Raw genomic sequence first — 142,909 nt, 5'->3', positions numbered from 1 at the left:
GCAGAGCATATACAAGATGATGAATGGTTTGACATTAAAAGAACCACAGCGCATAGATATTTATCCTTTCTCCACAGCATTTCATTTTACGTTCAGAGATCTTTTTGATCACTAATTTACAAAGCAATTGAGCAGCGTGTCATCCTAATTTATTCTGAGAGAAAAAAGACACCTCCTGCCATTATTATTGAAGAAAGAACAGGATGCTGAACCAGTCCGCCGTGGCCTTTTGTTCTTTGCTTTCAACTGCCGTCTGCAAATAAAACCGGGGTGAAAGAGAAATGCTACACTGTCCATCATCTGCGTAGGCTGAGAGGGCAGACTCTGAAACTAACACCCTCTTTGCCAGGGGGAAAGCCACTCAGCCTGCATGCTTGACCCTGTATGCACGTGTGCACACCCAGTCTCCCCTGGGCGGTATCATATTTGCAGTTCGCACCACATCCCCTCTGAATGATAGATAAAACCACTTAAACACTTTGTTTTGTCACATCTTAACTCTGATGCCTCTTTCTCTCGCTGTCGTGCCTCTGGCTGGGTCTGGGGTCCTGGAAGACCGACTCCGTAGATATTTAATGACTCAGCTTGTGTCTTTTCCATGCGACAGACGGGATGCTCACAGCCATCTTACTTAGCCATTTATTTCACCCCGAATGCCAATAATTCTGGAAACAAATTGGATGAAAAAACACTTTGCAAGCTCTAAATCATCAAGATACCCCTCTGTAATTGCCCCCAGTGGAGCAGCTTCCCCTTGACATTTTGGTATGGATTCCTGTAAGCCTGGCTTTGTGGGGAGGCAGATGCAGCGCCTGCTGACAGTGAGAGTGAGCTCCAAGCTGGGGGCCATCCAGCAGAAGCACTAGGGTCAGGGCACTCAGTTGCTACACAACACAGGCCTCAGGTGTTGATGCTCGAAATGAGGGATGTGTCACAGGAAAAGCTATTTATGTTTTCCTGCTCCCTATGTAGTCAGGAATGCCTGAGGTTAGAGCAAACAGCTGCTCCAAAAGTATTTGATCATTCCAAGTAGGAAACATCACATCACCGGGTCTTTTCAGAGAGGATTCATCCAACCTAATTTTACAGATTTCTTTGTTTTCAGTTTGATGTTTTAGACTGGTACCGAAACAAGTGAGTCAATTATCAGAACATCCAATAAGGGGTGTCACAATTTAAACTCATTCATTGAAAATCAATCGAAATGAGCTTTCAGTTTAAATATTTCAGCACCATTTAAAAATAAATTATTTAAATTTGACCATACAGCCTTGAAGTGGTACATTAAAAAAAGATGGCGGCTTTATCCCACTTGATACTATGCAGCATATCTTTTTGAAGAAGAATTTCAAAGTGTGTACAGTTGTCACTAACCAACAATCTGTTTATTTTTATTATCTAACCATGGCAGAGCCGTCAGTGCTGAGGGAAAAAAATTGAAAACTGAATCGAAATCGTGACCTTTTAATCGAAAAGTCTAATCGAACTGTGGATTTGGAGAATCCAGACGCCCCTAATCATAAGCAGCAATTTCAATGTATTCTTTTATCAAGCAAAAGCTCCAGCTCCTCGAATGTCATGCAAATTTAATATCGTTTGGTTTTAGACTGTTGATTGGACAGAACAGAATTTTTCTAACAACCATTAAGAGAAAGAAAAAAAAAAACAATCATTACTTGCCCTACTTTTTGTCTAATGTAACATTATCATTATTTGGTTTTCTTGCACTGTTGATGAAATAGGCCTAGTCTACAGTCATGTAATCTACTGACCGACCCTGTGGCCCGGTCTCTAGGGGGTCCTTGTTCTCCCGCCTCCTGTATCTCCCTCTGTCATCATTCCTCCCCCTCTGTGGAAAGGGAAACTCTATAATGAAATCGATCAGAAACCAGCCCTTCAATCTTGGTTTAATGGACACAAGAATGGGAGGAAAGCCGCCAAAAACATACAGTTTCTGTTTTCAACCAATTATTTCATATTTCAAGTATCAAAAGCCTGACTGTTTATGTGTGAGTGAGAAAGAGAGAGGCAGATGGAATAAAGCTCCTTTAGTTTCATGAGGATTAACTGGCCTCCTGTGAACATGTTTGGTCAGAAAGTGACCACACAGACACAACACAGCAGCAGCATTTAATCACAATTAACTCATTTCATTATCTACTCAGATGTAATATAATTCACACTTAAAAATGTGCATTACGCTAATTATGAAATGCACTTATCTGAAGTTGCAGATGTTAGTCTAATGTAGCCTCAATGCATAAATCAGAAACCTTTCATTGTGATGCACAGCCACCAGCACCACAAGTCCACTGAGAACGTTGGATACAGCAGCAATCATTGCAAAAGAAAAAAAATGGTAAAAATGTTATTACATAATAAAACTGCACAGACTGGGTCTGGACGTATCTCATGCCTCTTTCAAGCAAGCAACATATAAACAGGCTATATTACATTGTATGAGACACATTTCCTACATAATTACATTGTTTGATTAAATTTGATCATAAGGGGAGAGTGGTGTTTGCAGTGCTTCTTTGGCATTAGTGTGTGGAAACGTGTAGTGTAATTGTTCTCTCAATGAGTTATTTTTTCAGTGTGTTTCCATTTTGTTGTTAGACAATATGCTAGTGACTATGAAGGCCAATTTACATGTTTCAAAACGGAACTGAGCTGAATTTAAACGGCCTGAAGACTCTCTATGCTACAGATACCAATACAGACCATAACTATTGTATGTTGTGTGCATCACAATTTTACATATTAAGTGTTTAAAGCAACATTTATGAAATCATACATATACCATTATCTAACAGCTATCCAAATAGGCTTAGTTAGATATTACTGTAGAATATGAATAGAATATAAATGATCTCTAATACGTTTTTCAGTAGGATATCTGTACAGAAATTAAATAATATATATCTGCTAGATTTATTTAAGTTATTTCCTGCTGAATACGATTTTAAATGCCCAATGTACAGAAGGAATAAGGTCTATTGAACTTAATAATTTGATCTATAATAATACTCCTTTTCTCACTGATGTTGCATACAGTTGATCCAACTCTCTTCTCTCTTTGTCTGCAGGTCTTATTCTTCTCTTCTATTTAGTTTTCTACATCTTCTTGGCCGGCTTGTTTGCACTCACCATGTACGTCATGCTGCAGACCTTGGATGACCACAAACCAACCTGGCAAGACAGGTTAACCACACCAGGTGCAGTAACTAATGGCACAAACCACGTGAGCACAGGTAATAGTCGGTGGCACTGTGTCGTGAACCCTCTGCCGTCTCTCTGTCACTCACAGGCATGGTGATTAGACCCAAAGCAGATGAGACCTACGAGATTGTCTACAACATCCAGAACACTGAGAGCTGGGACATGTACGCTCAGGCCCTGGACAAGTTCCTGGCACGTAAGTCTGGCTCTCGACCTCTCGTACAGTGACTCAGAAAGCTTACTGGAGTGGATTATCCGACGATCTCAAATGAATTCTTTTTACCTAATAAGAGATAATTCCTTTACAGTCAGCGGGTGGGAGATTGCTTTGCCCCGGGGTTTTAGTTGAGTCATAAACCCTTACAAATAACAGAAATAAACCCCACCCCCACCCCCGCCCCCGCTCTCTCCCCCTGCAGCATACAACAACTCTGTGCAGGCCGAGAAAAATTTCAAGTGCACCCCAGACCAGTACTTTGAGCAGGAGGACAGCGGCGATGTTAAGAACAACCCGAAGCGCTCCTGTCAGTTCAACCGCACCATTCTGGAGGACTGCTCTGGAATCAATGACCGTTACTATGGATACCAGGAGGGCAAGCCATGCATCATCATCAAGCTGAATCGGGTATGAGAGAGAAAGAAGGAAGGGAAAGGGATGGTGTTGCTAAGAGATGTGGAGTAAGATAATGAAACTGGTTGGGAACAAGGAAAATATCACTCCAGTATAAATATGAATGTCAAGATTGTAGATGTTAGTTATTGCATTTATCTTTTAATTCTGGCATATTTCAAACATGATTCTCCTTTCCTCTTTGTTGAAATAATAATAAATGAACACTGGCATATTTCAAACATGATTCTCCTTTCCTCTGTGTTGAAATAAAAGTGAAAGTGGAACGGTGCTAGAAGCATGTTGTCATTCTGTCTCATCAGGTGATTGGGATGCTGCCAGCAAAAGATGGACAGGCTCCGTTTGTCACCTGTGGTGCAAAGGTAATCCCTCTTTTGTCTTTCACAATGATAGGCTCAGCATAACAATTTGAATTTCAGCCCATTCATTGCTATCGTGCCTCGCTCTCATCTGCAATATGTCACCTATCCCTCGTCTCCATTACCTTTAATGTCTGCGCTCGTATGGGTTTCATCTATCATCTGTATTGCATGCCACTTGTCACTTACACCATCTGTGATGTGTTCCTCCTTTTTTTTCCTTCTTTTTTTCCATTGTGTTCTATCAATTTGTTCACTCTCAGAAATACAAAGTTGGCAAAGATCAATGGGTAAGAACGCGACAGGTCCTGTGTTTTGGTTTAGGATTACGTTAAAGGTCTCATATTCTACTCATTTTCAGGTTCATACTTGTATTTTGCATTTACGAGAACATGTTTACATCCTTTAATGTTAAAAAAAAAACATGTTATTTTTGTCATACCATCTCTTTGAATATGCATGTATTCACTAAGTGGCAACCTCCGGTGACGAAAGAATCAAATTAATGCAGTTCCTCAAATGGCCACTTGAAGGTGGCTCCAAAAGAGAGTCAGTCCAACTTTACAGTAGCAATACCATGTTGGCCTGTTACAAAACTATGGTTTAGGTCTCTTTAGCTGATTTTATAACTCACCCATTTAAATTATTGAGCTTCATTTTGGCCCTTCAGAGGGAAGTGATGTCACACAGACTACGTCCATATTTTATACAGTCTGTATTCACCCCCCCCCCCTCTCCCCCCCTCCTGAAAAAGCCCAGTCTGCTTTGATTGGTCAGCATTTCTTGGTCTCATCCTTGCACCGTCATTGCAATTCTTGAATAACTGTAACAGCCATGTAGCGGCACTCTCTACCTATATATAGTATAGACCCAAACATAATGTTTGTTTTCACTAACTTCTCGGTAAAAAAAACCCTGCGTGCTGTGATATATTCTCATCACATTCATCTAAAATGCAGTTTCTGAATACAGGGTGTGTTCTTTTTTCTGCGGATTGAGAATTTTTATCCTTACAAAGTATTTATATAGCACCTTTCACAATATGGGACCTTTAAAACATGCATAGTAGTAGTGTAGATTATAGATATATCTATATCAAGAGTATGTGTTTTGCATTAAATAGACAGTCGAAGTAGATAGTGAGCTTGTTGAGAAATTGGATTTAGAGAAAAGAAGATTAATGACGCTCACCTCCTCCTCTCCTATATACGGTGTATATATATATATATATATATATATATATATATATATATATATATATATATGAATATATATATAAGGTGATGTGATGAAGTGACTGTAACTCATGAAGTTGTCCCACCCCCTCAGAGAGAAGACTCTGACAAAATTGGGGAGATGCTGTACTTTCCTCCAAATGGCACTTTCAACCTTATGTACTACCCTTACTATGGCAAGAAAGCTCAGGTAAGATTGTGTCTGAAATCAGAATTTCATTTGGTAAATATTGCTGTTAATAACAGTATCTCCGGACAGTTTCATAAAGATGTACCAGACAAAATACATTCCTTTCGCCTTTTTAACGATGTCCTTGGATCTGATTTTGCAGGTGAACTACTCTCAGCCTTTGGTTGCCGTCAAGTTCCTTAACATTACTGCCAATCAAGATGTCAACATTGAGTGCAAGATCAACGCCAACAACATTCCAGTTGGAAGTGAAAGAGACAAGTATGCCGGAAGAGTGTCTTTCAAGCTGAGGATCAACACTATCAACTAGGTTGACCCTTTTCCTCTCCTGAAAACTACTTTCTTCATTCTCTGCAACATTGCACATACACAGAAACAAATCTCAGTATTCACACCCTTTGTAGGATTTGTTTACACAACCCAATTTTCGGAGAAAATTGTTGGTCCACTTGTGTGATGAGATGGGGCAAGAATAAAAGGGTGGTAATCCTGTTATTATTTCTGTCTGTGAGCTTTGGGACAAATTCTTTTCTGTAAATTAGTTTGAGGTGACGTCTATTTATACTGCATGACAAACTAGGGGATGTAAACATGTGTTTTCAAAGTTTGCAAGGATCAGCAACATTAACACTATTGCTACACCCCTCCTGCTGCCTCCTTATAGAGTATCCCTCTATATACGAATATACACAAATTACAATACAAAACGTGTATATCTACAGTATTTATACGGTATCATAAACTTATATCAGTACATCTATTTCGTTGCACTTAAAAGAATAATCCAACAGACTTGCATATATCTTGATGGATGGATGCAGAGAAGAAGCCATTTTGCATGTGTGTATTGTCTTTAGTGTGCTATGAAGGCAGGAGGCCTGTGTCCCACCTCTGCTAAGTGTGAAATAAGGTTATGTTAAACCGCTGACCACCAGGAGGGGCCACACTATCATCTACTAAACCTTTGACACACACAGCAAGTGTGTGTTTCACTAACATACTGTAAGATAGGCATCCAAAAAAATGGGAGTTATAGAAGAGGTCAAAACCTTTAAGCGTGTGTGTGTGTATGTCTGTGTGTGTGTGTGTGTGTGTGTGTGGTCCATTCACATGTCCCATTTCAAACTGTAGGTCGGGAAGTTGCATGCAATGTGCAATATTCATTAAGTGGCATACATTATGAATGCCTGAGTCCATTATTCAGATGAGACGACTTCCATTAAATGATAATTATTTTGGATCATTTGATATTCACACTGGTTGGTTGACATGTGAGCAACTTGATGAAACACCATCGATGTCAAATTAATGACAAAAGAGGCGTCAGCCACGTCGGTTTGATAAAAAATAAAAAGTCCCGAACACACAGAACTTCGGCTTCCAGGCTCCCGACCAAACACCTGAATATCAAATGATCCTCCTGCTGCACGATACACTCCCTGTAACTGCCTCTATTACTTTATTCCTAAAGCTAAACCCAGATCCATTTTCTTGTGTCTCAAATTTTCATTAATTTAAACATGAATATGTGGAGTTTGTTTGTGTGCATTGCATCTATTTCATACGTATCAGAAATAGATGCCATTGTCATATTTTGTATTGATTTACACTTGAAGTGTGCTTTTGAATTAACTAATGTACAGTTTTGGAGGATGTAGAAAGTTTGTGTTTGTTCCCTTTCTTTCCTCATCATCCTCTAAAATATTCATCCAGGGTATCGAAATGTATAGTTTACATATTCTTTGAATGGTGACTAGAGTCTTGAATATGTGAGTTGGTAGTTTTGTTATCTAGTCCTGTAGGAAATGAACAAAACTGGAGATTTGCTTCCTTGACCACATAGAAAAGGATATTTCTTATTTTCATTAGATTTGTTGTTTTCTTGTAGTATTCTCCACCGTTGTATGAATCAGTCTGAAGGCAAAGCCATCATGATAACTAGACAACCTGTTGATAAAGCATAGATTAGGCCTCCTGAGTTTGGTGCTGTTTACTTAATGTGCGGTATGCACACAAAATTGTAAGAAACACCTGTGAATGTTGGCTGGAGAAGTCTGTGGAGTCACACTTTTTAACTCAGGCACACTACACAAATTGCAAAATTGTACCAGTGCGACTGTGATCCTGCCACGTCTTTGTGACGAATGTGGAACACAAGCACCTGCTCGCTCACATTAAGGTCTGGCTCGACTCCACCGCTTCTATTTCTCTCGGAGCAATGTATTCTTGAAAATATCTCACAGCGGTCTAAGAAGGACCTCAGTATCTGATCGGGATTCGACAAAACAATTAGATGTAGTGTGATATATATCTGAATTTATCCACAATGAAAGATGTGCTCCAACAGTCATCTGAGGCTCTTTTTTGTTTGTTTTTGTGACCTCCCCCTCAGCAATTCCCATGTATTTCTCCTCTGGCATTCCTGCAACACTTACTTAATTTCTCTGTAATCTCTTAATCTGGTCAACTAATCCAGAGCAGGCACGCTCAACTTCTTTACCCTACTTTGTCACTCCTCCTTCATGTGTCAAAATGGTAAAGCGAGGCTGATTTTTTTTCAATGCATACAATATCATTTTACCCCAATCATTCTTAAATTGATCCAATCGTTTTTTAAGTCACAACACAGCAAATAAAATGTTTTGCCTCATCACCTAATTGGACATTCTTGTTTTACTCATGTGCATGTGAAGATTAGTTCTTCAACCAAAGATCTTCATGACAGTTTAAATTTGATTTATTTGTGCTGCACTGACACATCAGCAGAGATACTGTAGGATCCAGCTGGAGGGCTAAACACCCTGTGTTATTAAAAGGCCTACTCTTATATAATAATAACAATAATACGCACAAAAGGGACATGTTTCACTACGACGTAACAGTGCCTCCTGGTGGACAGACAATGTTGTTCCCCAGTGTCACAGAATGTTATTTCCTGTTATCTCCATTGTTTATTCTGTAATAATTTGGAGATGTCCTCAAAAAGCAATATATTTATTTCTTGTGTGGCTGTATGATGTATTTATTAGAAAGGCTATAACAAAACCATCAAGATCAAGGAAGAAATAGAAAAGAACGTACGGATATTGCAATCAGGCGATTCTGCCAACGTGCGTTATCATGATGGACTCATTTTAAAAAAGTGTTGTTTTATTTATTTATTTATAAAAGAGTATTTTTATTGCTATTTTGTTGTAAAGAGGAGAGAATGTATAAGCTTGGATTGTATCACATCAAGGGAGCTACCTAGTAGGTTTTCAGCATTTAATTCAACAAATGGCAAAATGTTAACAGCTTGGTTGTAAAAGTCTTAGTTTTTTTAACGTTGAAACATTTTCTGTCATGGTTTGAGTTCCCTCTGCTTTCTTAGATTGAGCTTTTAAAGCTTGCAGTGAACGTTCTCTGAACACTGGGGTCTGTTGTATCAGAATTTGGACATTGAAAGAAAATTGATAGTGAATTCAGCAGAAAGAGCTTTCAGAGAACTTCAGATTGCAAAACCATCAGAAACTTTTCAGAACCAAAACTATGACATGGTCAACTATTCATGTTTCCAATAAGAAATCATTTCAACAAACCTCCTTTCCCCCACCTAACCCCCTCGTCTTTAATCATACCATCGCCTGAGACTGTGGTGTAAGGATAGTTCAAGAAAGAAATCCATGAAATTCGTTGAGATACTCTCGCCCCAAAATAATGGTAACTCTATTCTGGATCTTTATTTTTTGCTCTTACTGTATGTATACTTTTGCTCATGTTTACTGCAAACCAAGATAGAGAAATCAATAAATGTCATTTAAGGGAACTCAGACTCGCACTTCATTTTTGTCACCTGTGATGTCACCACAGGATGAGAGAAGGGATTTATCGTTCATGTGCCGACATTAAGTTGACAGTGGAATGGCTGTAGTGCCCATGTGGATCCTTTCATCATTGCTTATTATGAATCAAAATGTAGCCAAATAGCTGTTGTAGGGGACAGCAAAGGAAGCCGGCTAGTGTCAAAAGTGTTAGGTGAATATAATCTAATGTAATCTCATTCACCATAATCCCCCCCAGCCTACAGCACCAGTGGTCACGTGGATAAACCTGTGAAACATGCTGGTACATGCATAGTAACAAGTGAAAAGTCAACACAGCAAATATGTTCTCATGTGTGAACTATTTCTGTGTGATACCAAAAGTCAACATTGACTTAACCTATGTAATACACGTAACTTGCATACACAACAAACATACTTATTTGAACCCAGGCCATCATCTTTTTCCAAACCTAATCAGATGGTTTTGTTTTGTTAATCACGTTTAAAACAGCGACCGTTTCGCAAAATGTGCCGTCGCCGCCACTTTGAAAATACTGTTTCATTGTACGGGAACATCATTTTCTAGAATACAGGGTTAAAACTAGTGAGAATCTCTGCATTCTTACTCCTCTCTACTCTTTTACAAGAGTAGCAAGAGGAAGTGGAAAGTAGAACCAGCAACATGTCATCTTCCTACGCACATCACAGGTCAAAGGTCACATCGAAGTCTTGGTTGTATGCTACACTAGATACTTGTTTGACAAAGATCAGGAATATGTGAGTTCTGTTTTAAGTTGGACTTTTTATTTTCGTTTGGGAGTTGCTTTACTATAGTCTGCCGCCAACTGCTTGACAAGATTACACCTGAAGTGTTCTTCCGCTCACTGACCTTCAACCAGCTCTTGTCTCCTGTTCACTCCTTGGCTTCAGGCTCTATCCTTATCTCTCCCTTCTTCACTGACTCCTCAGAAAGAGAGAGAGCAAGAGAGCACAGTCCAGGAAAAGAGAGACAGCGAGGATTATGTGGCATTAGAGGTATTTGTGATCTTAAAATAGTCCGATCAGGAGTAACAAAGGTGACAGATACATGTTATTCTCTGATACACACACATATTATCATCTTGAATAATTTGAAACCATTTGATTTCCCTCTGATAAGAGCTTCTTTCTTAATATTCAAACCACAACAAAAACAGTTTTCACAAAATGTGTCCAGGTGAGAGTGTCGCACAGAGCAGATTATACCCGCCATGATGAGAGGAAAGTGAAGATTAGTCTCTAGAGCACTGGAACCTCTGTTGGATGGTGGACAACATTACACAGTGGCATTTAAATGTCAAAGTTATCACATTACTGGCCCAGCCTACGTGAGAAAAAAAGGCAACTGGAGTCTCTCTTTCTCTTTATTTTTTATTCTGAACATGATACAAAAAATTACAACATAAAACAGGTACATTTATTCTCCACACTCACACCACAGTTGCTGTGAAGCTCCACATCCTCCTTCGCTTAGCGCAGGTTCATTTATTTGTGTGCTACCTCTTTAATCAGGATAGATTGGTCCCAGATTGAAGGGCTACAAGGCATCAGACCTAGCCAGTTTTGAGGTAATCACGAAGCATTAACTACAATTAAAACAGCAGTCATTTTCAATATAATTTCTGTTCAGAAGGTCATTCCTCAACAGTTTCTTATACAAGCATCCCACCTTTCAGCCCATGCACTGTCCACATGCACAGACCATACGGCCTGTGGCTTTGTTCATGCCATTAACGTGAACAGATAGTGTCACCATCTGCACCCATTATAAGTCTTGGTAGCCTACATTAAAACTCAACACGGAAGGAGATTTCGCTCACCGCTGCAGTTTTCTGGACTTTGTTTCACATTATTAATTTAGTTTATCATCCTGTGTGTCCATGACAAAGTGAGTCATTATTACAGTATTTCAAATGTAAGAAAAAATCACATATGGTTGAGGGTAGGCACAGAAACGTAAATTGCACAATCTGATGCAATCCATCATACAATCACCTTGCATTTGACACAGTCTCAAGAACATTATAAGCTTAATGCTGTATGTATTGCAAGGGTGCAGCTGTGGTGGCTTTATGTGTGTTGTGTTCATGTTATTGTGCCCATCTGCTTAAATAGTTCACAGTCTGTTTAGCCAGCCTAAATGCATCATCAGCCACCTTGTAAATGCCTCTAAGGTGAGAGGTCTAGACACAAACTCATAACATTTGATAAGGAATGTCTACAGATTGAAAGCAAACTAACTTTCAGCATCCATTGATTGTTGACGCAACACTTTGGTTGGAGGAAAATATGGCACGTGTGAATTTCAGCTGAAAATGATTTCCATTTCCATTCATCTTTCCTTAGCACCTTTCATCACATGCACTGCAAACCTGAAATTATCTAGACATGACCTGGGGCTTGATAAGAGATAGCTAATTTCAGTTGGACCGGACATGAAATGGATTTTACTCTGCCAGCTCATTAACGTCTAACAGGAGAGATGGCAAGATTTGGAAACTTCTGTCGATAAGCGCTGGTGTCAAAATCAATCTCAGGAATATGAGAAGTTGCTGCTGTTTTGTCAGGACCCTTTGGCGTCACACATGGAGCTCCGCAGTGGGTAGTCCTGCGCATCAAACACATGATGCTCCACTACGGCCACTACAACCCGTTGTTAACGTTGTGAATTCACACAAAAGCAGTGCTTATGTTTAGGCAACAGAACTACTTGCTTAGGGTTAGGAAAAGATCATGGGTAGGGTTGGTGGTGGTGCTTCCCTACACCCTACCCCCTACTTCTGCCACCTTTACTTGGACCACACCCATCTTTGAGCTTGGCCATTTATTTTGATCTCAAGTACATATCTATTAAAACCTGTTGTTTTGTGACTGTATCTTGCTTGTTATCTGGCCTGGGGTTCGGAGTTGTGGGGGCCAAGGCCCCTAGACCGGACCACGCCCATTTTTGAACCTTCATTTTTAACTCAACTGCACACCTGGAAAGTTTCGCGACTGTATCTTGCAAAGAAGGACAGACATATAAACACTTAACTTGACAGTATAAGAAATACTCAAAACTGCCTCTGTGCTAGTTCCTGCTACAGTAGGTTTCACAGACTCACAAGGTGAAAATTATACCAGAGCTGCTGTCGTGGTTACTAATAATTGCATTCCGGTGTTTGTTTGACCCATTCACTACCCCCACCACCCCAACTGATCTCCTTAGGTGGAGTTTTGCGCTATTAATCCCGGAGCACTGACTCTGAGCATCTAATATCACTGTGAACTGGTTTACAGTTCTGATGCGTTTGTGCCAAACACAAGACATTGTGACACCTGGAAGGTCTGACCAAGACATGACAAAACAGCAATATTTGACTCTCTGGGCCGGCTCTACCCAGGCGCTACCCCTCGCCGAAATCAAGTATTTCCAGCAGGTGAGAACATGTCTGACACGGACAGTCTCCTGTTGTGGGCTTCATGTGTGAAAAGGCAACCTCAGACAATGTCCACACCTCATTCGTCAGACATTGTCTGGAGTTCATATGAGAAAGCAGCTCTAGAGAAGTTTACACCTTGTATGTAGCTAGATGTTTGAATGATGCTTGGGATACCATGAAGACTATGCAAATATGGTCAAATCTGATAGTCCCCTTTTTATGGCAAGTCCAGCATGCCATTTTCATCCAGGGCTTTCTGCGTCCTGTCATAAACCTCTCCAATGGCCTGAACCACTCTGTTCAGCACTGTGCTCATCTCTTCCTGGCTCTGCACACACACCAGCCTGAAGAAGAAAGGCCGCTCCGGCAGGGCGATGAAGGCCAGCTCGGCAGCCCTGCGTACGAACCAGGTGTGATGGTTCGCGAGGGTGTTCTGGTAAGCTTCACGGCACAACTCTGAGGGGCTCCTCAGCCGGCCGGCCACCGGTGTCTCAGCCAGTTTCTCCAGGAAGAGCTTCAGCCAAAGCAGAGCACGATGCAAACGCAGAAGAGTCCGGCATCCAGAGTCAGTCTGGTGGTTGAAGTCCACCAGTCCTCGGTCTAGCTCTACCCAGATCATGGAGCGCACAGAGTGGTAAGCACCAGTGTGCTGTGAGGCCTCCTGATTATTCTTTGTCTCTGCCTCTTTGCTCACACTGTTTACTGAGTGTATATCTGGGCCGAGCTCTGCTTCTGGGTCCCCTTCTGTTAACAAGGCCAGTTGGCGGATTATAGAGGTCTTGCTTTTTATCTCGCTAGATATCAGTCCCACCATTGGGCCCAGGGCTTCCATAAACCTGGAGGAGCAACACAGAACAGGATGAATCCTATTACAGAGTCCAGATTTCGCCATAAACCTTTTTTCTAGTGGCTGTAAATTTAATCTATCTCTCCTTCTTCATCTGATGATCTTACTTTAAAAGTTCATCCCAGCTGGACAGATACGGCTGCATCAGCACGTCGGAGGTGTGGGCCGGTGCAGACAGCAGGTGGGTGAGCAGCAGTGACACCTGGAAGGTCTGACCAAGACACTCCTCCATGACCTGTGGGCCCTCGGCCCCACCAGCCCCACTGCTGTTGTACAGCTGGTGAAGCTGAGAGTGGGGGATGGGAGGTGTGTGAGTGTGGGGGCGATTGACAGGGGACAAAGAAAAAAAGATAGAACATGGAAGTGATTCACTGCATTCAAATTAGCCATCTGCTTCACAAAATCAACCAATTTGCATGTGCTCTTACCGTGTTTACCTGATTATAACCTTTTAAACAAGAATCCCAGTGGTAATCCAAACCTCCATCTGCAGTGGGATATTGTAAAGAGAAACAAGAGAAAATCCTATTTAGTGTTTGTTTGCTGAGACTTTCCCACTGGAATAGAGACTTTTATTTTTCTGATGATTCTGCAACTCTGTTTTAGACACATTGCGAGCTGTAAAACACATCAAACATAAAATTAGTGTATGCTTGCATTTTCATATTCATTTTACAGAATTATGGGTCAATGGAACTCTCACTTTACATAGATTAAACCTGTCCATCAGCTGTTGTTATTTTATGTTATTTTATTTTATTTTATTTTATTTTATTTTATTTTATTTTATTTTATTTTATTTTATTTTATTTTATTTCACGTATGGCCACTTGGGAGCAGCAAAAACTAGTTTTACCCTTTTTTAACCCAGGTCTGTGTGATGACAATGTGGGCCTTGTGTTCTGGTGAACAGTGTTTGGCTTGGCTCATTGGCAGAAGTGCCAGAGGAACTAAGCATCAGAGATGAGGAAATCCACATAATTATGCAAAATGCCTGTGAATTACCTTTAATATGGCACAACATAATCTCAAAATCCGTTGTTGTTCAGTGTCCACACGGGTCTGTTAAAAGTCCAAAAGGTTAAGAAAATGTCTACTAATAAGTTCGTTTAGCACCTGGCTGATAAGGGCACATGGTTTGCCATAATTCTGTTTTAATGTGGTGCTTAATGCTTAATCATAATGTGATGTCCTTTTATAGTTTTGCATCGTTTTATACCCGTGTTTAAAGCAATTCTTACCTTTCTGGCATTTTTACACTTTTCTTTTATAATCCTAAAATGGTCCTAATAAGCGTATGGCACAGTAAAATGTAAAAGAAATCCACCAGGTGTTGAAAGTCATAAATATTCAATTCTCATATATTTCTGATAAAAGTCTGACCAATCCTTTTATTCGGACCGAATAAAAGGATTGCTGGTCACCTTCCTGCCTGTCATCCATCCCTTCCGGTTACCTACCGCTGTCACTGCTTGCGAGTCGCGCGCCTCTCTGGCAGAGCAGTAGGGCGGTCTGTGAGAGAACTGACCATGACTGACCAAGGCGAGCCGCCACTTCCACCCATACCCCCAGCTGCTCCCACAGAGGAAACTATCAACAAAAAGAAGACTATTTTCCAAAAAGCTGCACTAAAGAAAAAACTATCAGTTATCAGTTACTACAGTTCTGTAATACTATGTTATTTGTGCAAGGAAGGTAGCGTTAGCATTAGCATTAGCATTAGCATCAGCGCTAACATCACCGGTAGTGTAAACAAACCAGGCTGTGACACGCCTGGTTTGTTTGACATTACGGTTGTTACGGTTTGATGACATTAGCTTCAGCGTTAGCATCAGTGTTAGCATCAGCCTCAGTGTTTATCGTGAAGTTGTCATTAACCCCTTTCTATTATTAAAACCCCAGGGTTGTGTTTGACTTTGTTTGTTGTACTGTAACCAGAGCTAGTTCAGCACATTGCTAGACGACTTCTCCCGCTAATAGATAATGCTGGCTAGCTGACATCTGTGTAAATAAGACCGATCTCTCTATGCTTGACCCGCTTCACTTGCGCTGCTCACTTTCTCACTGCTCACGTTGGGGGAGGAGGGAGCGTCAGGTCAGAGGTCAGGCAGGGGGAAGGGGGTGGGACTTTGGAGGGAGGCAGAGTTGTTCATGTTGTTCAAGTGCTATGCGACATGCCAGAAAGGTAAGAATTGCTTTAAGCTAGCAATAACGCTGTTTTGGTGCGATGCAGGGCATGTCTGTCGGTCTGAAAGGGCCAGTTATTTCAATAAATTGCTTGCTTGTATAGATAAACGCAGCATTATTTTTGTGTGCCTAATAACAATTTTTGAGGTCAAAGCTGCAAAATGACAGTTAAGATATGGAATTTTAAGTTAAATATGTTTTTTTATTGCACTCTATTCTGAAGTTGTCATTAAGTTAAAACAGGTTAAAAAAGGACACTTCATGATGGTAATACTTTAGTTTTGTTTCATTCCATAGCTCTTACGGTGTGTTCAGAGTGTGTTCACGATGTCAAAGGTTATAATCGAGCCATGGTATCTATTCTGCTCAAAAATAAACACTTGTGAACCATTAGTTAAAGAGTCCGACCATCAATCAGCTGGGGATGCTGCAATGCCTCCTTCGGCAGATTGCGGGAGAAAGAGATGACCCGAAGGCCACTGTTCATCTGAACACAATATCCACATTGTCATGGATTGAAATGGATAAAATATCTCTTTAAGGAAATATAGCAAACACCTTAGCAAAACAGTTGCTTATTTACACACCCAGCGGTAACAGATGGACATCAGCATTCATTTAGAGTCATGTTGCTGGTAACCTGATTCCTAAGGATCACCCTTTTTTTTTTGCTCTGTTTTTGGTCTCCACACCAACTCCTGAAGGAAATGTATGGCACGGTTAAATGCTCCAGCTAGCCAGTCACTTACTTTGTCTGTTTGCAATACAGTGGGGTTTTAGAGCTTTTTCACTGAAAGCTGCTGCCTACCACAGAAAAAGGTTATTAGAGCAGTGAGAGTGAACCAAAACAGTAAGGTTGTGACTGGATAGCTAAACAGTGAGCTAGAATACTCATTATAAAGCTCTGTGAAGCCAAAGGGAGCGTCAGATTCAGGTGATAATTATCTGTAGGGTCATCACTACTACAGTACCAGTGACCCCTTTTCTATTGTCACATTGCTATGTGATACATTATCATTATAAAGATATTGATTATAGCCTTTTTGTAATGGCTCATTAACAAGCATCACTGGCATGTGACAGATGCTGTTAACATGATAAACTGATTAGGGAAAGGTTGACTCAATTTTCCCCCCCAGATAGACAGACAGAAAGACAAGGCAGTGCATTCTTTTGACAGCAGGGCGTGATGTTCAGTTTTAATCCTTTGTGAGCTCATTCCAGCCTGTGACAATCAAATCTTGCAATTTGAATTGGCCGTATCAAACTAACTTCCTCAGGACATTGAGTCACAAGATCCATACAAACCCCGTTATTATACTATAGCAATTAGCAATACTGTTGGTGTGTTCCAGCTAAACTGGGAAGTTGGAATTTCCGAGTTCTGAGTTAGAGATTTCAACTGAAACGCCCACAGAAGTCAGATTTCCTACTCGGAAAGTCGGGAGAACCTCACCAACCCCGATCTCACAATCCACAATAGCTGCTTCCAGCAGCAACATGAATGAACACTGTAGTAATACACTGTTCATTAGCAATTCTGTTTCATTTGTGTCTCATTAAATCAGCTGTACACACAGTCGATCTGTGGACATGTTGCTGCTGTATTTGTACGTGAAAAATACCACATAACACGTTATTATGAAATGGCATTGCTAACGATGGTTAACTTGGCAGGAGTCCACCCAGCCCATTAAATTGAATGGTTTTCCAACTGGAACACGGTCAACTCGGTCTTGACGTCATTCCCAGTTACAACCTCTGACTTCCGAGGTAAATAAAAGCATATACAGCAATAGATAATGAAAGAAAACTACCAGCTCTTTTACATTGACATACAGTCTATCTTCAAAATCTAAACAGGACTTTTAATTTGTGACAAAACTGTAATTTACCAGCTTTACTTATTCAATTCAACTGTGATATATTCCTAAATGAAGACAAATAATTGCCTTTTTTTCTTTGGGACCCCCTGTCATTTCCTCAGAGGCCCCAGGTGTCCAGACCACACACACATTACAACCAAAAGCCTCAAAAGCTGCCACTAGAGTGGTCCTACATGACTCATTAACATAAATGCCCAAAGGATCAGCCTCCAAACTTACCCCGAATGACTTTCCTGAACACCTGAGTTTCCTGTGTCACTGAACTAATGAACTAACACTGTCAGTTCAAACACAGAGCCTGTCCCACACAAAATTTATTTGTAACTTGACAGTGACATACAGATGTGGCCAAGAATGTGAATAGGGATGTTTGCCACTACAAACTGATAGCCATATCAAAGTGTACGCTTTTAAACAGAGTTACTATGAGGGTGCAGAGCTGGTTGTTCATGCTTCCAACTAAACTTTCCTTTCAGCTCATTTTGCTCTCTGTAATCTCACTCACGTCTCTCAAATATTTAAACGTAATCCAAGCTTGAGAAAAAGCTCACATGGTCCCAGTGACAGAACAATTAATATTTGCTCAGAATACTTTTGTTTGTTTTTCATATATTCTGTAGCCAAGCCAAAATATAATTAAATGTTTTTGCATACTTACAATAGGATACAAAGAGTTTGTGCATGTTTTGCATTAAAAAAGCTTTAGATGTCATTATGTCCCAAGAATATTTGTCTACAAAATAGCAGTCCATATTAAAGCAATGGCTTATCTGATGTGAATGAAAATAGCTCAAATTAAAAACAAATAGTGAGAGTAACTGTGTCATCTCACACTGCAACAACATGTCAATCACACATAGACACATTTCTGTGATGTTGTAAAATGATTTTGAGCCTAACCAGTGGCGTGACCACCATGCTTGATTCGGCAGCCAGCACATGTGACACATTCCTGATCTGGAGCGTATGCATGTCAAACAAGGGAGGGATTGTATAGATAATAGAACAACGTGGAAACCACACACATACTCACACACACACACACACACTCACTCACACACACGCACACGCACACGCACACACACACACACACACACAGAAATACTCACGGAGCCACAGGGAGCCGAGGAACAGCAGCAGGACTATGATAGCAGCAGCAGCCTTGCTCTTAACACCCATACTGAAGTCCAGTTTTGGGTCTGCCAGTCCCTCTCTGTTCCTTCTCTTTGTCCCTGTATTTTAATTCCCCCGTGTCTCACATGAGTCCTTGTCCCCTTGCACTGGCTGTCACCACACTTATTCCCTGCTGGACCCTGCCTCTGACCCCCCCTCCTGTCCTCTCAAATCTTTCATACTCCTCCCCAAAGCTTTAAATAAAAAAGTTCTCTCAACCATTATACCTCACAGAGCCCCTATCAATGTTTCACTCTATTTTACAGCAGCTGTTTTCCCACGTCACCCTGCTACAACCCAGCCTGCTGTTGCTCTCTCTCTCTTTCATTCACGTCTTTCCTCTGTCCTGCCTTTGTTTCTGACTGATTTTGAAGCTGGCTGTCTCCTGTCGTGTTGCTCAATCTGAGGGTCCAGAGATCAGCCGAGTGTGCAGCCACTGGCTGATAATGCAGAGCCAACACAACTTGTCCGTCAGTAGCCTCCTTCCTCCAGATTCATCTCCTATATAAGTGCAATATTCCTGGTCAGTCGAGTAAACACTTGCTCCCCAGCCTCTCCTCCCACCACCCCCCTCCCTCCTCCCTCTCTCTTTCTCTCTCTCTCTCTCTCCCTCTATAACTCATTCACACACAGCATTAGGAGCGGCACCACAACCACCACACATTACAGCAGTGCTCACACACGTTTCTGAAAACACATTGGTTTAAATGAAAGAATCTCAGGACACTCTCAATGCAAAAAATGTATTTTTTACCGACTATTAATATTCTTTATCTTTATTGCAACAGAGAGTCAACCTCGATTTATTTAAAAGGAGATTGTGTTGTCCCACAATCTGGTGTCTTGTGATATCAAATCAATGTTTGTCAATGAATAACAAAGTCTTACCAAGCTTATCCTTGCTGAGACTGCAAAAGGAACAATCTTTCTACATATAAGACATACGCACCTCTTCAAAACATAATAGGGTAGAGAGGACAAATTAATCTATTTAGGAAAAAAACATGAAGAATGCTAACTGCTAATTATTTAGAGATTTAATTTGTTCATTGAAGTCTAAAGTCTGAGAAATGTCAGTAAACCGGGAGGAAAGATGTTGCACATAAAGGGTGTTCCCATGATTATCACCTCTGATAGTGCTAATCATGGGAAAACCCACTGATTGGTCGCTATCACTGGGTTAGCTATGGCTGCTGTGGGGGGAGGTGAACAGACATTGAACTCCACACAAGACGAACCACATGTGTGTGTGCATGAAGAGGGACAATGCTATTTTGCAGCAGAGGAGCGGGAAAAAGAAGTGAAAGCAGGGGCATTAATTATTTGGCTGGGAGGGGCAAGTCATGGGGTTTTTATCCTGTGCAACCAATGAATGACCCCTTTCTGAAATAGGCAGCAATTCACTAGAAGAGACTGTGAATCCCTGTGAAAACATGTGACCCTTTCAGAAGACTTTTAACTGTTTGACTCCACATGGCTGGTAATCTCAGATGAAATACTCTCATGAGATAATGTTCCTTTTAAAATAGATATAGTTTTTAAGAAATGGATATTTGTCTGTGTTGTCTGGTAAAAAACAACAAAAGTTTAAATTATTTATATAGAGCACATGTGAATCAATGTAATGGCAATAGTGCAGACGCTCAAAAGCAGATGGTTGTTCTCATCAGACTCATCTGTTCAGACTGCATCTTGGCCCATGAATCAATACAAAATAAATAAAAACAACCTTCCTATAGCTCTTCTTTCTAAAATGTAGCACTTGAAGCATTTTTGCCTATTTGATGACTTTTATATACTCACATGATATTTGCAATTGTGGGGTAGTATATTTGTTGAATGCACTTATTGTAAGTGTGTCAGCTGAATGTAATTTAAACGTAATAAAATTATTGTCCCTTACACCGCATGGTTTGTTTGCTGAGGTCCATCTATGAATTTTAATCCCTTAACTGAGGTTTACATAGTGAGAGTGAATGCTACTTTTTAAAGGGATAGTTTTTTTTAAAGTGGGGTTGTTTGAGGTACTTATCTTTATCCCCAACAGGGATTACTCGCCCAGCAGAGTGCACAGAGACCAACTAGAGTATAAACCTACTGCCTGGCCTGCATCTTTCTCACCAACGGCTGCTCTCTCATCAACAAGCTGGAAAACATGAGACTGCGGATTACTGAGCAACGCACGGACAGCTGCGATGATGGTGTAGATGGTGATAATTGAGACCTGGTTCAACAAAAACATCTCTTACTTAGCCATTGAGCTAGCAGGCCTCACTGTCAATTGGCTGCCTCCAGTAAGCTAGTAATCTCCGACGGGATGTAGCTAGACCCTTTTTCCATTTTTTCCACATTTCCAAATTCCACGGCAAAATGGCCTATGTAGACCATAACCCTACCCCCTAACCGTGACTCTGACCCTAACAAAATGCTGAATTAAATCAGCAAAGGCAAAGGCTTATGCAACCGGGAAACATAAGACCCTTTTCGGGAAAAAGGACCCGGGGAACATAGGGATGACCTACTACTCTGTGAGTTGAGGCAGCTGTACTATTTTGTCCTGCAATGTTGGCAGGTGGGACACTACAGTGACTCTACCACCTCTCGAGGCACAAGCGGTATTACAAGACAGGATGGGCTGGGGCTAGTTAGTTAGAATCATAGACTGTAAAAAATAATGGACGTGGCCTGACAAGTTAAGCCGATGGGGACGTGCCTTAAACCTGCATTCTTTCTAATGTCCAGCAGGCAGCGACTCCACTGGCTGCAAAAAGAAGTCAGATTGTGCAGAAGTCAACCAGAACTAATTACCTCAGTATACATGTTACTTATGGGTTTATAGGTCTCAATTATTTGTTTCAAGTCTTCTTCAATAAAGTTCATTGCATCAATTATAGTCCCATTTAGAGTGAAATAGGCAATACTTTAATGCCGGGTATCCTTTAGGGCAGATCTACAAAGCGACCTGTCAACCAGAAAAGAGGCTTAGCGATGTGTAGCCTATCCATGACACTGTGTACATTAAAATAGCTGCAAACTTGATTGTGGGTGTTATCATTTTAGGACTTTGACCCTATCACAGGAGGTTTTTTACTATATCAAAGTTGACTCTAACAAGTTGGTCAATTAAAACTGTCTTGATCAGCATTCGGTGGTTACACCTTGCTAACTAGCCGCTGCCAGCTGCAGCTAGGTAGTGCTAACATTAGCTGGTAACTAAAAAAAAAAAAACTGTCGATTTTCAACAGGCTCCGTGTCACTGCTGTACAGCAAATTAACGGTGCCAGCACAATTGAAAAGCGATAAAATGTTCACTCTTAAGTGTTTTCGAAACGACAACAAGTTAGTGCTCCTCCCCAGCTCCACCCTTTTGTCCAACAGTAATTTTACCTCGCAGAGCATGCACGTTTCTAGTCTACCGCTGCATTGATGAGTTTATTTGTTTGTGTTCTTGTGTAACTTTGGTGTTTTAAAATGTTCATTGGAATTAACCAAAGCGACACATTGACACAACAGTGGCACATGGTTTAGCTTCTGTGCTGAGTTTACCGTTATTGTAACTCTATCCATGGATGCACAGCAGGCACTGTCAATTTAAGATATGTTGTCATTACATATTCAAATACAGCTCTTGGTCCATCCGCATTAACTTAACAGTGATTTGACCCCCTCATTGGATGTGTCTATATTTATAGCTCTTGTTATACAAACAGACATGACTGTTTGACAGTTTGCAGCTAAAACAATTAACAAGATAATCAAGTGGAGTTGGGTAAAAAAACATTTTCTTCATCTGTATAGAAGAACCTACACTAGACTTAAAATAACCAAAACAGATATGTCCCCCTTTTTTCTAGTTTGCCATACAAATTAGTTTGCCAAAGCAGTATACTGCAGCTCTGCTTTGTGAACGGACTGTCTTTGAGGCTGGACAGATCCAGCCCGTCTTCTGTCTCTGAGCTCCGAACTTAACTGAACTGGGTGTGAGACAAATGATCTGCCTTCTGGAGGCTCCAGTTACCTTAAAGAAGCTCATCTCTGTTTCCCAACCGTATATTTAGAAGTACATCACTTACTGAGCAACTCATATGGCACATTCCAAAAATCAGTCTGTTGCCCTTGTCGCTGCTACTTATATTACTCACAGTGCCTATTATAAGAGCAAATTTAGTCCCTGGATTTGAAATGAGAAAAAACGGTGGTCTGGTTTGTACTTTACGCCTTTGAAGCATGATCCTCTATGTTAAAAACCAAGTTATTCAACTTATCTCAGTGCAGATCCAAGTCTCTGTCACCAAGGAGTTTTATGAGTTTTATGAGCATTGTGTGCCTCCAGTCCTCTAATCCCACAGCACAGACTTACAGGGGGACACAGTCCTGGCCTGGTGAAGTGGCAAGGCTGTGCCGTACGTATTTATACCCTGGATATACAGTATGTAGAGAGAGCAGGCCTGCACACCTTGCTGCACCCACAGGTGGGAGTATCTCCATGTTTTATTTTTAGTTTTCTGTTCCTTTTCTTTATTCTGTCTGTCTAGCACACACACACACACACACACACACACACACACACACACACACAAACACACACACACACACACACACACACACACACACACACACACACACACACACACACACACTTACAGAGCCACATATTCTATTAAGACTAAAGCATAAATGCAGGACTTTTCTATTCTATTCTATTCTACAAATATGCAATGTCAGCATCACTGAGAAAATGTGCCATTGGTGAGTGTCCCATCAAAAAAATCCTATAACATATGACAAATACCAAAGTAAATTTTTTATTATCTATGACAATTTATAGGATCATTACAGGGATATTGGAGATATATCATATAGGAGATACACATCATAAGGCCTCACTACTGCTTACCTTCTGTCAAAGAAATGCTTCAATATACAGTATGTAACTGGCATCACCACAGATAGTTGTTGTCTAATGATCATGATGATGATTATTGTTGGTGACCGCAGTGTGACATGAAGTCCTGGTTTAGTGCTTCCCAGCTGCTGTGTAATCTGAGCCATGGATAGCAACAGCCGGGGTGGGCGACAGTCAGGGCGTTTGGTGGGGGGATTTAGGGCTCTTCCGCTCTGTCTTTACTCTCGCTCTCTCTCCCTTAAACTTAATATTTCAATATAGTGCTGTGCCGTGCAGTGGAGTGGTCTTAGAAGATGATGGCATCGCGCAGGTTTTGGATATTTTTTGGAGTTGTAACTATTATCTGGACTTTAACAGTTCAAGGTAAGTGGTGCAGTGGGAAACTTTTGGCATATTCTCATCGACTGGCTGGATGTCAGAATAATCCTCAGCCTGTCATATGCATGCGGAAGATGAGTATTCAGTCAGACAACCTAAAACTCTTACTGCATTGATTGTCATTGGCAAGAGAAAAGATATTACTTACAGTGTATCTAGAACACATATCATATACTGCAGTAAAGTCTTTTTTATGGACATATTTATAGGCTTGTATGACTTATATAAAACTTGGCATACAAGGAAAACCATATACAAAGCATGTTGGGGTTTTGTCATTGTAAATGCACTCTAATGCAAAACGTTGACACTGTGGCCTATAGCTCACCGGGTAGAGCGCCCAGCGCTCCCCATATAGGCTCACTGTTGCTATCTATGGCCCCCTCTGTCACTCTTCAGCTGATCTAATTTAAAAGGAAATAAAAGCCTAAAAAAAGAAGTTAGAATCAAGCAGAAGGTCATCTGCTCTGTGTCATGAGAGCAGCAGTACTGTTCTGTTTGGCACAGATGTGGTTCTGCAACAGAAGGGTAATAGCACAGTAGCTGCAGTGGGAGCGGAAGTGGAGGCCTGGATGTTACAGAAGTTTAAAAAACATATAATTCTGCATATCCATTTAGGAAAAGGCATGAGTAGTTGCTCTTAACAGCTGTGGGAAAAATCCCCCTGGAGTCCATCTCCTTGGCAGAGGTCACCGGAGTAGTTTAAACGTTCCTCAGTGACAAGGTGCCAGCATGGACAAGATTTATCTGGACTTGATATTATTATACTGTATCAACACTTCTCACCCCCACTGGGAAAGAATAAAGTAGGATACTGGAAATAAGACTGAGGAAATCCAGGAGGAATGATGCAGACTCATGGACACCCTTACAGATGAACACAGTGTTGTAGCATCTTATTAATTACTAATTACTTATCAAATTGACATTATCACTGTTGCATGCAAAACTTGAGATGAAAGTGATTTAAGGCTGCTGTTAGCACTGCTTGATATTGATCTTGATATTAATTCAAATTCAATCAAGGTGTGATCTTTTTTTCTGGTATTTGGAACAAACTCTTATCCTCCTTCAGTTCTCACTGAGTTGTGATGATCAATAAATCGCTCAAACATTATTTAAACCGCACCTTTCCAAGATATCAAATGCACTTCGAAGTGCTTTACAAGTGATTGACACAACTTTTAAGGATGAAATAGTAGGATTTTTATGAAATAAAATAGAATAAATCATAATGATCGACTGTAAAATCTTGATAAAACAAATAAGAGTAAAATAAGTTCCAATAATGATAAAAAAAAAAAGAGTTTTAATAAAAAAACACAAAACACTAAAACACTAAAATCCAGTCTAAAGAGATTTTAAAAAAATCTTCAGCTTCTCTCAGTTCCTCTGGAAGGCTGTTCCAGCAACGTGAAATGGCTAAAGTCAGCATCGCCAAATGTTTTTGTCCTGCTTTGTTGAACATCTAAAAAGACGGAGGATCTGAGGGGTCTTCTTGGTTCATAAACCAAACACATTTCTGAAAGCTATCTGGTTCATCACACGGATGTGTGCTCTCGATTTGGTCTTTGTCATCACTTGTGCAGCAGAATTTTTAATTAATAGTAGCTGATTTATTGAAAGGACAGTGTCAAATAGTCTCCTCCCATAAGGGATGCTTACTGGAAGATGGACTAGGCACTTTCTTTCTCTTGCTAGATTAAATCCCTTTGCTTCTCATGTTCAAAATGGTTGTGTGAAAAGGAGTGTGCATTGGACAATGGCACACGGTCAACTAGGGTGAGCTTGGATTGCGTTTACCCCAAATAAACAGTGATGTTGTAATGTTTACCTGTGTGGCCATGTTGTTCTGACCTGTTATGCTGCTGGTCTTCTGGTCACCTCAGCCATGTCACGCAAAAAAGTCTTACGTGCTAGCTAGTGATTTCATCTGCCAAAGTTTTGAGATATCCAATCCATTTGAGCATTCTGATGATCTCCACTTCCTCTCAGTGGTGACCTGCAGGCTCTGCGTCTACAGTAGTTTTCCATCATCACTCTCCTGCGTCTCTCAGAACAGCTGAAGGAAGAGACCATGTCAAAACATAGAGGTCACCGTCTGTACAATACTTTGTATCCACATGATAATATAACTGATCAAATACTGTGCAACTCAAGTTCAGTATACTTACCACAGTTAATATTAGAGCCTTTCAGTCTTTTTTTTATTTATTTAGACTTTCTATCTCCATTTCTAAGACTATTTTAAGATATTTATACTTTCCTATTCCTATAACCTTCCTATGATGGATATGTTGTTAGATATGTTTCCCTCTGTGATGAAATTGGAGATGAATCTGTATACAATTCAAAGGAATGCCATGCAATGTTGTTGGGTTGATGGATAACACATGAATGAAACTTTTCCCATCCATGTGTCAAGTGTAATATTCAACAATATTTAATAATTATTCGCTGGCAAACCCTTGGGAGGTGAGACATTCCGCCACTGTCATCACACCGCCTACTACACCGACTGTCCCAGGGGTGAGTTACGGTTACAGCTCAAAACTATGTGACATATTTGCTCCCGATTGGACCAGGGAGACCCGTGATTGAATCGATCACACCTTTACTGCTTTGTATGTGTTACTGTCACCATTTTTGTCCTAATGATGGTATTGGTGATTATTGTAGATCACCTGAGTGTGACTTTAAGTCCTAGTTCGGAGTTCCCCAGCTGCTGTGTAATCTGAGCTATGGATAGTGACAGCTGAGAGGGAAGTGGCAATGTGTCGGAAATAACCTCTGCCTTAATCTCTCTTAGTCTCTCTTCAAGTTTATACTGAAATATAGTGAAGCTGAAGAGTACAGAGTGGTGCTATTGCCAAGTGCGGCTCTGAGCATGGTTATTAGTCTCTAGACTCTGGCTCATCTCCCTGTCTTGAGGTTGTTGTTTGTCTCAACGTATTTGCACCAACACACCAAAACATTCAGGTCATTATGCCTCAGCGCTGGTGACAGTCTTGGCCAAAGGTATAATGTTGTCTGGTTGTCCGCTAAAAATGCTTTACTGTCCATTATCCAACACCCTTAATCAGGAACAGAAGGGCAGACATTTGGTAAGAACTGGTGACACTAATCTTGAAACTGTGGTGACTGTATTATTATTATTATTATCATTATGATTATTATTATTATTATTATTATTATACGGATATGGATATGTGTGTGAATCATTCACATTTTGCCAACAAACACACGTAATACTGTTCATTAAATTCCTTAAATTCCTTCCCCCAAAGTCTTCACTATAGTGAATATAGTATGTGAGTCTGGACAGACATGGATGTAAACTGTTACTTAACTGGTTGGCGGAGACATACAACCGCAAGGTGGAATTCTAGTTTTTACCATAAAATGTAAAGAAATGCGTTTGAAAATTCCACATTTGATCAAAAAAGTATGTACATGTAGATGATATCAATATGGAATATACAGTATGTGAGGACGGCAAACATAATAATGTCTCATTCGAAAGTGTTTTATGTAATAATGGTAATAAAGTTATATTATATATATATAGTTGATAATAAAGTTATGCAGTTGGTTATGGTGTACCATGAGTATTTATTAGAAAAGTGCAGATGTTTCTCATGACATATTAATCAGACATAATTCCAATACATATGCACACAAATTCACTTCTTTTTTCATCTGTTTTTCCATGCAGTCCAGTGTAATGAGGAGTCCAAGCTGATCGGCGACTTGTTGAGAGGCTACAACAAGAATATTCGCCCTGTGGTTCATCCTGAAGACAAGTTGGACATTCAGATCAAGCTGACGCTCACTAACCTTATCTCCCTGGTGAGAGCTCGCTCTTCCTGTTGCAACAAAGCCTGGCTGCAAGACCTCTTAAACAACAAACATACATTGTAATGCTTCTTAACTTATACCACAGAATGAAAAGGAGGAGACTCTTACGACCAATGTGTGGATTGAGATAGTAAGTTTTCCCTCTCTACATACTTGTGTTCTTGCTTTGTTTGATCAATTCCTGGCAAGACTTGTAGCGAGTATGTTTCATTAAAATATTCAGCCCTCAGTTGTGTCTAGTTTATCACTGGTGACCTTTCTCTCAAATGTCATCTACAGCAATGGCTTGATTATCGCCTGTCCTGGAACACATCTGACTATTATGGCATTGATATCATTCGTGTCCCATGCAACACTGTTTGGCTTCCTGACATTGTCCTTGAAAACAAGTAAGACGGTAACAAAGAGGAGTTTCCAGCCTGCAGTGCCATCATACATAGACAAGTCTGTGTGTCAACTGTTTCTTTTCTTTATCCTCAATCTCTGCAGCATTGATGGCAAGTTTGATGTGGCTTACTACGCCAATGTGTTGATCAGCAACAATGGTTGGATGTACTGGCTGCCTCCTGCTATCTATCGCAGCACATGTGCAATTGAGATCACCTACTTCCCATTTGATTATCAAAACTGCACACTAGCATTCAGGTGTGGTACAATTATAACTATATATAATTGCTGATTTATTAGTATGTTTTAGAAATCTATGCATATGCTCATAGAACTGTAGTTGAATCAAGGTAACAACGATTTTCTGCCACGACCCCTAGATCCCAGACGTACAGTGCTAATGAAGTGGACCTCATCTTGGCTGTTGGTGAAACAGGCGAGACTATCGAGTGGGTGGACATCGACCCCGAGGCTTTCACAGGTACAGTACATCCACATTACACACCCCGATATTCAAAACACACAATTTATCTCCAGCTTATTATGTTTTTGTTCATCAGAGAATGGCGAGTGGGCTATTGTCCATCGTCCAGCCAGGAAGATGATCAACAAGAACTATTCCCCAGATGACCTAGAGTATCAGGAGATCACATTCAATCTGGTCATCCAAAGGAAGCCCCTCTTCTACATCATCAACGTCATCCTGCCCTGCTCCCTCATCTCCTCACTGGTGGTGTTGGCCTACTTCCTACCTGCACAAGGTCAGTAAAGTCACTGTCTAATTCCCTACAGCTAGTATTACATATATTAATATGGTTTCAAATGGGGCAGAAATGTCAGAAAAGTCTGACAATACTTTGCACCTTGGACATTAAATAAATAGTAGTTGTAGAATAGTAGTTACGGAGGCCATGACTTTTTTTTTCTGGTGATCTATTTTTTTAATTCTGATCTAAAATCTCTCTTCTATCTCCTGTGTTTATGATTTACTGACTAAGGTAGGGAATAGTGTTTTGTCAGGATATTTTTATTAGTTTTTTTTTTCCATCAGTGAAAACAGGTGGGGAAAAAAAGTGTTTTCACAGATTGAAAAAGAATCATGCCAAATAAAAAAGATCCTACCAAAACATTGTTTTTCACACAAACACAGGAGAGAAAATGATTTAGATTTAAAAATGGATCACCAGAAAAATGATATCTCACTTGCCTCTCAAGGCTTCCATAAGTTACTCTCATACTGTCCATGATAAAAAGGACCTGAATTTAGAAGCGTTTAATTGGATTTGTTATATGAGTACTTAAATGGAGTAAGTATAGTAAGTAAGTGAGTATATTCTGTCAGAAAAGGTCTTAAGAAAACACTGGCTTGCCTTTGAAGATGTGTTATAACTACTGTATATAAAAATACTTTTTAAAATGCCTGAGCATAGAGAATATACTAAGAGTACTGGGACTACGGAAGCCCTCCAGGGTCATACATACATTTATTTTATCTCTTCCGTTTTGCCCTGATAACGAGATAATTCATTTGATATCTGGGGAAAACTAAACGATAATCTAGTCCATTCAATCGTTGCAGGAAACATCATTCACCGTAGACATGTCAGACGAGCAGGAAAATATCTATTTCCATCACATATCTCTTCAGTCAAGGTCCTACACAGGCTCAAAAAGCTTTATGGCTTGCTATTACAGATAATAAGCAGTGCGTCATCTAAGAAGACAGTTAGCAAGGCCTCAGCTTTATCAGAGGCCTGATGTCTTCATTACCTTTATAGTTTTTTTTAAAATAAACTTTATTGTCAACAATGTACCCCTGCCGGGGTCGCGGGGGGCTGGTGCCGATCCCAGCTGACATCGGGCGACAGGCCGGGTACACCCTGGACAGGACGCTAGTCTATCGCAGGGCACATACAGACAAACAGAGACAGACACTACGGGCAATTTAGAGCCGTCAATTAACTTAACATGTGCATCTTTGGACTGCGGGAGGAAGCCAGAGAACCCGGAGAAAACCCATGCAGCAGGGCCCTAGCCGGGATTTGAACCAGGAACCCTTTCTACAATGTGCACATAAATGAAACAGATTACAGTTTCATAACAGTAAATACACAACTGAAATCATCAGTCAGTGTTGCCTTCCGTGTTCTTCAAGATATGAGAAGTCTTTATGAGGCATGACATATCACGTGTGATGGAAACCTCAGGCCCATCACGTTTTTTTTATTATCTCTCAAATGAATTATCTCGTTATCACGGGGAAAAGGAGGAAATAAAATATATGTATGTATGACTCTTTAGGGCTTCCGTAAAGTCCCACAGCTGGTATGATTGTTTTATTTGGTGTGGTCCTCGCTCATAAGTCTCTGTTGTATCCTTCATAGCCGGGGGACAAAAGTTGACTGTGTCCATCTCTGTCTTGCTGGCTCAGACTGTCTTCCTTTTCCTTATTGCTCAGAAGATCCCTGAGACATCTCTCTCTGTCCCTCTCATTGGCAAGTGAGTCAGTGTGTGTGCTTTGCTGACCTCTGCTGGGGTGGATTTTTTTCCCCTTTATCCATTTGAGTCTCCAGTCTAACATAGATCTTCTCTGTGTCTTCCTCAGGTACCTGATCTTTGTTATGTCAGTTACTACTCTTATTGCCACTAATCAAATCGTGGTGCTGAACTTCTCCCTGCGTAGCCCCAGCACTCATACCATGTCCCAAACCGTCAAACATGTGAGTACATCCTATGCAGTTGAGTCAAAAGTGTCTTATTTTGTGTGAACTACTCTTATCTTCCCTGCCTCTTGCAGGTGTTCCTAGAAATGGTACCTCGCTTCCTGGGCATGCCTCCACTGGTGGATGACAGTGAGGTGACGACAGAAGTAAACGGAGTGAGAGAGCGGCGGCGCAGCTCCTTTGGCCTCATGCAGAGAGCAGAGGAATATGTACTGAAACAACCTCGCAGTGAAATGATGTTTGACAAACAAAGGGAGAGGCATGGTCTCACACGGTCGATTGGTAAGACGTATTTTTTAAAAACTTTGACCCAGTTGTAAAATTTGGCCAGCAAATAAGTCACACTTGGATTTCTGGACACATCACTGTGTTTTGTATAAATATCAGTAATGGAGGAAGTACTTTAATATTTCATTCGAGTAAAAAGAGTGTAGAAATACTGTTACAAGTAAAAATTCTTTATTCAAAATAAAAGTATCAAAGTAAAAGTACTCAATATTCAGAATGACCCATTTCAGAATATTTTATCAGGTTTTAATCATTTATGCTAATTTCAACTTCTTCATATACTTTATCTGATGTGAAGCTTGTGAAATTTGACTTTGCCACCGACAGTTTTATCTTAACCTATTACATAATGTATGTGTTGATTATATTTTTTATTAATAATCTGAATCTGTAAATAATTTGATTAAATAAATGTAGTGAAGTAAAAAGTACAACATTTACCACTGAAATTAAGTGTCAAATTAAATGAAAACACGTAAACATACCTTAAAATTGTACTTAAGTAAGTACTTAAGTAAATGTACTGTACTTTTACATTTCACCACTGATAATATATCATAATATAAATTTTGTTTTCTGTATAGGTCATATTACATGTATTTGTATCCCTTATATAAGCCACTTATTTGTATATTACACACATATGCTGTATATGTGTCATTTACCACCTTTACTTCTGCCTCATCCCCATCAAAGATGTCTACCTGAGGCAATGTTGTGGCGTGTTGTCTGACTGCCAGTGTCTCCTTCCCCCTAGTGGATAATATGGATGTCAGCAGTACAGCCAACCTGTATAAGAGTTTGGCCCAATCTGCACCTGAGATCAAGCAATGTGTTGATGCCTGCAACTTCATTGCTGAGAGTACGAGACAACAGAATAGCATTGGATCTGTGAGTGATATTTTAAACTATATCTTCATAGCCAACATGTAAGAAATTTCAAATATTTTTTGGATTTGTCTGTCAGTTAGGCCTACATGATTCATATACCTTTTTTTTTTTGGCTGTTTGGTTCTTTAATCAATGTTCACTTTATTTTCAAACACAGGAAATTGAAAGCTGGGTACTGATTGGGAAGATGATCGACAAGGTGTGTTTCTGGGCTGCCATTCTCCTCTTTATCGTGGGCACAGTGGGGATCTTCTTAACAGGGCACTTTAACCGGGCACCCGACTTACCATTTCCGGGTCAGAGCAAAAAATATCTCCCAGAATGAAACTAATTGAAATGAAACTTTTTTTCCATTGGACACTGTGCCTTATGCCGTCTATAATGAGTCCCAGGCTGAGATTCCGGGTTGAGTTAGTCTGTCTGTGTTCACGTCTGCAGCTCAGACATACCTTTGTGACCAGGCAGCTGAGGATTTTCTTAGTTGTAAGTTCTTCATCTTAGTGTAAGTTCTTTGGATGTATACATCACATGAGTGGATCAGGTCTAGTTAAAAAAGAGATGATGTGTTCAATCATCACTATTATCACCTTCAAGTACACTCTTGTACAATTTGTTTTGTGGCATAAACTACTCAACAGTGTGAGTATAAGCAAGTTTAGACTTCAGGTCATAGGTGTAAAGAAGTTATTTCTGTTGCAGCAAAGAACCTTTTATATCAAATCTACGACAGCAGTATGTGCTGTATCACATGCAGTAATAAGCACTGGCTTCTAAATAGCAAAATAAAGAATGTTCTTTAACCGATAAACTGAATTTATTTACATGTGATGTGTTAAAGTTGTCCATCTTTTATGGGCTTATAAAAATTGTCCATGTATCACACTGCAAAACACATCTGATAAAGTCTGGACCGATTTCCCTGCATGTGCTATGTCTTATGTGGAGAACCTGCATGTAACTGGAGCCAGCCAACTCTGAATCAAAGCCTTAGTCTTCTAACTATGACTTGTTTATTAGTCTTGTTAGAGGTAGTTGGCTCAGGGGGAACATTTGTCTTGATTAATTGTGTCATGTTTTTTAAATAAATATTTTATTTTGTGCATCGAGACTTGCTTAATCAGTTGATTACAAAGTGTGAAAATATGCTCTGCTGAAACTTTAATATAAAACTCCTCAATGGTAACCTTATAACAGGAAGTGCACATAAACAATTAGCAAAAGAAAATCGTATAACTTGTAAAGTCATGATATAGTGCACCTGTCCTATTCATTGAGTTTAATCATTTAAACTTCTAACTTTTCAAGTTCATTATGTCCATCCTCTTTACAGCTGCGAGAATATGAAAAACTCTTATTCTCTAAGTGCTTTGTACAGTATGTACAAAAAAAAGGCATAGACCAATTTAATAAGGCTGGATTTGCAGGTTATTTTGTTCATCATGTTCCGTACAACTGGATGCTTAACACAGAAAAGGTTAAATAAGATTGTTAAGCAAGGTCAATAATTTCAGATGTTTTATTCTCAAAATCCTAGCCTCAGTGATGCACTGCGGTAGCCTAAATTATTGTTTAAATCCCTAATTAGACTTTCGGTGTAAGTGTGTTTGAACACCTCAGCGTGGTGTGAAAATGTATTGCACCAAAGTAGAGAGGGCTTGTAGCAGTGCCACACCATACCAAGGTTCATTGGCTGAAATTATTTAAGAGCCTCAAACTACCATCAAGTTGTTCTGTGTTTTTATTTTATCTAATCTTTTTTACTAAAGACTGTATGAAACAGGTTTTTACTGATATCCTGTAAGTTTTTATACCTGATGATTATTTTAACAGGCCACCTCAGTCAAAATGTTCCATTAAAAATACTAACTGTATAAACTGTTACATTGCGTTATTTTCTGGAGAACAGCCAACCGCAGTGATAAGGGTGTGGCCGGTTGTGTCAGTGACTGGATAGCTGCATGCAAATCACTATCCAGTTTGCATACCATTACATCATCAGTTCAGCTCCTCCTGTCTGTGGTGATGAATGATGTAGTTTCAACACACTTAGCCATTCATCTATGGATAAATATATCAGAATGGGTAAACGTTTCTAATAAAACATGAATGTGTATATTACAATTCAATTAAATCTTATTAACAGTGTCAAATAATAACAAGTTATCTCAAGACACTTTACATATAAAGTAGGTAGACCACACTCTTATTTATGATTTACAGAGACCCAATATTTCCCCCATGAGCAGCAGCAAGTCGCACTTTCCTTACTTCCCAGAAAAAGCGTATTTTTTTCTGACAACAAAAACATAAGCTGTTGAGTTGTTGTTTTTTACAGACTCAATTTAACCGTTACGTTTCTTACATGTCCCAGAATTATACACAATACCCAACAATGTATTTCTAAATGTAGTTCTACATTTCAAAAAGATTTGAAAGATTTCAGGACCCCTGCGTTGACAAAACTCCTTTTTGAGATGTTTTTTAGGGGGAAAATATGATATCAGATGTTTTTTTTTCTATTACAGTATTGTCTTCATCTATACAGTTTTGAGAGAGTTCATAATGTTTCAAAACATTTCAATGCAATTTTCAAGTTGGTGATCACTTTATTGTCCCTGCAATTTTAATTTGTCAACTCAATCAGAGCCCTGTCAACTCCAATGATGCCTTGTCAACTCGGTCAGATCTCTATTTTTATAGTATTTCCTTGAAAAGTTAGCTGTTTTATTCCTTGAGGGATATTTGTTCAGAGATTAACATTTCCAATGTGCGTGTGTATTTTTAATACTTTAAAATGTCACTGTTAGATCTTAAAGTTAAAGACAAATGTAATGTCATGATACGATTTCAATTACAATCACTAAATGTTGACTTTTTTGGCTTTACAAATACCTACGTGCATTACATAGGGGACTGTGTAAACTTATGAGTGAAATATTTCAGATGAGATCATTTCAAATCATTTTCAAAAAAGCATTTTTATGTTTCTGATGATGTTGACAAAAATCAAGCAAGGATCCAGCAAACATACAATATACGGAAAAAATCTACACCTGGGAGGTTGAACCAAAACAGGTTTGGATAGACGAAACATAATTTGACAAAAATGTACTATCCACATACTTTTGATGAAAATCAAAACCTGTTTTGTCCCTTATCCCAAGAATCACTGAGAAATAATAATAACGTAAATGAAAATGGACAATAAAACTGAAATAAAGAATAACAAAAACAAAAAGGTATGGGGTCTGCTTTTTATACAGTCTATGAGTCTGCTGCTAAACAAAGGGAGTGAATCTGACATGCCTAAAACATATAATAGTTTTTTCCAATTTATTATTTTGAAGTTTTAAATAGTGATCAAATATGACTTAAAATCTGAATCTTTAAAAAGACGAAAGGTAAAGCGTGGGGTAAACAGGGCAAAGTCTTGGGAAATATTATACACAAACCCCTTGATAAAATGACAAGGAAGAAAGCAACAGTTTAAAAAAATATTACACTCAAATAAAGCTCATCTAACGTCTACGAAGCCCCTTTGTGAAGGAAAAAAACGATGAAACGATCCCTGTTTATACAATTATCTGTGCTATTTTAGTGCAGGGTTACAAAGAAACACTTAAATATCTGTGATTTCCCTTTGTTTTGTTTGTTTTTTAGTTGTTTTTTGTTTGTTGCTTAAACTTTTATGTAAATCTTACGTCTATGTATCCATATGCAAGCATGTAATAAGAATGGATTCACTTGTTTAAGGTTTAACTGTACTACATGTAATGCACTGAATTTTTAATAAAAAAATAAAATAAAATAAAGTTGAACGTAGTTGGCGCGACATGTACTTCCGGTAAATCCACTTGTTTGTTAAATCCCATAGTTAAATTCCCCAAAGTTGTGTCGTTTTTTTGTTGTTGATTCAATTCAAGCACTATCTGTAAAGTTTTAGGCTACATATCAAATGTGAGTTTGTGTTTAAACAAAAACAAAAAAAATCGCTAGCAAATTTTTAATTTTGAAAATAATAACCGGAAATCTCGTGATATGTTCCGAGATTCACGCTTCTCGTTGCAGATAAGTAGTGTCACTGGTTTCTCTGACTGCGGGTCCATCTGAGTATCTACCTGCATTCCTGCGTGTGCCCCCCCACGGCGTCCAGTCGGGACTTGTTTTTCCCCCAGTCTCTTTGCATACATCTTACGCTCCGTGTGAACTGGCAGTCCACTTGCGTCACAGCTTCAAAAAAGTCACAAATAAAATAAAAAAACCCTTTCAAAACAGAAGCAAACATGAGCTTCCTTCTGTGACAAAGCAGCCACATATCAAGACATTTCCCATGTCTTTTTGCCTCTGTCTTTACACTACACTTAACTCTGTCCCAGCGGACATGGGAGGGACTACAGTGTGCACACCCGGTCATCACCTACGGGGAATACAAATGAACTCTCCAGCTGGATACAATGAAACGGAGGGCTGCTTTTATCCCGGAGTAGCTGTGTGTTTCTGAGTGGCGGCGGTGTCTGATCTGAAAGTAAGTAGCCTTCATGTACAGGCCTAAAGTAGGCTGTAAAGTAGACGTGTGTTGTTTGCACTCATCTGCCTGATCTGTCGCAGCATTGCCTGATGTAGCCTAAAAACGTCCAGCTGCGGGTTTCACTCCATCGAGGCACATATGTAATTACATATATTTAGCTACTGTCGGTGTGCTGTTTTCGGGGTTACTTCCTTTCGCCAGGTGACATTTGTGGCGTACTTTTGAACTGTGTCTGCGCGGAATGCGACGCTGAAGGAAATCGGGATTTCATGGGTGGAGACGACAAAACTTCGCTTTCAGCATTTTCAGCCAGCACCCTTTACATCCGGAGACTTACTGTGACTGCATACAGTGGATACACTGTTGCCTCTGTTCAGTTAAGAAAGGGTCTCAAACTGATTCAGGTGTAAAAGGAAAGAGATCACGTCCTGGTGGAGCAGTAGCACATTGTAGGCTACAGTCGTATTTTAACTTCCATCAACTCTTAAAAAAAGAGGCAAAAGTGTGCCTTTATCTTCAAAATTAAATCTTAAAAAACCTCGCGACTCCGTTGTCAGTTTGTGTGATGTGTTTAAACGCGTTTAAGGGTAGAATCAGTCACGAATAGTCTATTTAAGGAGACAATTGTGCAGATTTGAGGAAATCCGATGGGCACCAGCACAGGGAACTAGTTGAGTCAGCAGCACTGTTGTTTTAGACGTGTAGGAATCTATGACACATATTCTGATCTTATCACTGGGAGTCTGCCTCCATAGATTATGTTCAGTTGGTCAGGCTGGTGTCTTTAAAGGCCACATGCACATGTTTCTAAAAGATCCGGTTCATTGTGTAAACGTGCCTTTCCCCTACAGCAGGGGACATAAACGTGTGTAGACTGGACTAAGTTATTCAAAAAATATATCAACAATCAATCATACACTGCATGAACCTTGCTTCCCCCATAAGAAGGCACAGATAGAGGAATGAGCTTTGCTTGAGGTGTAATTTCTTTAACGTAACATTTCATAATTTAATAGCATAGTCTAACTTAAAGCATAATACTGACTGAATCAAATCATATTCTGATATGTGCCAGTTCTAGTCATGACAACATCAAAGCAAATCCAAAATGAACTGTAAAATGTGATCAGTTTTGTGCTGGTTAGACCTGGAAGAGTTCAAGAGTTCATCTGTAGATGCAGAGCTGGGGCTGCACAATCACCATAATCACTCTTGTTTTTTGTCCAATGTTATGATCAAGATTATTTACTATGATTAGGGACCAAATATTTTTTATTTGGCTGTCACATATAAATAAACATAGCACCGCTTTAACTTGTACGTGGTGCTACATTAACAAAAACCTTGCATCAGAATAAGAGGTAAAATAGGGTCCTTCTTCACCTGAATACAGTGCATCTCCTAGAAGCAGAATAAAACTGTACCCTCTCTGTTGTATATTACTCTTCTACTCTGGACTGCAGCTAGCTTCCCAAAAAGTGAAGCCAAAACATCTTGACCGCCCATCTTGATCGCTGGTGGACGGCTGCTACTTTATGGAACGGTTGATTTGATAACGACAAGCAGAGCATGCATTTTACATGTCGACATTGCAACCGATCATGTTCATTTAATTGTGGGAAGCTAAAATTGTGATCACACGTAATATTTGATTAAATGTGCAGCCGCCCTACCCTGAGTAAACCTCTACATCATCAGAGAGAGTCGGATATAGAGGTCAGTCGTAAAAACAGGAGTATTTCATGTGATTATAGCAACTTTTCAATTATTCTGGTGCAATAAGGTTTCGTTCATAGAAGAAAGACAGATCCTACACATAGGGGCTTTAAATCTGAGTCTGTCACTGCTGCTGGCAACATGAGTTGGTTACTGATCCAGTGTTGTTGATCAAAAGGTGTGTAGAACAACACACACAAAGATTTATGTTCCTACAACCATTTGTTTGTGTGTAAGATGTGGCGTGGCTTTCAGTAAAAACACTCTCTTCTCGCCAATTTGGTTCATGTTGTAGAGAGCCCTGTGTGGGTGTAGTGTTGTATTTCGCAGGTAGGAAGCCTGAGTAAATAGTGTAGACACAGTTTCACTCCCAACAAACAAAAAACAAGAATATCTTGTGAAGTCAACACTGGACGTTTCTGCCTTAAAGGGTAAAAGTAATCATTTTTAATTAGTTTACTGAACATTATGTATGCTCAGTGGAAACAACAACAAAAAAGCGTGCAGAAAGGATCTAGAAATGGCCCTAACATGGGTTTCATAACAATGAAAACACAACGTTTTCATGGAAATCACGGCTTAACAGTTAAGCTGTTATTAACATTCTTCAACAGATATTTAAACTCAAAGAAATTTAAACTCAATAAGAAACCTATGAGTGTACAGGAAATACCATCTTATAACAACAGTTGCAATAGTTTTTTTTGTCTTCTACTACTACTACTACTATTATACTCTCTCTCTCTCTCTCTCTCTCTCTCTCTTTCTCTCTTTCTCTCTCTCTCTCTCTCTCTCTCTTTCTCTCTCTCTCCTTCCTTCACACACTCACCCCCCCCTCCCTCGTTGCCTCGTTGCCTAGGAAACACTCAGCCATTCAAAGATATCTACCCACACACTATACAAAAGGGTTCACACACACGCCCTTTTCTGCCAGTAGCTGTGTCCTAGACTTCTCGTGTGTCGCAGTGTCGATGACCTGACCAACAGGTGAATGCCACAACATGCCTGCGATGTATGAATTTTTACTGTTACACGTTTATGGCATTGTAACAGTGGTTCTTCTAATACTACAATAGCCTGTTGTTAAATGTTCTGATACTGAGTTGAACGCCTCTCCTCGTGTGATCACGATTGTAGCTCTCCTCAAAGATTAGGTTCACTTCAATGACCTGCTCGTCCTGTCAGTTTATTTCACCCACTCTCCAGCTCCTTTAGATATTTAACTCCATCCCCAGATAACATAGCTGTGTTGTTTTTAATTACTCGGGCTGGTGGTACCAGTTCAGTGCTGCTTTTGCTACTGTTACTCAGTCATCTAATGCAAGCAACTACCGCTGAGTGTGCTTCATCTACTGACTTTATTTTTAGTTCATGCACTTCTACTACTACAGTATTAGTAAGCAGTAGTAGTTAGAATTAACAGTATAATTACTGATACCAAAAATATGACGATTTTTGCTCAATCAAATGATTACTGCAAGTATATGGTTCACAAATTGCTTCAAATTTCATGTGCAAAACATGGCACATACGTGTGTGTATATATATATATATATATATATATATATATATATATATATTTTTTTTTTACTTTTATATATCACTTTTGCCTTTTCTGGAATACTCCATCACCTTACTGTTTATTATTTGAGGGGATAAAATGCTGTAAACTTCAAGCTGGTGACTTTGAAATCTCAATCTGCAGTGACCTGTACGAAGAGATTGGTCTCAGTTTCACATCTGTTTGATTGTTACGCCACTTTCTCATGCATTCCACTGTAGTGCACATAATGTATGCTTAGCGGTGAGAAGGTGCACAGGCTCTGCACTGTAAATGTAAAAAAAACCCTTTCTGTTTGTCTTTACACCAGGGCAGCTGGCACTAGCTCCTACGGTGTGATGGCCACCCCGGATGTGATCGAGCCAATGGCTCAGAGCTCAAAGGCCCAAAGCTTGTCCAGAAGACGCTTTTCACACAACATACAGGGTCTGAGTCCAGATGAGATAGATGGTCTAATGTCCAGCAGTGGTAAGAAAAACTATCCCTTTTTATAAAAAACAAACAAACATTTAACTATCAAAACTCTAATGGCTGCACCACAAGACTCTTTTTAAAATGTTCTAATCTTCTAAATCACAGACGGCCGTCCTTTCCTGGTGGTGCATCATCTCCCTGAAGTAAAAGAGGAGGGCATACCTTACTTGATGCCTGGTATCCCTATTACATGCAGAGTGGATAACACAGAGAAATACACCACTCGCTCAAAGGTACACCTGTTAAGTTTTTAATTATATATGGAAAATCATTTACATTTGGTTCTTTTGGTGGATGTTAGTATTTATAGGAAGCTTTAGATGAGCCTAACATGAAAGCAGACACATTTAACTTTAATTACTGTTAATAACCATGTCAAAACATTTTCTAAGTCTTATTGACCAACTCATGACCATCCCATCAATCACTTTTGAATATCTGATTTCAAATATTTAAACTCGACTGTACTTTACCATACTGACATTATGTTGTCAATCAAATCTGTGAAAGCATACAAACTGCAGATCAAACTTTCTTGCTTATATTAAGAGCTGTCTGTCAGTCGGTGTCCCTTTTCTGAAGCTGCTGTCTGTGTGTGTGTGAACTTTGTGTGGTTTGGTTTGAGCCAGCAGACTAAAAGCTGTTATATTAGCCTGCTGTTGGTCAGATAGAGAGGTAGGCGAGAAATGTGACGGCAAGCTGCCATGTGTTGAGTGTAGATTCAGTGTTATAGGTAGGGCAGTTGAGCATAGTGTTGAGAGTGTTTGAGGGAGTGGGTGTTTCTGTAAGATCTGGCTTTACAGCTGGGGTCTCATTGCATATCAGTTCTTCTCACTTTGAACTCATCATCTCAACACCCCTCCAGGTCCATGTAGGCACCCTATACACAGTGCAGCTAACACATGGCCACTTCCACTGGACAGTGAAGAGGAAGTACAAGCACTTCCAAGAGCTGCATCGAGACCTTTACAAGCATAAGATGATGCTTCACTTGCTGCCTCTGGGAAGGTCGGTGCACCAATCTGTTTGTTTTAATCATGCAAATCACGCATCTCACTCTGAGAGACTTGCAGTGGAAATCCATGTGATGTTTTGCTTTTAATCGTCAGATTTTCTGAATCCCTGACTTTTTTTGAATATTCAAATTTCTCTCAAAGATTTGCAAAGGACAGGCAGCAGCTGAGAGCCATGTCAGAGGAAATGCCCAGCCTACACGGGACTGAGCGGACCAGGAGGACCTCCAGCAAAATGGTATCAACCATACCAATCAGATCAGACTGTACATATAAATGATGTGGCAAGATTTTAAATGTATTTTATTTAAAGAAGACGATTGATAGCTGCTCTACTACTGCTGTTGGCCTTCTTTGCTGAGTCCTATTTTAAATATGATAATAGAGATATTATATATATATATATATATATATATATATATATATATATATTAAAACTGCCGCCTTTTGAGGGAAAATATAATCTATAAAAATTATATCATCAATATATTGTAACAAATCAGCGCTACACAACAAAAAAAAACACTTTTACATATGACTTCTATTTACCTGCTTTCCTGTTGCAGAAATACCTTGAGGAGTACCTGAATGGTCTGCTGGAGAACTCATTTTGTAGGAATGACCACAGCATGGTAATAGCTTTAAAACAAAGGCATACGCACATACAAAGTGGATGTCATGCACCATGATGCCATTTTCTCATCCACTCTTTTTCCAGCTGGAATTCCTTTCTGTCGGAGCTCTCTCCTTCGTCACTGACCTCGGACCTAAAGGCTTGTAAGCAAACTTCCTGAGAGTACGTGTGAGTAATGTGGAGAAGAGGGAAAATGACTGAGAGATTAATTGTGCGACATGTGTCGACCTTTCTCAGGGAGGGACCCATCTTTAAGAGGTCGGGGGGTCACCGGATCCAAGGGCTGAACTGCATCGGCCATCATCAGTTCTGTTTCCGCTGGTCACGGCGGTGGCTCGTGGTGAAAGACTCCTTCCTGATGTATATGAACCGAGACAACGGCAACATCAACTTTGTGTTGCTGTATGACCCGGAGTTCAAAGTGAAAGTGGGTCGAGCTTACACAGACACCAGATATGGAGTCTGCATTGAGAACTTCACTCGGTGAGCCAGCTGTGTGTTTGCCGACACACTGAGACCTCCAGCATACTGCATATATTTATGTCTGGGGTTATGTTGTGTTTGTGATACATGCATGGCCCGTTTGTATTTTGTTCAGGAGTCTGATCATAAAATGCAGCAGCTATAGACAGACTCATTGGTGGAGCCATGAAATCAACCGGCTTGCTGACACCTGCGACTTTCTCAAGGTGCAACGCTTCGATGGGTTTGCTCCGCCACGGGAGGAAACGCTCACTAAATGGTCAGATATGTATTCTGAATTCAGATTTCTAATATCCGTCTTCACATTTCATCCTGATTTGCAAAATTTTCATGGTTTGTGTAAATTATTTGAAGGTATGTGAACGGCGGGGGCTACTTTGCAGACCTGGCTGATGCTCTGGAACAAGCCAAGGAGGAAATCTTCATCACAGATTGGTGGTAAGTGTAATTTCTTGATTTAGTGATGTAGAGGCTTCGTTATACCAAGTTGCACCGTCTTAAATAATTTAGCTACACATAAGGATATTTCTAATGTGACTCATGTAAATGTCTTTTTTGTCAGGCTCAGCCCTGAAGTGTTCCTCAGGAGACCAGCAACTGATAACTACTGGCGCTTGGATGAGATCCTCAAACGCAAAGCAGTAGGGATTCACTCTGTCTCTTTCTTCTCTTCTATGCAATTTAAATGATTCTCAAATCCGACATTACCTGTGCTGATCATTTTTTTCAAATGGCGTCACCTCTCTTTAAACTTTTTCCTATAGGAGCAAGGAGTCAAAGTGTGTGTCCTGCTGTACAAAGAAGTGGAGCTCGCACTTGGCATCAACAGTGAGCACAGCAAGAAGACTCTGATGAATATGCACCCAAACATCAAGGTCTGTCACATCGCCACATTATTTAATATTTGCAATTAACAGAGGCCTCATCTCATGTTTAACCAGACTGTATAAAATATGAACTTGGTCTCTGTTAGATCACACACAGTTTTCTGAATAGCCAAAATGAAGCTCACAGTTGGTGGCTCTAGTACGCTGCCTGCTCCCGGCTAATCCAAAAAACGGGCAAAAAGGTGGAGTGTCTATGGAGTTGAGATGGACCAAATGTTAACAGCACCCACCTATCACTCAAAGTGGCCATGCCCTTAATTATGCATAGCTTTAAGCCTTAAGATAGTTTAAAGGGGAGAGTTTATTTCAACTGTAAAGTTGAGCTTTTTAACATGGGGGTCTATGGGAATTGACTCAGTTTTGGAGCAATCTTCAAGTGGCCAATCGAGGAACTGAAGTTATTGGCACTACCCACACACTTACGTGTAGGCTTCATGTTTTATCCCTTGAGGTTCCCGCCAACATCAAATATAACCCTTTATGTTCACTAGGTTATGCGACATCCTGACCATGTGTCGGCCGTAGTGTTCCTGTGGGCTCACCACGAAAAGATGGTGGCCATTGACCAAACAGTCGCCTTTGTGGGGGGTATTGACCTGGCGTTTGGGAGGTGGGATGACAGCCAGTACCGGCTTACTGACCTGGGTTTGACAGCCCACAATGTAACCGAGGAGGAGCCCAAAGGAGATACAGTAGTAAGAACCTGTCTTTTTAAGCTTCTTCATTGCCACCTTTTAAGCATGAATATTTTTTAAATAGTTCATGAACCAGTGTTATACTCCCTCCAGACACTAATAGATGTCTCTGTTAACCAGGATAATGGTGTGGCTGATGGTCCAAAACCATCTGAACCAGATAAGCAAGCAGAGCAGAACCCTGATGATCTGACTTGCAACTGTAAACTTTGGCTTGGCAAAGACTACAGCAACTTTATCAGGAGAGACTGGGTCCAACTGGACAGACCCTTTGAAGGTATATCATCTCCTTCAGTATCACACACATGCAGTCACTGAAAGGCTCTGACAACAGGGCCCTGAAAGGATTGCTTTTTATATTTTTACAGATAACATCGACCGTACTCAAGTTCCCCGCATGCCGTGGCGTGATCTGTCTGCAGCTGTTCATGGCAGGGCTGCCAGGGATGTAGCCCGCCACTTCATCCAGCGCTGGAACTTCACCAAGGTCAGACTCAGAGGAAAATTCTGTCTCTTTAAAGATTACTTGGTTTTTATTTTCATAGTTATGGCCTAAATAACGGCATATTAGCATAATAATATAAACATCTTCAGAGACTGGAGCATGAGTCCTTTGTTTGACTCACCTTTTAAAATTAGTCTCCACATGAAACAAGCTTCAGATGGCTTTTACACATATTTTATCGTAACTATCTAAAGCAGTTGTTTGGGAGTGTAAACAAAGTTTCAAGACAATTCTTATTTATTTCAAGAGATATTTTGATGATTTAAATCCGTCTCCGTGTCATAGCAGTGTGGGCAGTGTGGGCAGATAAAAGGTGTTTCCATTGAGGCAGAAATCCCTGCGGTGATCAATGCGCTGCAGCCATGGAGGAAAGCCAAACACCGTTTTTTTTGGCTCACACTGCCCACACTGCCATGACACACAGCTGCTTGAAAAATTGGCAAACATACTCCTTAAAGTCATCACATAATGCTAAAAAAAATCAATCTGAGACTGTTGTCGTGGCCTTGTTGGAACTTGTAAGCTGTTGTCTACTGTAAGCTGCCTCTACTATGTTATAATGCTTTGCTTACATATTGGGTTATGAGTCACAACTACAACAATGGGACTCAGATAGAAAGTAATAAAATAAACCTGACCATGGGAAGTTAAAACGTCTGGCTCTATTCATTTGTTTTGTCTTCTCTAGATCTTCAAAAACAAGTACAAGGACGAGTTCTTCCCTTACCTTCTCCCCAAATCTAACTGCACGGCTGATTCACTCTCATTCACTGTGCCTGGATCCACGAAGGCCAGAGTGCAGGTATTTATGCACCTAAGATCGAGTCACTATCTGTGAAAAACCTCTGCAAAAGTTGTGTAGTAGGAATACTAAAAATATGTGAAACTCTTAATGAATGATAATGTGCATGCTATGTAATCCTATAGAATAAAATAGAATAAAAATGTATAACCCTTCTATGAATAAGGTCTTGAGGACTTGCAACCTGTGATCTACATTTTAAACCCGAAAGAAGAGACGCTTTCAAAACATACCTGGCAGGTGATTGAATGAAACATCTGTCCATCAAACTCTCGCCAATGTCAATCAGGAGAAAAGAGAAAAGCCTTCAGTGCTGTTCTATTCTTTCAATAAAGAAATACTCTCCAGTTCTGATAGAACTGATGCTATTGCAGCATCTAAGCTTACCTCTTTAGGAGCCGTCATTGTTTAGAATGTGTGGCTACCTCGCTATCCCCAGCTCCCCTGTCAACTGCCAGTAGCTCCTTACAGGCTAGTGATTGGCCAGCTCACCTTTGCTCAAAACAAAAACACATTCATTGAAGCCTGACATGGTGGATATTTTAGTGTGACGGGAACGTAATGATCTGAGCTGCTGTGCAAGGTGATCCAAACCCTGACCTCGCACTCAAATAGCCCATGCACACTCCATGTAGATTTGCTCTGCTTCTGCTAAAACGGTTTGCTTTCATGCAGATATATCGTTGCACAGATTTCCTGCGCTCCAGCTTCAGCCCTTTTTCTTACATGCAGGCTGCTTCTGTGCCCTCGTGAAATGTCTACTCTCAGATAATCTTTGTAATAAGCCGGTCAGATGTCCCCAACCAACCTGGTTCAGTGTTGACAGATGGTCTTCCAATGCTCTTAAATAAATACGGGGGGGAAAAGTCCTGAAGGTAAATGTAGCGATTTTCAGCCATTGCACACACAGTCTCTTATACAAAGACTGTTCCCACGTGATGTTAGTGTTTCAGATAAATCAGACTTTTCTTCTATTCACCGTGGGTGGCAGTTCGTATGGACAGTTGTAAAACAAGCTAAATAAACACCTGAGATATGCTTCCACCTAGAGCCGCCCAGAAACCATAGTGCCCTGCCCAGAAAATCAACCCTGTGTTCTTTCCGCACACAAAAACAGATATATACATATTTTAAGACACCATGCTGCTTGTCATTGCCAGTTATTTTTGAGAAATGAATGAAATGTAATTACTTTAAACAAACAAGAACATTTTAGGTCCCTACTGGCGTCTACCCTGCATTTTACATTGTGCGGCACCAAGTCAAATCTAGCAGGAAAATCAAATGGATTTCTCTACTACACACAACAAAGAGACACTCTTGTTCTGGCTTAGGAAGTGCAGATAAAGTATTCAGAGTGTTTTGGGATGGCAGATGGGGGAACAAGAGTACAGGCTGTGTAAGAAACTCTCTTCCAACATGTTTATCCTGTTCAGTAAAGCCAGAGAAAACAAATGCACTGCCAAAGGCTAGGAGGGCGGAAAAGTGGAAGCATCTCATTTGCAACAGGCTTCTCGGGTAATGTGGTCCGGATTGTGAGAAACACTTAGCACCTGGCATGACATAGGCAATCGGTCTTGCTCTATGCTATTGTTTTGTGTGTTTGAAATGAGTATTGTGTAACAATAGCTTTTTGCTGTTTGTATTTTCTTCTTCAATTGCGGGTTGTGGCCTGTAACCTGAACTCTTGCTATAACCTATAAGGTTTTGTTGAACTCATATTCAGGTTTCTATTATTATTGTTATGTTATTATGATATGTGAGGCAAAGAAGACACAGCTAGTGAACTGGTTGCACAGACTTCTGAGTTTTTGAGTGTCAAACCATTTAAAAACTAATAACAGAGCGCCTGTCTCACTGACCGACGTCTCTTTTTTCCAGGTGTTGCGCTCTGCAGACCGTTGGTCTACTGGAACCTGTGAGAACTCAATTGTCAACGCCTACATCCACACCATCGAGAACAGCGAGCACTACATCTACATTGAGGTAACCGGTCACAGACACAAATGTGGCTGATAATATCTACCTGTGCTTTTTGATGACTTGTTTTACATCTGAACATTTAAACAAACAGATCCTGTAAAAATCATAGCAAAAATCTGTCACTCTAACTGCACAAAATTTTAGTAGTAACACCTAAGAATGTATAAATACATTTATTTGTATGTATATACAAATCGCCGTCCCTTTATTTCTGATGTTTCAGTATGTGATTCTTGCTTACAAACCATTTATTTAACATGTCGCTGAGAGATTCTGTAGCCAATGTGTGTCTAATTATGAGGTCTCATGAGTCTGAATATAACTAGGCTCGGCCCTGTTCTCGCCAGCTACCTACCTGTTTTAGCCCTCACCTCATACTGAGCCACCATCTGCCGTCTTTCTGCCCTCAGAACCAATTCTTCATCAGCTGTGCCGATGGGAAGACTGTCCATAATGGGATCGGTGATGCAATTGTGGATCGAATCTTGCGTGCGCACAGGTCTGGTCTACACACACACACACACACACACACACACACACACACACACACACACACACACACACACACACACACACACACACACACACACACACACACACACACACACACACATACATACATTCTTGAACCTTGAAGTTGTATAGCTGTTTTTCATGAAGCTCAAAGTGGATATAAAACCAAAGGAATACATTTCAGCCTTTTGAAAGATGAGATCATAGAAATATAAGTGAAAGGAATATATTAATGTTTTAATAGCACACTTGTAGACAATGTGCGTGTTGTCATTGTGTCTTAATGCAGAGAGCAGAAGAAGTACAGAGTGTTTGTGGTGGTTCCTTTGCTTCCTGGATTTGAGGGAGACCTTAGTGCAGGAGGTGCAACTGCCATCCAAGCTATTCTGCACTTCACTTACAGGTGAGTGCCTTTTCCTCCTGTTATCGTTCTGTTCTTTACTCAATCCACCGACCAGAAGGAGCATTATAACATACAACTTCTGAACTTCCCGAACTTCCATCTGGCTCAGAGACATTTTTCCTGTCATGTAGAGATGTAGTTGATAAAGATTTATGATTTATGATTATTAAAATCATGTGGATAAGATAAGATCATTCTTTGTTAGTCTCACATTTTCAGTGTTACAACAGCAAGGAAAATGCAAATAACAAAAGCATCAATAAAAAATGCCAGATATAATGAATAGGTCAACACAAAAAAAGCTAACAGTGAAAAGTTAACGGTTAAAAAAGTTAGTAAACTATAAAAAAGTAAACAGTAAAAACCTAAATATGACCAGTTAATTGACTGGAAGGTATAATACACAGTATTCACAGTATGACTGGTGAAAAGCTGCACTAATTATAAAGATCTTATTTTGATTTTCGTAGCCTTAAAATTATACTCCCTAATATTTTCACGAAATCTTCTATGATAATTATGTCTGTAATTTTTTTCCGTTTTTACGTCCTTGAGGCCTTTTTATAGACTGTATGTATTTTTCTCATTTATTCTTATATTATTCTCCTATATTGTGTTAATGACGTCATTTTGATGGATAATTGACTAGGACCATGTGTCGAGGGGAGCACTCCATCCTGTCAAGACTTAGTGAAGGTGAGTTTTCAGTCAGGTTTCTACTCTCGTTTACACACAAAAATGTCACATTCAATCACATAATACCATGATTCCTCTCTAATGTGTTTCCTTCTTTCTCTTCATGTTGCTCCTTTTAAACTGAAGCTTCTGGTACTAGGTATCTGTCCGGCAGTCTGCATTTTCACCCTTTCCTTTGTTCACATCCATTTTAAGAGTGTATGTGAGTTTCTTGATACATTTTCAGTGTTTTTTTTATTACCCCCCAACCAGTTAAGGACTTGTGGACGGAGTACATCACATTCTGCGGCCTGAGAACACATTCCCGGCTCTGCCAGTCACTTGTCACAGAGTTCATCTATGTTCACAGCAAGGCCCTCATTGCTGACGACCGCTGCTATATCATTGGTGAGTCACAACCAGCACAAACTGTGCCAGTACAGTGTTTTTTAATCAATGCATCCAGCTGTAGTTTAATAGCACCTTTTTAAAGCTGACAAATATAACTCTGGCAAAGTGAACGTAAGCTAAATTATTTAAATAAATTATTATTGGAATAAAATGTAATATTTTAGCTCTTTTTAAATAGGGTGTATTAAAGGACTGTGGCCAGAGAATAGCAAGATCAAGTAATGAAGAACAATGTATAAAAGATCTTATTTTGATATTCTGTAATACATTTAAATGTTTTAGTAGCCTTTTGAAATCAGACCTAGTTTTGATGCTATTTATGGTTGTATTTTTGTTTTGGTTGTACATTTTGTCCATTGTGAGTGGTGGCGTTGAATTCAAGAAGTTGCCTTTTCATGTGCGTGGGATTCTCAGGGAAAAGTTGGATGCATGTAATCCAGGGTTACTCTAATTTATCTCACTGATATCAGCCTTACTGTTTACTCCGGTCGCTCTCCTCATGCCGTATTGGAGCTGTATTACGTTACTGAATGCAAACCTAACATTTCCTACTGTCGCTCAATCACATTAAGAGTGTTCAAGCGACAAAATGTGGAGTGGCTTTTAATGTGAGGCATTTACAGGAATGCAATGTAATTAATACGTGGCCAAATTATCTATGGCCAGAGCGGAAATCTTTGGGATCAGTTTAACTTAAAAGCACTATTTAATGTTAAACCAGCTTGAAAGGGTGAAACTTAAATAGAAAGTTTTAAATTAGTGTTCTGTATTTCCATGGTTGAATTTCTTCCAGGGACACTATGACATGTCAGCTTTGAATTCAACATTGTCAGATTTCATATCATACAGTGTAGACGTAGAGTATAAACCTTAGAGTACAAAGCTTCATGCATTGTATACTGGTTTGGCGAGTGATGCTTCTGAAAGAACAGATTGTTAATGCTCGTACTGTCCACATGTGTTCCAGGATCAGCCAACATCAATGACCGCAGCATGCTGGGCAACAGAGACAGTGAGATGGCAGTGTTTGTCGAAGATGAAGAGCGGGTCCCATCCGTCATGGGAGGGGAGGAGTACCAGGCAGGACCCCTCACACTTGCACTACGTAAAGAGTGTTTCAGGTCAGGATGAAATATGACATTCTGTTAATGTACCATCTTGTTTCCCGTGAAGCCAGCAGATATCTGGGCTAAAACTTCCTCTTCCGAGGGGCTGTAAATGTTTATGGTCCGGTACTCAGAATTTTCTAAATTACAATAAAATCCTTCCAGATGACCTTTTTTTTCTTCAAAAATAGTAATAATAATATGAAAAACTTATACTATGTACTATTATAATAAAATATATACTGGAGATCAAAATTAGAGAACAATATTAATTCTTGTTTTATTCTAAAATATTTCTATTTTTTATGGTTCAGAATTTGGTAGATATTTTGGTAGGTATCTGCTGTGTCTATACCACATGCATAACCAAGGCACTCACCAAAAGTGAGCATAATTAGAGAACAGTAACCATTGTGTCAGAAGAGAAGATTTCAACAAGGTTTTCTTAGGGCAATAAGATTAAAAAATAATAGAAAGTGTAGAGGCTCTTGCTTTGAATGACTTCAGCACATCTGCGCCCACAGGACATCACTAGTTTCTCACACTGCTCTGGTTTGATCTTGGTCCATTCTTCTTGCAGTCTCTACCACAGTTCAGTAACTGTAGTGGGTTTCTTAGCCATTACTTTGTCACCAAGGATTTTCCAGAGATTCTCTATAGGGTTTAGAGCTGGACTCGGACACTTCCTCCTCCGAATTTAACTGACTTCTTTAGACACTTTGGATTCAGTCTTTCTCCAGTCCAACGCCGAACATAATATTTCCCATCAGACCCAAATAAATTTGACTTTAGCAATGTCATGTCATGGTTTGGGGGATGTTTTCGGCAGCAGGAGTTGGGCCACAGCTACATGGCAGGGTGAATGCAAATGTTTATGTTAACCTCCTTCAGCAACATGCAATACCTCCACTGCTACTGTCCCAATCAGCATCAGTTTTCATACAAGACAAAGTCCCCGGTCACACTGCAAAAACAGGTTAAGCAGTTCCTTGAAACTAATAATATTGAAACAATGAAATGGCCAGTTCAGAGTCCAGATTTAAACCCCATAGAGGATCTCTGGAAAATCCTTGGTGACAAGGAATGTCTAAGAAACCCACTACGGTTACTGAACTGTGGAGGAGATTGTAAGAAACTAGTGATGTCCTGTGGGCAGTAATTCAAAGCTGTGGCCTCTACACTTCCCATTCATTTTTTAATCTTATTGCCCTGAGAAAACATTTTTGAAATCTTCTCTTTTGACACAATGGTTACTGTTCTCTAATTATGCACAGTTTTTTCACAAAAAATATTGTTGAAATGCCTTGGTTATTTAAAAACACATGCTAGCACAGCAGTGGGATAGCCACAGCAGATATTCTATTAAATTGTGAACAATAAAAAATGTATTAATAATTTGTTCTCCAATTTTGATCTCCAGTGTAGTTTCATTCTTACTTAAAAACTTTAAACGTATTGTGACATCAACACAACATTTGTGTTGTTTGAATGCACTGTGCTTGCTGAACATTTGACCATTATCTATGTCCCTCACCAGTGTTCTCGTTGGAGCGTCTTCAGACCCCAGTATCAATGTTGATGATCCAATCAGCGATGAGTTCTTTTTCTTGACCTGGAATGAACCTGCTAAACTGAATGCCGCCATTTATGACAAGGTATAAATGACATAAATACATTTGTGTCATAAAGATTGATCTTTTCATTCCACAGTAGCAATGTGTAATATCACTTTTCTTACCTCTCCTTTGTTCTGATTGGCTGGTCTATAAAAGGTCTTCAAGTGCTTGCCCAACAACAACGTCCACAACATGCGAGAGCTGAAGGAGTACTGCAGCCAGGAGCGCCTCTGTGATACAGACCCTGAGCAGGCCGTAGAGGAACTGAAGGCCGTCCGAGGGCTGCTGGTCCACTTCCCCCTGAGGTTCCTGTGTGAGGAGAACCTGCTGCCTCCGCTGGGCACTAAAGAAGGCATGGCTCCTGTAGGGCTGTGGACATAACCACAGCTCAGCCCAGATCAGACCACTACATAACTGCTAAAGGGCTACTGCACCACATGCTCCTCCTTGTAGTTTCTAATGTCAAGCACAGTACACTAAGGTAGTTACAAGGCAAGCACATCAATGGTGTGGAAAATACATCAACAGCATTTCTTTGTGCATCATTGATGTTTTTTATACTGTGTTCTCATACTGACGATAAGCTTGTCTGAACATAACACTGAAATGTAGATTGTATCATGATTTAGAACAGTAGATTAACATGCACTGGCCAGTTTGTTCATGATGATGGCGTCTGCTTCATAACTTGCGCTACAGTGCGATCTGCACTGCAGGGCTGACAGTGGCGTTCAACACACAAATTATTGTATGAGTCAGGAGAGGATTGCGAGTTTCTATTTGAAATCAAGCATCTCACATGAACTGGGAACATAGTGTACATTTATTGGTACAAGGTTTTGGATAGGTGGGTGGCGCCGTCTTTCTCTCTCTCTCTCTCTCTCTCTCTCTCTCTCTCTCTCTCTCTCTCTCTCTCTCTCTCTCTCTCTCTCTCTCTCTCTCTCTCTCGCATGCTTGCTCTCCCTCTGAGGCTTCACCTCTCACTGCAGTGCCAGCAAATCTGTCAGAACATTTGTGGTTGTTATGGTGACGGATATAAAGAGATGACTGGATTGTAGCTGAAGTAAAGACCGGCTAGGGAGAACAGGGAGAGTTCTGATAAGAGGGATGACTTATTAAAAAAAAGGAGAGTGTACAAGAAATAAGAGGGGAATGTGTTGATAGAGGACTCATCCTTCTTGTGGAAGTGAAACTATTTTAATATTTTGGGATGAATGATCAGGTGGGAAAACTGTGATAGGGAGAGAAAAGGAGGACAAGATAATTAAAGGGTGTTAGGCGGATTTACTGCTAATTGTTGCTGGGGTTTTTTTTTAAGTCACCATGACAACCAGTGTGAATTAATATTTCACATGTCAGCAGAACAGAACAAAACATTCCACTTCCGCTATTTCCATGTGGGCTCTCAATTTCTTACATATCTACACTTTATTAATTTACATGAAGCAGGTTTGTATAAAGGCCCATTTCATGGAGCCACAACACTGAGTAGTGACATATTGTGGCTTCCATTCATTGTGTAATGGAGCAACGTCTAGTCATATTTTTATTCTTACTGTGGCTACGTAACATTAGGGTGTCTCTGTCGTGTGTTCAAAGTGATAAGCTTTATGAACAACAGAGAGTGCGCTGTAGACTTTTTTTGCCCATGTTTTGCCTCTCAGGCTTCACACAGTTTGCTTTACTTCATTGGTGGTTGTATGTTTGCTTATGTATTGGGGCTGAATGGAGCCTGAGAGGGAGGCCACAGGCACTTTTGGGTTATAAAAATCAATTAATCTTAAAATATTTTAGAATTGAACATTAATCAAATGAGACTTTAAAGGTCCCATATTGTAACAAGTGAGATTTCCACGTCTTTTTTGATTGTAAAGCAGGTCAGTGTACTATAGAAATACTGTGAAAGTATCAAAATGCTCAATACACAGAGAAAAACACACAGCCCGTATTCAGAAACTGTACGGTTGTGATGTCACAACTATACTATTTATAGGTAGAAAGTGTTGCTATAGTGACGTTACAGTCTTTCACGGCTGTAATGACCATGCAGTGATGCAGAGAGCGCAGATGCAGAAGACCCAGAAACTCTGACCAATCAGAACAAACTGGAATTTTTCCGAAGGGGGGCTTAAAGAGACAGGTGCTAAAACTGAACATTTATGGGATCTCTAAACCAAAACAAATTTTAAGTTTTGTTTCGTATTAGTTCACATCAGCGATTCTCTCGAAACCTTCTGATTCCTTTTACAGAGCCATGAGGAACTTTGTGACTATTGAGCAAGTCTTGCACTGGACACATTTGTAACATTCCTCTTTTGAAATATTCCATTGACTGAGTTGGAAATATCATGTAATCATTAGGCAGAACATACAGTAGAAGCTTCCTTCCTCTTGTAAAAAAACAGGACTCTGATTTACTTTAATGCAATAACGAAATGTGACGCAAGTTTCCTTAGCTGTAAGATACAGTATGGGTGACAGAAAAGGAGTTTGACCAAGGTGAGAAGAAAATTAGGAAGTTCTGTGACCGGAGAAAACAATATTTCTCACGTGGCACACAGTCTTGCCAAGTTTTATCAGTGCCTCTGTAAAGCACATATATCAAGGTTTTTAGAGTGTTTAGATAACAACCAGAAGAGAGGCAGACAATAGGCAGTATGTGGAGCTGTTGAATGGGGCTTTATTTTTATATTTTTAGACTTTCAGTGGTATTGTCATTGAACATTTTTTGTTCCATGTATTTTAAAGAGACCTATACGTTAATGGTGACTTGAAGTGATGGATTGATGTGAGTGACATTACCAAAATTCAGTTCATAATACTAAAAAGTGGAAATTTGCTGAACCTACTTAGACAGGGGCAATGAAATTGCACAGACTTCCTCAGAAGCTTTTCAAGACATGCCCCTGAGTCAACAACACTACCAAGGTGGTTTAAGTGCAAACGCGTCTGTAAATCTGACTGATAGCAAACACCACCTTTCCTCTACATGAAGCACCGTTCACACCATTTCTAAACCATGTGTTTAGAAATGGTGCTTTGCTAACTTCAGAAGTAGTTACACTTTCCTTCAGAAGATATAAAAAAAGCCACTAGGAGCCTTTGCACACTGGAAACTGGGTATTTCCGAGCCTCTCTTATACAGCACAAAATGGTTGTCTTGAGGGTTTTCTTTGTTTAAAAGATTCAGAAGTGTGTGTGGTATATTGACCTTATACTGTTTCTATCATATTTTTTTTTATTGAACTAATAGCCAGCATTGCCAATACATTTTTATGAATATACTACTAATTGAAATGTGTGTTTTTAACTCATCCCTATTATCCTTAACAGTCACCATGTGAAACCTTTGTGTATGCGAACCTGTAGATTATAGGTTACTAACAGTGGGGGGTAGAGACAATAAATATTCTTACTCAATCACTAAGGTATGTTGCTTTTCTTGCGTTTCTTCAATAAAGTTGTTTTTTATGGCATTTCAAAGTGAATATCTACTTTCACTTTGATTTCAAAATGGCAAACTTCCCATGTACTGTTTTTATTTTATATGAGAACATATGGCATATTTATACTTATAATATAAAGAAGTGTAAACAATATGAAACAGATACATTTTATGTAATGACATATTTACTTTCAATGTTACATAGAGAACCATAATGTTATTGATGATATTCCTAAAATCTAGACAATATACTGTTAGCTATATATGTTTGTCACATTCCACAGCCAGAAATACTGATATCATCCAGAGATTTAAATATATTAGAATACTTGTGATAATGTTTCTTTATAGGTTTATATTCTGTGTAAACCACTGGTTACACTTCTGTAAATGACAGTAACACCCTTTGCTCTCTGTAGCCTATATCCTTGGATCGAATGTATTTTAATAGAGCAATTTGGAGACCCAGTGGATATAGAAACTGGACTTTATATATACACTGGAGATCAAAATTAGACAACAAGTTAATACTTGATTTATTCTGAAGTTAATAATGATAAATAATAACTATCCGCTGTCACTATACCACTGATGTACTAGCATGTTTTTTAAAGCACTAAGGCACTTCAACAAAAACCTTTATTTTTTTGAATAAATAAATCATTAATAATTTGTTCTCCAAAGAAATTTTGATGTAGTGCAGTGTATATATGTGATGTAAATAAAGCCTGCATGCAGTACCCAGGCTACTGCCATATAACAGCCTCAGTTTTATGATTATTTTTCTTTTAACTCTTGGTGGACAGCTTTGGAAGTGAATCATGCATTATTGACAAGCATTATGACCAGTTGGAGATAAGGATGTCTTAATGGAAAAATAATTATAGCAGTCATAAAGCTGTTGGAATGGCAGACGCATCCGAGCCCAAACAAGGAACAAGGCAAAGGTCACTTTAATGACAAGACAAGCAAGGAATGTTATGTTGCGGTGTGTTTTGTTAGATATCCAGTATCATTTTATCTGAATTCAACTTATTCATGAGGGTCTGTTCAGTGAGGAAGTGGGTCAGTGCAGGTCAGGTATGTCAGAACACAGTGCAGACAGAGACGCAGAGGCAGTTGCGTAGGTTGAGGTCCACTGTATTTTTCCAGGTAATTTGTCCCTGATGAAGCACCGTAGAGGAGAAAACACTTGAGGAGTGTTATGTGCAGCCAATCGTCAGTCCAACCCCGCAAGACTACAACACGAGTGGGAGGGAGGACTTGAGAAGCAAAAACATGGCGAAATAACAAGTTAGCTGCTTTTTAAAAACTGCAAAACACCGCATCTGTTAGTGTTGGACAACAACTTACAAGTTCATACAGTTTGGACGCCGGAAGAACGAGAGCAACGTTCAACTTTGAAAGAGTCGAGGGCCCCAGTTTACAAGTATTACGGTTGGCTGGTGAGAAAATAGTGCCTGCCTGTCTGCCTGCGCTTTCCCCCGGAAGGTTGGCAGTGCTAGGCGCGACTGTCAACACAGAAAATGGATGAAGAAGGAAAGTTTATTCGGGAAAAGACTTATTTAGCAGACTAGCTTAGCAACGGTAGCTAGGTAGTTAACGTTCGACTGAGCGCACGCACCTGATGCGGTGTTCGGATTCACGTGCGCGCTGGTTCGAATTCTGAGTCATATTTAAGTCGTGATAACAAGTTTGACAACTGCTGTCGATAAGGACGTTATTTTCATTTTCCGCGCTTGTCTCAGTATTTTTGTGAGGACGTCCATTGAAGGCTTATATCGACAGCCTGACCGTCGGTTCTGGTGCGGTGCGTACGGACCCGGTGGACGCCATCACATCACATCAGACGTTGCGTTCTCCTTTAAAAATCAACCGTTGCGTTTGCTAAATCCGCGAATGTTAGTTTCTACTTCGACAAGGAGTGTTTCAGCGGTAAACCGGACTCATTTGGTAGTTTTTTTCCCTGCACCATTTGATCCCATATGTAACATTAGCTGAATGTTGTTACAGCAGCAGTCAACATGAACGCAGCAGCAAGGTGTTCAACAACAGTGGAGGTGCATCGCGTTGAAAACCTGCCATTTGTTAGAAGAACGGTGCCGATGGTCGGCTAACAGGCGATGTCAACAGTTTTGTTGAAATCTCTTGGTTTAAGTTAAGTGCTTTTGATCAGATACTGTGACCGGCATTTCTGTAAAAAAAACAACAACTGCGGAAAACATTATAGCTGTCGGCCAGAGTTGACGTGAGCTAAGCCAGCTGGGTGCGTCTGTGGCAGCTCTGATCTGCTAATCTGAGTGCTACCGTGTTCCGTCACATTTTCAGCATATTGGACAGTCTGTTTGCTATATTTAATCCATAGGTAAGCCATTTCAAGATCGGCCTAGCAGCCACTTACTACTTCTTGTCAAATAAGTGGCTAACTTGGTAGCTAAGTTTCGCCAGCTATGTCTGAAAACGCCCCCACACGAAGCCTGGATGACATAGACCTCGCAGCTCTGAGGGTGAGTATTGTTATTATAAGGTCAGTGTGCTGCACGTTATTCATGTTACATTATGGCCGACGGACTCATTGGTTGTTATGTCATATGAGCTGAAGTGTCAGTTTGTCTCTGACACAAGCACGACTATTCAACACCTACGCAACAAAGTTAAGCTGGAATAAACATCCCTTGGCCCCGAATTGCTATAGGCAGCTGTGCGGATTCCCATCAAATATGTTTAATGATTTCTCCACCCCACAATTTGCAGCCTTGACAACTGTTCGTGATTAGTGTGTTAATGAAAAACTATTATATACTAACAATTATAAACTCAATCTCTTTTGTGTAACGTTTTGTTTTGGAGGTGTTAATATGGAGGCCAAATGTCAGTGATCCCAAGTTAAATGGTAAATCCTCAAACCATGCCCATAGGAATGTTGGAAACATGATAATACTATATATTTAGAAAAAAACAACATGCTGGTCAGGGATAGAATAATAAAGTCCTGGACTCCCTGGCATGTTCAGTGGTCCACCTTGAATGCCTCAGTCTTAAGAATCCCCATGGCTTTACTGACCATCCTCTATCCTAAGGAACGTCAAAAACTGCACAGTGGTCACCACTATTCCCATTTGATGAAAACAAAATCGTCTTTCCAAGGTTACAGTTGCACTATAAAGATCAAAGTTCTGATACTCACGTTTGATGCATTTGATACAACCATAGTTTTCACTTAAGTGTAATTTTTAGATGACCAAATGTTACTCAGACTGTGCTTCTGGCAACATTAAAACTCAATTGACAAACTGACAATTTAAGGTACTGACGTCAGTGTCTGACTGTAATTTTCCTCTTGGTGACATATCGGGATCACCAAAACTGATATTCTTGAGGAATTCACAGGTTAACAAAAGTGGGGTTTTAATTAAATTAAAATGAAAATATATGATATCAGACAAGCTATTCCATCCAATAGGAAGAGACAGTTTAGAGCGTTCCCTGTGCCCTCTGGAAATATCAAGGAGCTCTGCAGCACAGCTTTCACAGATTTATGTGGCTGAACAGGATATCAGACTTACAGGGCTATCAGAGGTTTATCCAAATCCTGACTTTAAAAGAGGACTCCCCTGAGAAACACATTTTTCAAAATCGTAGCACAATGTTAGAACTGACCCAGCTCTTTATAACAAATCTGCAAGAGACGACACCATGAGAAGATTGCCCATGTTATCTGAGTTTATTTTGAATGAAGGTACAACCGTTTTATTGAATTTATCAGTCTATATTTTATCTCTTAAGTGTTTCGGCCCAAAGTGACAGGACTATAATAAGAAGTTACTCCTACTCTAACAAACAATGTCTACTGAATTGGAAACAACTGGAAAGTAACTTTTGTGCTTACTTTCAATTTAAAACAGAAATTTGAATAGTGTGATGAGGATAGTGGATGCTGATTAACAAGGAATGCTAGCCCTCTGGAAATGAAACTCATGAGAAATAAAAGTCTTGTGATTTTTATTTTATTGCAGTGAAACAGTCCATGCTTGCTCTGCTTGGCATAAATATCCTCAAATGAATGTTGTAATAGGACAATAGAAAAGCTCCAAAGCTTTGTTATAAACAGTTAAAAAAATAAAATTAACATTGGATAGTTAAAAAAAAAAAGTCTACCTTTTTCTTCCATGTCTTTTTCACATTGTGATTATGAATTCACAATGTCATCATGTAAATTGACCCGACAAACAATGGGTCTAGTTAAAAACAACAGTGTGAATCCATATGTTTGTGGATATTTTCTAACTTTGGATGAATGTAATGTAGATTACTGAAACTGGGCCCATAATGATAGCATAATCTAAAAATTGGCAGTCTTGATTAATTTAAAAAAAATGTAAACATTCAACCTTTACTGTGACGTGCACATGATGCCAGGGTTGCTGAGAAACTGACATGCTGTTGGGATTAGTTTGTGAATAAAAAAAAAAGATGACGCCTATCTTTATTTAAGTATTTAGGAAGACATTGGAAAAAGCACTTAAGGTCAACCCAGAAAATAGTTCTGAGTGTTTGAGTTGTGATTTTGACTATTGTTGCAGCTGTGTAACCAGAGATAGGGCAGGTTTTTTAAAAACAGACTTCCTCTGTCAGCCCAGTTGACACTCCTGGAGGAAACGTGATCAACTTCCCTGTGGAGCATTACCAGTGTCTTTCAGAGTTTATATACCCTGTTGAACTGAGGTTGGGAAAACTCACTGCATTGTTCCCTGAGCTTTATAATGCACATAAATAATATGATATGGCGTCCCCAAGAATTACCAGACATGCCATTTTTTGGATTTATGCAGGCTGAATGTGGATTTCTCCTCCAGTTACTCAGTTATTTCACTGCATTCTTGTCTTTATTGCAATCATTGCTGACAATTAGTTTAACTGCGTGTGCCGGTGATGCTACTCCTCGAACATAACTGTACCCTTCCCCTTCTATCACTTCGTTCCTCTCATCCCACTCTCTGCTCTGGATGTGGGTGAAGCTACCGCCTCTGCCTCGCCGCCCACTCTTATCATTACATTATTCTCTTCCATACCATCATTCTCCTGCCTCGTACTTTACGTCACAGGCCCTCTTTTGTGTCATAACGTGCTTCAAACTATGGCCAGTATGTTTATGTCATCATATAAGCTATGTGCATTTAGATCAAATGTATGGTTGATTCCCAAATTTTCCTGTCAAATCTTGCACATGTGTAGCTGTTTTCCCCCATGAATCTTTCCTGTCTCATAGGAATTTATTCCCTCCTTGTTGAAGGCAGAAAACCCATCATTGGAAACAGATGAAAGCAGGATAGGTCATGCTGTACATTCTAAACCCAAAGCAGCAGTCTAACCACCCCCACATCTTCTTAAAGCCATATTGAAATTACATGAAAGTGGAACTGCTTGTCATTTCCCCTTGTCTCTCGGGGGAGGGGGTTGTATAATTAAGTCAAAGCAACCTGCTCTTCAGTGCATCGCAACTTAAAATGAACAAATAAAGGAAAACGCCAGAAGTCAAGTCATGTCCATCTTAAATCCATCTTTGTATCTAATCAATATTTAGTGTGTGTGCTTGTCTGTTTCCTCCATGTTGAGTCTTGTGGGTGGGCAATAAGCGTGTGAGTGGGTGGTTAGGAAGATTGAGTAGAGATGTTTTGTATGGAAATATGGAATTGTAATATTGGATTTAAATTGGCTTTTATGTACACAGTACAAACTATTGGGGTTGTTTTATGAATTTTTTTTGTCCTACAGAGGCCCTTGTGCTTTTGTTTGCGTGTTTGTGAAAGTGTTGTTCTTGGAGTCTAATGTAGAGCTGCAGTTATTAATGGAGGTGTGCAGAGCTTCTGTTGCACAGGAAAATAATTCTAAATGCAACATATTTTTGATATGTTAGTAGTACTATATCTATTCAATCAAAGATTCTTGAGTGTTCTGGAAAGGCATGACATTAAAAGAACAGTACTGCACAGTACAATACTTATATAATTATAAAGACATGTTTTTTTTTGTACTTAGACTTGTTTGAATTTAGCCTTTGTGCCAACATAACTGATGCCAGATTGCAGCAGTTACTAGAACAGGTGCAGTTAAATAGGATTTTAGTATTTAAGGATGACTTTTAACTGAGGAAACATGAGTGAAACAACATGAAATACGGCCTCTTCTTAGGGTCGGCATTGAAGTGTAGATGTGGAGGATTCAAAGAAGAACAAAGCAAGCATCACCCACTTAAAACAAAAATAAACATGGTGTGCTTTGAGTGTAGTCCTTAATTAATTTTGCTGCCAAGTAGGGATATTGGGATTAACAGTTTTTGCCTAGCCCCGGTTACATCACGTCACAGTTTCATAACCGTCAGACGTGTAGAAGTTACAATATCTAATGTCCAGATTCCTGAATTGTTTTCCTGTGAAAATTAATAACGTACATCACGGTGTTTGTATGTGCGTTAAAATCTCCTCTTGTTAGTTACTTAACAAGCCAGCTATTCACCTAATGCGTGAAAAGAGGAGTGGTTAAAAATGGGAACTGAACTTCCCGCCTTATATCCAAGAAGAGCCTTCAATTGGCATGGGAGTATTTTGGATATCTACAATACGACCAGGGAGCTGTTGCAAAAGGTGGATATTCTATTTGCAAATAGTGCCATCAAAAAGTGACTGTAAAGGGCTCAACATTTTGAAGTGCTCCCAACATCTTTGAGATCATCGTTCACCCCTTTATGACCAAATCGAGGTCAAAAAATTTAGCTAACCAATGTACTGAACTGGACCAAAACAGTTGTAGTTTTCAAAGGTTGGTTCACAACAAGTTACTGTTTGCTTTCAGGATCAATATAAAGTGTGCTAGGCTTACATGTTTTATTTGCAGGACCAAAACAGCTTTGTTTAAAAAAATATAATAAAACGAGGACTGGTGTTACATTTAAAAATGCTTGTGTGCCTTTTCCTTTCATAGTATCAAATAATAAATTCCCTTATTAATAATCAGGATACGTGATATTTCCTCTAACAATAATCATGTTGTCAAAATCTCATAATGTGACATCCCTACTCCCAAATTTGAAAAAATAACCCGAAAACAAATACTAATAATTGCACTGTTTTTATTTGGAGCTTTTTGTATATTGAAAATATTTAGCTAATGAGACACAACAAGGCAGAAAACATGAATGCTCTGGTGTAGATGCTCTGTTCGCATGTCCCATGACTTATGAATCTGTCCGTGTCTTCTGTAGGACCCAGCAGGAATCTTTGAGCTGGTCGAGGTTGTTGGCAATGGGACCTATGGGCAGGTGTACAAGGTGAGACACGATGCCTATTATATCAGAATAATGTAAGACTTTTGGAGATGCATTCAACACATCAACTTTGCGCTTGTGCAGTCATTTCTAGTGCCCGCTTTAATGTTGTGCGCGTTAATTTCTCAGATTATAGCAGATATATCTTACTGCTATGTCAGTACATTTTTCAGCTGTCATTCGGAAAAGTTAAAAGTGTCTGTGATAGAAAGATAAGACTCTAGAGAAGAAAATTTAAAATAAGTTCAGTGAAATGGTGTGATGAAGCAATTAGCCACACTTCAGTCATTTTTACTCACCACTGTTATGATGTTCCAACTTATCAGGGCCGTCACGTGAAGACAGGCCAGCTGGCTGCCATCAAGGTGATGGATGTTACGGAGGAGGAAGAAGAAGAGATCAAAGCGGAAATCAACATGCTGAAAAAATACAGCCACCACCGCAACATAGCCACATACTACGGTGCCTTTGTCAAGAAGAGTCCACCGGGGCATGATGACCAACTCTGGGTCTGTCTACCCTTGTACCTGGCCTGATGATTTAAAGCAGTATGCCTCATTGATTGTGCTCACTAAGCCTCCATTTGTCTGTATTTAGCTGGTGATGGAGTTCTGCGGGGCGGGATCAGTGACCGACCTGGTGAAAAACACTAAGGGCAGCTCTCTAAAGGAGGACTGGATTGCTTACATCTGCAGAGAGATCCTAAGGGTGAGAAAATGCAGTCGCACCAGTCAAAACAAGTCTGCAGCAGAGGTCACTCCTTGCTGACCAATCCTGACTTCTTTATCTGTGCGCAGGGCCTTTCTCACCTCCACGCCCATAAAGTTATTCATAGAGACATCAAGGGCCAGAACGTGCTGCTAACAGAGAATGCAGAGGTCAAACTTGGTACGTTGAACACTTCAAATATTTTGGCCATTGTATAAGTAGGTATATGCTATCCCTCATCAACTCACATCCTCTCCTCCTGTGGTCCTTTCGTCCACCTTCAGTTGATTTTGGCGTGAGTGCTCAGTTGGACAGGACTGTCGGGCGTAGGAACACCTTCATCGGCACACCTTACTGGATGGCACCTGAGGTTATTGCCTGTGACGAGAACCCTGACTCCACCTACGACTACAGGGTAACAGCAGCACTGTGTTTGTCTGTGTGTGCGCTCTTTACCGTAAGAACTTCTGAAACATAGAGACATACCTTGTCCCTTGTGTATTTTGCAGAGTGATATCTGGTCCTTGGGGATCACAGCCATTGAGATGGCAGAGGGAGCTCCTCGTAAGTGAACACACTCCTTTTGCACACCTTTTAAAAACATTTTTTTTTACCATTTCTTGTTTGAATCGTGTATTTCATAACAGATCATTTCTCATCGTCTGGCCTCATGAATGAGATTGTCTTGCATATGCGGCCTTCTTGTGTGTGTCTGTCTTCAGATTGGACAGCTGACTCACTGTAATCAAAGTAGTGTAGTGAGCTGGCAGTTGGCCCGTGGAGGCTGATCGCACAGATCTCTCTGATCTGCTTAGTGGCGAGAACTGTCTGCCTAGAGATTTGGTGTCAAAACCAGAAAATCTCACTTAAGATGAAATGTTTGCAAAATGAATAACAGCCTTAGTCAAGACATCCCATGTATAACAGTGGCTCAACTCACATAAATTATTGTGCCTAATACACTGCTACATTTGACCAGTTGGTGTTTGTCAGAATGCAACTATTACCCACCTGCAGTAAGATTTGAATCGCATTCCTTACTTACTGGTTTACTGAGTATTGCATTGAACACTAGAGTAGCAGTATGAAACCCTTGCAATGGGCCGACGGTTCGATAAGCTCTGCATTTTTACAAAATGTGTCTTCACTTTGCCTAAATTTTACAGCCACCTGCGGCTAATTGTTGAGTCGGGGACAAACGGAGCTCGGTTGAATACATTAATATATTGTCTCCCCAAGAGAAAACTTGAAGCCTCCAGTGCACATACACTTTTAAGTGAAGTAGGACAACTTTTGAAATGAACAATATTTCCATATTCATAGATTTTTTGATGAGGAAGAGGAAGAATATGTGATTTTAAGATTTCTTAAAAGTAAAAAAACGCACCAGATACAAATCATTCCAAGCAGAGTATTTTTATATGCATCAAACAACTCGTCTCTAAGCTTAAAGATTAAGTGGAGTTTAGTTTTCTTATTTAAAATAAATTTGCACCATAGGCACTTACCACATTTTAATGTTGTTTTTTTTTCTCACATCACTGATGACCCAAGGTCTTCTGCAGACCATGTTACTGCTGCTGCGAATGACATAAGGCATACAGGCCAAGTGTCAAGCTGTTGTAAATTATGCAGTGTGCTCAGTCACTCCATCAGCCTCATTACTCAAGTATATTTTCCACTAACAGAAGTGCAATATTTCATGTTTTTAGATTTATTTGTTTAGTTATTACGGCTGTATTAATCATTAGTTGATCAACAGAAAATACAGTTTATTTATTAGTTAATTCTCAGTTTAAAAACATTATCAGTTTATTCCTTTGTTTTGATGAACAATATCAAGTACATACAAGAAAAAAACAATAATCCTGATGAGCTGCATACAACCTAAAACACATACATACATCGCATTTTGGTATAAAATGCATACTAAAGCGTAAGAGTACAATTGCCATTTGTTGTCAAATTATATCTTGGAACGTCTGTACCGGTGTTGATTAACATGACCTACATTTCCTGAGTTTTCCATGATGATGATGTTAAGGAAGATGTGACGGGTGGACTATGGTCAGTTTATCTACAGAATAAGTAAGACGGGACAGACAAAAGTTATTAGTTGTATCTGTTGCTGATGATGCATCATTGTCCCAGTAATGTATTGATTAGCCTTACGGGGTTACCGGCTTACTGTTGGATTGTTTTTGAATGTATGAATTATTACGCATATTTTCACACCCTTTTGAGCATTCTGCCCACGTCCCGTGTTAGCAGACACCGTCCATACCTCTTGGGTTTGTTCACACTTCAAAGAAAACAGAGCTATCAGTATGGTGAATAAAAGGTGATCGTTTAAATGCGTTTTGGACTGTCTGTATAATTGATCAGCTCAAAGCCTAAACTAACAGAACAGTTCACTGCAGGTATTAACAAAAGCACAAAATGTCATGGCAGTATGTCACTCAACCATTTCTACTGACAGGTAGATGTTGAGTTAACTGCCAACATCCTGACAGTGGGTGATCTATTCCTTTTTAAATGAAAATAAACCATGCAAGCTGACTGAATACATACTAATTTTGCTTCAACATTGTGTAAACATGCATGTTGTATGAAGCACATATCAGTATAGTTTTCATCCCTCTGTTTAAATGTGGCCCTCGAATGCTGAAATGAAATTCTCTTCCTGCCTCTGGCTGTCCCAGTCACGTTGCATATATCCAAAAGACTGCCATATAAAAGCCTGTTTATTGTGAAACTGTAAAGCTTACCAGTCAGGTTTAGCTACCTACCTACGCTGGGAACACAATGACTCACAACCCTGGCTCTTACTTTCAATGTAACAATAAGCCTGAGGCACCAGGAAAGATTGGATAACAACAGCTGTAACCATGTTGGGGGATACACAGAATATGTGTAATGGTGGCTACTGGCTAGTATTATTTACTAAACCACCATTTCTGGAAGTGTATGATATTCTGTCCCACATACAATTTATATTGATCTCCCTTTTTTTTTTTACTATAGTTCTCAGCATGGGTAGAGTGATTTAATAATAACTAACCACAATCACCATCTCCTTTATTTCTGCAGCCTTGTGTGACATGCACCCGATGAGAGCTCTCTTCCTGATTCCCAGGAATCCCCCTCCGAAACTTAAATCCAAAAAATGGTGAGTTATCAGCCACCGGGCTGTGTTATTTACTTGCAGTATATCATGTCCTAGACATTAGCAGTCTCCTTCCATATGATGTCAAATTGCGTAAAAGTCTCAAAAGCTTATCATGTTTCGAAAGGCAAATTGTAGTAATGTGATATACCAAAGTGGGAAAAATCAGGTCATGGCAGGAGAACACATTTACATGCACTGCAGTAACATGGTAGCTGCTCTGCTTACTTGATGACTGAGAAGGCAGGTTACTGTAGAACAAGTATTACCAGGTAACTGCATGTAAACGTACTTGACTAGAACAGCACTGATATGAAAGAATGCTGCTTGTACAAGATGCAATACATAAGGAAAATGTGTGGTTTCCCAATGCAGCTTCAGGTTTCTTTGGGTGCATTTGTCCCTCGATTGGAAAAAACATTTAGGGTAGCTGTCCCTCCCTCACTCATATTTCAAAGTTTAAGAGGTAATGTACTTAGTCTTAGTGTTGAGACAAATCCGATTGTGAGCAAGACGAGAAGCTGAAGGCATTTAAACTAATTTGCCATATTCTTTCTCCAACCCTGTTTTTTTTCTCCTATTACTCTTCCTTCTGCTAGCTAATGGATCCACTTAGTACAGTTTATGGTCCCAGTGCATTCAGAATGCAATATTTCTTTCACAATGTTTTCATCACTCCAATCATAAAGAAGCTGTCAGTCAATATTGTGTGACCCAGATAAACAACTATAAAGGAAGGACACAGTTACATTAACTCAAGTCTTGGTTACTGTGTTTGAACATTATTGACACCGTACAGGTAATATTAATTTATTATTATTGTTATTATTATTATTACTGCAGTGCATTGAATTGTATTTTGTACGGATCGAGTTGTGCTCACATTTTAGTTGCTGCTGCAGAGAAGAAAGTAACAGCTGTTATTAAAGTAGTTTCTAAAATTGATAATGTGCCGTTCACCCTGTTTACGGTTGAATAGTTAATTGATGCTACTAGTTCCCCTGTCAATCAAATAATTTTAGTAAAGATATTGCAGAGCGAAATGGGATGGGGCACAAAGTTGAGACTTTTTTTTATTATTCCAGTTTCATTCAAGACTGTGAGCATGAACTGATGCCTAGAAGTGTCATACATCTATAGCAAATGCAAAATGCAAAAAATTAAAGAGGCTAAAGCCAGACCGTGTCCCACTTGAATCTCTCTTCTGGGCATCATAGCTGCCAACTGTTGAATGCCTCAGCGCCCTCCCACTCTCCGTCACTAGTTTATCGTCCTCTAACCTCCTCGTTCCTCCCAGGTCCAAGAAATTCATTGACTTTATAGAGGGCTGTCTCGTGAAGACATATACCAGCCGACCATCCACAGAGCAGCTCCTTAAGCACTCCTTCATCAGAGACCAGCCCACTGAGCGCCAGGTCCGAATTCAGCTCAAAGACCATATTGACCGGACCCGCAAGAAAAGGGGAGAGAAAGGTAAGCAAATGAGATGGAAAGAGCCTTAATTGCGTGATCCGGGGTACATTGTCTCTTCATGGGCAGTGATCAACTGAAATATACCGTAGGTTACTCTGCCACAATGTAATATTTGACTCCTCTTCATGCTAAATTGTCTTATAGAGGAAACAGAGTATGAATACAGTGGTAGTGATGAAGAGGATGAAAATCGAGGAGATGACCGAGAGTCAAGGTAATTGCAGTTTATATTCTCTGTCTAAGTCCTTGACTTGGGTGCTCTGTTCGAATTATTGTTTATCGTCTCCCTTTTATCCAATTTTGCTTAGCAGTTCAATTCTCAACGTACCTGGTGAGTCCACCCTGAGGCGGGACTTCCAGCGTCTGCAGCAGGAGAACAAAGAGCGCTCTGAAGCTCACAAGAGGCAGCAGGCTCAACTGGCAGCTCAACGTAGGGACCCCGAGGAACACAAGAGGCAGCTCTTGCATGACCGACAGAAACGCATTGAAGAGCAGAAGGAACAGCGTCGTCGATTAGAAGAGGTAATGACCAGCCAGGGAACTTCTACCTTTTAACGGAATAGTTTGACATAATGAGAAGTGAGCTTAATACTCCTGCTGAGTTGAATGAGAAATTGAATGCCAAATATGACGCTGATCTTAGCTTAGCATAATTACTGAAAGCAGTTAGCTCGACTTTATCCAAAATTGAGAAATACTAGCGACACCTCTGTGCTATAACTATTTCCTGGCAACTACTGCACCCAGAGAGAAATAGTTACAGTAAATAGCTTTCCCTAAAACTACAACTACAAAAGCATTTTTAGACATTAGAGGTGCTGGTAGGTTTCTGTTATTTATGAACTTTATAGATAGACAACCATTTCCCCCTGCTTCCAGTTTTTATGCTAAGCTGAGCTAATTTCTTCCTGACTCTAGCTTCATGCATACAGACATAAGACTGGTATCAATCTTTTCATACCTTGGAAATAAAGCAAATGACCATATTTCCCAAAGTGTTGAACTACTCCTTTAAGGAAAACAATGATATTAACTTTCTTTCTTTCTGTCTCGTTTTAAACTCATAACATTCCAATATTGATCAAGATTAATGCAATACTGCACCCATTGCTAAGATCTGAGGTCTGGAACCTGCAAAATAAATTGCTGCATAAACCCAACACTGGTGATGAAAAGCATATCACTAGAAAGAGGATTAGAAAGTGCCTTAACTATATAGCGGTATTAATACTGCATTTACAAAAAGTAGGTGTGTTTTCGGGATATGGTTGTTGTTTTTTAGGTTGAACATCAGCTATTTATCTTACAAAACATCATATTTAGTCAAGGATTGAAAAATGGTGTCTTTGACCTTATTGCTACTGTTTAATCCTGCACATTTTACCAGTGGCTCATGATACTAATACATTATGCAACAGACAAACCATTTTTAATTCAAAGCAAAACTGTGCTAAGCAATGAAACTATGAGGTTCCCTGTCTGTAATGTGTCTGCTCTTGTCCTTCAGCCACTTCACCACTGAAGCTGTTGATGTTTTATTTGCTCTTTATTATGTATTCGGTTTGCCATTACTTCAGCCTACTAAACTTTTGTTATGTAATATACTATACTGAATGTATACATTAGTATGAACCTGAGCGATAAAATTAAAACAACACGTAAGGGTAACACTGTTTGAATAGCTTGGATGTAGACATTTGAAAATGAGGCATTTGCACTAAATGTAAAACAGTACACATAAGCCTACATGACTAAATAACTTAACTTAGCTGTAGCTCAGGTCACCTTCACTGGCAACACTACCTTTTCAACATGTTGTTCACAAATATTCACTGTATAATAAATAGGTAAACAGTGGGGAATAGAGCAAGATTATTCAAAGTGAAGGAAAGTCCAGCTCCTTGCAACACAAGCATGAATAATTAGTTCTGCAAACATTTGCCCCGAGTCAGATGATTTTGTAGTCTAGAGTGAGATTTTTTGTGAATAAGTTGTGAAGTTTGTGAAAATGCATGGAAATTGTGGAGTAGTTTCTCCCATAGAGAGTCTGGGAATTAGTGAGTTCTGTAAGTGACTCAAACTTCAGACTTCCTCACTTCCTCCACTAATCTGCCCGTTATTAGGCTCTAAAACAGTCCTGTAGGCTGTATGTGTTAGTATGACCAATATAATGCATAGAAAGTATATGCATGCTATTTGTTTTACAATACATGTACGTACGTATGAATGATCTATGTATGTTCTTTATGGCTGTAAGGTTCAAGAACTGATGCAGTGAAGCTAAAAGAAAAACCTATCAAGTAACCAAGACATGACAGATAGATATTGCACATTAACATTCACCGTTAAAAAGCACATGCAGAAAAATAATTACATGTTGGTCATTCCAGCTCTCGACCACTAGTAATAAATATTATCAGCTTATCATTTTGTATTTTATTGTATTACCGTCACCCACAAAGTTTCTATCCAAAACAATCTAAACTCTAAATGTTGGTTTGTACTGGTTTGTAAATGCTGTTAACAGTGTCTGCACACCACTGTAACAAACAAAACGACTCGCCGCTGACTTTTGGGATTAAAATGCTTGCACAGTACAAGTATTGGTGGATATTGTAGCAGTTGACATAATGTCTTAAAAAGATTTTTTTTTTAAAAGCCTTGTGAATTTATGTGCCTGACTGTCTGCTGCCATTAGTCCTTATTAGCACTTAGTTTATTGATAGGCTGGTTGAGTAAGATCATCATGGTATTTCTTTGCATCATATTACCACAACATCAAAAAAAACTTTATCGACCAACATAGAAAGTATTGATGCAAAAGTGAAGGATAACCAAATGAAATAAAGATTTTGTGTTAATTCTGCTACAATTGTTAGGGTCGAGGTAACATTTTAAGACATCCTTTTCAACCTTTAAATAAATGTTTTTGTATGTTGGGGCGCTCTTTATTACACTGATATTGTTATTTAAATGAGTGTGCAGTATTGGTAAAGTATTTTACTGCAGTAACACGGAGTTCCCCTAATGTACCACCACCTCCTCCTCCTCTGTCTTGTCTGGCTACAATTGAGTGGACAGGAGCTTTGTGTCATTTCACCACAAAGAACAAACCTTGTTTCAATGTTCCTTTTTAAAAAATCTGATAAAGACAAAAGTGAATTACTGTGGTCAGTTTGGGTTTGAATAAAAGCAGCATACTCTGATGATAAGGATGCAATAGGTGTTTTTTGTGAACATGAAATGACTCACAGCCTCTGTTCTGTGCCCTGCATTGTCGCTCCCTTTTATTTCTTTTATCTAGCTCTTTGCACAAAAGAAAACCAGGGGAGGGTTTTGCTTATAAGTAGGTTATCCATTATAAATTCCCTTGTGCAAACATAGCCTCTGTGCTTATTTCTCTTTTCCTGTCACCCGTCTCTCCCAGCAACAGAGGAAAGAGCGAGAGATGGTGAGGCAGCAAGAAAAAGGTCCCCATCGGAGACTTGACGATATGAGACGAGAGGAAGATAGAAGGTTGGCTGAGAGGGAGCAGGTAACCAACAGCAGGAGATGTGGGGCTGCAGTCAGCCAATCAGTGTGAGGTGTGGGTGTGTCTACTAGCAACACTGTGCAAGTTGCTCTGGTGGTGAAATTCCACGAGTAGGTTGCCATAGCAGCAAGGGTCTAAATTAGTGTATTTATTCAGAGATGAGTTTTCTGTGGGTGAGCTCTCTGCGTGCTCTGTTTCCAGTCTACTCTCAGTAACACAAGAGTCTGGCATCATAGCATCATCACCCTGCAATACTGATTTTATGTTCTGTACTATGGCACCTTACAAAAATCACAATGTACTACTAAATATTTTAATAATTATGAATCTAGTCATTAACGCAATCCCTATGTTGTGTACACTGATGCTATGTTTTAATAGTAAACAGTGTTGTAACTAATTATTTTCATTGTAGATTAAATTGATGATTTTTTTCTTGATTAATCAATTTTTTGGTCTATAAAATGTCAAAAAATTGGTGAAAATGTCTGGAAAAGAATATAGAATATAATAATAGATGACGCTTTATTTAAAGTTTGTTGATTTATTGCATTTGCAGCTCTAATTGTCTCCTACAACTTCTAAAAAGGGACAGTGCATTTTGCCACTAAAATTGTCAGTTAAAATTGTTGATATCAGTACCACACGGTGTAATAACATGCATAACTGATATGTGCCTCTTATCTCCTACCCTTCTCCATATACTTTAATTTCTCTCTTCCCACCTTAATGCCAATCATTCCTGCCTCCTTCCCTTTCCTCAGGAGTTTATCAGACACAAGTTAGAAGAAGAGCAGCGGCAGCTAGAAATTCTTCAGCAGCAGTTGCTTCAGGAGCAAGCACTGCTCATGGTAACTAGTCGTCACTATTCCTTTTATCATTTCTTGTTTTAACTGCAGAGGTTCCCACGTCCCCCTTGGTTACCTCATCAGTAAAGGAGATGTATTGTGTGTCTTCACAACAATATGGCTTGTTTCTGGGGTTTTTTCTTCACAGTTCACAAAATTGCAACAGGGGGCTTTATTTATCTGTACAGTGCATGGCACCCTCTGTGAATCTGTAGACCCTCAATTTGGATAAGGACAAACAATGTTGCTGTGTTTTGTCATAACAAACACTGCAGTGTTACCTGTCTGCTCGTGTTTGAGGCAGATCGTTTTAGGTGGAGCAAAAGGCAGCTGAATACTTATGCAATCAGTTTCTACTAGCTCGACTTCAAAACAAAATCAACAGTGCCACCAGGCTGGGACTGGTCTAACTATCTGGTGTGGAAATCCAGGTATTAAACCTTTCACAAGGCCGATGATATCACTAGAACCCTTTGTGCTCCAAGTCCAAACGACCGTCGTTAGAGTGACAGCCGTTGGTGGGAAGTTGGTTTTGACTTTGTTAGTGTTCGAGGACTAACAAAGTCGAAACCTGGATCTCCACACCAGTTAGTTGGACCAGTCCCAGCCTGGTCAGATGTGTACATGAAATGATGAAGCCTCTTGCATGAGAGGTGAAACATCTTCCTAGACAAATAACCAAGTCCATTTGCTTTTGACTGAAATTGCTTTGGGGATAACGATGACCTGGACAAATGAGAACATTCAAAAGCCTTCATATGGACCAGAGCAAAGTGTCAGTCACAGGACAGTGGCATTGAAGTAGTTTGGGGGTTTTAGTGCCATACTCAAGGGCACTCGACCCCAGGAACAGTACTGTGAGGCAGTTTTGGCGTAGTGGCTACAGTTGGCATTGCAGTATCACATGACCCCCCCCCCCCCAAAATCCCCATACACAGTCATTACAAAAGTGCCTGTAATGAAATCCATGTTTAAATGAGCTGTGGTTGTTTGAAGTTAAGATTTCCTGCTGCTGGTTCACAGAAATGGTCTACTTGTAGTTTCTGTCAGTAAATATAATGAAGATAGTAACAGGCGAAATGTGAATTAAACTAGAACTAAATCCGCTCTAAAAATCGCATGAAATCAAACAAAAGGTATGAATATAAGGGGCTTCTGGGTGGCGTTAATGAGCTGCAGGAACTGTATGGTTCAGCCACAATTCATTGCTTGATAAAAGCTGTTCTGAATCTATAGTCAGACCTTTTCTGGTGCTATTCTTTGTTTGGGAGTACATTTCAAGACCATAAGGCTGCCATTACATGTTCATAGCAGAGAATTAGGTCTTTCTTCATTCTTACATATTATCTTTGTTACATCTGTGATGTAAATGCATTAAAACACTGAGTTGGCCTCAAACAAAATGAGAATCCAAACTGTTTTAGAGAAAAAGAAAACTCTATATCCATGTTGCACAGTCGCTGCATACTGTATCTGTGTCAATGTGGCAGCAGGGTAGGAAGAGCAGCCTCAAGGTAGATGTCTTCTTTCACAGCAGCTTACCTAATGTACCTGATGTACTGTAATCCCTCCACTGTGTCCTTGCTCCACTCAAAAGTCCCCTCCCAAACAGGGAGGCACCTGGGTGAGGCGCAGTGGTTTTACAAAATTATTTTGGTTTGTTCATGCTTTCACTCATTACCCAGGACATGTGGGTCATATGTAAGATCTACTTCTTTTCTTAGTGGCCTATAGTCAAGTAACTTTTTGTGAAACATTTCCTGCTTGAGAATGAAAATCTGATCTCTGCTATTGTAAGAATTTGACTTTATATTTGAGTGGTAGAAACGCTTCATTGTTGTGTTATCTCTTGTTTCCTTGTGAACACGGTGGCCATTAAAAGGCTGGTTGACCTTTGCCCACAACTCCCAATGAAAAACCAATAAGTCAATTGACTCACTTTTACACTGTTTGTTTAACATACAGCACAAAAAGGTTTAGCTGAAGACACAATCAATACTCCTTTCCTGTGGGTTTGTAATTGACTTCTGTACTAAAAATATACACACATGGGGATGATAAAGTCAGCCCCAAAATTGTATTTACTGGCATCTCAGTGGATGAAATCAGTGGTGATCATCTAAATATGCGATACTGCAGATTTGTTGGCTCGGTTGTGACCTGCCTGATCGCTCTGTTGTGTCCGGTCTGAGGCAAGCAACGTGACTGCAGTGTGGTTTTTTTTTACTCAGGAGTATAAACGCAAGCAGCTGGAGGAACAGCGTCAGTCAGAGCGACTGCAGAGGCAGCTGCAGCAGGAGCATGCCTACCTGGTGTCTCTGCAACAACAGCAGCAAGAAAAGAAGCCCCAGCTCTACCACTATAACAAAAATCTGGAGCCCAACAACAAACCTACTTGGGCCCGCGAGGTAGCAATGTTGCCTACATTTGAAGCAGAACACACCACAGTCTAACTACTGTACACTGGCCTGCAAAATTCATCTTTTTTTTTTATTGTCATCCTTATTTCAGGTGGAAGAGCGGAGTAAGCTTAACAGACAGGGCTCACCCAAAATCTGCACCACTGTCTCTGACACCGCCATCCAGTCACGCTCTGACTCAATCAGCCAATCAGGAGTGGGTCAGTCTGCTCAGACGCCACCAATGCAGAGGCCTGTTGAACCCCAAGGGGGACAGGGGAAGGTGGGTGTTTAAAATTCAGTTGATTAAAACCTCCCTACAAAAATAACACAAGATACAACTGCTTATGCCCCTAATTCTTTAGCTACTTTACCCTTCATTCTCTGTGCTACCTTATTTATGCCTCCCTTTTTCCTCTTTTTCCTCTTTTTCCTCCTTTCCCTCTCCACACATCTGTGATCACTTTGTCCCTAAAAAAATCTCCTTGGAATACAAACACAACCTTGCATTCTTCTCCACCTCGGCCTGCTTTTCTGACACTCTTGTGCACTCTTCCTTCCGCTCTGCTTCTCCTCCCTCCTGGTGTGCTGCTGCTCCTGTCCTCTGCAGTTCCAGATGGCTCACTTGGTTCCACTGAAGCCTTATGCTGCCCCTGTCCCTCGTTCCCAGTCCCTCTGTGACCAGCCCACTAAGACCATGTCCGCATTCCCCACCCAGGATCCCTCCCTTACCCCCACGCCTCGCCCCATCCACTCTAGAGAGCTGGTACGTCAAAACTCAGACCCCACTTCTGAAATCCCTGCCCCACAGGCACTCCAAATGGGAGATGATCGCGGCCCATGGATCCGCCTGCCAGATGTGGAACTCCCGCCCAAGGTGAGATCAAGCAGCTGGATTTGTCTCAGCAGTAGGTGTACAAAGTCAAACATGACCCCACTTTGCATTTCTTTTTAACAAGACTCCAGGATCTACACATCATGTTATGATGTTATGTAAGTAAGCCGAGGTCTCAGTTTTAAGAACTTGTTTACCTTACACACCAGCTGGTGGTTCGAATAGTTTTTCCATTCATCTGCATTTGGTAGTGGTTTAATATCTCATGCTTCATTTACATGCTACATCTAGGTAAATCTCCTAACCAATTGATGGATAAACGTATGTGAATACCTTTTTTAAAGGTGGTTTATGTGATTAAAATCTTCAGTGCATCTTGGTAAAGCCCCAACCACAGCGATTTCCTGATTCATCCAATACGGAAGTGCCAAAAATTGCTGTTGGCCCAGTGGCCACCAGAGGCAGGTTTCATAATAGAAAAATTTCTCATTGACCCTCACATCTAATAGGCTGTTTTAACAGAATTTTTAGCTCATATCTCCATGACAACACAGAGGAGGATGAATTTTTTTCTACCAGGTTAGTTTTATTTTATTGGAGGTTAAAGTTTATGAATAATTCGGGGCGCAGCCTCTTGAGTGACAGCTAGCCGCTGGCCCTCACTTCGCCTCAGAGGTATACATCAGCCAGATGGACGTATCTCCCTCCCCCCTACATCACATCAATGCCCTTTTTTGGTAAGAGGATATTAGGCGGAGTCAAAGTCTGACAAGATGGACCTTGACGTAGAGCTTATGTCCATTTACTAGACAGTTTATGGTCTTGGACAGGCCAATCGCTTAGGACATTACTGTTATTGATTATTAATGGTGGTATTGGGTTTAAAACAGAAACGTCGGTCACTTTCTAAGGTACCGTTTTTCGTCAAAATATTGGTAAATGTACTACTGTGATGTTTCTGTCCTCAGATTCCCCAGAGGACGTCATCTATTGCCACAGCTCTCAACACCAACCTGACCTCTGGCATAAGGCACCCAGTACGAGCCAGGTACTGAGCACAGCCAAATGATTTATCAGATATTTCCTTAAATTATTGCCTGCTAAATGGTGGTAGATAGACTTCAGATAACTGATTTGTATCTTTGTGGCAGCAATCCAGATCTCAGCCGCAATGATCGCTGGGAGAGAGGAGACAGTATCAGCATCATATCCAATCTGCCCCAGACTGGCTCTCTAGAGAGGCATCGCATTCTCAGTGAGTCCCTGTCTCCCTAAAGTTATTTCTCTGCAGACTGTCTCTGCAGTAAGTCTGATATCAGAATTATAACTACACTCTACAATACTGTTATTTTCAGGTTCCTCCAAAATGGATTCACCCGTTCTCTCCCATGATAGTCGTCATAAGCCAGGGGAGTCTCGCACCTCCTCTCGCCCTGGACGCCCTGCTGTAAGTAGTTCTTTGAAACAGACAACAGCTGTCTCTCTGTTACCCCCTACTTGTAAAACTAGTGACATTACTGTAGGGGTGCATGCAACACATGTTGTAAAATATTGTTTTATAGCACCTTTCCTAACCGACATATAGTATAAGGGTTTGTCCTCACATTACCTTTCCTTTACACTTTGTGCTCCACGCTGTTGCTGTTTCCCTTCATGTTTCTCCTCTTCTCAAATCCCTGTTTGTTGACTTTACTTCAACTGTGCAGAGTTACAAGAGAGCTATAGGAGAGGTTAGTATCACTGTATCTTTGTGCGTTATGAAATGCTCCGTTTTCGTGCATGAAATCCCATCCGCTGTTACATATTTATATAGAAGGACCTGCATGCTTGTAACTTGCAACTCATTTTTGTCTTTCCACTCTTTTCATTTTGAATGTGTTTGCATTTTTTTTCTGTCACTATGTGGGCATCCTACACTCAACACAGGCCTTGTAGTCATGCCTCAGAATCATCCCAAAATGTCACCAGGTGGCTGTCTGTGATTTTAGCATATTGGGAGTTTTGAGTCTGGACTTACATTTGGACTGTTTCTGAGCCCATCCCCCTGAAGAACCCTCGCCTTGAGCTGCCAGCACCTTTGGATTGTCTGTCTTTAATTTAAAAAACTGTTGCGTTCTTTTCTACTTTGTACTTTCTTTGTTAGATGAGATATGTTGACATTTTTGAATACATTCTTAAAGTACGTCTGTGTGTGTGCAGGACCATGGTCTCTTTGCCAAGGAGCGTGCTGAGGAGCAGCCAAGGCCCCCAGTCAAGGCCAACGATTACTCCTCTTCTTCGGAGAGTAGCGAAAGTAGTGAGGAGAGCGAGAGTGGCGAGGGAGCAGAGGAGGAAGAAAGCCCCACAGATCGGTAACAATTCAGGAAGCAAATAATTGTGTATTTGTCAAATTTAATATTAAACTAGGTACTAATGATTCGGAAAACAGACATTGTTCAGTTTGTAGGTCTCCCTATTAATTTACTCCAGTTAATTGCTGTAACCCAGGAAGTCTTATAGTCAGGGCACAGCAGGTCAGCCAGCTAGACATGCAGAAATGTGATTTACCTAAAGGTAAGCAGTTTCCAATTGACTAAAAAATTAGCAGTATTATTTTATTAAGATTTATTTAAATCTAGCTGTGTATTTAAAGGGAATTTAGGTTTTCCCTGTAATTAGTACAAATGTATGTAGTTATTTCCTGCAAAATTAAAATCCTTGGAAAATATAAGGAAATTGTGGACTTGTGATTCTTATTTATCTGAAATAAGGATGACAAACAATTAAAGTTTTTACTTATGATGCTACAACTTCATTTTGCTAATAACACTTAAATACAACTTTGAATGTAAGAATTTTGCTAAAATAAAGCAAAGGCTCTGAATAAGTTCCCTTTACAAAACACCTGCAGACATTATGCACACTTCTCTTTTTATACATACTTAGATTTATTATTGCTAACTTATCGTGGGTGATATTATGGGAGCTTTTGAGTATAGGGTTGCAGTTAAAATGAGGTATTTATGGATTTATACTAATTAGATAGTGTTTAAGAAGAGACCCTTTAACAACAAAAACCGTGGGACTGACATACAAAATGTTTTATCTACACCCGAGCATTTAATTGTGAATTTAAAAAATATTTCAAATTATGAAACAGTGTTGGTACATCTTTTCATACATGAGCACATCTATTTCATTTTAAAATGTCTGTCCTATAAACCTCCATTAAACTACTAAAAACACATCAGTGAGCCACACTGATGCGCTCGCGGACATGTCCTTTCTTTACTCTGAACGCAGGGACTGTAGTTTATTTTGAGTGAATCCCACACACTCAGACCTGCTGCCATAAAAATACTTGCTGGCTCGCCAAATGTGTATAAATCCACTTATGCTCACTGACTCCAGGAAGTGAATAAGAGTTCACTTCTAACGTTCATATATTCAGCATCCAGCAACAAAAGCGAATGCAGGTCAAGGCTACTTGCAGTCAGAAACACAGATGAAATGGACTTAGTGGAGAAATTCATTTCCAAAAAAACTTGCTTTTCTATAACCACTGGGGTTTAAAATAGCTGTGACCCACTGCGGATGACATGCTTGACTCCGCAGAACCCTGAAGACCTGCCCCTGCTGCACAGAGCGAAGTTTATTATTTACTCAAAGTTTATTAATATTGTTGTGTGTCCAAATTGCACCGTATTTGACAATGCGTGTCCCTGGGTCCCCAGCATTACACCTGCCAAGTGTGAAGTATATTGTATAACTGCTTTACTATTTGTTCACACTTTCCCACTATCAAGCTTGGTAGTGGAAGTCTTGTGTCATTCTTGACTTCCTCTATTGATTTCAGTCACAGGGACGCAGACACTGATTCAGTCAACACCATGGTGGTTCATGAAGACGAGGGCGAGGTGGGAGAGGGAGAGCAAGCTGGAGGCTATGGGGATCAGACCATGCTGGTGCAGAGGGTGAGTCATCTGTCCACATAATGATGCTTAAAATGCATTGTGACATGATGGAAAATCAGCGCAATACTTGTCAAGGAATATGACAAAGCTGCACAACGGGGGCACAGAGTCCAATTTGTTGTTTGGTTTGAAAGCAGAAAAATTTAAATGCCCAAAACTTCAACTTTCACTGAAGAGCACCTTTTGTGGATCCAACACTTTACACCAATGTTCAAAAAGCACTTGGGAATAATTCAAAAATAAAATAATGAAATATACAATGCAGTGCCAAGCTTGCTATCAAGAGAGCAGAATGTAATGTGGCCAAAGCTTCAGTATCGCACATATGTTATTGGTAATTTTTAGGAAAAAGTAGAGCTGCTGAGAAGCTGACAGGATTGGCCAATAGTCGGCCACAAGAACCTCTCCAAGTCTGTTATACACATTTCCAGAGGATCAGTAGCATTGTGTGTCAATAATGTTGCAACTGAATGTTTTTTATTCTTATTCTGTATATGGCTAAAGCCACACTGTGTTAGGTTGGCATAAATCCTTGAGATTATTTGGTGAGACAGCAATATGAATCAGTGACAGACGGTGTACATCTCACAAGTGGTTCATGACGAGTTGAATGTGGGAAGTGTCACCTTCACTGAAGAGCAATACTTTTGTGTGTTTTTGCATTTGAATATGCAGTGAGCATCAAATATTGGTGCCATGCTACTGAATTTCATAGAAAAGATATGGAGTTATTTATTTGCCTGCTATCGATCAAACGACATACATTATACAGTAAATTATGCAGAGGATTTCTGATCACTTTCACACATGCAACAAATAGGCTTTGAGTTTTTAAAGAGAGTCTTAAAATGAGTCTCGCTGACGGCACAGAAATTCACTTGCATCACATAGAACAGGGGCAGCTCTACATTTATGCCATCCACTAAATTGGACAATAGATATTACATTCAGGTCACGTTTCATACCATTTTGCAAATTAGTTCTTCCCATTTACAAATGAGTATTTGCGCACTGAGACAAAATAGAGGGTGTAGATTATCTCAAGAAAATTCACGGATTTCGGGGAATCTTTCTGAGAGAACATCATGTGCAAAAATTGAGAATGTGCTTTGTCATCTGCTCTCAGTTTTTAAGGGCTCCCATATTTTTTTTTTGAATGTGGTCAACCTGTGCAGATAGATCTCCGCTGTTTTCAACAGAAGTATTTTCAAAGGAAGTTTTAAAACTAGTGTTGTAGATTTTCAATGCCATACAAAAAGTGCTGTCTTTTTAGCCCCCTGCTCCCCCACGCCCCTTTTTTTTCATAATGTCAGTTTTTTCTTTCAAGACCGATACCAAAATATGGAGAGGAAAAAGAATTTGACGTTTCGTTAGGCGGCTAGAAGCTGGAATAGTCTAAAAACAAGTTAGACTATGGTGACAGAAAGCGAGAGAGAACTTTAGAGAATATTTTGTTTGTTTGTTTGTTTTAAAGTCAGAGTGCCACATCAGTAGTCATGTTTCTTTTTACATATTTGATGTATCACACTAGAAAAGCTGAATGGAAACGGCAAAATTTGATAAAAACTTTTATAATTGGCTCGCTTGAGGCTCTTGTTGCCTGGGTGGAAAAAGAGTTGATGCGCTGAATGGAATATAAAAACTTCTTTGCCAAATAGGTTCTGACGTAGCAAACATTTTACTCCCAAACAGCGGAAGAACAATTAAACCTTGCCTAATTGAAATGGCTGAAGTCCTCTCTCCATTTCTCTCTACGGTTAGATGGCCAAAGCGACTTGTTTTGTTTCCATTTCATAACCTCTACTTCTTCTACTGTGTTATTGGCAGATTATAGCCATGCGTAACCTATAGCGCCAACTTCTGATGAAACTGTGCTTTAGCTTAGTTTCCTCCTTCCAATCCATTTATACCTAATTCGTATTTCATTTCAAAAGTTTGCTTCAAATTTGTGTGACAATTGAATGGTAACACAACTATGGACATACAAGACTGGTGGTAAAGTTTGGTCACAGCTGGTACTTCACCTCTTGTGCTTACTGTGATCTACTGTTAACCTTACAAGTCATATCCTGGTAAGTTGTGCAGTAGATTAGCCTATATCCAACTCTGTCACTGACAATATGAAATACATAGTGTATTTGTGTGTGTGTGCCCGTATGTCTCTTTTACCTGAAAGACCCCAGAGAAGCGGAGTCATAATGGATACACTAACTTGCCAGATGTGGTTCAGCCCTCACACTCCCCCACTGATTCAGCCACTCACTCCTCCCCCGGGAAGGACTCTGTTTATGATGTAAGTTTTACTGATGTTAAATATATCAGTCCTAAATTCCTGGTTTACTTTTGTGTTCCCTATCTGCCATCATTTCATCCATAAAGTTTGTCCATAGCACATTGTAATTCATAACAATCTTCATGACAATGTTAGTAGTTAAAAAATACAGGTCTTAAAAAAATTTTTTCGCCATATTGACATAAAGCAATCTCAACAGACATAATGTTGACTTAAACAACACTGTATAACTCATACACTCTTTCTGCTCCACCAGTATCAGTCCAGAGGTTTGGTTAAAGCATCTGGCAAGTCCTCCTTCACCACCTTTGTGGATCTGGGCATGTACCAGTCACCAGGAGGTACAGGGGATAACATGTCTATCAGTGGTGAGTCAGAAGCATTTTTAGACTTTAAGCAACATCTGGTTGTAGTTTCTTGACCATTACACAAGGAAGTGGTAGCTGATTGCAAAAGTATTCTGCACTACCATAAACTATTGTGAAAAAAATACTTGGCGAAATTAGGTAATGTTTTTTGTTTTATTCTAAATGTCATTTAAACTAATTCCCCTTCAAAGAGAATGGAGGATTTGAGTTTAGTTGCAAACCATGTACAATTCTGCCCTGGTTTGTGTTTTCCATTCTCAATCAAGCCATTTCTATCGTGGCCTTCCTGTTTAGGTTCCAGGTTTGAGCAACTGAAGATGGAGGTGAGGAAAGGATCCATGGTGAATGTTAATCCCACCAACACACGTCCCCCCAATGATACGCCTGAAATCCGCAAGTACAAGAAGAGGTTCAACTCTGAGATCCTGTGTGCTGCACTCTGGGGTGAGAACAGACTCAATACTTGTACAATAAGTGTAAATGCAAAAGAGATTAAACACCAAGAAAATATGACCAAAACAAAGTGTGACATTAAACACATACTTTCACTATCATAGCAATTTTTATCAAATAAATTCCTGCTCTTCCAGCCTCTTCTCAAAAGCCATATTCCATAAGCACCATCTTTCGCATAGGTGATGGCCTATGTGGGAATAAATTATCTGAAAGTTGTGTTTTTTATTTATAACTGCATGCGTTGTTAGTGTGATAGACTCGAAAAAATATGACCTTCAAAACCTTGTTTCTCCACCTTCCAATAGGTAGTCACCACAGTTACATCACGCATTCATTAAATCTATCTTTGTTTATTCCTCCTCTAAATATCATGAAATATAGCGGTAGAGCTGCTGCAGGTTATGATGTGGAAATGATCATGGAAAATGAATATAAACAAGATTTTACAACACAAGTTTACTGCCAAAATACTTCTAGCTGAAGTTGGCACGGAAGGCAATAACTATAGTTACATGCAAATTTAAAGGCTTTTCATTTGCGCATGTGTGTGTGTCCAGGTGTGAACCTGTTGGTGGGCACAGAGAACGGTTTAAAGCTGCTGGACCGCAGTGGTCAGGGCAAGGTTTATCCCCTCATCAACTCCCGGAGGTTCCAACAGATGGACGTCCTGGAAGGCCTTAACCTGCTCATCACCATATCAGGTCATTACTGCTGCTCATCGCCAGTCTGCTCCCACTACAGGCGGTTAAAGCTGTCTGTACTCTTGGCATAAGACTACCGTCTTTAATGGGATGCCAAACACTAGATACTAAATTGGGCCAATGCCTTCAGACTGATTTTTATGCATTGCAGTTCGACTTTGCTCTTCAAAGTCACAGAAAAACTGTTTTTATTCCTGCATTATTTATTAGGGCTTACAATATTTTTGCGTTAATACCTTACACCAGCCGAGTTCTAAAAATTTGAAGTATCAATGTGTTTCAAATAAATACTGTATTCATAATTTGATAATATTTTGTTGATGATTACTGGAGCTTTTATCAGATATTACCACATACAATTTTGAAAATCTAGTTTAGAAATATGGGCCAGTAACTGTAAAGCAGCCTAAGAAAGACAATTTGAGATAAATATTACAATATTATACGAACCAAAATCACAGAAAATATCTAGTTTCATATAAAAAAACTTTTTAGTTAGTTAGTTTAATTATAAACCATATACACTGTCACTTCCACCTGCTTAATGTATATAAAGCAACCTGTTACATTAATCATGTTGTTGTTAATGATCTCCCACTGTATCTCTTAAGGCAAGAAAAACAAGGTGCGGGTCTACTATCTGGCCTGGCTGAGGAACAAGATCCTCCACAATGACCCTGAGGTGGAGAAGAAGCAGGGCTGGACCACTGTGGGGGAGATGGAGGGCTGTGTGCACTACAAAGTGGGTGAGTGACAGATGATGGCTGTTTAATACCACTGCCGTCTATTTCACTCCAGAGAAATTCTCATAAATTAATTTGGCATAGTAAATTATTGATTGCAAGTATCTGATGTCCGATGGCCTTGTGGTTGTTCTCTCTAGTGAAATATGAGAGGATAAAGTTCCTGGTGATTGCTTTGAAGAATGCTGTGGAAGTGTACGCTTGGGCACCCAAACCTTATCACAAATTCATGGCCTTCAAGGTAAGTCTCCCCTTTCCAGATCAGCCGGATTAGTTACGCGAGATCAGTCAACCAGAAGAGTATTCAAGTTGATTATCCTCTCAAACTCACTTTCTGTTCGCGAACCCCCTCCTTTTTTAATCAGTCTTTTGCAGATCTGCCACACAGGCCTGTCCTGGTCGACCTGACAGTGGAGGAGGGTCAGAGGTTGAAGGTCATCTACGGTTCTTGTGCGGGCTTCCACGCCATCGACGTGGACTCCGGAAACAACTATGACATTTATATTCCTGTTCATGTAGGTTGTACAGCTGTTGCAATTTTTTTTGGGAGATGTGAAACCTGCAGCAGCTCATCCTTTTTGGTTTTTCAAACAGATCCAGAGCCACGTGACACCGCACGCAATTGTGTTCCTGCCCAGCTCAGACGGCATGGAGATGCTGCTTTGCTACGAAGACGAGGGAGTCTATGTCAACACTTATGGACGCATCATCAAGGATGTGGTCCTGCAGTGGGGCGAGATGCCCACATCTGTCGGTGCGAGACAAATAACAAACTTACACGGGAATAGAGAAAAGTGGGAGTGTCATCTGTCCAAACATTGATCAGCTTTCCTAGTACTAATGTTACATGTTGCTTTGCAGCTCATATCTGCTCAAATCAGATCATGGGATGGGGAGAAAAGGCCATTGAGATCCGCTCTGTGGAGACGGGCCACCTGGATGGTGTCTTCATGCACAAAAGGGCTCAGAGGCTGAAGTTCCTTTGTGAGAGAAATGACAAGGTAAGAGAGATGCAAACACTTGAAGCAGTGGTCGTCCACTCGACCCACAGGCCACATCTGGAACACCAAAGCTTTCCATCCAGCCCACAGTATATTAAACATTACAAACCTGTGGGACAGCTGCCCATCTTGGCCAACATTAATGTCTTTCAGGGTGCTTTCACACCAGCCTTATCACAACAGCCCTATTTAGTTTGACCAAATCGAAGTGGAGTGCGTTTCCTCATTTGCTACAGGTCGCTTGTGCAGGTGGGAATGCAGCGATCGTACTCAGGGCCGCACCAGAAGTGGACAAAATAAGCGGACTGAGACCTGGTAGAAGAGAAGGTCTCAGTCCGCTTCCAAACGAACACTGGTGCGGTTCGTTTGTGGTGAGAATGTGATCGAAACTTGGTCCACACTGACTGCAGAAAGCACTGCGCATTTTTGGCCCACCCCAGCTCTGGTAGGCAGCTACGTGATTTACTTAATGATTAAGTACCTCCCCTGTCACCACAACAACAACAGCAGCACGCCAGCATGAGTCACCGCGGACAAACCTGGAGTAGTAATGTAATAACCGAGGACAGACGCCAAAATCAACCCTCGCAGTTGTCTCTCAATTGTGACATCACTTGTGGTGGGTGCGTTGTCTGCTGTCACTCTTTACATCAGCATTTGCCAACATGGCAATTCTGACCAATCGGAGAGCAGTTCAGGATCTACGTTATTGCGCACACCCCAAACACATCTGACCATTGAGTGAAGTGCTTTTTTCTCATTTTTTGTCCCAAACCTTTATCGAGCCAAAGTGCAGCTACATTTTGGTTCACTTCAGCCATTCATCAACTGATTCGGAACAGATCGAATGAATAGGTGTGAAAGTGTACCAGACCAGCTGGAAACAAAACAAAAACTCAGAGGCTGTAGCAGGCTGTAAAGGTAGAGAATGTGGAATTGGTACCCTATGAAACTAGACAATCTAAGGAACCCTTAAGCAATTTCAGTAAAAAGCAACTGGAGTGGTTATTTGTCTAGGAAGACGTTTCACCTCTCATCCAAGAGACTTCATCAGTTCATGTACGTATCTGACCAGGCTGGGACTGGACCAACTAACTGGTGTGGAGATCCAGGTGTTTAACCTCTCACAAGGCCAATGATGTCACTGGAACCCTTTGTGCTCCAAATGCCCACGCCCGTCGTTAGAGTGGCAGTTGTTGGTGGGAAGTTGGTTTTGACTTCGTTAGTGCTCTATTGAGTCTGAACGACAGTCGTTGGAGTCACAGGAGGCCATTTGTGAACAGTTGTTCTTTGAGGTTAGATTGTTGCATCTCCTGGGAAGGGATGAAAGGGCAGCATTGTAAATTGGAGATAAGTGGTGTCTCAGACCTCCTCCTCTGTTTAGCGAAACATAGGAGGAGGTCTGAGACACCGATTCAACAATCTAACCTCAAAAAACAACTGTTCACACATGGCCTCCTGTGACCCCAACAACTGTCGTTAAGACTCAATATAGAACTAACGAAGTCCAAACCAACTTCCCACCAACGACTGCCACTGTAACGACGGTCGTTGGCACTTGGACCACAAAAGGTTCCAGTGACATCATCGGCCTTGTGAGAGGTTAAATACCTGGATCTCACACCAGTTAGTTGGACCAGTCCCAGCTTGGTCCTGGTCCAGTCCCAGCCTGGTCAGATGCGTACATGAACTGATGAAGCCTCTTGGATGAGAGGTGAAACGTCTTCCTAGACAAACAACCAGTCCAGTTGCTTTTGACTGAAATTCCTTTGAGGATAATGATGACCTGGACGAATGAGAACATTCACAGGCTAATCTAAGGAACCCATTGGCACACTGGAACCACATCATGCTAGCCTGAAGGGGCCTAAATAATGCTCCAAAGTTAGACTACATTTAGGTGAGGGGAAAAACTGGCATGGTCATTTTCAAAGGGATCCCTTTACCCCTCACCTCAAGATAGCCAAAGGAAAATTGATTCTATGGGTATGAGCCTCCCCTTTACAGACTTGCCAACTTTATGATAATCTGACACAGTATGGGGCAAAAACCATTGCAGTTTTTCTCATGCTGTATAAAATGTTTTGCCAATTCTAAAATGGTGTATTTGAATATTTCTGCATATTTCTGCAATTGAGTATCCCTGGAATGCTGAGACTCTTGTGGATTCCAGTTGTATTCATGTGTGATGATGTTAGTCCCCATAGACACATGCATGTCCTTTTGTTTCTGTGTGTTTCCTTAGGTGTTCTTTGCGTCGGTGCGGTCTGGAGGCAGCAGCCAGGTTTACTTCATGACATTGAACAGAAACTGCATCATGAACTGGTGAAGGGAACAGTTGCTCTGGTCAGTGTGTGTGTGAGTGTGTAGAACCCAGCAGGCTTTGGAGAAGAAGGTGCATCCAAAATCCTCACAAACGCATGCACACAATTGCGAAAAACCGCTCACACGCTCACACACTTATACTCCTAAGACACCTACGCATACTCTCAAACACACACATATACAAAACAATCTTTCAACCCATTCCAGCTTACATGTACACTCCTTAAGACACAATTTATACAAAGGTCCCCTGATAACATTTTCCTTGGAATCATCATGAAAAATCACTGATGAGCTTCAAATGTTAATACCATCTATTGATTTGTACTGTAAATATTCAAGTCTTGATTTACTTTACTTGGTGGACCCGTGTTCAGTCGTAACTATTTAGTTCCTATTGTGAAGTATGTTAAAAACATTCCTTGATGGTTCTACAGTACGTTTTGAAGAAGGCATTATTTACCTGTATGTTGAAATGAAGCTGTAAATAGGTAGCACCTTACACTTAGAGCTGAATCATTTGCAAGCCTCTTATATAGCCTCCATTCGGCCACCTGATACATGGACGTCACATGATAAAACGCTGGAACGCCCATCGGCAGTAGTTTGTGGACCCCCTATTGTTTTTGGGGCTCCCGCAATTTCAGGGAGGCTAAAGGAAGGATTTAGTACAAAACATATTACGATGGGACATTAAAGTCAGGACAACGTAGCTTGTTGAAGTATTTTCAGTTCTGTATAGTAGACCGTAACCTGAAGTTCAGCTTTCACTAACTTTGTCTGGCCTGAATGGCAAATGATGTTGCAACTCTTAATCACAGCAAGTAAACATCGAATGCTTTATGAAGCAAAAAATAGATTTCAGTTTAAAAAATTAGTAAATAGTAAAAAAAAAAAAAAAATCAGAAGTATCATAAATGTGCAGTACTCAGAATCAGTAATGTGAAATCTCCTGCTTTGCCTTTTTTTCTACGGTTTAGGTAAAAGCCATTTATTATTTGACTCACCAGGCTTGTATCTAAACTTTTTTTGTTTTGTTTTCATAGATTTACAAAATACAACAATTTGTTATTTATATGTAGTGATTCTGTATTGGTATTAGCCTGCTGGTATTCCTGATTTTACTGTAATTATATTGCCATTATATTGCAATATATGCTATTCTGTGGGGTCTTTGTTTGAAGAGGGGCGTTTGTGTATCTTGCTGGTAGTGTTAGGGAGTATGATGACACCTGGGAGGAAAGAGGAGATTTGTCAGTAAAGGAGGATCTTGGAGAAACGTGGAAATGGGTGGAGGGGGTGTGCCACCGTGATCTGTGGTCCTTTCACCCTCCTAAGACAGTGATCTACTCTACTGTATTATATTTCAGTTCTTAGACCATTCGGTTAGTGTGTTAGATCTTTTTGTGAGAGGTGTTTGTTCAGGGGATTGCAGTAGAACAGCGTGTAGTGGGGTACAGTTCATTATCAGGGTCAGGCTAGTGAGAAGATTTAATGTAGGGTGACTCTGCAATACCACAGAGAACTCCATCTTATCTGACCCTTTGGAGAAGACAGCTGGAACACATGAGACTTAATATATTTCATATCTATAAATCCTGCCAAAGTTCACAGCAAATTCGGCAACATGGGTTATGAATCGAGGCCGAAGGGAATAGAGCTGAATTGCGACTACAAAGACTTGAGAAGAAACTCTTCCTACAGATCACTAGCCAATGTTCCTTCCTGTACATACATCCAAAAAGTCAGCTGCCTTTTCACTAATGTTGTAGTATCATGCTTAATAAGCTGCTTGCGATTTCTTTTTGATCGTTACAGTGTTTTTAAGTAGTACATTGTTTTATTTTCTCCCCCTTTGTGGACATTAACTGTCTGCTTTGGTTAGGCAGCTGCATGAGGGAGACTCTGTGTTCTCTCATACACCAGGCAGTACGGTAAAATGATGACGCAGCATTATCAGGAAGTAGCTCTGCAGCAGGTTTGTCAACACATCAATCAAGCTTTTCATTCAGTGATTCACAGTGTTACAACATCAAGAGGTGGACATTTTAAAGTCAAGGTGGCATTTCTTCGCTCCTATCGTTCATCTTATCAGCATGGAGTCGTTGGGAAAATGTCTACATTTCTTTTAGCATTTACTTCATCTGCATATAAAAAGAAGCTAACTTGTAAAACGCAACTGTAATTTTTTTTTTTTGTGAAGCTGCCAGTGTAAAAAGCTTTTGGTTATTATAAAAAGGAATCTTGGCTAGTGATGAATGGGTCTGCAAATAGTCCCTAACAAGATTTTTTTCATACAGGAAGAAAGCTATTAAGAGTACAGTATCTGATCAGGGCAGAGAGTGTTTAATCAAAGATTATATTAAAAGATGGTTCATTTTATGGTGAGAGTATAAAACAAACTGTATATGGGCATGGAAAGCACTTTCACTTAAGTAAACACACATTAACATATATACAGATACTTGGTGTGCATGTAAGCCATTGAAATAGAGTATATAGTACTGTATCAAAGTTGTTTTCCCCTTTAAGCGAATGTGTTTTTATTCTCTGTTGCGTGCCATGACTTGAATTTCAAATGTCACAAATACAATCCACCAGGAGCTTTGGCACCCGTGCTTTTTATGGTCAAATCATAATTTTTTATCAATCTGCCATGTTTACAGTTTAAAGCAGTGCCTTGGAGTTGGGAAGATGAGTGGTGTATGGATAGGTTATGAGCCCCCCTCCCCCACCCACCCCCAAAACACAACTTCATTCGCTCCCGTAGTAATAATAATAAGATGATTTATGACCTGTGTCACTTAAGTGCGCTTAAGTCCACTCCAGAATATCCCGTAGATAGACTTGAATTGCTTTTTTGGCACCACCACCGATATCACCTAAAAGTGATCAACCCACTATAATGTATTCCGAAAGTTGCAATAACAAGTTAACACCAATCCAATTTAACGCGTAAAGGATCTACTCACAGTGGGAGCCAGCACAGTGAAAAGCCATACGTATGAACCGTGTTTGTAGAGAAAACTTAGTACTTGTGCACAGATCAAAATTCAATATCTGTGTGTGTGTGATGCCTGCTCAGAAAATGTAGGAAAGCAGCGAGGATGAGATGAGCGCTTTATTCTTTAATGACGTCGGTTGTGAAATCTCGTAGTGGGGAAAGTAGCTTGATATATTCTGAGGAGAAGCCTATTTTATAAAATATGTAAATTAGTCTATATTGAGAAATCAAAGTGAATGTACATCTATAAGACAGATTTGTATTTATATGAAAATGTGTACTGCTCTATTAATCAAAGCACAATGTATTTTAAGGCAGAGTGATCAAAGTTAGAATTGAGTGTAAATTTGTTTTTTTCCTCATTTACTCAGCAGTCGTCAAACTTGTATGTATAAGTTGAAGTAGTTGGCTCTAGTGAAACGAGTAGTCAGCTGAGACAGTTGTGTGTATGTAAACTGTCAATTACTGCAGCATTTCTGTCGTTTCACTTATGTAGACGTAAAAATAACGTCTTGTCTTCTTGTAACCAGGAGAGTCTGAGCCGAGTCGAAAACTCGTGGTGGCTCACAGTTTGGTGGAGGAGCTAGTGTAAATTGCCCGTGTGGGGTTGACAGGCTGTAAATTTGCTCAGGTGATGACAGAAAACATGACACAGGCAGTGCAGTGGCAATTCGAAGGGCATGATGGCCTTTGACGAGAGGTCATTGGCTCTTGGCTTTGGTATTAAAAAAAGTTAAATTTGCATCGGATCAATTAGTGACAATTACAGAGTATAGACAAAAGACAATTGGTCAGTTATCATTTCTTGATACTTAAGTTTTCTGTGTTTTGGTCACCAGGTATGAAAGTGAAGGAGAACTCAACTGACTTTACACATCAGTCGGTTTACGCGACTTGGAGAACTACTGCATACGTGGGACAAAAAAGGTTGTATAAAGCCTTTTGCATGAGGGATGTCACTTGAGTCAGTGTGAGTGAAACTGAAGACTAAGCAGGTTTTAGGAAGAAATTTCTTCGTAAGAACGGGCGGTGAATGAGGCCCACTGAAACTGAAACAGACTGATGTGTAAAATCGGTGGACTGCTCCTTTAACACACATACTCATGTTGCATTTTATAACATGTACTTGGAATACTTAACCGTATTTCTACCTCGGCTGCGGTGCACAAGCTTAGCCAGGCACATCAAACAACTTTATTTGCAGTTAAATAAGATAACATGTCTAACTAAAAAATAAGGCAAAATACCATTGCATCTTATTTATGCAGTCATCTTTATTGTCTGAATTGTGTTGACAGTTGTGTTTCTGGATAGCATTGCAAGTAAATAACTTGACTTAGTAGAGACAAAAACATGTTTTGTTTTAGGTTTAATAAAGAAATAATCTCAACAATGTTGTAAAATTGTGATGTGTAGTTTTTGGGTGAAGTAATACAAGATGTCATCAACTTGATTGAGGCAGTCACTTCCAAATATTGAGCTTGTTATTGCAGAGGAAATTTGTTTTAATGGGGTGCATATTGCAACACATTAACAGAGAAGTTCTGATTGTTGATTCCCCTAAAAGCACCTGTAGGTGTAAAAGTGCTATTTCCTTTTGTGCCGAGAGCCATTAAAAGAACCTCAAAACTCATTAGTTTGATTGAATCGAGTTCACGTCACGCGGCTCTGAGCAGCAGAGATGCACAAAGTTGTAGAACACTGAAGCACTGAAGGAGTAGAACTGTAGAAATGTCATCGTCCTGAGAGACGGTTTCTTCTACAAAAGCAATACGAGCATTTGAACAAATCTCAGTGTGACCTACAGGAAGTGACTGTTCAGTGGCCTTCGGCAGACTGAATGTAGGCTGGTTTGTGTGTCGCTTTTAACAAAAGTCGTTCTGTATTTGTACTTCGGTTTGTAATCACAAGAAACTGCTTCTCTCTCTGCTAAACACAATCACAATTGGGATGCTTGTTCTCGTTTTGCTGTAATGAAATCCCAGAAACCGCCTTCACAAACTCAAATATTCTGATGAGCCACTCCTCTCTCATAGCTTATCTTTTTAATCATTACGTGTGAATGGATTAGCAGCTGTAGCTGAGAGCGAGGCAAATCAAACTTGGGGAGCTCTAAGACGACGTGGATTTTTGGACAAAACTACAATATCTATTCTTGTTTTTCAATATGTTTTTCTTTTTTTAAGACGGTAAACATCTTTTGCAATGTTTTAGTGTGTGTGTGTGCGTGCGCGCGTCTGTGTTTCTTGTGAGAGGTTAACTCCAGATTGTATTTCATAGACTGGTAAACTTTAAACTTTCAAAAGATTGTGTTGAATGAATTCATGTCTTAATACAGAATTGTTTGAAAAATAAAATACTTTAATCTCAGTCTTGTTTTGTTTCTTCGTGTTGTGAAAAAGGTCCCTTTATACAATAGATTTGAATTTCTATGAACTACATTACATAAACTTTGAAGGTGGGCAGAGCTTCGCTGGGATTATGCGGTCACCTGACTTCCTTGTACGAATATATAAAGGTGTCATCATCAGAGTATAGATGTCAATGGTTTTCAGGCAGAATAATAAAGATGACTTGTAGGATTTACTGTGGGTGTGCAGGTCCTTCAACAATACAGCAGTGAAGATGAAATACATACCTGTGTTTAACCACATGATGGTGCTAAAATCAGCGTGGTCCTGTTGTCCCTGGATTTGTGGGACATAAATAGCACCACTTTAAACATTACTTTCCCTTAAAGAAAGTCAGAAATCCCACTTCACATTGGACCTAGTTTCACATCCAGCAATTAATTGCCTTAAGGCTTTAAATAAGCCCCCTGTATCCAGATTCTGTGAACCTGAGATGCAGCTCCTCCTGGTGACTGAAGGTTAAAAAAAAATATATATATATATTTAAGCTAAATCTCTTCCTGTATGAAACCTTTGTTTACCCTCAATCAACAGGAAAGGAAAACAGTGAGCTACGCTCAAACAATGGCCAATGCTTTTTAAAGATATCAAATAACCTTTCAGTGACCTGAATATAAATGATTTATGTTTTACTGTAGAAACACAGATCAGGGTTAATGGATTTATATCCTCTGAGATACGTCACTGGTGAATGTAAAGGGTCACATTCTTTACACACATTTCTGATTAAACAGGTCACTATTTAGGCACCATAATGCTGTATCCCGTCAGGTGTTAAACTGTAACCTTAAACTTTGTATTTTGTTGTTTTTAATACTGATTTTGAATAGGATCTTTTTTAAATCACACAAACTCTTTTCACTCTTCATACCAAACTTTTGCCTCTTTTTCTTTGTTTGTTATGTGTAATTTTGTGGCACTATTTGCCAGAACATTCTGTTATTAATAAAGAACAGCTTAACAAGAGAAAACATTAGATAACTCAAACAAATTAAGCATGTTAGCTCTAAAAGAAATCACTAAACAAAATTTCACTTGAAGAGATTTTGAAAGGGTCTTTCTTTCTTAAGACGTTTGTGATGCATGTTTTATTCATTCATTCATTCATTCATCTTCAACCGCTTATGTCGGGGTCGGGGTCGCGGGGGGGTGCTGGAGCCAATCCCAGCTGACATTGGGCGTGAGGCTGGGTACACGCTGGACAGGATGCCAGTCTATCACAGGGCACATAGAGACGAACAGAGACAGACAACCATTCACACCTACGGGCAATTTTAGAGTCATCAATGAACCTAACACGAGCATGTCTTTGGACTGTGGGAGGAACCCGGAGAAAACCCACGCAGACACATGGAGAACATGCAAACTCCACACAGAAAGGCCCAGACCGGGATGCGAACCTGGAACCTCCTTGCTGTGAGGCGACAGTGCTAACCACTATTGTAAGATAAAAATAAACAGAATGTGTGCTAAAATGTACTGTATGTGTTGTCATTCAGTTCCAGAACAAACATTTTTAAGTCAGATACCAGGCCAACCTGCACCTGAATGCACACTTTTCTATTGAGTGGATCACTTTCCAAGGGCGTGAATAAAGAAACCACAATAACTGGCAGGAGAGGCTATTATTTATTAATATTATGTACAATTATACCATCGTAATGTCCAGATAATACATTGACAAAGTCAAAGTATGAGTACTGGCTCCTGCTTTATTAAGATGCGTCATATAATGCTTTTTTTTTTCACCCACCTTTTGAATCTCAGATCTTTTTTTTGTTGTCAATTTAACTTCAATATTCTCTATTAATAATCCTTAAAGTGTATCTGAGGCACACAGGGAGAACATGAATCAAATAAGTAAAAAAAAGAAAAGAGAATAAAACAAATACTTAAGAGCAGATGTACTGTATGTGGGGGGGGGGGGGGGGGGGGGGGTACATATCTATAAAAACAGTGACTACATGATGTTTCTGGAGCCAGACGACAATAAGAGTTGATCTCTTCCTTGGACTCTATCGATAATCAGCTCATCCTGTGTCAATGTTTTTGATTTCAGTGTAAATGGATTCATGTTCTCTTCCCACAACCATTCCTTCTTCCTATTAGCATCGTTGAGATACATGTGGTACTGAGACAAAAATAGCACAGAAAATTTTTATCTGAAGTGCATTTTGGACTTCATTGTAAACAAAGACAGAATTGTCCAATAACATCTTCTCCCCCTGTTTAACTCGAGGAGCAGTGTCTCTCAGGAAAACGTGTGTGTGCGTGTGTGTGTGTGTGTGTGTGTGTGTGTGTGTGTGTGTGTGTGTGTGTGTGTGTGTGTGTGTGTGTGTGTGTGTGTGTGTGTGTGTGTGTGTGTGTGTGTGTGTGTGTGTGTGTGTGTGTGTGTGTGTGTGTGTGTGTGTGTGTGTGTGGTTAAAAGGCTTCAGGTAATAGTGGCATTTGTGTTTTTTTTTTATTTTAACAGCTGAAGATTCAACTGTATTTTTTTACATTTTACAGATCGTGTGTGTGTGTGTGTGTGTGGCGATGTACTTAAATCAGTTGTAGGTAGTGTGGGCATGTGTTCAGGTTTTTGTCCTGCATACTGTGTGTGTGTGTGTGTGTGTGTGTGTGTGTGTGTGTGTGTGTGTGTGTGTGTGTGTGTGTGTGTGTGTGTGTGTGTGTGTGTGTGTGTGTGTGTGTGTGTGTGTGTGTGTGTGTGTGTGTGTGTATATGTATAAACTCATACCTAAGTCATATATATTATGTACAGTACAATGTTGCAGTTTGTCTGTTGAATCTTACATACAGTGAATACAGGGTGCAAACTGTGTCCCAAGATGGGAGCGGTGTCTGTCTGTCGGATGTGTGTGTGTATGTTTGCCGTTCATGTGCGCAACTCAATTCCAGATCTTTAGGAAGCTGTCCCAGGACCCGGTGCTCACCGCCATACCGTCATCCGTCACACCCAGACAGCTCACACGATTGTCATGGCCGGCCAGGACCCCTGCAGGGTGGACGAGGATGAACAAAAGAAGACTTGTTAGTGTAAAATGTTTTTGCTCTCCAGAATGCACTGAAACTTAACCACACGGAACACAGCGACCTTGTGTTGATTACTGCTTTGACTTGAAACACAAGGTAGGCTGTTTGAACATGAACTTTTTTTTTTTTGAACAAAAAGAGCTTTGAGATGTGCGAACTCACTTGGAAGTCTGGCACAGGGCTCTATTTTCCCAAACACGTTAGTTGTGTAAATCAATATCATGAGGATTTTATATTGTATTGGGCAGGTTCAAATTCTCAGTTTCCAATTATAAATCACAATTTATGTATACAATGAACATTTGTTTACAACTATGGAGACACATTATGATAATTAATGTTTTTTGTTTCAGTAAAAACAAAAAAATACATTTTGACTTAAGTCCCAAATTGGTTGATTAATTTGTAGGAAAATACAGCTCCATAGTGCTTAATCCTGTATCACAGTTGGATACATTACCCTGAAATTTATTTGAAATCTACGTGGTATAACTGCACTTAAGTTGTTCTGTACATTAATATGAGCATTTATTCTTTAAAAACGAGTGAATTAGCCTCTGAATTGCAGAGTGAAAGTGAGCATTATGTCTTTAAAGGTTCCATATTGTAAAAAATATATATATATTTTTCAATTATCAAGCAGGTTAAGGTGTTGTATAAATACTGTGATGTATCAGAACAATCCACAGAAATGCACACAGCCTATATTCAAAAGTTGTGCCCTTAAAGGAGCCGTCAGGACCGCAAACTGGGCTTTTTTTGGCAGGGGTCTTAAAGAGAAAGGCGTTAAAATGGAGTGTTTCAGACAGGGGTATATGCAGACAGACAGTATGATAAATAATGTGTACTTTGAACATTAAAACATGTAAACATGTTCTAGTAGAAACCCATTATGAACCTGAAAATGAGCATCATATGGGACCTTTCAATGTTTTGATAAACATCCTATAACCCTTAATATATAGAAGTTACACAGCTATTATCGTCCCTATGAAAAAGAACGGTGTAAAGTAACGTTTCATCAATAATTAGAAAAGACTACAAATAATGTGTCAGTTCTCTCATGTCTGGATTAAGTAATTCCACAATTAATATAATCCTCTTTTTCAACCTACTCTTTGACATCACACCACTTTACAGCTGTTTTCTCTCGCCCGTGCCACCCACCTGCTCTGTCTCCCTTCATGGCGTCCCAGATGTTGCAGTTAAAGTCATCGTAACCAGCCAGCAGCAAACGGCCAGAGCGTGAGAAAGCCACGGAGGTGATGCCACAAATGATGTTGTCATGGCAGTAGAGGCTGAGCTCCTGATCTGCACGCAGGTCGAACAGCCTGCAGGTGGCGTCGTCTGAGCCCGTGGCAAAGGCGCTGCCGTTGGGAAAGAACTGAGGATCACAGGAAGATGGATGAGATACATCTAGATACTCTCAACGAGACACAAGGTGAAAGTGACGCCCTCATACGACAGAAAACAGCTCCCACTTTAGATAACACCCCCCACAAAAAAAAGCTGGAGACAGTGTGTGACATCACTGAAGACAAATCCTGGAGCTGCTCTTATGATAGTATAGAGTACACAGGAGGGATGGACCGCCACTTTAGACCACGGGTGGACTGATACCAGGGACAGACATTGGGAATTTATAATTAACACATTGTGCACAAAAACAGTTTATTTTCAATTTCGTTCTATTATTGGCCCGATCAGGTTTGTTACCGGGATTACATAATGTGTCTTGATATTGTTATATTTATTTTCTGTCAGCATGTATTGACCCCATAGACTAGGGGTGTCAAACTGATCCAGTAAAGGGCCGCTGTAGCTGCAGATTTTCATTCCAACCAAGCAAGAACACACCTGACTAGACTTACTCAGTCACCTGAATTGCCTTCACACAGTTGATTTGTTGGATCAGGTGTGCGTGTTGCTTGGTTGGAATGAAAACCTTCAGCCACAGATGCTCTTTATTGGATCAGTTTGACAAATGTGCCATAGACTGTAAAAAACAAAAAAAATCGTCGTAGCCTCTCCGTCGAGGCCCGTTCTCTCAACTTGATCCAATCGTCTTCCCCTACCGGACTGGCCATCTTGACTTTGAGTCCGCCTCATTTCCTCTTACCATAAAAGGGCATTGATGTGACGTTGGGGGGAGGGAGATACGTCCATCTGGCTGATGTATACCTCCGAGGAGAAGTGAGGGCCAGCGCCCCTAATTATTCATAAACTTTAACCTCCAATAAAATGAAAACTAGCCCGGTACAAAAAAAATTCATCCCCTCAGTGTTGTCATGGAGATATGACCTAAATATACAGATTAGAATGTTTTTTTTTGTAACGGGCCTTAAATAGGTTCAATTATGCAGTGAAAACAGCCTGTTTAACATGGGGGTCAATGAGAAACTGCTCTATTATAACAAGCCTGCACCTAGTGGACACTTGGAGAACTGCCATTTTTGGCACTTCCTTATTGGATCAACCATGAGGTCGTCGTGGTTGGGGCTTGGTTGACCCACAGTTTTACTATCCACTTATTGGCTTACTTTAAAGATTATTCATATAATACTATATACTATTATTTAGAATATTTTAATGCATGTATGTGTATGTGTATTTCTTTTATTTAGGGTTATTTTTTAAGACTTTATAAAGCCCCTCCAAAGCTTCGGAATGAAGAAAAATATGCAAGAAAATATAAAATAACTACAGGCTGAGTAGTAATTCCCTTGATGAATTATCTGAGCTTCATATGTAAAAATTGACCCCTCTAAACTGCGACCCCGGATAAAAATAGTATGAATAAAGACACATATTTGAACACTTGTAGTTTGGTCACAAGCCTCAGCACACTCACACAGATGGCATTGATGTCCGACTCGTGGCCTGTGAAGGTCTGCCGGCACATGCTGTCTCTGATGTCCCACAGTTTGACCGAGGCGTCGCAGGCTCCGGACACAAAGGTGCGGAGGTCGGGCGACAGGGACAAACTCATGACATCACCGCTGTGGCCCGAGAAAACCGTGGTCTGCTGACTCGTCTCGATGTCCCACAGCGCGCTGGGGCAAAGAGTCCAGAGTTACACACTGATCCGCTCAGGAAAACATGTTTGCACTGAACACTGTCTTTGTTTTGATCTCACCATGTTGTGTCTCCTGAACTTGTGATGATTTGATTGTCATCAATGAAACGGCAACATGAGAGGTAACCTGAGAGAACAGAGAGCAGGTGTTTGTGTGAGATTGTGTTGTGGAACTGAATGAAACAGATCACCTATTAATAGGGGATCTGCATATATACATATTAAGATTTATTTTTAGAGTAGGTGATAGAAGAGTGGCATTACTAGTGTCTACTGTTATACAATAAGCATGGAACAGGAATATAGTTACACTGAATGTACAAAACGTAACGGCGAAAGATACGACGCAGATGCTTTTATATAGATTTATATTGATATAGCAAATAACATTTTGTGATGAAATTGGTTATTGAGCATTCTGTTATGTAGACCTTGATAGACACCTGATACTTTTACCTGATGCATCTTTCCCTAAAAGAACAATGTCCTTTAAAAAGGTCCCGTATTATGCTAATTTCATTGTCTCATGTTATGTTTACTATATCATTATATTTGGGTTTCTACTAGAACATGTTTAGATGCTTTAATGTTTGAAAAACACAATTTTTTTCTTACTGTCTGTCTGAATAAACCTGTATTCACCCTCTGTCTGAAACGCTCCGTTTTAGCGCCTGTCTCTTTAAGCCCCCCTCCAGAAAAAGCCCAGTCTGCCCTGATTGGTCAGAGTTTCCGGGTCTTCTGCATCTGCACTCTTGACGTTTGTGCCCCATCACTGCAGCCGGGGAAAGACTGTGATGGCACTTTCCAGCTGTATATAATACAATTGTGACAACACAACTATACAAAAGTCCTGACGGCTCATCTAAAGGCACAGTTTCTGAATACGGGCTGTGTGTTTTTCTCTGTGTATTGAGCATTTTGATGCTTTCACAGTATTTATATAGTACACTGACCTGCTTTACTATCAAAAAAGACATGAAAATCTCACTTGTTACAATATAGGACCTTTAAAGTCTCATTTGATTAATGTTCAATTCTAACATATTTTAAGTTTAATTGATTTTTATAACCCATAAGTGCCTGTGGCCTCCCTCTCAGGCTCCATTCAGCCCCAATACAGAAGCAGACATACAACCACCAATGACGTAAAGCAGACTGTTTGAAGCCTGAGAGGCAAAACATGGGCAAAAAAAGTCTACAGCGCACTCTCTGTTGTTCATAAAGCTTATCGCTATGAACACACGACAGAGACATCCTGATATTATGTAGCTACAGTGTCACAAAATGGTTGATGGAGTCTCAGCTCATTAAGACAGCGCTGCCCTGCGATTAATTAACCATGTAAATTAAATCTTCATTGTTTAGGGGTTTGGGAGTAGAGCTTTCCCACGAGGCAGGGAACTGCAGCATGCTCGTGTGAAACGGCAGGAAGAGACGGACTGAAATAGAGTGCAATGTTCTCTCACCTGTGTGGCCAGGTAGCTCCCTGCTGACCCTGACGTTGCCCTCGCGAGTCTTCAAGCAGTAGATGGAGCAGATGTTGTCCAGGCCTCCGCAGGCCACATAGTTCCCAGAGGGGGCGTATGCACAGGTCATCACCCAGGAGGAACGCAGCGGGATGGCGTGTATCTAGGATGGTGTTTAGAAAGCAGCAGACATTTAAGTTTTGGAATAGAAGCACAAGTATCAACACTAAATATCTAATTCTACTGTAAATGTTAGAATAAGTCATGGCAGTCATTGCAAAGAAACCTGGTATGAGTCAACCACACGCCTACAAGAGACTTTACTCCACTTTCACTTCCAGTTCAGACGGAGGCAAAGCGGCACCATTTATCCAGATGATGAGAAGGATTTCTGACTGACTTTACCTTGTTAGTGGTGTAGCTATCCCAGATGATCAGTTTTCCATCTTGAGAGGCACTAACCAGAAGCCTATGGAGACAAACATTCAAACGTTTCAATCAGTCGACATTTAGTTAGTGTTCATTATTTGGAATAAATTTACAGTCGACTCTCATTAGCTGTCATTCCATTACCGCGCCAGTGTTAGTTTCATAGGTCAGCATGCTAGAAACTCCAGAACCTGCACAACCCGCTCCAGCAGCCTGATTATGTTCAGTGTTCCTCGAACCAACACTGTGTTTTGTGAAAGTGCTTTTAAATATTTAGCACCCCTATCTTGGAATAAACTCCAGGATCATTTCAAACTGGAATTCCTCAGCATGGACCATTTCAAAAGCAGGATTAAGGACTTTTTGAATACAATTTGCACATGTACTATCTCTAAACACTGATCTGCTTTTTTATTTTTAATGTTTTATTTTGTTGATTCATCATGTTTAGTTGTTTGTCATGTTTAGTTGTGTGTTGTTTTGGTTTTAAATGTGAAACTCGTATGTTTATGCTGCTGTCTTGGCCAGGACTCCCTCTGAAAGAGATTTTAAATCTCAACGGGAATATTCCTGGTTAAATAAAGGGTAATAAATAGATAAATAAAAATACTATCACATTGACGATGCTAACATGCTGATGTGAAGCAGTGTAATGTTGACCCACGTTAGCATGCTAACATTCGCTATTTTGCCCTAAACATACAGCAGAGTGGATATAAACAGGCAGACCTATAGTAGTTCAAGCTATCACTTTTCAGAAAGGCTAGCTAGCTTGCACGGGGCCGCACTTATGTTCCCTGGGTCCTATGTTCCCTGAGTCCTATGTTCCCTGGGTCCTATGTTCTCTGGGTCCTATGTTCTCTGGGTCCTATGTTCCCTGGGTCCTATGTTCCCTGGGTCCTACGTTCCCTGGGTCCTATGTTCCCTGGGTCCTATGTTCCCTGGGTCCTATGTTCCCTGGGTCCTATGTTCCCTGGGTCCTATGTTCCCTGGGTCCTGTGTTCCCTCGGTCCTGTGTTCCCTGGGTCCTATGTTCCCTCGGTCCTATGTTCCCTGGGTCCTACGTTCCCTGGGTCCTATGTTCCCTGGGTCCTATGTTCCCTGGGTCCTATGTTCCCTGGGTCCTATGTTCCCTGGGTCCTATGTTCCCTGGGTCCTATGTTCCCTGGGTCCTATGTTCCCTCGGTCCTATGTTCTCTGGGTCCTATGTTCCCTGGGTCCTACGTTTCCCGCTTTGTATGTGCTTTTCACAGAAAGGGTCCTATGTTTCCCGGTCTGATATTTTTTTCAACTATCAGTGCCGAATTCCACAGCAAATAGGCTTATATAAACCCTAACACTACCCCCTGACCCTAACCGTATCACTTTAGTACGATTATTACAAATATAGGGCTAGTGAACAGTTTGACGCTGCATTCCTAATGTTGAACTTCTAATCCACAGTCAAAGATTTGGCTACATGGATATTACTGGTATTCTATTTGTAGAATTAGATTCCAGTGGAGGCTGTGTAGGATTGTTTCCAACTCGTATATGATCCAAACATTTCCAGGAACTCCAGAGCGCAGTTTCTGTTGTAGCTTAACGTTGTTATTATTTCATCATTCTCATTCTTTTTGGATCAGCCTGCTGCTTAAATGCATTCATGTTGACAAAACTGACGAGTTCTACTCATTTAAGAAAGTTGATTTAATAAAAAAGGCTAACTCACTTTATTCAAATATAAGATTTTGTTTGAGGCTTTTTTTTTAGGGTGATGACAAACGCTTCATTCAAAAACCTCAATAGAAGCTTGGAACATGAAAACATGACATTCAGTCCAGCACTAACAAATGATGTGTTTACATATTGAAATGTAATGTATTATCCCATGTAAAGTGGCTGTTGTATGGAGCCATATTATAAAGGTTCATAATAAATGAACAACATAAAATGTTGGTGTACACTGTAGACTTACTTTGAGTCAGTGCCCCAGTGCATGGCGTAGATCTTAGCGAGATGGCCCCGGAGAGTGCGTCTTGTCCGCATCTGAATCCGCCCCACAGGATCCAGACCAGCAGTTATCTAGTTTAGTGAGGAATGGTTAATCAAAGAATTAGATCAAATAAAAACCACCTTTTAATTGATAACAGGGTGTAATGGAGGGTTCTACAATGAAGCTTCTCAAGTCACTAAACCAGCACAGGGAATTCATGTTTTATGCTAAATTGTATTATATGATTCAATTTAGATGTAAAAAATAAATATATGAATGATGACATTAAAGTGACAATGTGTACACTTGATCCTGTGGGGGAAACTGGATATAAGACATCAATAATCCACCATCCATTTCTTACAAAACCAAAAACCACCAGAACTTAAATAAAAGGTTTTTAAAAGTTTCTTCAATGATTTTATTATTGTGTTTCTATTTATTGATGGTCACCAACCTCTAAAAACCTTATCAGTAAAATCAAGCCCCTAAAACCATTTAAAGACGAGTTAGAGCTATAACACCTGGGATATTCAGTGGCACTTACCTGTGTCAGGGTCGAATCTCCACATGCTTTCCTGGCATCCTGATGATCATGAATGAAGCAAAAACAAGAAATTACAAAACATGTAGCGTGAATACATCCCTATAATTATCCTAAAGATGACGACTGAACTATAAAAACATCAGACTTACTCGTATCTGGGTCCTAAGCTGCTCTGCCTCCTGCCGAAGCTGCTCCAGCTCACTCATTTTGGATTTATCAGAGCACTCACCTGTTGGGCATATGAAAACTTCAGACTCTGATTTACATAAAATATCACCTCATAATTAATCAAAATGACTGCGATGTATACAGTATAGTAGTGAGGCCGACTGGGATTGGTTACATGCTTTCATAATCCAGTAATCCAAGAGGCTGCTTTTATCAAAAATGAATCAATTAAGTAAAATAATTTACGTTAAATACTGCTTGTCCCTGATTTGGGAAATAAATAATAAAAGAAAAAAACACACATTTTAATCTCTAAGGTTTACTGAACCCACGTAGTGAGAAAAAACCTTGTAATCTGTTTATGGCTGTGCAACCATGCCTGGTTTAACTGAGGAAAATAATCTGTAATGACTAAGCTGCTATCCAGCAGCCAGCATCGCTACCAGGCAGCAGATAACTGAGGGAACACTCCCTTTAAAGATGAGGGAACTTGTTACACTTTGCACTTACAGGTTGTGTATCAAGTCAGAACTTGTGCTAATGCATGACAGTCATCTTTATGTCATCTGAAGCACTGCAGCTCCTAAAACTAACATGGCACTAGATGTTATCAGTTAGTTCTGGGCCAACTGGGGTCACACATAGTGTACATCACAACATGCTTTCAGTAGGAAGCAGCATTTCCTGTTCCTGACAGTTACACATTCAAACAGGGAGCTTCTATTTGCATGTGAATTCAAATCCACAGAAACATGCATACAGTGCACGCTGCAAAAGGAAGAAGAGCAATTAGCTACAGTAGGTCACTGTTCCCTGGAGGGACCTACGGCCAGATGGATCACACAGCACTAATGGAAGCCAAAAGGGGTGCATCACGGGTCTCAGTCTCCTGGCACAGCTGCTCATTTAGCCAATGAGGAGGAGAAAAGCTGGGGGGGTGTGCATCAGAGATCAGGCCTGGATGGGTTCAGCCAGATGCTCGGATGCATGTTTTTTTTGTCGCCTGCCTGCAAGCATCGACTGCAGATTTGTGCTGAAGTCATGCCAATGGACAGTGTGAACAAGACACATCATGCAGACTCCACCTGCATTGATGCATATGGCCTGTAGCAGCAGGCGAGCTCCTCCATGATGATGCTGATCAGGAAGGTGAACGTTATAATAAAGCATAATGCTAAGTGCCTGCACATTTAAAGGGAGTTAACTGGCCTCTCTCTGGGAGTATCTTCTTTTCTCTCCCTTTTTTTTAAACACAAGGCGACAGAAATCCAAAGCTACCAAAGTGTGACTGGCCCCACCCCTTTGGATGCACATCCGATGTGCATCTACACCAACATGGCATGGGCTACATCTGCAACTGGAGGAGAGTGCAGAGCCCCACACAACAACTGCATGTTTGACAGAGTAAATGTTAATGTCAGAGAATATGTGCGGCTCTGGTTAACACATGCAGGCCCGGGCTGGCAGCTCCGGACGGAAATAAAAGCCGCAGTAAAAGAGAGACAGAAAGCCAGAATCAAATATAAAAAGGACGCAGGCTACTCCAGAGGGCTTTTTTCTTTCACCGCCTGCAGCGTTCAGAGATACATGATCACAAAGGAAGGCCATGAATGCCAGGCTACATCACATATCGATCAGCACGGAGCAGATGGAGGCCTTTGACCACATCTCGTTTCAGATGCTGAGCTCCTAAAATGCGGATGTAGCTTAAATTAAATTAGTCTAAAATGATGCCACGAATAGGCACATCATCACCCAGCCATCTTACGCTCAATAGGCCGGCCTACAGCGGCTGTCACCGCGGTTTGATAATGGGGTGGCTACCTGTTAATTCTCCCGATGCTTTGGATGCTGCTTTTTTTTTCCTCCTGCCGTGTAAAAACTGAAAATATAACGTCCCCAGAAGAAGGAAAAACAAAAGCCCAGTGGAGGATTTAATCTTGTCCACTCATTAAAAAAAATCCACTTAAAAGCTCCGTGTGGCTGCGATTATTAGGCTGTTTCCAAAAAATCCTTTCAGCGAGCAGGCAAACGGAGGAGGGCTACACACATTTCCATTTATCTGCTTTAGTGAAGCCTCCTGGAAGAAGAGGGGGGGAAAAAGATGAAATCTGCTGCCGTGCTGCCGTTTCCTCCTCGAAATGTTTGCCCCGTTTTGTTTGATTCACGCCCGAGCAGTTAACAAACACATCTTTGTCCAAATGCGGCGTCAACAAACACGGTCCTGCTCCCCCCGGCCCGCATCAAAGCGCTGTCCATTAAATACTATTCGGTCCGTTTTTTACTCCGACTCTGCTTCTCGTGACGTTATCCTCGCTTCCTTCCTCTCTCCGTGGCTTCCTCCTCCTCCTCCCTCTGCCGACACACTTCTTCAGGACAAGCGACGGTGAATTAGAGTCAACAAATCTGCCTGATAACACGGGAAATAATGGCGTGCAACACAAAAAGGCTCCTGGCTTGAGGAGATCAGCCCATCAGTGGATCGACTGTGAGGATTTTTTTTTTTTGTATAATGAGAGGCGGCCCTCAGCTATCCACACGGTTCCTGTTTTTTTTCTTCTTTTTTTTTTCTCTGAATATCATCATTCAGAAACAGGCAGCCAGATCACGCGGTTGGTGCTTATTGCAGAAGGATCCACAAATCCGGGCATGAAGCATGTTTTGAACCACACCCATCTCTTAAATACTATAAACCCCCTGATTTCACAGCCCTCTCTGCAGGTTTAAGATCCCCTTCTCATGCAGCATCACTTGGGTCTGTTCAGAGGGACGAGTTCATCATTAAATGCTTTGCATTATGACACTTTCATGTGTCCGGGGTACAGCACGATGAAGGAAAGTGAAAGCATGGTTAGTTTTGAATGGGACACTTACAGAATAAGCCTTTCGTGTGATGTTGGAGGAGGTGAAGTGAGGGTTGGATCAGTTAAAAATAAATTAGAGTTGGGTGTGATTTAACAATCACTCATCACTGCAGTAGAATTATCCCATTAGTCTGTGGACCCACTCCACGATCTGTCACAACAATCTGTATCGTTTCAATTAAACTGATGTCTTATTTATTTTTACTTCACTTGGATGTTTGAGTGTCACAGTAGGCCTACAGAATGACTTTATGATTGGGACATCATAATGGGGCTGTAAGCCAATTATGGCTCTGTATGCACTTAGATAGATAGATAGATAGACAGAAAGATAAATATCTATCTATCTATCTATCCGTCTATCTATCTATCTATCTATCCATCTATCTATCTACCTATCTACCTATCTATCTACTATCTATCTATCTATCTGTATATCTATCTATCTATCTATCTATCTATCTATCTATCTATCTATCTATCTATCTATCTATCCATCTATCTATCTACCTATCTACCTATCTATCTACTATCTATCTATCTATCTGTATATCTATCTATCTATCTATCTATCTATCTACTATCTACCTATCTACCTATCTACCTATCTATCTATCTATCTATCTATCTACCTATCTATCTATCTATCTATCTATCTATCTAACTATCTACCTACCTATCTATCTATCTATCTATCTATCTATCTATCTATCTATCTATCTATCTATCTATCTATCTATCTATCTGTCTGTCTGTCTGTCTGTCTGTCTGTCTGTCTGTCTATCTATCTATCTATGTATCTGTCTATCTATTGCTCTCTCTCTCTATATATAGATATGCTATATATATCAATATATATGTCTAGATTGATATATATATAGCATACCTATATCAATATATATATATATATATACATTGATAGTTAGATATAAGATCTATAGATATATCTCTATATATGTATAAAAAGATAGATATCTGTTTACCTATCTATATATTCATCTGTCTATCTATCTCTCTATCTATCTATATATTCATCTATCTATCTATCTATCTATCTATCTATCTATCTATCTATCTATATATATATATATATATATATATATATATATGCTTTCAAAATGACACAAATAAAAACATACTTACTCTTAGCTCTTAGTCTTGGAAACAGTTTGTTGAGGAGCTTGTGAAGTAAGATTGAGACGCTGCATGTCCAACAAGTGGTTAACTGGACCTTCACAGTCGGTGGACCCTGTCCTCCTTAACCCAACAGCACCAACGCCATCATTCTCACTGCCGGGTTGTTTTCCTGGGCCTTGCCTATAAACTGCAAATCATTTGAATCAGATTTGAGCTATGTCAGTGCATTTTTTCCCTCGTCCAATAAAATGTCCCATGTTTTACAATAATATCGTTTGGCCTGCCATATAATGACCCCCTTTCTATTTATGGACGTCATCTCTGTCACAACAGTGCCCCCTGGCGTGGAGAAGAGCCAGTAGACCAGTGGACTACCTAGTCCAGACCACAGTAGCCTACAACTTTACATCAGGGCCTCATGCTCATGTACAGCAGCCTCTGTGTTTCCTATGCATTCAAGTTGTGTCTTAGCGTGCACACCGGATTAACAAATGCCGACACGTATTGGAAGTTATTAATTATTAATACATTATTGGTGATGTCACGTTTGTCTGCAAATACTGGGCGTGGATATTTTAGACAAGCAGTAGGCTACCTTGGCTCGTGTTTGTGGTACTTTTTGCCCTCCCCTTTTGCAAGTCACATGGGCGGTCTCTGCTCTCCCGTGACACTTTTGAACAAATAACAGGGGCACCAGGCGTTCCGGGGCCGCTGTGTTTTTATTGGGCAGCCCCGTTTCTATCAGCAGCATCCAACTCTCGGGTCGGCTCAGACCTGTCCACCGGCCCGCGGCGGTCATCATTTGACTGTCTACTTCGCATCTGGCCCGGGACATCTTCTTCCAGAGACACACCGCGGAGACAATCAGAGACGGGCTCAAGGAGGGGGCGAAGAAAGAAGCAGGAAGTGTGTGAAGCTGCAGCCTCCAGGAGGGGAGGTAAGTTTGACTGTGCTCTGGGTTTCAGGGGATACAAAACATCCGAGACACACCGCAGGAGCACTTCTCACCGGGTGGGTTGTTTTATGACCGCCGGGGCGAGCCGCCGGTGCGGACACTTCCTGACCGAGAGCCTCAAAATGTAAACAAACATTTACCCAAGCTGCAGCTGCAAATATGGACAAGTGTTTTGACATGTTTTACCTTGTTTTGACCCCTTAAAAGCCGTAACGTTATAATGCCGCAGTTGCTCCACCCTCGTGCTACGTATATGTGACAGAAACGGTGATTTATCTCGGTAACCGACTTGTTTCCGTTAAGAGATAGTGCGTCACCGACAGCACCCTGCAGGACATGACCGTGAGGCTAGAACAGGACAGATGTAGTGTTTTAATGTTGTTTTAATAAAGTTTGTGTGGGGGATAAATAAATGAAAAAGACCATGAGACCGAATGTCACGTCAGCATCAACGACAGTTAAAGACCAGTTCTCAATGTATATACAACTTCCTTTTTAACCGCGGACATCCAAGTCATCTCTCCATGATGGCAAATGTCACATCACATGAGTTGTGCTCCAAAATGTTGCAACTGTAGTCTAATAAGGACAGCCGACGCACTGAGGTGTTTTAAAAGACATATTCGTCAGCGAGAGGTGGACAGAAATGCAAACACAGTAGAGATTATGTACTGTAGCAATACATCGATCTGGCTGCACACATCGATTCAGTGTTTCACAATATCTTTGAGATGCACCTCTATTTTGAAATTCCAGGCCCCAGACTTTGTAATGTCAGCATATATGGTATTGTATTGTTGTTAGATTAGGCATCATTCATTGAGCTTGTCTGACCATCAGTCTAAAACGCAAACAGATTCAATGAACTTTCATGTATGACCAATAAAAACAGCTAATCCTCACATCTCAGCAGCTGGAACCAATGATTTTTTGGCATTTTTACTTGCAAAATGACTTGTATGATAAATCGATTATTAAAATAGTTTAAATTTTCTAACGACTAATCTATTAATGGACTAATTGTTCGAGTTCCACTGTCAAAATAATGTGAAAATCTTAGGTAGGAAACTTTCGGTAACTGGGTGTGATCCCAATAATAGCCTTATAGCGAGGTTATGTCCCTTCATGTCTCATCATGTGTTGTTCTGTAATTGTGTTGTTGTCCTAGTTTGGGGTTCCCATCATGTGACTCCTGTAGCTGATATAATAACTCGCAGAGAGGAGTATTGATTAGGCGACTCTGGCAACAGCTTCAGTGATGAAAACCACCTCCTTGAGAAAGAATGGGAAAGTTGAACCCAAAAGAAAACAACCAATGTCACCTGTGCACGGAGGGGTGTGCTCAGCTGAGATGTGTGCGCGGCGGTTTGAGCTGCATGTAAAAACAGACAAACTGCTGTGAATCAGCTGACTGCAAATACCAACCTGAGGTGTGAGCAGCAGCTTTCATTAAGAAGAGCGAGTCACAGACTTAACTTACACATCCACTCTGGGGGATTTTGTTGCTTGATTTGTGCTGTATTGTGTGATAAACAGGTGTAAAGAAGGGAAGTGATTGACTGGAAAAAGGAACAGAACAGGTATTGTCTGTAGTGTCAGGTCAGGTGACTCTGTGGCACCTGAGTGCTGGCAAACTTATTCAATTTGCATGATTGTGTTGTTCAATCGAATCTGAATGTTTGTCAAAATCCTGATTTATTCCCAGCTACTCAAAAGCCTCACAACTTTTATAAAGTAAACAATTTATAAATGTGACCGGAAGCATTCACGAGGTTGTGCATGACGTGTGTTACTGTGCACATGATGATTTGCATTTCTAGAAAGTGCTGGAAAGGTTAAAAACATCACTGTGTGTTTCTGTGTGTGTGAAAATAAACGTCTGTGTGATTGCGGCCACATTTGATGAAACAGAGAACAATATATAGTAAACAGAGTAAACAAAAGCTGTATACATTATGAAATAACACTGACAACAATATGGTGCATAACTAACAAAAAGTCCCTAAAAGATTGAAAAAATGTCACATCTTTTGTCTACGGAAAAAAGAGAACTGTTCATGGGAGATGCATTAAGAGATATGTATTTGTCTGTGGGGCTTAATGATGACGCAGCTTTCCTCCCTAGTTAGTATGCAGAGTGCTTTAAAACCAGGCAATTCTTTTTTTTCTTTCAGTGGTGGCCGACAGGCATGTTCAAATTTATTCACACAACTTAAATCCAGATAATAATAACATAAGAAATTTTAAAAAAGGAGAACAATGATTTAAAAAAAGGTCTGAAAAACATGGAAAAAAGAAAAGAAAACTAGGCTGACATAATTTAGAAAAATATGACAAAACATAAATGACAACAAGAACCGCACAAAACGGGCAAAAGACAACACACACTCCAATGAAAACCAAGAAATACATGGAAAACAATACAGAGTAAAAGATGAAGAGGAGAAAAATATGTGGGCTATACACAAGAATGAAATACACAACATGAATTGAATGTGATGACAATTTTCTGTTCATTTTTTCTAAAAATAACAAACTCTTTATGTAGATATTCGTCTTCCAGTTTGAAACCTGTCCACATTCATTTCATCTTCACAGGGTAAGTGAAGCAGACTGATCCCAAACTCTTCTCACCAAAATGTCAACCGAACGCACCCCTCTGATCACCTCGGGGGTATGTGGTCTGGCCGTGACTGCAGCGGTATGCGGTGCGGGGTCGGACACCTCCCCTGAATCGGGCTCCGGGTCACCAAGTAAAGACCCTCGAAAACTGAACACTTTTTTCGGGGTGATGGTGCCAACCATCCTCTCCATGTTCAGCATCGTGCTGTTCCTGAGAACCGGTGAGAGATGCGTACATGTGTGAAGAGATCACACAACTAAAAGCTGTTTTTGGTTGTAGACAGTGGGTGTTTGTTTGAATCACTTGCAATATCACTGAGTCATTGAGCTGTACAGTAGTGACTAACACTGATGTGATCTCTCCTGCAGGGTTTGTGGTTGGTCATGCGGGGCTGTTACAGGGTCTTTTAATGGTGGTTGTGGCCTACACCATTATATCTCTTACAATACTGTCCATCTGTGCCATCTCCACCAACGGTGCTATTCAAGGTGGTGGAGCCTACTGTATCCTTAGAGACAAAACAGTTGTTCCTCTTGAGTTTGACTCCTCTTGATCTTCAGTTTCACTCATCATCGCATCGACCTTAACTACATGTGACCAGACATGATAAGTCGGTCTCTGGGTCCAGAGTTTGGAGGAAGCATTGGTTTGATGTTCTTCCTGGCCAAAGTGTGTGCGTGTGGAGAGTATGTTCTTGGTCTTGTGGAAGCGATTCTTGACGTATTCGGTTCGGATACTGGTAAGTTCTTCACTTATGTTTTGTTTCTAGCGAACTAAATTACAATGTCTTGCCCTTTTCACACATGTAGCACACAACAGACATTGTCAGTCTCAGACGCGTTAAAAATGCTTTAGGGTTGGCGCCTGGGTAGAGAGTGTAGGAGGCCGGACATGACACGGATAACTCAAATGATACAGAGCCAGTTCGTAATTTGGTCATAAACAACTGAGACTCTTGGCGTTCATCGACCTAGACTCGATGGAACTTTACACAGACTTTGTTCTAGGGAGCTGGCAGGATCGAGTCTGTTTAATATCTGGTCCAACTGATTCAGACATTTGCGTCGTCTCCGCCGGTTAATGTCTAGATAATTTTCGGTTTTGTGTGAAAGGGGCTTAAACTACCTCACCTACTTCAGTTTGCGCTCTTGAGGATTATCAATGCTCTACCTGTGATCATCTGTTATAGGGTCATCTGTGTCCGAGGGGGTGCGGGTGCTTCCTCAGGGTTACTGGTACACAGTGCTGTACTCCTCAGTAGTCCTACTGCTGTGTCTGCTCGTGTGTCTGGTGGGCGCCCACATCTACTCCCGCACCGCCTTCGTCATCCTGCTGTTGGTCACCGTATCCTTGCTGTCCGTCTTTATCAGTTCTGTGGCCGTCAAGCCACGTGATTTTAACATCACGCACAAGGGATCTGGAAACCAGACCCTCCGCTTCAACGCCAGCTACACAGGCTTCAGCGCTACCACTCTGAGGAACAACCTGGGCTGTGAGTGATCAGGCACAACGTTGGTGTTGTTGAGGATATGAAAGTACATACACACAAGCAAAGCTACACGGTGCTTGTAAATGTATGGGAATCTATTAAAGGTCTCACTGTTGTTCCTCATTTTTTCTCATTGCAGCTGGTTACTCTTTGGACTACAGCACTAACACAGTGATGACTTTTGCCACCGTGTTTGCCGTCATGTTCACCAGCTGCACTGGGATTATGGCTGGAGCCAACATGTCAGGTTAAAAACATGTTGTCTTATATGTTTAATCACATTGAAGTGCAGTGTGTTAATGTAACTTGAGGATTTTTCCATTGTGCCATTGCTACTTTTACCTTTAAATTACGTGCATGTTGCTATGCAGAATAATGTCAAACGAGATGTGTTTATACACATATCACAATTCAGTAAATCTGCCTGCACACATAAACATATACAACCTGATGTTTGTTCTCACTCCGTTTCTCTGTGAAGGGGAGCTGAAGACGCCCAGTGTTTCCATCCCTAAAGGCACCATCGTAGCTGTCTTTTACACTTTCACAGTCTACGTCCTCCTCTTCATCTTGGTCAGCGCCACATGTGACAGGTCTGAAATAGCACATAATAGTGTCTGATATGAATACTTAAAGGTCCCATATTGTAAAAAGTGAGATTTCCACGTCTTTTTTTTAATTATAAAGCAGGTATGAGTGCTGTTTAAATACTGTAAAAGTATCAAAATGCTCAATCCACAGAGAAATGCACACCGCCTGTATTCAGAAACTGTGTATTTAAACGAGCCGTCAGGACTAATGTACTGTTGTGATGTCACAACTATAATATATATCGATAGAAAGTGCTGCTACAGTGATGTTACAGTCATTCCTTGGCTGCATTGCAGGTGTAGAGACGTTCAGAGCGCGGATGCAGAAGACCTGTAACTGCTGGCCAACCAGAGCAGACTGGACTTTTTAGGGGAGGGTTAAAGAGACAGATTCCAAAGTGGAGCTTTTCAGGCAGACAGTATGGGAAAATAATGTTTTTTTTTTTTTTTTAGTGAAGCATGTAAACATGTTCTAGTAATAAGTCAAAATACAAGTATGAACCTGGAAATGAGCATGATATGGGACCTCTGAAGAGAGATCAGTCAAATTGGTATTTATCTGTTCCTTTTTCTGCAGGACCCTGTTGATTCAAGATTATGGGTTTCTCCAAAGAATTAACATCTGGCCGCCGTTTGTCACTGTTGGGATATTCTGCGCTTCTCTGTCAGCTGCAATGTGCTCTATGATCGGAGCGTCCCGTATCCTCCACGCTCTTGCTCTGGATCACCTCTTTGGTAAGGCCTGAGGTTTTTTTGCTCATCATATCAGTGCCTTTCTCAGTCATTTTCTAAGAGGCTTTTGTCTTTCTTCACAGGTTTGCCGTTAGCCCCGGCTGCCATCACATCAAGCTCGGGTAATCCGTGGGTGGCAGTGCTGTACACCTGGGGTCTGGCACAGGTGAGGGGAGTTTCTGTGGTGTGCAGTCATATATATTCAGAATCACAACTGCCATCCTAAGCTGTGGTTTGTGGTGTGTTTGTGTTTCAGTGTGTAGTGTTTGCGGGACAGCTCAATGCCATAGCAAGTTTGGTGACTGTTTTCTACTTGCTTGCCTATGCTGCGGTTGACCTGGCATGTTTGGCCCTTGAGTGGGCGTCGGCACCCAACTTCAGGTAATCAAAGTGAAATCACTATTAAAGGAGAAATGGGAAATCAGTACACATTGCAATCATGTTTTTCAATTGCCTGTAAGTGAATCCAACAGTGATTTTTTTCAGTGAATTTTTTTGATACAAAATTACAAACAAAGTAACCTGCTGCTGAGGTATTATATAACTGTTTAAATGCTGCCTTAGAAGGACATGTTTTGGGCTTTCAGTGCTGAAATTCCTGATACTTGATCATACTGCCATCATTGAGTGTGGCCATAAATACTAGCCCATGGAGTAAGAATAGTTCAGATTTTTTTTAAGTGGGGTTGTATGAGGTACTTATCCATAATCAGTATATTAACTACAGTAGATGGTGGGAGACGAGGCACGGAAGTTAAGCTATGTGCTGCTCGGGATGGGGGCAGCAGCCAAATTTAGTTTAGCCACCTGAAAAAATATCCATATCAGTTTAAGAGCATGCTATATTCAGAATATTTTCACCTCTTTAACTTGCCATGAGACATCCCTGTTTGAGTTTACACGGTGGAAACTGAAGCTGTTCTATGCTCTCGTCAAAGCCACCAGCCTCCATTTGACAAAAACGGTAATTCTACTTCAAAGATCAATCAATTACCTTTATTTCAGCTTGAGAGACACTGAGGTTTACCTCTTTTACAGTGGCAACGAGCACACAAACACAATTACAAGGATATTAGAATAATAAAAACAGATTAAAAAACAAATATAAAATACTATATTAAAATAGAAAGAAATACTTAATGAGTAAAGAGTTCAGCTAAAACAGATGCAGTGGGATGTGTAAAAATCTAAAATCATAGCTTTGAATAAAAAGTTTAGGAGCAGCAGCTCACTGGACCGGGTACAATAGGTCCCCGTGTTCCAGTTGAGCATAGCTGACATGTACGATGGGTGTTCCAAGACAATGGCTTTAAAAATAGATAAAAACCATTGTTTTCTCAAGTCTCATTAAAAGAGAGGCCAGCCAACCTTTTCATACAGGCTGCAGCGATGAGTTTTAAAGCAGTCATCTGTAATGAATCTGAGAGCTGAGTCCAGGGGTTTTAGGGGGGAAGCAGACGCATGCTTGTAAACTACATCCACATAGTCCAGCACTGATCAAACACTGCTTCAATAAGCCTCTTTCTACATACCATTGGGAAGCTGGTTCTATTTCTATATAAAAAAACAAACAATTTTCTTACTTAATTTGCAAACAAGTGTATCGATATGAGATTTAAAAAATACTTTTTCATCAAGCCATATGCCTAGATATTTATATTCAGAGACTTTTCAATAAAAGACCCATTTATAGAGGAAATACCATGGTGGTCCAATTCTCTAGCCCTCAAGAATGACATTAATTTAGTTTTAGTCTGGTTAAGGACAAATTTGAGTGAAACAAGAGCATTCTGAAGAGTATTAAAGGACAGTTGCAGTTTCCCAATAGCTGATTTTGCAGAGTCATCAACACAGTAAAGGATGGTATCATCAGCATATCAATGAATTTGACAACCACTGGTATGAGACCAGTTTGTTTGTTTGTTTGTGTTACTGTGTGTCATTGCTGTTTTAGAGGGTTAGGAACTAACAAAACAAACAAACTAACCGATAAAATAAAATATTATAAATACAACAGACACTTAAACTGGTATTGCTTTGTTTCGTTGGGCAATTTGTAAGCAGCTATGATATGTTTAGCTGCAGCCCCATCCACAGCATTACATAGCTAAGCTTCTACTGTCATCTACTGTAGGTCATACACTGACTCATCAAAAAATCCAAACTATCCCTTTAATGTGTCTTTGTTTTATAGAGCACTGGCTCAAAGAGAGAGATTTGAAAGCCAGATATCACTAGTCCTCAACATCATATACAATCGTAGAACAACCCACAGCCTCACTTTGATTTATTACCATCATAGATTATATTCATTATCTCTCTCCGCTTCTGTTGTTTGTCTCTGTATGTTTAACAGACCGACCTTCCAGCTCTTCTCCTGGCACACCTGCCTGCTGGGCATCCTGAGCTGTTTAGTGATGATGTTCGTCATTAACCCTGTGTACTCCTCAGGCAGCATCGTCCTCCTTTTACTGCTGCTGCTTTTCCTCCACTATCGATCACCCACAAGCAGCTGGGGCTACATCAGCCAGGCTCTCATTTTCCATCAGGTATTTAGACTCATGCAGACACACACACACACGCATAAACAGACATGCGCTACAGAGTGTCAACAATGCCGTCTTCCTTTTGGTTTAGGTGCGTAAGTATCTGTTGATGCTGGATGTGAGGAAAGACCATGTGAAGTTCTGGAGGCCGCAGATGTTGTTGATGGTGGCCAACCCTCGCTCCTCCTGTCAGCTCATCTTGTTTGTCAACCAGCTCAAGAAGGGAGGACTGTATGTGTTGGGCCACGTGCAGCTGGGAGATATGGGTAATTCTCTTTGGATGTGCCTGTGACGGCCATCTGCAGCTAACAGTATTACATTATTCTTATCTTTGGATCACTGTGGTTTAGAAGCCAAGTGACACTCACCTTTTGGCCTCTTCATGTGTCTGGAAGCCTTTAACTGATGTATTTAATCAATGTGGCATCATGTTACTATACTATTTTTATCATTCAGTCTGAGCACACATCAACAAGATGAGCAGGAAATATTAAAGTAGGCTCCATATCACCAAAGTTCATAGAAGGCTTTCACTAACATCTGCTGCTTCTCTTGCATTATTAAAAAGATAATACACTTTCCTCTGTATTGTTGTTACATTAGACCTGTGCAATTTAAAGCAGCAGCTGCTGTCTGTATTTTTGAAGAATACAGACTTTCAGTTCTGGGAGACAAATATAGAGAAAAAAACAAACAAAAACCATGTCTGACTTTAATTCAGCCAAATGTCTAGCTTCTTTATTTTGCTAAACAGCAATATTTTCAAACCTTAAGAAAATATATTGTTCGATGCACCCCAGGGATTCAGATAACAAGGTGCTGACATACAGTATTAATTCATTCATTCATTCACTACCTCACAGTTCACCTCTCTGCCCCCTGGTGACCGACATTTTCTACAAGTTGTAGTAGTTGTTCTTGAGCCCGGAGGGTAGCTCAGGGCTTGTGCCCTTTTCTATCCATTAAAAGGTTACTTGTCCTGAGCTACATTGTCTACAAACAATACAATCAGAAAATTTAATTTGAGGAATTAAGTACTGTTCTGAGGTTACTTGTGATTTACTTGAGTATTTTCATGTTATGTTACTTTATACTACATTTCAGTGGGAAATATTGTACTTTTTACTTTTCAGATTGAACCATACCTATTTGGCTCGGGCCCGCTTACAAAGAGGTCACAGTATCCAACATACCAGTAATGCATTAGTTAGGAATAGTCAACCACTGGAACTACTGGGCCAAACTAACTGTTAACAATCTAATAATGTGATAAATAACTATATACAGCATCAGATTCAGGGGACATTTCCTGCAGAATAAGTACTTTACTTTTACTTACGTTGGATTTTAAATGCAGGTCTTGGTGTTTTTATATTGTGGTAGTTTTACTTAAGTACTTCTTTCACAACTGTTCTGCAAATCTGCTAAAATGTGTCCATTGGTATTGTATCCATGAAATGAAGCACTGTATTGTACTATAACTATTTGTATTCCTCAATTCTATGTGGTACATTCATTTATACATCTCCTGTGTTATAGACACCCTGCCATCAGACCCAGTCCAGCAGCAGTACAACTTCTGGTTGAGCCTAGTAGATAAACTCGGGGTGAAGGCCTTTGTAGACCTGACGCTGTCTCACTCCGTCAGACAGGGAACACAGCATCTGCTACGCATCACAGGCCTAGGTAAATAATCCCTGCCATGTACACATTCAGTACAGATTCAAATGATGCATTAGCTGCATTTCTCTTTCCCTCCACAAGGTGGCATGAAGCCCAACACACTGATTTTGGGTTTCTATGACAGCTGCACTCCTGAGGACTTCTTCTTACAAGATTCTGCGTTCTGTGACTCTTCAATGGGACAAGGGAGTGAGGACGAATATAATTTTGGGGTTGATTTGCCTTCATTACAGGCCCATTTCCCCCCAGTCCGACATGTTGAGAGCCCACGCTGGCTATCACCAGAGGAATACGTAGGGATCATTTCTGACGCCATTAAAATGAACAAAAACGTGTGCCTTGCCCGCTATTTCTTCCAGTTAGAGGGTGAGGGTAAAGATAGCAAGGTGGACGGGTCAGAGCGGACGATAGATGTGTGGCCTCTAAACCTGCTCCAGCCAGGCAGCCGTGATTACGAGGATGTGTGCAGCCTCTTCCTGCTGCAGATGGCATGCGTGCTCAACATGTCCAACAAATGGCGCCATGCAAGAATGAGAATCTTCCTTAACGTGGAGACCGAGTCCAGCGACCAGGGCTGGGTGGTTAACGAAGAGACGTTCCGAGAATTGCTGAGGAAGCTGAGGATCAGGGCGTCGATAAAGATTGTGCCTTGGGACTCTGTGGTACAGCACCATGTTCAGCGGGACATGGAGCCCCCTGCAGAGCCAGCTCAAGCTCTGTCCGAGGACTTCTTGTCCGCGGTGAACTGTATGTTGATGGAGCACAGCTCGCAAGCTGCAGTTCGCTTCTTGTATTTACCTCGACCAACTGCTCACCCCAGCCAGTCACAGCAGTACTTAGCTCAAGTGGAGGCAGTGACCAATGGTTTGGGGCCGACGCTCCTGATTCATGGCGTCACCCCAGTTACATACACTGATCTGTGAGCATGGGTGATCAGTTTTGTTCACTGGTACTGTAGGCACAGCAAAATCTTATCTGTGTTAGTATTAACTCTGGTTACATGTAAAATTAACAAATAATGTAAATGAAAGTGTATGCTGAGGTATAGTATGTTGCAGCAGTTACTATACATTCACCTAATGCAACTTTTTGTTTTACTGAAGCCAACAAAAGGACCCCAGTCAAGTGCATTTTTTAAATACGCCACTTGAGGTAATTGCATTAAAATAGGATATTTTCCTATGTACTGAACATAAACTTGAACTGGTTTGGTGTTTAAGCCAAGAAATGGGTGAACACTTTTGTTTGTGTGATATAACCTCTGGTTTGTATTAGCTTTAAGAAATTAAAAAAATGTCTCTTCGGAACAAAACCACAATTTGTTAAGAGAAATACGGGTGTCTCAGACATTGAATATGAAAATGTCTGTATAGTTTCAGGGATGAAATGATGAATTTGTCTTAAAAATTGACCACGGTAAAAAAATGAATCCTGGTTCAGTTTCTAAATGACATTGTGTTAATGCATAATAATTGTTTGGTTTTTTTAAATGTTCTGTTTATTTGCTGCTTGCTTTTCCTCCATTCTCACTCATTTGTGCTGGTTGCTGGACCAAGTGATCCAAATATTTCTGCAAACGTGTTCTGTTGCCGTTAACTGTGCATTTCTATTATTCTCAAAGGGAAAAGCGTTTTCTATGTTTTACCTAAGAACGGTGATCAGCATCTGGTGTCGTTGGATGTGCTAACTTGAAAAAAAAAATACTGAGATTTTGTGTTTAATGATGCAGACTGTCAATCGTGCACCAAAGAGGGTTATACTGAGGGTTACTCTGGAGGCCCGTTCCAATCCAGTCTTAGTCAGGACAAGGATCAATGATGGTTCGGACCAAATTGACGTTAAAACCAGGGCACGGTGTCACATTTTTACAAAATACAGAGTAAAATGTTACTACATTCTTGTCACATTGTTTTATAATGTTGCAACACTCACATTAATCTATTAACAAAACAGAAATAGGAGATAAGAGGCATGTTCCATCTTGAGTTAACAGTATGGAAAAGCCTGACTCACTCTCACTTAGTCGTAGTAATGGTCATTACTGTGGATGTACATTAAAATTCTGTTTGTCATGTCACATGTGCTGTATATTGGTATCTTTGTAACTATATGGTAAAAAAAATTACTATAAATGCGATGCAAACCTATTGTGTCTGTGTGTCTGTCAAGTGTAATAGTAGCCCATAAGTAATAATAGAAACTCTGTTATGCTCCCCTGCAGAGTTGCTCCATAGATAAATCATGCAATAATTGAGAATAAATAAATGTACAAAATTTAACATAATTTACATGTACATATAAGAAGCAGACCCACAGTGAAGATAGAACCTGTACTCAGCTGTAAAAGTCAACATTCATGACAGAAATTCAGCTTCTGCACACAACTATTCCTCCTTTTCGCCGAGCTTCTCCTTTTCCTTGCACATATTTCTATCATATTTACTGGCTCTTGCGAAGTTTAGTAGCTTTCTTAAGAAGAATGTTGACATACGAAGCCAGTCCGGCAGGAGAATTGTGATGGCCGTGTTCTGAAAGAGAAGGAGAGACGGTAAGATATCACAGCAGCTAAAAGTGTGTAAGTGATCACAGTCTCCCATCCCTCTGACCTGGAGTGCGTGGGACAAACAGCCACTGGTGAAGCTGGAGTGACCCACAGTGTTCAAGGCTTCATGGGCGAACCCGGAAGGACTCTTCACAATGCAGTTGACTGGCATGTTTTGTGTCATGTTGGTGGACACCATGAAGGGGGCCACACACTGGGGGAAAAAATACAGTGGATGGTTTAACTTCCCTTTATAAATATTATACATATTGCTGAGTATCCACAGCACAGTGTGTTTGGTGCAGCATTACATGCAGTAGATTAAAAAAAAGTCAGGAGTGGCAGGAGGCTTTAAAGGCAGCATGTTTGTTCAGCCTATAAAAACATGCTGTTCAAGCTAACTGGGAAAGCACAATACGCACGCTCAAACTCATGCAGAAATTTGATTGACTGTTTGCCAACAACTGGGACATTTTCAATTTCAGAAAGGTGTTCACACTGTTCCTGTTGAAAAGAGTTGTTTATTTGAAACTGTGTGCAACAGGTTTTGGCAGGTATGTTTTCTACCCTTTGGTTTAACCTAATCCGTAGCGACAAGTAGGCTATGTAAACTTGTAGCACTTGATTCGTATTCACCACCGTTTTAGTTCAAATAGATTTGTTACGTTTTGTCAAAGCTCAACGCACCGTTGTTGTCATTTACTGTAGCTGGCAGAAGTTAATTTGAAAAGCTTTGAAAGCCAAAAAAACAATCCTTAAAAGAGGTTCTTAACTGCACCCACATGACCTCCCCCTACTATACAGGACATAGGCCTATTTGAACATTTATCTTTTGAAGAAAAAATAAACTTGAACATGTCAGTGCCCACATGTGCGAATGACACTATTATAAACTAAAAATAAAAAAATAAGTTGTCGGAGGTAAAAATAATCACATTAAATGTGGGCCCACTCGCTCGGGTAAAATGTCTAACGTTTACTGCTAGCATTAGCTTATCAGGGAAGACGAGTGTTTTGGAGGAGATGGTCATTTAACTGGTCAATAACAGGCTTTCAGGTCGACAAAATGTAGATAAACGCCTATTTAAACTGAAACAGCACCGGTGAATTGAACATCCCCTATTGTGTACGCAAACGCGTTGCTGCTGTAATACAAATCTACATGTTTGTCTGCTGATTGGGTCTCTGACACACCCACCAAAGCATACCTCAAGGCCTGCACGCAGTTTCGAGGGAACACAGGGTTCAACCCAGGACACCTTAGCAAAACAGGGCACAAGTTTTCATATTCAATGTGCCCCAGGACAATGATGATAAACATGGCCTTCCTCAACAGAGTAAATAGTACGTAAAAAAACGAGGAATTGATTGAACAGCAAAAAGAGGCCAGCAGGTAGGCCTATGTGCCCATAGGGATATCACCTGTGTTAAATTGTGATGTGAAATAGGTGCATTATGTAAAATTATTATTATTTTGTTTTTTCTAAATCATATCTTCATTCATTCATTCATTCATTCATTCATTCATCTTCAACCGCTTATCCCTGTCGGGGTCGCGGGGGGCTGGAGCCGATCCCAGCTGACATCAGGCGTGAGGCGGGGTCCACCCTGGACAGGACAGCAGTCTATCACGGGGCACATAGAGACGAACAGAGACAGACAACCAATCCCACTCACACTCACTCCAACAGCCAATCTTGTTTTAAGAAAATAAGACTTTTAGGGCTAAATAACAATGTTCACATCATAAGACGATTGTTATTCAGCTTATTACATTTCCTCCAGCTTGAGTGCATGTGAATGACCTCTCATACTTTACCTGAACAGTAATTCCCTTTGACTTGTACTCAGCATGCAGACACTGCGAGAAATATGTTACAAAAATCTGAAATAAAGAAGAAAGTCACAAAACAAGGAGAGCAGGTGGTGAGTGTGGTGAAATGATATGCTAATCTGTGAATCAGTGTGTGATCGAGAAAGTACCTTAGTGGCAGAGTAAAGGGACAGCAAAGGCTGTGGACGGGTTCCAACTGCAGAGGAGATATTGATGATCAGTCCCGTCCCTCTGGGAAGGAAACATCCATAAAGTCATCCTATATTCTCATTTCTTCATATTAGCCATTAACGTCTGGATGTTTGAGACAATACCTTTCAACCATGGCTGGAAGAACGAGTCTGGTCATCTGCATAAAGAAAATATTAATATTATTTTTTTAAACATAAACCGTGCTATGTTACAGTGGAAAAGGTGACTTCTAATACATTCAGCCATAGCAGCATTGATATCTTACCTGGGGGACTGACAGCATGTTACAGTTAATAACCTGAGTGATTTTCTGGTCAGAATAAAAACACAAGGGAAACCATGAGTTATTAATGAGTGTTAATTGAGACAAACGTGGTGTGTGACAGGCTGTATCATTCAAAATACATCATCCATTGTATTGTCTACAGAAAACGACATTTAAAATGCAAAAATTACCTGTTCAACATCTGGTATTCCCAGGAAATATGCAAAATTGTCAGAATAGAGCATTCCTACATTGTTAACTGTGTGGGTTACAAAGACACAAACAACTTTTGTCAACAAGCATTACGTCAATCTTTACTGATGAATATATCTTTTCATAAATATAATCCTATAAAGCTCATGGAGGCCAGGCAACCGGAGACACTGGATGACACGGCCAAAAAATAGCTCCAAAAATGTGTCATTTTTACACTTTGTGTCATTTGGATTTGGATTGCAGCGGGTAGGTGGATTTATTTTTATCTTTAGACAGAACCAGGCTAGCTGTTTTCACCTGTTTCCAGTCTTTGTGCTAAGCTAACCAGCTGTAACTTCATATTTACCATAAAGACATGAGAGTGTTATCGTTCTTCTCATCTAACTTTGGCAAGAGAGCAGTTAGCATACTTCCTATAATGTTAACCTATTGACTTAATCAGAGAGCACCACCAGAGCCAATTTTTCTCAGTTTATAAAGCATCTGAAAGACTTCTTAGGGCTTTTCTTGTGCTCTGAAATTAGTTGTCCTATTACCCAGAATCCCTATCTCCAGTCCCTGTAGTTCTTTAGCTATAGCAGGGTAGATACTTTGGCCGTCTGTGAAGTCCACTTGGATGGTGCGAGTCTTTCGTCCATACTGATCCTCTGAAGGACAAAAACAAAAGTGTTGAATGGAATAATAAAACAGTTGTAGACAGTAACAGTACTTATTATTATTATTATTATTATTATTATCTTCTGTGCTCACCTATCTCTTTAGCAATCATCTGAAGCTTGTCATCAGATCTGCTTATCAAAACAACATCCAGGCCTCTTTGCGCTAGCTACAAGGAGACATGCAAGACAGACAGGTTTGGTGGCATCTTTTATTCTAAAACAACACTCTGCACCACGGAGATTATAAACACTCAATCAAAACATCTTAAACAATAAGGAACAACCGTTCCCAGCTCCTAACTTCAAATTGAACCCAAAAATTGAGAAAAAACTCACCTCATTGGCATAAGCTTTACCAATGCCAGAAGTGGCACCAGTGACAACTGCACAAAGCAAAAGCACAGACATGTTAGAGGAATCCATTTCACATCATTTTTGGAATTATCAGAACGTATATCCATTTGTTTCACATGGTTATCAAGTCATGAGAGAAGTTTACAAGGTGTGGATTTGACTACCAAGACACTACAATCTACTTTACCCCGATGTCATGTTATACCTGCCATTACAACCTTTCTTGTAGTCAGTATATTGTTTTTATTTGTTGTTAAAACATTACCTAGAGTGAGGGGAATATAAGGTGGTTTAACCGCGATTAAGTCAGTTAATTTTCTGCAAAACCAGTTCTGCAAAAATACTTACAGTTTTCTCACTCTGCAGCTCTAAATTGTTCAGCCAAATTATTGCTCACAGTTCTGCATTTCAAACAGCTTGCCACACTGCCTCCAAGGTAACAAAATAGTTGTTAAATGCAAGTATAAAGCAGAGCCAAAGACCTGTGATGAGCTCTTAGTGGTAAGACTTCGGAGGCACATGGAAGAGGAAAAGGAAGAGGACAATGTCCTGAAACAGCCTCTGCTGCTTGGCCAGAGAAAACAGTCCTTGCTACTGTACGTTGATACGATCCTGGTCACACAGAAACCCAAGACAAGGACTCCCCTCCCTCTGCGGGTACCGTTTGGACCCCAAAAGTTTTTTTCATCAGAAAAAGTGTTATGTAGTAAAAATAAACTGCACCAACTCAATTGAATTTATGAGATTGACTTGAAGTTGATGTGTCTGTAGAGGAATTGAAATGTTTACAGTCAAAAAGACGGAAATGTCCCATCAAGTAGGAATGTGAACAGCTTATCAAGTCCTTATCACACTGCCTTTAAAGGAAGGAAATCTGGTGTCTGGTGGAAGTTAGTGTTGCAAAAAAAATCCAAATATCCCTAAATTAACTGCCAGCACTAGAGCCAGACCCATATATTGGACTATCGCAGACAAACTGGTGTTGTGTTTTCCAGAACGAAAACCTTTTTCTTTTTTAGAAGATGATGCTTGTGGTGATGGTGGTGAAAATGGTGTCATATAGCTATTTTTCATTTATTCTTAATTAAATGGGGGGCAATAAACTGATACTAAATGTGATGTTTATTTAGCTATTTATTGTGTTTTTATGTATTCTTTATTACCTCAGTGTTCATTCAGAGTTGAAAAAGTCGGGGCCCCTATGAAAGTTGCTCAGTGGCGCGTGAAGCCAAAAAAAGTTCAACTACCGTGTTTATTCAGCCCTTGGTAGCTCGGTAAGTCTTTAATACGCTCTACAGTACATTATCCACCTGTTTTTAAAGTGAAGGATTTTAGACAGTGAAAGCTTCATTAGCTTTAATTTCAGAGTAGTTGAACTATGAATCAGTGATATCGGGGAGATGCCTGCCCAGAGCCCAAAGGATACCAAAAGTGAATACCCATCCCCCCAGCCACAGCCTGTTCACCCTGCTGCTATCTGGCAAACCATACAGACGTGTCAGCTGTCATACCACCAGACTACTGTTGGTTTTGCACATTATCTACAACTACCTTTTGCACTTACCTCATTCCCATTCTAAAACAAAGTCTCACACTATGTTTAAAAATATTATACTTTTTGTGTGTGTATAGTACTGTATGTATGTGTAGGGTGAAGGGGCTAAGACTTACATTTCATCTTGCAACCCTGCTATAAATAAATGACATCAAATTAAACTTGAACCTAAAAATTGACACCGTCAACCATGCATTTAGAGATAAAACTGACTTGTAAGAGAGCATAAAGTTGATTTTTATTTGACGTTACCTGCCCATTGTCCATATGTCCTTAAATCCACATGCCAAAAATCTGACAAAACAAACTGTCTGAATCCACACCAACATCTCCAGGCCAGTTTCAGCAGGTGGAAAACAACAGTAAAACACCCAACGATGGCCAGCACGTCCGCTAATGGCATTTTGCTGCAGTGCTCTCGACTGAACAGGATTCTCTTGATGGATGAATATTTGAATGGTGGTTAATCCTCATCTTGTATTAGAGTGAGAGCTTTGAGAACTTTTATATGCACGGTACTACTCCTCCCACACTGCTCCACCCCTCACTGTGTGCTGCTGACAAGCATTGTAAAGTTGGCAGACAACAAACACCTCTAGGGCCACACGATTAACCACTATGGAAGCATTTGGCAGACTGTTTTAAAGTGAAAATGTAATAATCTCACAGTGTGCATTAAGTGTTTCAGAATTAAATTTCAATAACACAATTTGCATTCTCATTTTCACAACCAGGATGGGTATTATCTGATTAAAATTAAACTGTTTCAAATGACTGATGAATTCCCGTAACTCCAAGCCTCCAGACAGACTTTAGACATTATAACTCTATAACCTCAAGCCTAAAATGATATGCCCCCTGATGACATCACTATGACATCATCAAGATAACTTTTTAGACTTTGGAGAGACATTGCGCAACCGTTTTTTACAGGCTGAGAAGTACTTTCCATGAGAAGTGCAGATGATTGTTCGATTGTTGTTATACAATTTCTACTTGTTGCGCTCCTAGTTCCTATTATACTGTTTTATTTGTTTACCAATTGGCAGAGTGTTTCTGGAGCAAGGTTGTTCCCTAAGTGTGTTACTGGGGAATGCTGCACAGGCTCACCAATCAAAATAGTGCGTAATAGCACTTGTATAATCACAGAAGCCCAAAACAAAATTATGACTCCAAAGCTGCAGCAGAGATAAAAACAACATAGTTGTGAACATGACACAGTATTTCTGTCAGCTGATAAGTCTTTGCTACAGCTACAGTACAATCTGACAGGCTCAAACGTCAGCAGAAACAGTACTTCCCATTCATGTAAAATTAGTGTCTGTACATTGATAAACTGAAAAAAACTTTTGATTAAATGAGATGGAATGAATGATTGTTTTTGTGATAGTCCAAAAGTTCCAGTTGTACGTACATATACAGCCATGGGATCCAAACAATCATCTGAAAGATAAACATTTTATAGTACTGTATTTAGCTGCACTCACAAACTCTGAAGATCAGTCTGTCCTACTTATGAAGTAAAACGTTAACCTTGAAGTTGAAGCTTAATTTTAAGGTCTTGGAGGCCTCTTAATTCTTACATTTCAGCTCTGAGTGAATAAAAGAAGACATATAATATTCGCCTCTCACTTAATTATTGCAAGTAATTGTGATGTTACAGTTTGGATTATATTAATATGAATTATTATTTATTATGTATCTATATACACTGCCTAGTTGTTCTTCTTTCCTTCAATAATCAACTATTTTAAATGGGATAAAAACAGTAGAATTCAGACACCAAATGTATTTTTTACATTGGAAATTATATAGGCCCTAAAGAAGAATAATTAAAGAATTCAAACTTCCACTTAGCTGATGTCCCCAAAGGGTTTCATGATAGGCCCCTTTCACAGCCAGCTACACCTGCAAGCTTCAAGTGGACATAAAAGGCCATAAAAACAGACAAAAATGTCTTTCAGTCATATAACATCAAAGAGATGGGAGTGTTTTAGCACAGTCAATTAGCTTTCTCTCTGTTTTACTCTGTATCAGATCCACCACCAGAGGGTACTGCAGTCCCCTAAAAGGCCACATCTGGACCAGGATTTAACAGAGAACACAATAAGCTACGATGGGATACCTGCTCAGTAGAGTCGATGTGCAAATGAAATTCTGCATAACTGACACTTGTTTGAAATTTTCTTCTTTTATCCATATATAGCCTAAATGTCAAAGAAAAACTCCAGAGCATACTTGTATACAGGTGAACATAAAACAACAGACGATAGAAAAGTGCATCTGAAGTTAAATTCACGGGACAAACAGAGCAATACATTTGGTGAACACTGTCATCTAACTCGGTGACTCCTCACAGGGATGTGAAGTCTATCAGAGTTGAATGTGTTGGAATTGTGTTAGTGATGATGCTGATTCTTATGTGTGATAGGGATTGGAACTGATGAGATACTATTGATATCAACACTGGTATCAGTTCTGCATATCAGTGTACAGTATCCGGGTCTGAATAGGGAAGCCAATGCAGAAGTGCCTCAAGCCTGAATTCTATCTAATTTCCAGCAGGGGGCGACTCTACTGGATGCAAAAAGAAGACAGGTTGCATGGAAGTCAATGAGGAAAACTCACTTGATTTATTTGATTTTAAATCGCTGGTGTTTTAGTTCCTCTCCAGATTTAAACACCAAGGTAAGACAATTAGGTTTGTATTCATTGAATCAAACATTACAGCAGTGGTCATTTAAACCATTAAATGGTGATGACGCACCGGGCAAGAGGAAAGGGCAATGGGCACACACTGGGATCACTTTTCTAGTTTGTTCTGTCAGTGTCTTGTTGTTCAGAGTAATTCTATGGGTAAAATAGGGAGGACATCTCTCTCAGCTGATCACATATGGTGACATTGTGATCAGCTGTCACGGCTCCAGCTCTGATGCCAGTGCCCAAGAAGAATGACAGGTTTCCTATTAGTCCTATTCCTATTAAACCAACACTTTAAATAACACTCTAACTCTCGTTTCAAGGTTCAATCCCTGCTTTCCTACTGCTCTGAACCTGTGATACTGGAAAGACTGAGTGATGTCATTGTTAGAGGCGGTCAAATACATTCACCTGATCAATTAAGGGGGGTCACCAAAGAGTCAAATGTTTAAGCTTCTCTATCTGTCAGTCGCTCCTCCTACAGGTTTTGTTTTTTTCCAGTATTTGATTAATCAAGTTCGACAAATAGCTGCTCTGGAGAAAGTAATGAATTCTAAGAAAGATATACCTATGTGACTCAGCGATCTACCGGTCCACATGTCGAAGTGTCCTTGAGAAAGATACTGAACCCGAAATTGCTGCCAATGGTCAACCAGCACTTACGAAGCTTGCTGCCATTGGTGTGTGTTTGTGTGTAAATGGGGGAATGACAGGCTAAAATTGTAAAGTGCTTTGGATAAAAACGGCATATAACTGCAGTCCATTTACCAAATGATTAACATTTGCTGTTACAAACTATACTATTACTATGTCATTTTGGATGCATTGCCTACAAGACCGTGGTTATTGGTTTAGGCTACAGATTAAGGGCCAATAGGACTAAATAATAATAATCCCAGGTCAGAATTGCTGGTATGCTCCTGTTAGTATTGTGCAATGCTGCTGCCTTTGCAGTAGGCCAAGCTTGTTCTTTGCCTAACCGGCCGGCTGTGTGTCTGACCTTGCTTTGAAGTGATCTCTGTCAGTGCCGTTAGTCAAGTCACTAAGAGGCTTGCAGGCAGCAGATCAGTTTAGCCTCACCTGACTAATCTGATTACTTCGGCAAGGCTGCTATCAATGTGCAGGACAGGACGAAATAGGAACAAACGCATCGTCACACTTCCAATACGTAGTTGGCCATCCTTATACACATGAAGCTCAGCAGAGGTCACTGGGTTTGCTGTATCATTGAGCAGATTTTTATTTAAATCTTTGTCTTTTTTAAAAAAGATGTGGGAGTCCCCCCCCCCCCTTCCCCAAAGGCTTACATTCCAGCTGCACATGCAGGCAGGTCAAAAGAGCAAGAGCAGACTTTCAGTAGCTTACCACAAGGTATTTTCAGCTCTCAGCTCCAGCTCACATAGTTCATAATCATTGCTCCCCCTACTGTATATAAGATTCTCCCTTTGACCTTTGTTCTGTGACTGCTATCTTGTCCAGGTTTTAAAGCCCAACCTCGGGAAGTAAGAGAAGCTACAAAGATGTCAGCAGGCGTATGAAGAGCATGGTCATATTATTGACACCTTGATGTAATTGATCAGTATAACAAAATTACAAAATTATTATTTACCATGAACATCTTCAGGTATGTGTGTGTATGAAGAGTTTGGGCTATGATAAATTTCAGTTAGCATCTTTAGCTAGGGCACAGCAAAAAGCACGAGTAAGGGCCTCAGAAGGATCTGCAGCAGAAGGGTTATATGAGGCTACAGATGCAGGTGCACCAAGTCCCAGGATTGCATGCGATTCTGTCATTTAAGGTCGCCATGGATGTGCAATAATTATTCTAAGCCAGCTTTGTTCCCCTTTGCATTAGGAAGTGTATTAATGTGTTTACTCTTTGCTTTGAGGTCATTTATATCTGATCTGGTTGAAAATGAACCTATAATACATAAGACAAAAAATATGTCCAGTTGGCCACCATTTCTTCCAACTTCTGACTGTAAAAATAAGTCATTAAATCCATCAATCAAATCAGTCTTATGATTGTTTGTTTGTCAATGTTTCTTTTAGGTTATTTTAAATGTTCTAAGCTTCTTAGTTTGCACACAGTATAAATGATATAGTAAATATACTTGTGGTACTTTCTCTTCATCTTCTCTTCACCTCCAGCCCTTCCCCCACACACTCTCTTCCCACACTTGTGTGGATTAAAAGATAAAGGGCTGAGAAGTCAAAGCTTGCCAGTCCATCCCCACTCTTCCCTTTCTTTTACCTGTTACCTCTCAACAGCACTCTGTCCATCAGAGTTTTTTTTTTTTTTTTACTAATCCAGACACTGGTTTGGAGTTGAACCTCTCCTCACGCACCGTCCCTTGCTCTGTGGTTTGGGGTGGGTCCCAGTCCAAAACAGGGACAGCAAGAGCTAGAGCAAATTGCTGGAAAATGTTTTTTCATCTTCAGTATTGTCTCTAAGGAACCTGGATGCAAGAGGAGATTATTAGATTTTTATTTTTACTTTTCATGCTATTTGGATTACCTATTATTTTTTTCCCAATAAAAGGACAAAGAAAATTGTTTTTGCCGTATAGGTCTGTATTCTTACTCCACCGGGAGTTTGGATGGTGCTATTCAACGACAGGCTCCAACATCGACATGGCTCCTACAGTATGTAGAGAAACTGCAGATCATTGCTGTCTCTTACAATATCTGTTTCACTGAATAGTCCTGTCATTGATTTACCAAAAGTAAGGGTAATATAGTTTTTTGAATCTGTTTGCAGCAGAGCTGTAAAGATGACCCTTTCTGAACACAGAGGATTGTCCAGAATTTGTAAAACTGTAGTGCATTTTAAAATTCTCCATAGGTGAAATGTAAAAAGCATTTTGACAGATTGTCATAATTTGACCTATTTCCTATTTTCAGCAACACTTAAGAACAAGGCTAGCATATTTGCCAGTACTCCTCTTAACCTTAACTGATAGGCTAATGTCAGTATTAGCCACTTGCTGCCTGTTTGCTGCCTGGTTGCTGCATTTCAGCTTAAAGACAAAGAATCCAATCAGGCTCCTGGGAATTTTTTGTGCGATTAAAAAGTCATTTTTGAACTGAAACAAGAATGCGCTTCATTTAAGATGACACAAATATGAACTAGAGCTAGATAGATACATCAGCAAGGCCAAAATAAGTTTGAGATCATTTTGAAACTATTACAGACTATAACATAGTTTGTCCACTAGAGAGCACTGCCAAGTTTAATACAGTTAGCAGAGTTCATGCTGCGACTCGATGCTTCCATAATCATCTGGCATGAGCGCAGTGTGTAAGTGATGCGTATGAACCATCGAGACCCGCTCTAAAGGCGTAAAAATAAAGTCTATACATTAAGTAAATGTTTGAATATGGATAGCGTGACACAGTCTTTTCTAATTTATCCTGAAACACCAGTGTAAGCTCCGTCATACTATCTTGTTTTTTTAGCATTTCTAGCAGCTAGTACAAATTTCGATGCTAGTATAGATCTAGATCTCAAGACATTTGAAATAAGAAGGGAAAAGAGATACCAAAACCAAATAGAGACATTAAGGCCAGAATTAGCTCCACGTTAACTGGCACTTGATATTTTAAACTCGTTGGCTAATCAGCTCGAGAAGCGCATTCCATTAATTCTTCAAGGAGAAGTGGCACTGTAGCTGGGCACTATGTTCTGAGTCAAGCATATGCTGATAAGATTGAACATCACAATCAGTTATACTGAACAAGATGCATGTTGCCCGATGTTTGTTTATATTGGGCCTATATCCAGATAATTTCAAGATTAAGAAATATCAAAGAATGTTTGTAGACTTAAGAGTGTTAATGGCAAAGAGGGTAGTAGCCCTCTCATGGAAAAACACCAGATGTCCAAGTGTAAGCAGGTGGTTGTCTGAGCTATCTACAACTCTACCCTTGGAGAAAATTACGTATACAATAAAACATCAACAACATCAGTTTTACCAGATCTGGGACCCCTTCATCTGCTATGTAAAGAGAACAGATTTGTCACATGTGATGGAAGGGCCTGGGGACATGTAAACAGTGGCTTTTTGCAGAAATACGTTTGTTTTATTTTTTTTTCAATATGATAAACCAGAATGGACTAATTCACAGAATGAGGTCAGGGATCATGTCTTTACCCTGGAGACAGTCCAAGCCTCTAAGGTGTCCTTGCTTGTATCACAAAGAAGCAAAAATTGATCCCCCTGAACTGTCAAGCTACCAATGTTCTAAATCAACCTTTTTTTGTCTTCCAGAGACAGTGATGGCTTGGGGTTGTCTGGTCGCCTGTCCAGTTTTGGACTAGAGGCCTGCTGAGTGACAAGGGAGACGGTCTTATCGCGACACAATCAGTGTCACGCTAATCTCCATAAACGCTCCACTTTCATTCTGTGTCAAAAGCATCAGAAGAGCTGTGTGAGGAAAATGGCAAGTCACAGAGACCCCCGCTTTCTGCACAACCTGTCCTACCACCCACGATGGCAGCACAACTCAATAAAAGCAAAGAGAAAAGGACATGTGCCGACGATGGCTGGAAATTGTTGGAGTGGACATGGTCAGTTTAAATCATTAGCAGCTTCTTCATCAAAACCACAGTTGCCATCATCCCCTGTGCGACCCTCAAGGAGCTGGTGTAGGAACTCGCTTCTTCTGCACTTACTTATGCTCTCATTTCTTCCCTGTCAAGCCTGGGCTACCACTTTTAAGGTTGCCCTGGTTGGACCCTGGAAGTGTGACCTCTTATACTCCAAAGCCCTCCCTGATACGGCAGCCCGCCTCGCCACTGCCCGCATAAACAAGAACCCCTACCTGAACAAAGGCTACTGGTATGACTACACACTGATCAATGAGGACTGCAAGTCATCCCGTGCTATAGCTCGCTTTGCTGAGCTGGAAGGTTATGGTGCTGCCTTCCTGGGCCCAGCAAACCCAGGCTACTGCTCCTCAGCGGCTTTGTATGCAAAACAGTGGGATGTCGGGATTCTTTCCTGGGGTTGCCTCAAACCCAACATTGATAAAGGAGGGATATTTTCCACCTTTCTGCGGCCGCTGCCACTGTCCTCGCGTGTACTTTTTACTGTTCTGCGGTACTTTAGTTGGGCCCACGTAGCAATAATCTCAGAGGAGACAGATTTGTGGGAAGCCACAGGACTAGAGCTTGCCTCGTCACTGAGGGCCCTTGGCCTGCCTGTCAACCCTGTGGTCACTATGGAATCCAACAAGGATGGCCCTCAGAGAGCCCTGACAAAAGTGCGGGAAGCAGACCGGGTCAGAGGTGGGTTTTAGATGTAAAGATGACTGAAATAACACAAAAATCAATGACTGTATAGTAGCATTAAAAAAAAAACTCCACAATGTTTTATTCAACATGAATCATGCAAATTAATCTGTTTTCGGTCCATCCTCTCTCCACAGTGGTCATTATGTGCATGCCGTCTGTCCTGTTTGGTGGCGAAGCTCAGTACAAGCTTCTGACAACAGCCTTGTCCATGCGTATGATCGACCGCGGCTACGTGTTCATCCCATACGATGCTCTCCTCTACGCACTACCTTACAAGGATGCGTTCTACTATATGCTAGGCAATGACACCAAGCTGCAGAGAGCCTATGACGGGGTCCTCACCATCACTGTGGACTCTGGAGAACGCAATTTCTATGAGGCCTTCAGAGACGCTCAGGACAGCTATGAGATCCGCACTAGCACTCCACCAGAGCAGGTGAGACTCTACAGTATATTGTAATAATAGTAAATAATAATAGAATAAACTGTATATTATACAAACATTTGAATGCAATGAAAATCGTCACATCATTGTGTCTTCTGTTAGGTTTCTCCATTCTTTGGCACCATCTACAACATGATTTACTACACAGCCATGGCTGCTGAGCAGGCCCGCGCCAAAGGAGGCCAGTGGGTAACTGGTGAGATCCTGACTGAGAACAAGGGCGGTTTTGAATTTGAAGGCTTTAATCAGCACATAAAGGCCGGGAAGAATGGTGAAGGCATGCAAGCTCGCTATGTAGTACTGGACTACAATGGCTATGGCAACTCTCTCTACTCTACTCATACTCTGGAAGGTGCTAATATATATAACGGGATCGGGAGCATGAAATACCTTGGCCGTTCGATCCATTTTGCAGGCAGCACGCCGTACACAGACTCAAGCTGCTGGTTTAGCCCATACTTTGCGTGTACTGGAGGTGAGTGAACTATAGTAGTGTCATCGCAGAAAATAAATAGGCTGGTGCACTGCAGAGTAATTCATTGCATTCAAACTGTTCTTCTTCTTTTCCCAAAGGCATGGATACAGTCAGTCTCTTCTTTCTTTCCCTTTTGTTCCTGGTAATCGCCGCATGTGGATTTAACGTCTTTATGAATTTTAAGTATGTACGCAGAGTATCAAAGAATCATCTGTCATCCAGTGCCATCTTGTATGATCTTTCAAAATGATTGTGATTGACTTTCCTTTTTTCGTTTTGTCTAGGAGAAGTGGAAGGATTGGGATCAGCTTTGGAGGTGGTGGTGGTGGTGGTGGTGGAGCAACGAAGGTAGTCTTGAACCTAGACGACCTGGTCTTCATCAACACTCAACTTAGCAAACGGGTCAGTTCTGCTCTGAAGCTGCCATTAATGACTGTTGCTCCTCTCTGCTTTGCAAGCATGTGATGTACGGAAGTTGATTATCTGTAAAAAAAAACTTATCTACTCTACACCGTGTGTGTGAGCAGAAGCTCAACGATGAAAGCATGCTGAGAAGCCAGCTCGATATGAAGACGCCTCACCACTCAGTGTCCGGTCGCAGCTACATGGCCTCCACGCCAGAAAGTTCCAATGTTGCTGTGTTTGAGGTGAAGCAAGTCTGACACAGTCAACAAAATATTTTTCATTATTTTGGTGCCTTTGGTTGTTCTTGGTTTAACAAAGACTGAGTTGTTCTGTGTAATTCCTAGGGTGATTGGGTTTGGTTGAAGAGAAGCCCCGGTGGAGCTGTATCAGGTGCCAGCAGCAGCACTGAGTTAGTCTTTATCAAAGTAAGTGACTGTGTATATGATTATTAAAATGACTGACTTTCCATTGTTGCCCGAAAAAACACATAATAAAGACCGGTGTAGTCCCTGGCCCCAATAACATGTATCAAACTGAGTGATATTCCTCTTTTAGCATAAATTCACTTGATGTTTCCATCATCTTTCAATCAGCTCAGAGACATGAGGCACGAGAATCTTAATCTGTTCCTGGGACTTTTCTTCGACTCTGGGATTTTTGGCCTTGTAACTGAGCACTGCTCCAGAGGCAGCTTGGAGGATCTGCTCGGCAATGAAGAAGTGCGTCTTGACTGGATGTTCAAGTCATCCCTGATAATGGATCTGATTCGAGTAAGAGAGACAAACCAACCAACATGTTTTTTCATTTACTCTCTGGTCATGTATCATCATCGCTCACACGTTTTTCCTCATCAGGGAATGAAATACCTTCATAATCGTGACATCATCCATGGACGGCTCAAATCCCGTAACTGTGTGGTAGACGGGCGCTTTGTACTGAAGGTGACAGATTATGGGTTCAATGAAATTTTGATCGCACAAAACATTGAGACTGAAGGGGAAAAGCCAGAGGGTAAGTTCATGCACATCCTGATTTAGTGACTTCTGCTCGTACATATCGATATTTTATTTTTATTTTTTTAAGTTTATTTTACACTGTGCATCTTTTTTTCAATAAAGATCTGCTTTGGACGGCTCCTGAGCTGCTGAGAAGCTCCAGTCTGAGAAGGAGGGGCACTTTCACCGGCGATGTCTACAGCTTCTCTATCATCGGGCAGGAGATCATCTCTCGCTGTGCCCCTTTCGCCATGCTGGATATGCCTACCAAGGGTGAGGAATATGGGATTAGTAACTCCAGAGCATGGTGACATGAAAAGAAACAGCGAAGTATTGAAGTGAAATATTTGGGCAAATCTGCACAGGTGTGAAAAGCCCTTCATGTTCTTAATGTTTCCCACTTGTGGGGATACTAACATGCTATTTATTGTTGCTTTCCACTCACTACATACAAAGTCCTTATCAAGCTGAAGAGAAAATAACATACATTAGAACTGCTGCTTAAAATACTCTCTGATGTCACATTTTATAAAATTGGGTGCACAAAATCACATTAGAGACAACTGCGTTGAGTTTTCATCACTGTTGTTGTGCATTTCTGTGTGAACCTAACATCTGTGTGTTCTTGTTTGTGTGCGTGCTGACAGAGATTATCAGCAAGGTCAAAGAGCCTCCTCCTTTGTGTCGGCCTGTCCTGTCAGTGGACGAGGCCCCGTTGGATGTGATACAGATTATAAAACAGGCCTGGAGTGAAGAGCCAGAGAAACGACAGACCTTTGAGCAGCTCTTCAAACAGGTACAAACACTGAAAATGCGTGATCCGCATCTACTCCTCTGTACATGTTGTCCTGTAGGAGAGTAGCAAGCTGGAGGTGAGAACTTTATTCCCTGCTTTTTCATGTGACAGTTTAAGAACATCACCAAAGGAAAGAAGACCAACATCATCGACTCTATGCTGCGCATGTTGGAACAGTACTCCTCCAACTTGGAGGATCTGATTAGAGAGCGGACAGAGGAGCTGGAGGTGGAGAGGCAGAAGACTGACAAACTGGTGGCTCAGATGTTGCCCAAGTGAGTGTCCAGCCAACTTTGACAAACACAGGACAGACAGGAAACTGTCTAAAGTGCTCTAAGCCATGGCCTCTGGAGGTCTGTAGAGCATCAGCACAATAACAACAGAACTTTATGCATACATATTTGTCCTTTTACATCCAAATGGAGGTCAAAGATCAGACAGCCTCCCTTAAACTGAGAGTGCTCAGTATAGCAGGGTGGCTACTTATTTTTCGTAGCTGTAGCAGCATATGTCAGTGAACTGCTGTCTGAGTCCGGCCACACAAACCAACACATACCTGTCAGCCAAGCCACCTTGTTTGCCGATGGCAGTCAATGAGGCGAATGTTGTCAGATACCAATACCAAAATTGGTGCATCCCTAAAGCAAACAACACCATTGGAACGATGAACGATGTCCTAGGTTTTATTCCATAGCTGAAATTTTTCTGTTGGAGGAAATTAGTTAATGTTTATGTTGTCTAAAGGCCTCTAAAGAGTAAACACGTACGATACTGCATGATGTGTCTTGGTATGTGCAACTGGTGTTTCGTTTTATGATTTGTAGTACGACTGACAACCAAAATGTTTCTGCCTCAGAGCTGGATGTTTTTATCAGTATTGTCTTCATCTAAAAGTCAAAACAAGATCACCTTAACATACTCAACTGTGTTCTTCATAGCATTGGATTTAGTTTAATCATATCTTATTGAGTTGTTATTATTTTGGATGCAGGTAAAACCACTGATCTGCCAAGAGTGGTGGCTTTCTTGTATTTTACCATTACCTGCATAATGAGAGGAGAGAGTAACACCACCCTACCATTGTCATTGTGCCTGTTTGCAAAGATCAATGACAAGAGTTTGGTAGGAAATCCTCAAATCATTAGAACGGGGCCGCAGTTAAAAGTCTGTAAAAGTCTGTTTGTGCTTTAAATAAAAAAGATTACTTTGAGCAGTCTCAAGCTCCTGTGAGAAGCTGGTTTCTGCTTCAGCACTTCAGCACTGCCCTCCACTCTTCGTCCTTCAGGTCTGTGGCCCAGGCGTTGAAGACAGGCAAGCCCGTCAAACCCGAGCATTTCAGCCAGATCACGCTGTACTTCAGTGACATCGTGGGCTTCACCACCATCTCAGCTCTCAGCGACCCCATTGAGGTGGTCGACTTACTCAACGACCTCTACTCACTCTTTGATGCCATCATTGGTCTGCATGATGTCTACAAGGTACAGAGTGTACAGTAACTATGATGGACACCTCTAATTTTTGTATTGGTGGTATCTTTAAAGATTTTTAGTATTTTAAATAAACTGACAGACACTCAGAACACATCTTTTGTAGGCTATATAAATCAGGTTTGGTAGAAATATATATCCCATTTTTATTTTGTTCATTTTATAATCAAACAAGTTTTTGTTTCTGTTTCTTTGAACAAAACCTTGCATTCCTGTCAAACTTTACCCCAATAATTAGATGTGAGATTCTTCATATTGTTGTTGCTAAACATTTCTCCTGTCGCCCCTGAACCTTATTTATTCTAAAGGTATTTCAGGAAAATATTTCTCACCTCATTTAACACATAACTATATTTTTATTAAGAGAATTCTCTTATTTTGTGACTTTCTAGTCTTGAACTAGTAAGAGTAAAATAACATATTGTGTGTGTGCTAAACCTTTTTTTTAAATTATTATATTTAGGTGGAAACTATTGGAGATGCCTACATGGTAGCCTCAGGAGTCCCCAATAGGAACGGCAACCGTCATGCAGCTGAGATGGCCAACATGTCTCTTGACATCCTCCACTGCATTGGGACCTTCAAAATGAGGCACATGCCCGACCTGAAGGTTAGGATCCGGGTTGGCCTGCACTCTGGTGAGAAATCTGTCTTTTCTTTGCTGTGATGCCCTTATCATCATAATATACTGTCATCATGTTGCATATGGAAAGTTCTACCATGAGATATAGGAACCCAAGCTGCTAAGGCAAGGAGGTATTTTTACCTCCCTTATCCTCGTCTGGAACTTATATCTGGAACAGTGAAACACTATCCACTTAGAGCGCTGTTATCCGATTAACACACTGTATACTTTGGATTTCAAGTCTATTCCATGAATTTCTTTATGCACAAAGAAGTGGTAGCGTGCAACTCTTAATGTCTTGTTCTGGGGAAAAGAGAAGAGATTATGAGTCTTCCAGAAAGAGTAGGAACCTTTTTTTTTATTGAAAATGGAGTCTTAAAAGTTAAAGTCACATACCACAATGTCAAAATTTGACTAACAAAATGTATGTGTAAACAAAATTTAAGATATTGCTTGTCAAGGAGAAGCATCATAGTTAACCCTGTGTGTGTGTGTGTGTGTGTGTGTGTGTGTGTGTGTGTGTGTGTGTGTGTGTGTGTGTGTGTGTGTGTGTGTGTGTGTGTGTGTGTGTGTGTGTGTGTGTGTGTGTCTGTGTGTGTGCGTGTTCTTGCTTGCTGCGTTTTCAGGCCCAGTGGTAGCAGGAGTAGTGGGTCTTACGATGCCTCGGTACTGTCTGTTTGGAGACACTGTCAACACAGCATCTCGAATGGAGTCCACATCGTTGCGTGAGTGTCTCTTAAATCATCATATAGACCAGGACGATCTCCTCTTTATTTGTTAATCATTTTTTGAAATTGCCATAGCAGTTGAGAGAACAGGTGTAGTGTGTGTGAGGCTAAATAGGGCTTTAAGTGAGCAGTCCTTACTAATCCTTTAAGACTATCAGCAGAATTAGAGGCCAATTTGAAGTTTCAGTGCAAACGTCAACGTTAATGAACAAGTTTGCCTCAGCGACCCCCTGCACGCTGTATAAATTAAGTATCAACTGATAAGTCCACTTAACTTGGTAGCCAAGTGATTACAGGTCATGCAAACTAAAGCAACCAACCATCTTTAATGTAACTAATTACTCATAGTCGTCCTACTCAAAAAACTGTCCTCTAAAATGTCTGACACACCATAGAGACCTGTATCTGAGCAAATTTTGTCATTAGAGAGGTGTTTTCAAATTCCTCTCCTGAAGGAGGACATGCCTGTGCACTCCCCTGCAATCAGAGATTCAAACGTACTCCATGCAAGCTTTAGATGGTACGTCACTAATCCATAAACCAATCACTGTTAATATGTGAAGCACTATTCGACGGGGGAACAACTTGGATACAACACCGGCTAAGAAAGCTGAAACCTCAAGCTCAGCGTGGACTGTCAGTACAGAGAGAAAACACTGCCATCATAGCTGTCAGCCACAGACAATATCAAGCTAACAAGCTAACAAGCAACAGAAACTAATAAAAGACGTTAACTTCACTTACCATTCTGATACGTCTGATACTCCCCAATCTGAGCGCACGATATATTCCTCATCTGAGTCGGGGTCTGACTGACACCAGGTTCAGGAGAAAACTATAACTTGCAGTTACAGTTGGCTGGTGTTAGCTCCACGGGCAGGCAGCTTCATCCATCACCTGCAGGGCTCCAGCAGAGGCCTTTGGGTCCTGGCCCTTTTGGATCAGCTGTAAAATGCAATGTCTCCAAACTGAAAACAAAGGTGTTTTTTGTGACACCATAAAATTGACTTTAGAGATATTGTATGTGGATCTGTCAGGACAACGATGCTACAAACATATGATGATGAAACTACCCAACAGTATATCAAGGAGTTACAATTAGCTCAACCTTAATCGACACAGCAACCACAGTAATAACATCAACAACTATAAACTTAAACACCCAAGGCATTAATGCAGCCGTAGTATTGTTTCAAGAACAACATAATAGTAACACTGACAGGGACCATTTTACTGCACATTGAGTACTTTGACTTACTTTAACTACATTTTGCTGATACTTAAATACCGTAACTGCAGTTATGTTTTTAATGCAGGACTTTTATTTGTATTGGAGTATTCTCACAGCGTTGACTTTTACTTAAGTAAAGGATCTTAATACTTTTTCTAAAATAACAACTATGCATTTATGCTTGACTGTACTGTATTTTGCTATTAGGAGCAAATCATGAATGCAGTGATTCACAATAATTTAATTTAAAACAATAGAAATTGTGATTTGATCAAAATAATATATCCACATATTAACATTTACTCGAAGGTGACACCTGAACCCAATGTAGTGTGAAAACAAATTAGCAAGTGAGCAGTTTAAACAGGTAGCTGACTTTCAATGAATGAATGGCAGAAATAAATAGCTAATAATTAACTGTTCAAATAATGAGCTAGAAGTACACTAATTGATAAACAGTTGACTTAGTTAAAAGTACTGCATAAATGGTTGAAACAGTTATATTAAAGTCATGTTAATAGATTATATGTTGAAACAGTTATCTTAAAGTCATGTTAATAGATTAAATGTTGAAATAGTTATATTAAAGTCATGTTAATAGATTAAATGTTGAAATAGTTATATTAAAGTCATGTTAATAGATTATATGTTGAAACAGTTATATTAAAGTCATGTTAATAGATTATATGTTGAAACAGTTATCTTAAAGTCATGTTAATAGATTAAATGTTGAAATAGTTATATTAAAGTCATGTTAATAGATTATATGTTGAAACAGTTATCTTAAAGTCATGTTAATAGATTATTGGTTGAAACAGTTATCTTAAAGTCATGTTAATAGATTATATGTTGAAACAGTTATATTAAAGTCATGTTAATAGATTAAATGTTGAAATAGTTATATTAAAGTCATGTTAATAGATTATATGTTGAAACAGTTATCTTAAAGTCATGTTAATAGATTATATGTTGAAACAGTTATATTAAAGTCATGTTAATAGATTAAATGTTGAAATAGGTATCTTAAAGTCATGTTAATAGATTATATGTTGAAACAGTTATATTAAAGTCATGTTAATAGATTATTGGTTGAAACAGTTATCTTAAAGTCATGTTAATAGATTAAATGTTGAAACAGTTATCTTAAAGTCAGGTTAATAGATTATATGTTGAAACAGTTATCTTAAAGTCATGTTAATAGATTAAATGTTGAAACAGTTATCTTAAAGTCATGTTAATAGATTAAATGTTGAAACAGTTATATTAAAGTCATGTTAATACATTATATGTTGAAACAGTTATATTAAAGTCATGTTAATAGATTATATGTTGAAACAGTTATATTAAAGTCATGTTAATAGATTATTGGTTGAAACAGTTA

At 40.2% G+C, this 142,909-nt stretch overlaps 9 protein-coding genes and 1 long non-coding RNA gene across 12 annotated transcripts in view; 6 read left to right on the top strand and 4 right to left on the bottom strand.

The window, feature by feature from the left end:
* Window positions 1-9,372, top strand: part of atp1b2b (ATPase Na+/K+ transporting subunit beta 2b) — an 11,598-nt gene extending 2,226 nt beyond the window's left edge. Inside the window, exons 2-7 of the mRNA XM_083927551.1 lie at window positions 3,090-3,218; window positions 3,311-3,418; window positions 3,642-3,847; window positions 4,156-4,215; window positions 5,542-5,637; window positions 5,780-9,372. Of these exons, the coding sequence (XP_083783677.1) occupies window positions 3,090-3,218; window positions 3,311-3,418; window positions 3,642-3,847; window positions 4,156-4,215; window positions 5,542-5,637; window positions 5,780-5,947 (767 nt within the window). The 3' untranslated portion in view covers window positions 5,948-9,372. The remainder of the gene's footprint in view (window positions 1-3,089; window positions 3,219-3,310; window positions 3,419-3,641; window positions 3,848-4,155; window positions 4,216-5,541; window positions 5,638-5,779) is intronic.
* Window positions 9,373-11,405: 2,033 nt separating this feature from the next.
* gltpd2b (glycolipid transfer protein domain containing 2b) lies at window positions 11,406-19,035 on the bottom strand. Its single transcript, XM_083926580.1, has 4 exons — window positions 18,931-19,035; window positions 14,177-14,235; window positions 13,856-14,034; window positions 11,406-13,737 (listed from the first exon to the last, which is right to left on the bottom strand). The coding sequence occupies exons 1-4, from the start codon at window positions 18,998-19,000 to the stop codon at window positions 13,119-13,121; spliced, it is 927 nt and encodes a 308-aa protein (XP_083782706.1). The 5' UTR covers window positions 19,001-19,035; the 3' UTR covers window positions 11,406-13,118.
* Window positions 19,036-24,128: 5,093 nt separating this feature from the next.
* On the top strand, window positions 24,129-35,589 carry chrne (cholinergic receptor, nicotinic, epsilon). The gene is made up of 12 exons (XM_083927099.1): window positions 24,129-24,263; window positions 27,994-28,127; window positions 28,222-28,266; window positions 28,416-28,525; window positions 28,626-28,781; window positions 28,904-29,004; window positions 29,084-29,284; window positions 30,908-31,022; window positions 31,129-31,243; window positions 31,321-31,528; window positions 32,292-32,425; window positions 32,583-35,589. Exons 1-12 carry the CDS (start codon window positions 24,194-24,196, stop codon window positions 32,748-32,750), a joined length of 1,557 nt encoding a protein of 518 aa, XP_083783225.1. The 5' UTR covers window positions 24,129-24,193; the 3' UTR covers window positions 32,751-35,589.
* Window positions 35,590-36,830: 1,241 nt separating this feature from the next.
* On the top strand, window positions 36,831-55,942 carry pld2 (phospholipase D2). Its single transcript, XM_083926670.1, has 24 exons — window positions 36,831-36,950; window positions 40,541-40,698; window positions 40,810-40,937; window positions 41,570-41,712; window positions 41,862-41,955; window positions 42,284-42,349; window positions 42,436-42,494; window positions 42,589-42,834; window positions 42,950-43,093; window positions 43,189-43,272; window positions 43,397-43,475; window positions 43,599-43,709; window positions 44,213-44,416; window positions 44,537-44,693; window positions 44,785-44,903; window positions 45,610-45,723; window positions 47,605-47,709; window positions 48,117-48,205; window positions 48,509-48,622; window positions 49,272-49,318; window positions 49,571-49,705; window positions 50,676-50,829; window positions 52,352-52,469; window positions 52,587-55,942. Exons 2-24 carry the CDS (start codon window positions 40,569-40,571, stop codon window positions 52,809-52,811), a joined length of 2,865 nt encoding a protein of 954 aa, XP_083782796.1. The 5' UTR covers window positions 36,831-36,950; window positions 40,541-40,568; the 3' UTR covers window positions 52,812-55,942.
* Window positions 55,943-57,111: 1,169 nt separating this feature from the next.
* On the top strand, window positions 57,112-93,368 carry mink1 (misshapen-like kinase 1). 3 transcript variants are annotated; one of them, XM_083926712.1, is made up of 32 exons: window positions 57,112-58,382; window positions 63,137-63,202; window positions 63,526-63,708; window positions 63,797-63,907; window positions 63,997-64,087; window positions 64,192-64,322; window positions 64,417-64,471; window positions 66,998-67,076; window positions 68,371-68,546; window positions 68,691-68,760; window positions 68,858-69,068; window positions 71,974-72,081; window positions 72,843-72,929; window positions 75,158-75,334; window positions 75,438-75,608; window positions 75,936-76,202; window positions 77,129-77,208; window positions 77,312-77,415; window positions 77,516-77,607; window positions 77,867-77,890; window positions 78,360-78,511; window positions 79,996-80,113; window positions 82,290-82,406; window positions 82,663-82,774; window positions 83,069-83,218; window positions 83,788-83,931; window positions 84,543-84,677; window positions 84,815-84,915; window positions 85,040-85,189; window positions 85,269-85,428; window positions 85,536-85,675; window positions 87,921-93,368. In XM_083926712.1, exons 1-32 carry the CDS (start codon window positions 58,326-58,328, stop codon window positions 88,002-88,004), a joined length of 3,903 nt encoding a protein of 1,300 aa, XP_083782838.1. In that variant the 5' UTR covers window positions 57,112-58,325; the 3' UTR covers window positions 88,005-93,368. The 3 variants fall into 3 exon arrangements, with proteins under 3 accessions (XP_083782838.1, XP_083782837.1, XP_083782839.1); XM_083926711.1 differs by having other exon boundaries at window positions 68,855-69,068; XM_083926713.1 differs by lacking the exon at window positions 77,867-77,890.
* Window positions 63,066-67,233, bottom strand: LOC310956483. Its single transcript, XR_014593479.1, has 4 exons — window positions 66,978-67,233; window positions 65,416-65,487; window positions 63,499-63,553; window positions 63,066-63,183 (listed from the first exon to the last, which is right to left on the bottom strand). It is a non-coding gene; the product is annotated as an uncharacterized lncRNA (long non-coding RNA).
* Window positions 93,369-95,063: 1,695 nt separating the features above from the next.
* gnb2 (guanine nucleotide binding protein (G protein), beta polypeptide 2) lies at window positions 95,064-106,568 on the bottom strand. Its single transcript, XM_083927497.1, has 10 exons — window positions 105,934-106,568; window positions 104,091-104,170; window positions 103,942-103,980; window positions 103,377-103,483; window positions 101,396-101,459; window positions 100,991-101,153; window positions 99,585-99,651; window positions 99,300-99,501; window positions 97,616-97,832; window positions 95,064-96,410 (listed from the first exon to the last, which is right to left on the bottom strand). Exons 2-10 carry the CDS (start codon window positions 104,145-104,147, stop codon window positions 96,304-96,306), a joined length of 1,023 nt encoding a protein of 340 aa, XP_083783623.1. The 5' UTR covers window positions 104,148-104,170; window positions 105,934-106,568; the 3' UTR covers window positions 95,064-96,303.
* A 2,264-nt stretch (window positions 106,569-108,832) lies between these two features.
* slc12a9 (solute carrier family 12 member 9) lies at window positions 108,833-119,682 on the top strand. Its single transcript, XM_083926502.1, has 14 exons — window positions 108,833-109,047; window positions 111,664-111,908; window positions 112,057-112,191; window positions 112,290-112,427; window positions 112,878-113,180; window positions 113,317-113,424; window positions 113,659-113,770; window positions 114,345-114,502; window positions 114,583-114,665; window positions 114,756-114,880; window positions 116,856-117,048; window positions 117,137-117,311; window positions 118,585-118,731; window positions 118,810-119,682. Exons 2-14 carry the CDS (start codon window positions 111,704-111,706, stop codon window positions 119,649-119,651), a joined length of 2,724 nt encoding a protein of 907 aa, XP_083782628.1. The 5' UTR covers window positions 108,833-109,047; window positions 111,664-111,703; the 3' UTR covers window positions 119,652-119,682.
* Window positions 119,683-121,097: 1,415 nt separating this feature from the next.
* Window positions 121,098-126,802, bottom strand: hsd20b2 (hydroxysteroid (20-beta) dehydrogenase 2). The gene is made up of 11 exons (XM_083926503.1): window positions 126,598-126,802; window positions 124,773-124,819; window positions 124,528-124,603; window positions 124,314-124,424; window positions 123,753-123,820; window positions 123,562-123,606; window positions 123,419-123,453; window positions 123,254-123,335; window positions 123,090-123,155; window positions 121,335-121,484; window positions 121,098-121,256 (listed from the first exon to the last, which is right to left on the bottom strand). Exons 1-11 carry the CDS (start codon window positions 126,746-126,748, stop codon window positions 121,113-121,115), a joined length of 975 nt encoding a protein of 324 aa, XP_083782629.1. The 5' UTR covers window positions 126,749-126,802; the 3' UTR covers window positions 121,098-121,112.
* A 6,683-nt stretch (window positions 126,803-133,485) lies between these two features.
* gucy2d (guanylate cyclase 2D, retinal) overlaps window positions 133,486-142,909 on the top strand; it is a gene marked incomplete at both ends in the record, with an annotated part of 10,740 nt that continues 1,316 nt past the window's right edge. The window contains 15 exons of the mRNA XM_083927298.1: window positions 133,486-134,335; window positions 134,476-134,777; window positions 134,889-135,261; window positions 135,360-135,444; window positions 135,546-135,663; window positions 135,789-135,908; window positions 136,011-136,091; window positions 136,260-136,436; window positions 136,521-136,677; window positions 136,785-136,934; window positions 137,309-137,457; window positions 137,569-137,732; window positions 138,743-138,935; window positions 139,408-139,582; window positions 140,196-140,294. Of these exons, the coding sequence (XP_083783424.1) occupies window positions 133,486-134,335; window positions 134,476-134,777; window positions 134,889-135,261; window positions 135,360-135,444; window positions 135,546-135,663; window positions 135,789-135,908; window positions 136,011-136,091; window positions 136,260-136,436; window positions 136,521-136,677; window positions 136,785-136,934; window positions 137,309-137,457; window positions 137,569-137,732; window positions 138,743-138,935; window positions 139,408-139,582; window positions 140,196-140,294 (3,193 nt within the window). The remainder of the gene's footprint in view (window positions 134,336-134,475; window positions 134,778-134,888; window positions 135,262-135,359; window positions 135,445-135,545; window positions 135,664-135,788; window positions 135,909-136,010; window positions 136,092-136,259; window positions 136,437-136,520; window positions 136,678-136,784; window positions 136,935-137,308; window positions 137,458-137,568; window positions 137,733-138,742; window positions 138,936-139,407; window positions 139,583-140,195; window positions 140,295-142,909) is intronic.

The sequence above is a fragment of the Echiichthys vipera genome (assembly GCF_963691815.1).
Source record: "Echiichthys vipera genome assembly, chromosome: 14".
Lineage (NCBI taxonomy): Eukaryota > Metazoa > Chordata > Actinopteri > Perciformes > Trachinidae > Echiichthys > Echiichthys vipera.
This window is presented reverse-complemented; position numbering and strand designations above follow the sequence as displayed.

Excerpts from the sequence above, each read along its gene's own strand:
- gltpd2b (XM_083926580.1), bottom strand. The coding sequence starts at position 19,000 with ATGGGTGTTAAGAGCAAGGCTGCTGCTGCTATCATAGTCCTGCTGCTG. Across the intron at positions 14,236-18,930 it reads CCTCGGCTCCCTGTGGCTCC|ATGGAGGTTTGGATTACCAC; the intron begins GTGAGTATTTCT and ends ATCCCACTGCAG. Across the intron at positions 13,738-13,855 it reads AGCTGGGATGAACTTTTAAA|GTTTATGGAAGCCCTGGGCC; the intron begins GTAAGATCATCA and ends TTGCTCCTCCAG.
- chrne (XM_083927099.1), top strand. The coding sequence starts at position 24,194 with ATGATGGCATCGCGCAGGTTTTGGATATTTTTTGGAGTTGTAACTATT. Across the intron at positions 28,526-28,625 it reads GACATTGTCCTTGAAAACAA|CATTGATGGCAAGTTTGATG; the intron begins GTAAGACGGTAA and ends CAATCTCTGCAG. Across the intron at positions 29,005-29,083 it reads CGACCCCGAGGCTTTCACAG|AGAATGGCGAGTGGGCTATT; the intron begins GTACAGTACATC and ends TTTGTTCATCAG.
- pld2 (XM_083926670.1), top strand. The coding sequence starts at position 40,569 with ATGGCCACCCCGGATGTGATCGAGCCAATGGCTCAGAGCTCAAAGGCC. Across the intron at positions 43,476-43,598 it reads AGATCCTCAAACGCAAAGCA|GAGCAAGGAGTCAAAGTGTG; the intron begins GTAGGGATTCAC and ends TTTTTCCTATAG. Across the intron at positions 43,710-44,212 it reads ATATGCACCCAAACATCAAG|GTTATGCGACATCCTGACCA; the intron begins GTCTGTCACATC and ends TATGTTCACTAG.
- mink1 (XM_083926711.1), top strand. The coding sequence starts at position 58,326 with ATGTCTGAAAACGCCCCCACACGAAGCCTGGATGACATAGACCTCGCA. Across the intron at positions 64,323-64,416 it reads ACTCCACCTACGACTACAGG|AGTGATATCTGGTCCTTGGG; the intron begins GTAACAGCAGCA and ends TGTATTTTGCAG. Across the intron at positions 84,678-84,814 it reads CTGTGTGCACTACAAAGTGG|TGAAATATGAGAGGATAAAG; the intron begins GTGAGTGACAGA and ends TGTTCTCTCTAG.
- gnb2 (XM_083927497.1), bottom strand. The coding sequence starts at position 104,147 with ATGAGTGAGCTGGAGCAGCTTCGGCAGGAGGCAGAGCAGCTTAGGACC. Across the intron at positions 101,154-101,395 it reads ATAGCTACACCACTAACAAG|ATACACGCCATCCCGCTGCG; the intron begins GTAAAGTCAGTC and ends ACACCATCCTAG. Across the intron at positions 97,833-99,299 it reads CGGACATCAATGCCATCTGT|TTCTTTCCCAACGGCAGCGC; the intron begins GTGAGTGTGCTG and ends TGTGATCCTCAG.
- slc12a9 (XM_083926502.1), top strand. The coding sequence starts at position 111,704 with ATGTCAACCGAACGCACCCCTCTGATCACCTCGGGGGTATGTGGTCTG. Across the intron at positions 112,428-112,877 it reads CGTATTCGGTTCGGATACTG|GGTCATCTGTGTCCGAGGGG; the intron begins GTAAGTTCTTCA and ends CATCTGTTATAG. Across the intron at positions 117,049-117,136 it reads AGGCTCTCATTTTCCATCAG|GTGCGTAAGTATCTGTTGAT; the intron begins GTATTTAGACTC and ends CTTTTGGTTTAG.
- hsd20b2 (XM_083926503.1), bottom strand. The coding sequence starts at position 126,748 with ATGCCATTAGCGGACGTGCTGGCCATCGTTGGGTGTTTTACTGTTGTT. Across the intron at positions 123,821-124,313 it reads ACTGGAGATAGGGATTCTGG|TTAACAATGTAGGAATGCTC; the intron begins GTAATAGGACAA and ends TAACCCACACAG. Across the intron at positions 123,607-123,752 it reads GAATACCAGATGTTGAACAG|AAAATCACTCAGGTTATTAA; the intron begins GTAATTTTTGCA and ends TATTCTGACCAG.